Raw genomic sequence first — 144,179 nt, forward strand, 5'->3', positions numbered from 1 at the left:
CAGAGCTGTGCTTCATTGTCTTCTGGACAATTCTAAATCCAGTCAGATTGACAATTAAGGTTATGCAGCCGCAACAGGTTGTTTCTGCTTAAGAATGTTGGCTTGACACCCTGCCACCGTGAGAGCCACAGCATCAAAGCTCTCTCCTTTGCCACAGGTATGAGTTCCACTCAATACTGTGTGCCTTGCTGTAGAACGTTGGTGTCTGGCCTGGAATTCCACATCCTTCGAACATCAACTTCCTGTGTCCTTAGCTCAGCCTTGTGCACACACCACTCCGCCCTCTGTTTTGACAAATTTGACCATTTTCATGCCTCAGACAAATTCAGTCCTGCCAAGGACCGTCTAATTTCCTTTAGCATAATTCTTTCAAAGTTTACCCATGTTATGGCATCTGACAGGTTTCTTTCTTTTTAAGGGTAATATTCCACTTACCTGTGTACTGATTTCTTTATCCATTTGTCTATCAGTGAACATTCTGGCTGTTTCTGCTTGGTGGCTATTATGAGCTATGCCGCCAACAACTCAGGGGTGTAGATAAATGGTGGGGGTGTTACAGTGAAATTTTCTGGTTTCTTTGGAGACTCAGATTATAATGATGTTTTGCTAGGGCAGACAGGTGAAAGAACGTTTTGTGAAAGCAGACACAGGTGAAAGGATGTTTTGCTATAGCAAACAATGAAAGGATGCATGATGTTTAGAAAGAACAGAACTATGACCCCACAGACAGTGGGAGCTCCGGTATTGGTTCGCTTTTCTCTGCCTCACTAGTCTTCGCTGACGATACACATGTATTGGTTTGCCTTACATTGCATTGCTGAGCTACACTTGTGGTGGCTTCATAGAGAGAAACTCACCAAAGGACTTCTCGTGAGGTTCCTGAGGCTTCTTGCCACTTTTGCTGACTGGGGAGCCTAGAGGTTTCTTCTGGATATAACTGCCTTTGCTGATTCATGTGTGGTGTCTGCCGTGTGGTTCTGCTGAGTGGACTGGACACCAGATGCTGATTTGTGTTTGGTGTTTGCTAGTGGACTGGACTGAGAACAACAAAGATTGGAATTGTTCCTAAACAGGTCCACTACCCCCATATCCTAATAACTTTTTTTCCCTTTACCTCTTGTGGTTGGTGGACTAGAGGGGAGGTTGAGCCCTTATTAAAGTAGATTATGAAAAATATATGCCTACAGGGTGTTAATCATTCTCTCAGAAGTGGGATTAATGGGCCGTATGATGGTTTTAAGTCAGTTTTGTTTGTTTGTTTGTTTGTTTGTTTTGAGGCAGAATCTCTCCACATAGCCCTAACTGTTCTAGTTTCTTTCCCCCTTTTTACATTAAATAATTAATGAAAATATATTTACATCATTAACCTCCTTCCCTTTATTCCTCTGATCCTTTGAAAGGTCCCTCTCATCCCTTCCATCTTCCCGTCACTCCCTCTCAAACTCATGGCCCCATTTTTAAAAATTATTTTCTTTATTATCATTACAGTCTATACATATGTACATATAGGAATGCAACATGCTCAGTCTGTTTAGTGTTGCTGTGTGTCTATGATTTCAGGGCTGCCCGTTGGTATTGTGTGGTCAGCCACCAATCTGGAGGCTGACCCCTGAGGAAGACTAACTCTTTCTCTCTCAGGAGTCTTTAGTTGATGGCAGCTCTTTGTTGGTGGGTGGGAGCTCATGGGATTTCCCCTTCCACATTGGGGTATCCAGGGTAGCAGGCCCCGTCTAGACAGCTATCTTGTTGTGGTATTATGCATGAAGCTTCCCTGGTGCTCCCAGACACAATTTCATGGTGAACTTTTTGGTTCTCTCGCTCTTGCAATTTAATTTCTTTGTATTATCTCCAACAACAGTTATTTTCTGGTTTTGCTTGTGTTTGTTTTTCAGTAATGGCCGTCCTAGCAGGTGTGAGGGAATAGGTCCCTGTAACTTACTCTGTTCTTCCCAGTGACCACCTTGTCACCCTCTTCTGGTGTATGCTCTGCCCATGGACACAGCTTCTCTGCAGATTAGTTTATTTAGGTTATTTGCTCATCTAAAAACTGGGTTTCATTTTTGTTGTTGTTGAATTGTAGGGCATCCCACATGCCCAGTTGGTTTGTATATATAGCCTAGGCTTGCCTATCAGCGATGGTGCCAGCCACAATGGGCTGGGCCTTCCCATATCAATCATCAGTTAGTCTCTCACAGACATGGCCACAGGCCAGCCTGACAGAGGCGGTTCTTCAGGCGAGATTCCTTCTTCCCGGGTGACTTTAACTTATGTCAAGCTGACAGTAAGAACAAGTCAACGTACACCTTATCAGACATGTTGCTCACAACTGTTTTCTCATTCCGTAGCTTGCTGGCATGCCATTCACCTCATTAGGCATTGTAATAAATGGACGCATCCCCATGTCTGAATCTCTTTCTGTCTGTCCGTGTGATGTCATCTCTGACACATTGCCATCAAGACCAACCTGAGTCACTACCCCACTGTGTTCTCCTCAGCAAGCTTTACCTGGGATTTCACATCTAAGTGTTTGGTCCATTTTGTTAATTAATTTTGTATGTGGTGTAAGATCAAAGTATGCAGATATATGGTGTTTAAAACAATGTCTGTGGAGGAGACTATTCTTTTCCCAGTTGTGTGGTTTCAGGGAATTTGTTGAAGAGTAGCAGGCTCTGTCAAAAGCCAACCTATTTTTTCTCTTTTCCTTGGGTTTATTTCTAATCAAATCCTTTTTAATTTCCTTCTTTCTACTAGTTGTGGGCTTAATTTATTCCTTTGGTAATTTGCTGTGGTATAAACTTGGGTTATTTATTAAGACAGTGTTCCAGTGTGTATTCCAGGCTGTCCTTGAAGTTACTACATAGCCCAGGCTAGCCTCAAACTCCCAACATGCCTCCTACCTGCGCCTCTTGAGAGCTTGGATTACAGATGCACACAGCTATCTTTTTTCTAGATGTAGGTACCTGATGCTATAAATTTACTTTATTACTGCTTTTTCTGTGTCCCCTAAGTTTTGGTGTGTGTGTTGTTTTTTTAACAGCTTGACAAGACATAGAGCTATCTGGGATGAGGAGCCTCAGTTGAGAAAATGCCTTCTTTAGGTTGACCTGTAGGCAAACTGTAATGCATTTTCTTAAAGATTGGTGTGGAAGGGCCCAGCTCTCCAGGGATTCCTCCCCACCCTCTTGGGCAGATGGTCCTTGGTGATATAAGGAAGCAGACACAGGGAATATACGAGGAAGCTGCACTCCTCCATGGCCCACACTTCAGTTTCTGCCTCCGCGTTTCAACTCTGACTCCCTCAGTGATGGATTGCAACTGTAAGATGAAATAAACCCTTTCTTACCGCTGTTGCCCTTTGGCCAGTGTTTCTCACAGCAGCCAAAATATAATACAGTATTGCTATGCTTCCTTTTCGTTTGTTTTAAAGTACACTCTAAATTGTCCTTTGGTTTGACCCCTTGGTTGTTCAAGAGAGTATGATTTTCACATATTTTCAGATCTTCTAGGGCTTTTTTTCTGCTTTTGAATTCTAGTTTCATGTCATTATGCTCAAATGACTTAGTATAATTTCAGTTTTCTGAACTTTGTATTTGTTGACACTAATTTTTTTTTGTGGCTATTTTATTGAGTTTTTATACCCCTATCTCCATTCCAACCTTTATTCCAACCTAAACATTTCCAAGCCCCCAACACTAGGTAGGAGAGAAAGAAAGTTAGAAGGAAAAGAGGGCATAGACCTCTTTAGATGGTTACTGCTAATTAGGGGTATCTATTGGTTTCCTTGGGGCAAGTCCCATCTTCATTGTCAGGATATCCATTTTCTTCTTCCTTGAGCTCTTTGCTCATGACCACTTGACAAAATGCAACAGTAGCAACTTGGAGCTGCAGGGGGAGCAGCAGCCTCTCCACAGATTCTCTTAGGACTCTCCCATTTACACCCTCTCCTATCCCGTCCTGTTAGTTATTTGGGGAGTCGAGGAGGACTGGCCTGAAAGAGAAACGGGCAGGAAAGAAAAGCAGAGCCAAGCAAAAAGGGTGTCTTGTCAAGGCCTCTTTAATGAAAAGCTAAATGTCTGGTTTTGAATACACTGTGAGAGGAAGTAGGGAGGGGCTGAGGGGGAATGCTAAAGGCACAGAAAGAGGAAAGGTCATCTAGGGAGGATGCTGACTGCAACTCGAAGCAGCTTAGCAGTTTTTCTGAAATGCTGGTTCTGCCTAGACATGGATTCTCAAGGTGAGAGCTGTTGAAAGTCTAGTTTCTCAGTTTGGTCTCCCACACTCTCCAGATTCCCCACAATTAAACTATCTGCAGCTGGCAAAAACACACCCCTGCTACAGCTTGAGGCAAATCACAATCACCTGCTGTGAAGCGGCCTCTCATCCCACACCTGGGGCTAAAACAAAGACACATTCACACAACATAACTGAGTTTTTAGAGAAACCAAACTTCTCAATACATATTTTTTCTCCTTTATTTTAAAATTTTTTCATGTATGTATACTGTATTTACATCATCCCCTCAATCCTTCCAGCTCCTCCTATTTCTCCCCCACTGCTTGTCACATTCATGGTCTCCTCTTCTTTATTATTATTGCTAAACATACACTCCACACCACATATACACACATATACCACACATGCACACATAGACACACACACCACACATGCAAATACTCACATATATACACACACCACACACGCACACGCACACACACACACACACACACTCACACACCAAATACCCCACAAATACACATAAACACACATATATCTGGGAGAATCTTCTTTCCTCTTCCTTTTGAAGGCTTTTTTTTCTCCCTTATTATTGTTCTGAGTAGAATCCCTCTTCCTTCTGGCCTTCTGTGCTTCCTGAGACTGTCCCAATAGCTCCATGAAAATCTCCCCTGTATGTAATGAGGCATTTTTTATTTAATTCAATTGCTTTTGCTTCTTCCAAAATTCTTTGCCTTTTGATAGTTCGGCAGTAATGTGTCCCAGAGTGGGCTTCTTCAGGTCCATGTGGTCAGAGTCCACTGGGCGTCTTAACTGCAGTGCTCATTCCCTCCAGTGACAGATGTGGGGAGTCCACAGCTGTCACTTAAGCAAGCTTTGCATGTGCCTCCTTATCTGTTTTCTCTCTGGGTCCTCACAGTGCATTACTGGTACCTCTGTGGCATCTGATGAACCCCCAGGTCTTTTTTCTTTTTATTTATTTGTCTTTTCTTCACCTTGGTTTGTTTCAAGTCTGCTTATTATTGCACCTTCTTGATCAAATCTGATGATCAACTTCTCTGGTCATTTTTTTAAATTTAGTTACTATGTTTTCATCTCTAAACATTCTGCTTTTCCCCTCTCTTAGTTGATAAAGGCTTATTAGATAATATTTATTTTTTATTCGATATATGTTTTATTTACATTTCAAATGATTTCACCTTTCCTGGCTCCCCACTCCCCGAAACTCCCATAAGCCCTCTTCCCTCCCCCTGTTCCCCTGATAATATTTCTTTTATGATTTTTTTGATTAGATGGAAATTCTGCTAAGTAGGTACATTAAAATATTCACTGTTATAATTGCATATTATATATTTGATAACTGATTTATATCCATAATATGCAAAGGTCATTTATAATTCAACAACAAGAAAATAAAGAACCAAATTCTAAATAGGGGAAGAATTTAAACAGTTGTCTTCCCAAGAAGAGAAGCAAATGGCCTCCAAGCACCATGAGAGGGTGCTTAGTGTTCGTCATTAGGGAAAGGCACCTGGAACCAGGAAGGGCTCCTCCCTCCTTTCCCAGGGTGGCTGCAATCAAACCGCAGGGCACCCATGGGAGGAGCATGCAGATGAACTGGATCTTTCCTGTACTGCTGATGGCTCAGCATGTCACCACTGGGAAATCACTCTGGTAGACACAGATGAGCCAGGAGTTCCACTGCTAAGTATTAATGTTGTGTATGTGTCGATGATTATTGTGTATCTGTCAGTGCTGTGTGTCTGTCAGTGCTGTTGTGTGTCTATCAGTAGTTGTTATGTGTCTATCAGTGATTGTTGTATGACAATCTATTTATCATTGTATTTGATACACACACACATAATACTGTGTCAGATGTCACAGCATGACAGTAGAGTGGGTGTCTTAGCTCTGGGTTTTTTGTTTACTGGGGATTGAACACACGATCCTGGATGTCCAGGACAAATGCTCTACCACTGAGTGACTTCTCCCTTAGAAAACAATACTGATTGGAAATCCAGGAACCATTTTAAATTCATGGCTACTTGTACGGAGCCATATTGGGGTGTCATGCCACATGGTAGGAACTTGATATTAGCCAAGGACAAGGGCTTTGGACAGGAATCTGATGTTAGGGCATGTCTTAGTCAGGGTTTCTATTACTGCACAAACATCATGACCAAGAAGCAAGTTGGGGGGGGGGGGAGAAAGGGTTTATTGAGCTTACACTTCCACGTTGCAGTTCATCACTAAAGGAAGTCAGGACTGGAACTCAAGCAGGTCAGGAAGCAGGAGCTGATGCAGAGGCCCTGGAAGGATGTTTCTTACTGGCTTGCTTCCCCTGGCTTGCTCAGCCTGCTCTCTTATAGAACCCAAGAATACCAGCCTAGGGATGGTACCACCCATAAGGGGCCCTCCCCACTTGATCACTAATTGAGAAAATGCCCCAGAGCTGGATCTCATGGAGGCACTTCCCCAACCGAAGCTCCTTTCTCTGTGATAACTCCAGACTGTGTCAAGTTGACACACCAAACTAACCAGTACAGGGCATAATAGGAAAGTAGGTTACAGCAGGAATTTTTATCCTAGGATGGAATGCTAAGAGTGTACTTGATATTGGTCAAGGTAAACTTCTCCCAGCCTACATTGAGCACGGATTCCTGTGCTAGTCAGGATACTGCTCCACCTAGGGTGGAGAAGCTCAGAGAGAAGGTTAAGCTCATTGTTCCTCCAGGTCTACGAATTCCTGAATTAAGCAGGTGACCCACCCAGCTGCCTGAGCAGTAGAGCCAAGGACCACCAGAAGACTTCCCTGGAACTCAGCCCAGAGTCTGGGGGAGGGGCTTGCCCAAATTGTTAAATGGTCTGACCGCCATTAAAGTTGGGGCCTCCATTGGTAAACTATTGTCCTGACCTCATTCTTTTCATCCTTTTCCCATCTATCCCTCAGCTTCTGTTCCAGGAACCCAGTTTGTAGTAGCTGCAGGGAGCTACGGACTACAACAGCTACTGACCTCAAGGGTGATCCTGGATTGTGAAGTATGGTCAACTACTTCATTTTGCTTTCTGGCCCTTGTGGAACTCACTCTTTCTTTTACCCTCTTTACATCTGATTTCAAATTTCACCCTGTGAGAGAGGCACTGCTCCAGTGTCCTTCAGGAAGTCTTCAGTCATCGCTGGTGCCCTGCAGGTCTCTCATGCTAACCCCCAGGTAAGATAGCCTGCTTTAATCTGTTCATTAGTCAGTGTCTGCCTTCCCTACCTGGTACATAAGCTTCATCGAAATCAGAGGCTTGCTTATTTATTCATCGTACCTGGGAAAAGAATGAATCTATGACAAATACTTAATTTTGGAACACACTGTTATACATTTGAAATCAAATATCCCTTTCTGGAAAATCTGTCTGTTGGCAGGATGTTAGTGGGTTTCTAACTTATCATCGCAAGGGAAAATTTATATTCCAATATGTCTGTGGGTGTAGCTATTATTACCCCAGAGAGAGATACAATATGCCTCCCTTTCTGTAAGCTCCACATTGACAAACAGTGGTATACATTGGGAGGATTCCTATCTATATAGGGTCTCATCATTGTTCCTATTTCCAATTATTGTTCCAGAAGAAGTACTGCTGCTAGTGTGTATTCCTGGGGAGCCTGTGTTTCTGCTATGTCGTGAATTTAGTAATGTCACAGCAGTGATATGGGATCTGCAGGAGGTGCTCCCTCTTGTCTGATGTCTTCGAGCTGTCTCTCTTAGTCAGGGTTTCTATTCCTGCACAAACATCATGACCAAGAAGCAAGTTGGGGAGGAAAGGGTTTTTTTCAGCTTACACTTCCACACTGCTGTTCATCAACAAAGGAAGTCAGGACTGGAACTCAAGCAGGTCAGGAAGCAGGAGCTGATGCAGAGGCCATGGAGGGATGTTACTTACTAGCTTGCTCTCTTATGTAACCCAAGACCACCAACCTAAGGATGGCACCACCCACCATGGGCCCTCCCCTGCTTTGATCACCAACTGAGAAAATGCCCCAGAGCTGGATCTCATGGAGGCACTTCCCATCTGAAGCTCCTTTCTCTGTGATAACTCCAGCCTGTGTCAATTTGACACACAGAACCAGCCAGTACACTGTCCTAACAAGATAATCGGGGAAAATTGTCTAGACATTAGTTGGAGTGAGCTGGGGTCCATAAGGTGTGTGGCAGTTCTAGACACTGAACACCTCCTGGTGTTCACATCTGTTAGTGCCGCTTCCTCTCTGGTTCTGAGCTCAGCAATATGACTCACTTGGGCCAATGGCACGAGAATAAGACGAAGATACCATGCTGTGTATCCCCGCCTCTGCTCTCTTCCTGGCTCCTTCTGCAAAGAGAATCCGTGCACCCCGGAGGACAGGCCCAGTCAAAGCTTTCCTTCCCCAGACAGCTGTCAGCAAGTCTGTTAGGGGCCACCACTGAGGCTCAAGAGCAGCCAAACAACCTGTGGACTGTGGGGAAACGCTGGCCGGGTCAGGACCCAGAGGGGCCGGCACACCACTGCTGCCGCAAAGCAGTGCACAGCAACAGCAGAAAACAGTCTATGCAGCCTTCTCTGCAGGCTGTTTCTAGCCCCTGGGTAAAAATCCAAACTTGAGGCATGACAGAGGGGTTTCCTGTGCCCACTGTGATCAAGCAACAGGAGGGCTGTTGGTATTCCAGGAAACCTCCTGCTGAGAATGACTGCCGGCCTGGGGCAGGCAGAGGTAGAGGTACCACCATAGCACCTCACCCCAGCCCCTGCCTGGCTCAACAGAAAGGCACACTGGGGGTTCAAGCAGGACATATGTCCACATGTCCATGCAGGGGCTTCTGTCCACACCCCAGGGCACGCAGGCCCTACTGGGTTTTCAATGCCAGCTTACTTTTCTTAAATCCTCTGGGTTCCTCTTAGCCACCCCCCCCCCCACACACACACACACTCTCTTCAGGAAACTCCAGTCCATGTCTTATCATGTAAGGAACTCGTCTTAGTAATGATCACTTTCTGATGCCGGAGACAGAGCCTGATCTTGTACATGCTGAAAAAGTGCACTGTGCCACTGGCCGAATCCACAATGCCTCAATTTCTCGTTTATTATTATTTTAAAATTTTAGTTGGTTACGTTTCTATTTTTCCAGTCGGATTAGTTAATTGTGCGTGTGGTAGTGGTCAGAGGGGGAATTTGGAATCCGTTCTCCCCTTCCACCATGCGGGTTCCAAGGACTGATCTCAGATGATCAGGCTTGGTAGCCGTGCCTTTACCTGCTGAGCTGTCGCAGCAGCCCCTGTTGTAGCTTTCCCCCAAGACTCTGCTACCAACTGTCTGTTTATATGTTAACAAAGAGAGACAGAGAAGCCTCTGGAGGGAAGGAGAGTAACGTCAGGTGTGCTCAGTCTCTGAGAAGCTTTACTTCCAGAGAGCTTAGGGGCTGAGGTGGTTAGGGTGGGGTCTAAAATGTGATCATCTTCAAAACCATTGTGATGCTTATTTTAAGACAATTTTTATTTTGAATTTTAATCTGTGTGTGTATACATGAATGTGGACTTATGCATGTGAGAGCAGTGAACAGAGACACCACAAGGGGGCATTGGGTCTCCCCCTCCCCCACCCCCAACTCGAGCTACAGGTAGCTGCAAGCTGAGGACAGAACTTGGGCCATCTGAAGTAGTAGGAAGCGCTCTTACCTGCTGAGCTCTCTCCAGCCCCAAAGATGAAAAATTCTAGTGTGATCCAGTTCCTATTTCTTAAAACTTTTATGCATACAGGAAATTAAATTCATTTTTGCAGGTAAATCTAATTCCCCTCATATGTGGAACTAAATGATATGTAATTTCTCAAGTCATTTCATTTACACCAGAAATAATGTGAATCATCAATCAGTTGCAGAAACTATCCATACAGCAGGGATACACGAAGTTTCAACAACTTTTAAGATTGTGTTTCATAAAAGGGTTCTGTCACAGACATTTTTGAATTATAATTCTACCTCATGCTTTGAAAACTGAGGTAATGAAGTGGGTGGTTAGTCACACCAGGGAGTGCCAGGGAGCAGGCATAATGGGATGGACACCCGCCACCCACACACACCCACACATACACACACCCACACACCTACACACACACATACAGACCTCCCCACCACATACATACCCACACACCCACATACACACACACCTCCCCACCACATACACACACACATACATACAAATACACACACACACTACACACACACACTCACTTCCCCACCACATACACACACACACACACACACACACACACGAACAGTCAGTGAGCTTTCTCCTGCTCCTCAAGACTGATGGGTTTTTCTACAAGTTCTGTTTTGATGGGATCACAACAAAGAGGAAGAGAAACGCTGGCCTGTATTTCTTAAACTGTGCCTTACTCTGGAAACCTGACCATTTCTTACTCCAGATGAGATTCCTTAAACTGGTCTTCTGTTCTGTCCCCAGAGACGACTGTCCAACAAGATCCAAAAGAATAGCAAGAGGCAAGACAGATTATTCCCAAAATTAGTTTATAGTTTGATCAAATACAATTCCTCAAAATACATACAAACATAAAATGCTTCACCTATTATATACATTAAAATCTCAGAGATCAATATAAAAGCTTTAGGATTTAATACGTCTTAAGGATTCAGGCCTGCTTCCTCACATCCTACTCCAGCAAACCGTTGCCTTGCATGTTCGAGTTGCTTTTCCTGCAGTAAGTGTTTTCCGAGCTTTGGGGCACATCTGATATGTGAATCACAAATCTCTGTCCATTGCTTAGAGTTATGAGGGCCTCCTGTCCCACGGGAAGGCTGAGCTTCACGGCGCTTTCGGTGGCCTTGTCTTCTAGCAATACCTGGATGAGCTGAGTGGGGTGGGGGTGGGGTTAAAGGGAAAAGACAAAAGAACACCATTATTCTAGTCCTGGTTGCAGGATCTGCCCACTTGGGGACCTAATGTGGGGTGGGGAGTAATGTATTTCCTTCGCTTCTGCTGGGGGAACCCTAATTTCTCACAGGATCTTTCACACCTCGAGATTTCCTGGGAGGACCCGCCAATCAGAAGACGAGGCAAGAGAGATGGCGCATGTCAAGTGGATTGCCTTTAGGAAAGGTGTGAGGGTCTGCAGTTTGGTGGAGGAGCCCTGGAGCTGACTACTTCCCATAGAGACCTCCCCCCCAACCATTCCTCAAAGATGGACTTAGGCTGGGGAGGGGCTGGGAAGACAGTTGCGCTCCACTGGTGAGTGGACACTAGGTTGGGCAGGAAAGGATTACAGAGGTTCACGGGCTCTGATACAGCTCACATAGTCTGTCTTGCTCACCCACTCACACCAGGGGAATGGGGAATGGAGATGTGGACAAGACAAAAGAGTCTCTCTCTCTCTCTCTCTCTCTCTCTCTCTCTCTCTCTCTCTCTCTCTCTCTCTCCTTCTCCTTTAATTCTAAATACATGAAGGTGAAAATCAGTTTGTGTTTTTTAAGATTATTTTCTTTATCTGATGTCAGCGACACCTTTGAATTTTTCTTGAACATGCCTTGGCGTCTTAGAGTCTCTGGGATGTTGCTGCAGTTCACAAGACTGGTGGCTGGATGTGTCAGTCTGGAATGCTGACTCCGGCTGTTATCCTAGGTGCAGGGCAGCGCTAAATTGTTCTGAGAATGAGGCTGTCACAGATGTGCAGTGCACGGGGCATTAACTCTCACCAGAGGAGCGCAGATGGGCCATGGGTGTGTGTGTGTGTCACACATGCTGGATAATGAATGCAATGAAAATCAGAGGCGTGTGACTTCTCGGTGTTCGCTTGTTTAAGTCATTACAGCTAACTCAGCAGGCGTGAAGAAACAGAACGGCTTTAATTAATCTCTAATGCATATTTCCTTGGATTATCTGTCATTCATCTGCTTGTACTGCTTTATTACGAAGTTCAATTAAGTTTTTAATGTCTTCTCTATTGTTTCCGCCAATTAAACATAAGTCAGACCTCACTGTAATGAGCTTCCGGGACTGCAGAGGTGCGTGGCATTCGGGGCAGGTGCTCAGAGCAAGGAGCTTGCCGGCAGGGTAACCGTGATGACTGGTGGATGCTGGATGCTGTTTGAAAGCATTTTTCAGTGATTGGCTTATTTAAACCTATGGAATTAAGCTGCTTGCTCTGGGTTCTCAGGTAACACGTGAGGAGGTGAGATTCTGGAATTTGTGTGCAGGAACTGCACACTTACCAGTCACTGAATTAATTCAGAAGTAATCCCACTGGTGGAAGACCCACTGAAGAGAGGATGCTGAGAAGGTTAGCCTTGGAAAGGCATCTGTACAGGTGTGAACCCTGAGCTCTCAGGTGATCTTGGGAAAAATCTGCCATCCGAAAGCCTCAGTAATGGCACTGTGACACAGATCTGGTTACATCCCCTTTCCCACATGGTGACTGATGCTTGTGCCTGCTCTCTATCCTGCTCAAGTGTGGCTCTGGAGGTGAAAGTTCACTTGCTCATCTCCCTGACTGACAAGATTGTCTATGTGGCCAAACGTAACCCCGAACCTTCTTCTAGAACTATCTATTCACTTAAAGGAATCTCTAGTCAATTTGGGAAGATCTCCCAACCATCCCTGATACTCCGACATCCTCCATACATGGTTCCTCAGTCTTCACCATCCCCTGGGAAAGATCTGGGCACCATGGTCCACCATCAGAGATAATCCTATCAAGCTGATTTACGGCAGAACCCTCCTGATGCTTGATGTCTCCTCCTAGAGATCCCACTGACTGCTCCTTGATCCTTATCTATTTGCTGTCATTGCTTCAAGAGTTGAGCAAGAGCCTGTTTGTCCCACCAGAGTGGTCTTGAATAAAGGGTTCCTTGCCATGTTTTAACTGACGTCACTGGATGACACAGTTTATTCTTTAACAGATTCTCATGCTGTAGTTCACTGTATTTCACTGAACACCACAACCCAGCACTCATGGTGGTCCTATTGAGTTCTACAGAATGCTCTAGAATAGGCTCAGATGGACCACTATGTCTGCTGCTAGGCCTGGACAGATTTTCTAGGCCACTACCTGGGGAGAGTCATTCCCTGTTAGCCTTCTTCACAGTGGCTTGGTCTCCTTTCTATATACGCTGCTGGAATGTTGGCTCCAGCTCCTCCTCATCTGAGGAGACCCCACTCCCACTGCAGTCATGTCCTTGACTTTGGGGTCAATAGTCATTAGCTCCCGACTCACTGACTAGGTTCACTTACACACACAGAGGTCTCTTATAGGACATACGTTGTAACCGGCTGACTCCTTTGGTGTTGTCCTTAGAAGGACTACTGTGTATGGTCTACAAGGTTGCTTCCTCTCCCTAGTCCTTCCCATCCTATTTCTAGGCATTCTAAATCCTAAAGGGAATCCCTGAATGAATTAAGATGCTAACTGATCTTCCCTTAGATTTATAGAACCTAGGACCTCTGGTCAACACTAGAACATACAGTCCTCTGCAATCTTTAGTTTTCCATGCTCAATGAACACAGAGCAGGAGACTGACAAGAGTCTACCATGAAGAAAAATGACATTTGTCTCTAAAGAAGTTCAGAAACCAGGCCATGGTGGCTAAGATATATGGCAGTATTCTGGACAAGGGATACAGAGATGTACACTATAGATGGTAAAGATGTACCTATGACAGAACTGTCCCTCCTGGCTCCTCTCTCCCTTCCCTCCCCAAGGTCCCAGTGCTCCAATCCCCCCAAGACAGAGCTCTGAGTCACCAGCTTCTCTGTCTTCCCTAGACCCTGGCCTGAAGACGCCTGACTTCTTTCTCAGTGTCCGTGTGAGGTCAGCCATGGCAAGGGTGCGCAGCCTATATCCATACCAGGAATTCATGGAGGCTATTCACACAACTGGATGGACAAATTGACTATTCTGAGATGAAAAAGCAAAGTCTAAGCAGAGACAGACAGACAGACAGACAGACAGACAGACAGACAGGACCTGTCACCTCAAAGGCACATTTTCTCGTCTCATTGATTTTATGTGTGTGTGTGTGATTTTGGGGATGCTTTTCTGAACGTCTTATACAGAATCTTTGAACTCTAGAACACTTAAGGATGTGTTTTGCAAATACAGCTCCCTGGAAGGCTGTATTTTGGAATACTGGGAATGCACAGTTTTCATATCCACTGCTGACAGGGTCATTCATGGACAATGCATCTGCTTCTGTGAGGGGATCTGCTCTAGAGGGGATCTGTGACCGCAAATGGAAAGCTAGGGAGGGCACCTAAATCCCAAATGTGTGAAGGGGTTGAAGAAATTACGGCCGCAGAAAGGGCTCAGCAGAAAGGGCTCAGTAAAGCCCTTGCCTTGCAAGCATGAATGCAATTCCAGAAGCTTCTGAGAAAAGCCAGGTGGGGTCAGAGACCAGTGGCTCTCTGTGACTCAGTTAAGCCAACCTAGCTTAATGGCCCATTCTAGGACAGTGAAAGATTCTGTCTCAAAAAAGCCAAGATGGACACACACAAACACACACACAGTCTGATGCATAAACAGACACACGCACATGCACATACATGCATATAAGTACCCCCCACATGCACAAATGCACACACACACATGGCTCCTACACACACACACACACACACACACACACACACAAGACTAACACATACACACACAGACCAGCAATGGGCAGGCAAACTATCACAGCTGCCCCTGACAAAATGACTGCAAATGAGAGGGTTCGGGAACCCTTGCCACTGTTCAGTCCATGCGATCTTTATGAGTTCCACAGCTATTTGCATTTTTATTAACTCTCTCCCTCTGTGTATGTCTATCTCTATGTCTGCCTTAGTATCCCTCTGTGTTTGTCTCTCTCCCCATGTATATCTCTCTTTCTGTCTCTCTGTGTATCTGTCTGTCTGTCTCTCTCTCTGTGTGTCTGTCTGCCTCTCTCTCTGACTCTCTCTGTGTGTATCTGTCTGCCTCTCTCTCTGACTCTCTGTGTGTATGTGTCTGTCTGTCTCTATCTGTCTCTCTTTCTCTCTGTGTCTATCTGCCTTTCTGTCTCTCTGTGTGTATGTGTATATGTGTCTGTCTGTCTCTTTCTGTCTGTGTGTGCATGTGTGTGTGTGTGTCTGTCTTGTCTGTCCCTACCTTATTGCCTGTGGTGGTGTCCACCAGGAAGCCCAGCACCTGCAGGACCATGCTGCTCACGCCCATGGGACCACAGCTCTGGCTCATGTGTTTCAGTGTCACCTGAGGTGACTCCACATTCCGGCTTGCACATTCCGATGTTGGCAAAGAATCCAGAGGGTGGAAAAGGGCCTGGTCCGGCTGGGTGAGGAACTGGTCATCTGACAGCAGGTCCTGGAGGCTCCCCAGGTCCTCCTCTTCCTCCTCCTCCTCCATGCATGACTCTAGGATGTGAATCACATATTCCAACAGCAGCAGATGAAACAGATGCCAGGCGCCTACATTAAATGACACCAGAGATGAACACGTAGAATAAACAGCAGACAGAGAGGCATAAGTCAATCTCTAGGGAACAGGTGACTTTCAACTCCTTGGTACCAGAGAAAGGACTGAATGGCTGGGGTGCTTGGTGGTCAGGGACTTGGACTTTGACCCTTGCAGTTATCTACACTTAGGGAGCCCTGCAGGTCAGCTGCACACAGAGAGGGCCAGAGGCTAGAGCTGACTCGACATGAGAGACGTTAATGCCCATCTGGTGTGAGTCCGGAGGCAAGCACACCGCGTAGGAGACAGGCGCACTGCCTTCTGCTCTATCGGAGAGAAGTCTGCCCTGATGTTTGCCCGGGAAACAGAATGGGAGGCCTAGCCTGTGCAATCTTTAAAAATACCTTTTAAACCAAGTAATGCCGTGGCTCTTGTGTGATCTATTTAAGTTATTAATGAGAGAGGGGATGGGGGAGATGCTGGAAAAGGATGGAAGAAGAGGAGGCAGCAGCTAAACACAGGCAGCAGCGGGGACCGGGGACCGCGTAGTTTACAAATCAACACAGGTTTGATCCAGGAGGGTGGGGGCAACGTGCGCTTGGCGTGAGTGCCAGGAGTTTGGGTTTTCGGTTGGCTGCAGGTCACAGAGTTGTAAAGCAATGAAAGCATATTTCAGGAGTGTGCACTCCATCTTCTTAAAACCGTTTTCAAAGCTCCCACCATCTTCCCTACCCAGCGTTCACTGATCTCTGATGGAAGCAGGGACATGGACCTTGCTTGTGAGACAGTTGTCTGACTTGTCTACAGTAAACTTGGTCACCAAGGCCCAGCCTGTTAAACCTTGTGAAGACCCCAGTTTATAGGAAAGGGGGAAGTGCCGGGACGAACACTCTGACATTGAGTGACGTGCAGGCAGGGGAGCCGGGGTGGTGGAGCAACACCCTCAGACCTGGATGTCTTCTGTAATGTTTGGACCAGAAGGGAGTATCCCATTAAAAATGGGCGTCACCCACATGGCTCTGTCTAGCAGCAATCTTCCCAAGAGCTACAGGGTGTTTGCAAACTCATCCAGACGAAGGCTTGCTCGCCTTCTTCCTGCTTTGTCTACACAGAGTGGGGGTGCTCCGCAGCTTGTGGGGTGAGACTGATCCTGCCTGACTAGTGTGCAGACTGTGGGAGGGGAGGCTTTGTCTTCCCTCTGCTGTACGGGGCAGTTATCATCACTGGGCTGACAGAAGCAGCCCGAGGGAGGGCCGGCTTCGCTCACTGTTTCTGAGGGTTCAGCTCATCACGGTGGGCGAGGAACTGGGAGCAAGGCAGCTCATTCCATAATGCGCACAAGTGCCTCCTCCCTTTATTCAGGCACTAGAGATGGGACGCACCACACACTGAAGGTAGCGTATCCTTCTTCAGGTAATCCTCTCTGGAGCTGCCTTCACAGACACACCGAGAGGCGTGAGTCACCAGTCTCCTAAATCCATTCTAAATCCTAGGACGTTGACATGCTCTCTGCCAGCGGCTATGACAACACCTGGGACATTGCAGGTGGGGACATGGGGGTTAGGGGAGAAAAACCTGTTCACTGAATGATTCATCTCAGGAAACCACAAAAATTGTCCCCTCCCTCCAACCTCCTCAACTTCATCTTCATCAGGGACCTGGCTGTCCCTCCCCGAGGACCATCACGGGGCAGGAACTCTGTCTGCACATGGTGACAGCTTTATCAATTGTTGCTCCTAACAGTTGAAAACAACACTTGAGCGCTTCAAAGAACATGCGTCCCCCCCATCCCTGGGTGCCGTCCTCAAAATGTCACAGTTTATGTCTCAAAAGCAGGGACAGTCCCTCTGTCTCAACTGTGAGGGAAGGAGGAGGACATGCGGTCTGTTTATTCCGTGGACAAGCGCCTGGCCACTAATAAACAGATAGCCATGGTCTTCTGTATGTGTCGCACACGACATAAAGTATTAAGAGAAAGATGAATAGATTCTACACAGTAACATGAAAACTTGTGCTCTGGTAATGCTCTTATTATATATTTATTTATCTTGTCTATTAGCATTTATGTAACAAAGCACTGTTATTTACTTACCCACAGTTTTATTATTTCTTTGTTTTTCAGTGTTAGGGCTTGAACCTTTTCTCTCACAGAGTCCACCCCCACAGCAGCGCTCTATCAACAATGTGCCTCAGAGGGTCAGACTCACCAAAACTGTCCCTGTGGCTCAGGGTCATGGCTTTGCTCACGGCTGTGAGGAGAAAGTTCCATTTCAGCTGGAAGCTGGCAGCGAGCTTGATAAACTCCTCTTTGCTTTTGCTTGGCTATTATTTTTTGGGCGTAAAGGGGGGAAATGGCGTTTATGATAAAATCAAGGAAAAAGAACCCCATGTTTTCAAGAGCACGTATTTGTCATGAGCACACACGTTAAAAAGGAAAAGGACAGAGGGGGAGATGAGAGTGGGGCTGAAGCCAACTCTGTGTGAGGGCCTCTGGCTGGTCTTCTTGTGTTTTGTTTTGTTGGGTTGGCTGCTGGCTCTTGGAGGCCTGCTGTTTTCTCAAGGGAGGTGGAGAGGGAGTGGATTGGGGGAGAGGAGTGCAGCTGGGAGGAGTAGGGGAGGGGATACTGGGGAAGAATCTGTTTGCAGAGAGCGGAGGCAAGCAGGGGACCTATTTCTAGCCTCATAAGAAGGACATAGTGGATGTTTTTGCTTTTAGTGTGGACTCTTCGCTTAGACTACAGACACCCCTGAGTCCTGAGGTCAGGGCTAAAGCTGGCTCAGCAGACAGCTGCGGGCAGAGTGTCTGCCTCATAAGCAAGAGGACCTGGGTTTGCGTCCAGAACACAGAAGAAGACAGCCAGCCAGTCTAGTGGTGAGTTCTCAACTAGTGGAGGACCCTGTCTCCAAGGGTGCCAGGCATGTCCAGGGCCAGACAGCAGCAGCAGGAAGAGGAGAGGCCCTGCCTCAGACACAACATAGGAAAACCAACTCCTAAGCAGTGACCTCTGACCTCCACACAAAGGCTGCCTACCCACACTCCAGCACCCAGCCACCCTGCCATTATTTCTTTACAACGTAGGACTGGTGAGCCCCTGTCCTTGTGCCCTGCAGAGCTCCGGCCAGCTGGTGGCCAAGGTTTGTATTAACCTGGCTGTCAACAGGATGCTGCCCTATGTAACTAAGATGCTCAGTGTGGAGAATGAGAGCAGCATTCAGTTACATGTGGACCACGGCCATGACATGCTGTGACTTTTAAATGCCATGTGGTCCACGCATGAAGGCAAGAGGGAGAGTGTGGCTGGAAACAGAGAACTGTCTTTTCTTCTTACTGCTTTTCTTCACACACTCACAGAAAACCTGCAGATGCCAAAGGCCTTCTCTGTGGGGTACCATCTTTCTTTCCACACTTCACCTCCAAGAGGGGCTCCCCTGGTGACCCTCAGTGTGGAGGGAGTTGAGGGACATTGTGAAAATACAGGTGCATGTGTGTGTGTGTGTGTGTGTATGTATATATATATATATGTACTATGTGTATGTGTGTACATATATATGTGTATTATATGTATGTATTTATGTATATATGTGTGTATCTATCCATCATCTATCTGTATATCTACGTCTGTCTATCATTCTATCTCTCCATCCATGATCTGTCTGTATATCTACACCTGTCTACCATTCTATCTATCCATCATCTGTCTGTCTATCTATCTATCTATCTTTCTATCTGTCTTCTATCTATCTATCTATCTATCTATCTATTATCTATCTATCTATCTATCTATCTATCTATCTATCTATCTATCTATCATTTATTTATTTTTGAAGCAGGGCCTCATGTAACCCTGACTAGTCTCAGCTCGGTTATGAGTTTCTGGTTTTCCCTCCACACCTCTGAAGCTTGGGGTAACGGGTAAGCATCACTATGAACAGTTTTATGAGGTGCTGGGGATCAGACCTCATCTATGCTAGACAAGAACTCTACCAACTGAGGCACATCTTCAGTCCAGTGTGGGTGCTTCCTAAGGGCAGCTGGGTGGGAGCTGGGGGAGGGCATAAGTACCAGTGAGACTTTGTCCCATGGCCAGCAGGTGCTTCTTGATGCTTCATTTAGAAAGTATTCTTGGGTCCAAATTGCATAAGGCAAGAACAAAGTTGGGCATTTTCCTCCACTAGCATTCTACCAGATGCTAACACCAAAGCCATGTGTCATCTCTGACAAGTCCAAAGCTCCACGCTGACTGTCTTATTGACAATCACCTGTATTTTTTAAAATCAGCTAAGCTATCTCATAGTAACAGCCCCTTCCAAGGCATGTGCATAAAAAAACATCATTTTTCTTAACATGCCTCACTGGTGAAGGCTGCAGAGAGGGCGGTAGACCAGCAACACACAGAGCCATCACGCGGTGTCACGTGGCTTGCAATGTGAACAAGTTAGTCTGGCTGCTTTGAGGCCAGGCTGGTGTTAAAGATTTCACAGTTAAAGATGGTGGCTGAGTGAGTGTGCAGAAATAAGGTCAGACCCTTGAGAGCATGTGCCAGTGACATGCCAAGTCAATCACTGTCCAGTACAGGAGCTGGATCAACTATTATTATTAATTTTTTTTTTTTGCACAGGGTCCAGCTAGTCTTGAATTCATGATGCCCCTGCCTCAGCTTCTCAATCATTGTGCACCTTCCTCACATAGCTTGGGCATACCTTTCAAGAAGCAAAGAATGGAAAGAACAGTTGGGAAGGGCTTCCTGGCTCCTCCCTTGGAGATGCAGATCCTGGCTGGGGCCCCTGAGAAGGCTAGTCAGGGTCAGGGAGGGCTGGGAGCTGGTGTCTGACAGCTGGCCGCCTCCAGGCCTGGGTCGGTTTCTGGCCTGCTGTGTCTGTTCCTCCCTCTCCACAGGCTCATCCCTGCCTGTGGTTCGGTCCCCACACCTTTGCCCTTCTCTCTCAGCTAACATGCATGCTGTGTGCCTTTCACGAGCCACTTCAAGTCCCACACTTTCTCCGAGCCCGCTTTGTCACCTTGAAGGTGTCTAGAGTCCATCTCACTTGCAGCTCAAAGCTCTGCGCCGCCCCTGCCCTACCCCTGCTCAATGAGGACCACGGGCACAGTGCTGCATCTTCACCATAGGCACTCCTGGCTCTTCGTGGCTTGCTGTCCACTAGGATAGTGACAGAAGTCAAGCCCAGGACCCCGGTGAAAGGAAAGGAGCCCCTAGAGGCACCCCTGCCAGGAAGCAATCCCCTCACATCCACTGACAACCCAGTCCGCCTTTTCGCTTTCTGTGCTCCTGGGAGTGGAATCTGCAGCCTCACCCACTCTAAGCAGACGCTGTGCCACTGATCTACACACAGCTGCAGCCCCCTTTCCATCCTTCCTTCCCTCCCCCCAACCCCCTGCACTCATGGCTGTGCCAGAGCTTGCTCTATAGACCAAACTGGCCTCAGATTCATAGAGATCCTCCTGACTCTGTGCAGGAATTAAAGGCGTGAGCTGCCATGCCTACTCCTTGAGGCTTTTCTAAACTACTTCATTGGGACATGACTGTGAAGTGCCCAGATGGACACCGCTCTTCCCAAAGGCAGAGAGAGCTTCCATCCTCCTCAATAATCTGCTTGGTGCACACACACCCAGCACATGTTCTCCCTGTCTTTTAAATCGCTGTATAAAATCCATGTTTACTCAAATACCACACACACAGGCACACACATACACACACACACACACACACACACACACGCACACGCACACACACACACACACATATACACATATACGCACACACATGTATAAAGCCCACATTTACTCAAACATCACACACGTGCACATTTGTGCACACACATGTACACTGCACACACACATACAGACACATGCTCACATATACATGAACACACAAACACATGCATGTACACATACATACACATATGCACACATGCACACATGTGCGCGTGCACACAGTGCTATGCCACCTCCTCATTTTGTGTCTTGTTAGAGAGGTGAGAGCCAATGTCCCCACACTACCCTGACTTCCTTGTGGCCCCCAAAGAACCTCTTTCTCATGCCCTCAGGGACAGACAGAACTTCAAAGGGATTCTCCCAAGGCCTACACTCTTTGGAAACAAAGGATGAATTCTGTGCTGAGTTTACCAGCTCTGTGGTCATCAAGGCTAGAGTCATAAAGCTAAGTGCTGGGTACCTGAGGTTGTAATTTAGCTAGGAGGATCAACACCCACTTCTTTCCTGTAAAAATCCAGCTTCGTACCTGGAAGACAAGCACTTGGAGGTTTGAAGACACACAGTTTAGGAGTTCAGCAAGATCTGTTGAGGTTTCCAGCAAAGAAATTAAACAGCCCAAGCCTGCAAGGAGACAGTGAAATAAAGAAGATCGCGTGAGCTCGGTGCTCACATCAGACACCTAGGGGACAGACATGAAGAATGATGCACTATTCATCTTGAACACAAGGGATCAGCTCTCTGGCTGGAGCTATCACTCCTGGGGTCGCCTTCTTGGAAATCACAGTCCTGTCTCCACCACTTGTTGCGATGGGAAGATGTGTCCTGAGACAATAGCCCCACCTTGCAATTACACAGAGTCTGACTTCAGATGAGCTCACCTCGCTGTGCAGACGTGACCTCACCTATCCTTGACAGCTCTGCAGATGAGCTGGCTCATCAGTGTCACCTAAACATGGGGGCATCAAAGGCAGTCAGTGCCTTGCCTGGGGCTATGCACACACACAGGTGGAACCCCCAGCATGTGCGTGAGCCTGTGATGACTCGAGGTCTGACTGTCCCAGGTAGCACTGGACCAGCCTCCCTCCCAAGGGCAGATGCCCAGCAAGTGGAGTTTATGAAACAGCAGACCCAGTGGCTCCTGGCTTTGGACACACCCGGCCCACGGGTACCGAGGGCAGCTGGGAATGCGCTGGCAGTACTGTGCATCCTCTTTGGGACACACAGGGATGACACTCATGCTCTAAGTGGGCCAAGAGGAAGTTTATGGGTGTCTAGGGCTCTGTAGGTAGGTTGGGGCTTGGGGCAGGAGCGGTGACTGGATTCCCACCTGGGTTTCCTGGGGAAGCCAGTGCCCTCCGCAGGGGAGACTGTGAGCTCCTACCATTGGGAATGGATGCCCAGAACCCTGAAATTTTGCTCGGCTGAGGAACTGGGACATCACAGAGTGTTGGGGTTCTGTCTAAGCTCCACCCCACACCTACCTGGCAATAGCCAGGTATGCCTTGTCCCAGAGATCTGGCCCACTATAAGAGGGGCTACTTGCCCCTCCAAGATGAAAGGGCTTAAAAGGGGAGAGTATCGGGGATTAGGGGAGTGTGGCTAGGCAGCGTGGGGGGGAAGGTGTCCAGGCGGGCCCTTGCCTGGGCACCTCTGCCCCTGAGGGACCACACACACACAGGCATAGTATAGAATAGAGTTTATTCAGAGTAGGGGATGGGAGTTAGTGGTAGAGAGAGGCAGAGAGAATAGAGAGAGAGAATAGAGAGAGAGAATAGAGAGAGAGAATAGAGAGAGAGAATAGAGAGAGTGGAGTAGAGGCCGGCTATGACCACGTGGAGGGGGGAAGAGCCCAAGGAGCAGAGAGGTGAGAGAATGTGGGAGATCGGAGAGCAAAGAGGGAGAGGAGGGGCAAGTAGCCCCTCTTAGAGTGGGCCAGATCTCTGGGGTGGGACATACCTGGCTATTGCCAGGTAGGTGTGGGGTGGAGCTTAGACAGAACCTCAACACAGGGGGCATCTGGATAGGGGAGAGCCAGAGTCTTAGGGACAAGGGACACACAAGTGACAAGTAAAAGAGGAGTTAGTGGGCACTCTTACAAAAGCACGGATGTCTCTCTGTACTTTAATAACTAGCACAGCTGTAGCCAGGTCAACTCTACTTCAAAGTCAGAGAAAAGATTATTTTGCAGGTGGCGTTTGTTACAGAATCCATGTGTCCGTTGGGTCACAGAAACTGCAGTGCTACTGTGTGGAAGCAGCACTCTGTGTGGCCTAAGCGAGGCACACTGACACCCAGAGCCTGCATCTTTGCAGGCAGCTGTAGCCAGGGTTGTGTGGACTGGGGAGGGGTTACACCTGCAGAGGGAGCAGAGGAGCCTGGGACCCACGGCCAATCTTCTGGTAACTCCCAGCTCCCATCCTGAAAGTCTCTGGGAAGGTCCCTGCCCCGTCCCTCACAGTGTGTCACCCGCAACTGAGCCTATTTACAGGAAGAGAGATTTCCCTTACAATTATTGAATGTCAAGAGGATCTTCGCATTACTTGTTTGTGGAGCACCACCATGGTGGCCGGCTTCACCCCTACCCTGCCCAGAGTTCGAATTCCACATGGCTAACTGCAGGTCAACAGACCCCTGGTAACTTACAGGGCTAACTCCATCCAATCACACAGCATGGAAGAGATGCTGGGGTTTGCACGTGTACAAGACAGATGCAGAAATGATCTCCCCCTCCTCCCCCTGGGACAGGGGTGGGGAATGTCTGCAAAGAAATTCTGCAGACCTCCCAAGGCCAAGGCCTCGTCACTCTGAGTGCTTGCTCCTCAAACACGCGTTGGCACTGACGTCCTACCTGACCCTCAGGAAGGCTCTGGGAGCAGACGCCACAGAGCCGTGGTTCCCAACCTGCGGATCACAAGCCCCTCGTGGGTCAAACGCCACTTCCACAGGGGCCGCATACCATATATTTACACTATGATCCATAACAGCAGCAAAATTACAGCTATGAAGTTAATAATGTCATGGCCGGGGGTCACCACAACATAAAGAACTGTATTAAAGGGTCACAGCATTAAGAAGGTTGAGAACCATGGCCCTTGGGGAGTTAGTTCCTGGGCTGCCTGTCGCCCTCTACAGGAAGACAAGTGTGAGCACATTCATCTAGGTAACAACTGGTCTGCTGCAGTGAGAGACCTTCCTAGTGATGGCGAGTGTGAAGGAGTGTGTGAAGGAGTGTGTGAAGGAGTGTGAAGGAGTGTGGAGGAGTGTGAAGGAGTGTGTGAAGGAGTGTGCGAAGGAGTGTGAAGGAGTGTGTGAAGGAGTGTGCGAAGGAGTGTGGAGGAGTGTGAAGGAGTGTGGAGGAGTGTGAAGGAGTGTGTGAAGGAGTGTGTGAAGGAGTGTGAAGGAGTGTGTGAAGGAGTGTGAAGGAGTGTGTGAAGGAGTGTGAAGGAGTGTGTTAAGGAGTGTGTGAAGGAGTGTGAAGGAGTGTGAAGGAGTGTGAAGGAGTGTGTGAAGGAGTGTGTGAAGGAGTGTGTTAAGGAGTGTGAAGGAGTATGAAGGAGTGTGAAGGAGTGTGTGAAGGAGTGTGAAGGAGTGTGTGAAGGAGTGTTGAAGGAGTGTGAAAGAGTGTGTGAGTTACATTTCATCTCTGTGTGGCTCTCTGGATCCTCTTCATGGCCCGAGTCACCTTCCAGGACCTTCTTCGAAATATCCAGAGTGCCTTCTCTGATGATGGCACGGAGGTCTGACTTCAAGAGGCCAACTCTCCTGCTGTTTTTCAGGACCATTTTCATTGTCTAAGGGCGAGGAGGGAGGATAATGGTCAATCTGTGTCGCGTTCCCATCGCTAATCCCTCCTGGACTTCACAGAGTGTCCTGCTATTGTTGAGGGGAACGAGCGGTGGTTGTGGGTGTGTGACAAATGACACGGCACGTTCGGGCTCCCGACGCGGGGCTGCTAAGAGTCCTCTTTCTGAGCACCCCCACCCAGGCCCAGGTCACTCTAGGAAGGAGAGTGGAGGGTCTCATAATATTGTCCTTGATCCTAACCGGACAGCTGTGGGGCCAGAAGTCAGTCTGTCTTCTCTCCTCTCTCCCTCTTTCTTTCCTTGCTCTGAAGTCACCCTCTGGGTCCTGCACACGGCAAGCAATCGCCGTCTCTAGGTCACTGCACACACTGCAGCCCGGCTGAGAGCCCCGGGAACGCTGGGTGCTGACAGGGGTGTGTGTGTGTGTGTGTGTGTGTATGGTGGTGGTGGTGCTGGTTCACAGAGGACCTGGTAAGTTCCTCTCCATCTCAGATGGACTTGGGGCCCGTGTCCAGGGGCTGGCACTATATCACTGCCCCGTGGCACCAATTTGGGGGCAGCTCCTTGACGCCAGTGTACAGAGAAATGAGGAGACTGGTGCCTGTCAGGGCAAGAGACGGGGTGGGATCCTGCTGAACGCCAGGAGCACTGGGACCCCTTCTGTTTGTGGGCGGGATGGAATGGACGCCACATGTCATGTCGCTCAGGTCCCTCACAGCAGTGTTTGCTCACAGTCAGACACTCTCCCGTACAGCTTAGGTCACCTCTGCAGGACTTGGAGCGCCTGGTACGGTACACTCCACGTGCATAGCTGTTGCATGGTATTGTCCAGGGGACAATGACAAGGGGTGACTGTCCGTGCACAGTACAGATGCAACGGTCAAAAGGCCTTGGGAACATTTCAGTGAGAGGTAGGTTGAGCCTGTGGAGAAGAACTTAAACATCCAGGAGGATTGAACCATGTCACCGTCCTCTAGCACAGTGGCTCTCAACCTTCCTAGCGCTGCGACCCTTTAATACAGTTCCTCGTGTTGGGGTGACCCCCAACCATAGCGTTATCTCCATTACTACTTCAGAACTGTAATTTTGCTACTGTTATGAATTGTAACATAAATATATGATGCATGACCTCAAAGAGTTTGAGACCCACAGGTTGAGAAATCATAGTGTCTAGTGTGTCGGCTACAAAGTCAACACACCTTAGACAAAGGCTCAGAGCTGTGGAGACTGGAACCCCAGACATGTGGAGTTCAGAGGGACACATGTAGAGGGAGAGGAAGGGGGCTGCTATGGGACCTTTTGGTCTCTGATACCAGCCAGCCCAGGCCAGTATCCCAAGCAGTCTCCCTCCTGTATTTATTAGATGTAGTGCATCTGTGTAGAGATCAGAGGCGGTGGAGCCTTTCAGGGCAAGGGGCAGGGTGGGCTTCCAGCATCGGCCCTCTGCCTGTGGCAGTGGGGGTGGGGTGAAAGGGCTCCCTCCCTGCCTACAGGGACTGCACGGTGTGGCTCAGGAACCTCCAGGGAGCTGCAACGTACCTTCGCCATGTTGGAAAGGTAGGTCTTTCTCCTGAGTCTTTTGACAAATCCAGTGACTTCTGTGGAGGATAACACAGGGCCATTACTGGTGCCGCCCACTCTAGCGCCTCTGTGCAGCCCCGAGGCCAAGCAGCAAAGCTGTCAGGCCTCAGTCTGCGCCTCCTCTTCCTCCTCACCCATCGGCTGGCTGCCTCCCCAGTGACTTAGGGATTCTTCTAGGAGCAGCACGACCAACCTAAGCCTGTGCAGCAGAGGCTTGTGGAATCCAAACATCTGGACTGGGCTACTCTGGGGTGGGTGCTCCTCTTACGAGGCGAAGCATCACCCCCACAGTGACAGGACTGAGAGGAGGGGCCTGTTAAAGCAAATTATTCACAAAACTTGGAACTTTCCTGAAGAGATTGGTGCTCCTAAGAGAGGAGAACTCAGACAGAGTCCTCGCCTCTCCCTTAATGTGAGGGCAAAGCTGACAGACTGTCTATGAACCAGAAAACAAGCCCTGACTAGATGAGATCTGCCCTACACTGACTTCCGGCCTGTGTGAGACCCATTCCTCAGAAGCAAGCGAGGAAAGACTCTCCCCTGCGTGTGAGCTGCTCGGGGCATGACATGTTACCATACAGCATTCGTGCTTTGTGTGCAACTCTACCTTTGAGTTTGGAGATCTGTAAGATGGCTGGAAAACCCTCCAGAGCGCCGAGAAGCCACAGCTTAAATCTCTTACTGAACAGCCGGACAGACTTCAGGTACTGGATGCTGACGTCCTGTAGGAAGTCGGGGAGCAGCGTGTCCTCCAGGCCCTACGGAGAAAGAGCGCGCAGAGTGGCCAGGCCTGCAAGGGCGGGGGCTTCCAACAAGTGACCCGCAGACAGGCTAAGTCACGGCAGGTCTGAGGGAGGTCACTAATGACCTTAGGCGGCCATGGCTTCCAGTACAGGCCACCCTGGTGTGCCAGAACAGGAAGCTCAATAATTCAGACACTGATAATGGAACCCCCCCCCCCCCACATACACACCCCAGGTTCTGTGGATGGAACCCAAGGCCTTGTGCACATGCCTCTGAGGCACACCCTCAGTGTAGCCCCTGATTCAATAAAAGTGAGCAAACAAACCCAAAGCCAAAACAAAGCAAACCCCACCACGCCCACTCTGGCGAACACAGAGTCAGGACCAACATTTGTAAGTGCTGAGTCAGCCCTTTTATTTTATGTCTGTGGTGACAAACTATAACCACGAGCTCCCTAAGACCTAACTGGGGAGACTTTGATGAGCAAAGACAACTTCACCACAGAACTGAGGTCCGTCTGACCTCCTAAATCCAGTGACTGCTCCAGGGACTGGAATTTCAGAGCAGAGCAAGGCTGGCCACCGCGCGGCTCCAGAGTGACGGCTCGCGGCTCTGCATTCTAAAACATCTTTTCTTTTCTGGATGTTATTTGCTTTATGTGTGTGACTGTCTGCCTGAATGCATGTCCCTGAGCTTCATGTGTGCAGTGCCCAAGGAGACTAGAAGAGTCCTTGGAATTAGAACTACAGAAGGCTGTGAGTCGCCATGTGGGTACTAGGAATCGATCTTGAGTCCTTTGGAGGAGCAGCCAGTGTTCCTAACCTCGGAGTCATCTCTCCAGCCCCCTGAGAATGCCTTTTATAAGACTGGCCTGGGAACACCTATAATCCCAATACCCAAGAGACTGAGGCAGGAGGATTTTAAGTTCAAAGCCAGCTTTGATTACATCAAGGGATCCTGTTTCCAAGAAAAGATAGATAGATAGATAGATAGATAGATAGATAGATAGATAGATAGATAGAAGATAAAACATCTTGGGTTGATATGTTTGGAGGAAAAAAACAGGCTTAAATCTGAATCATGGATCATTATTTTCTGTGTATGAGGAAATTTAAAAGAGCAAAAGGCCCTACCCTAGTCCATTGTGTACAGGTTTGTATATATTGGGGTGTGCTATTCTGGGCTGGTGTGTATTGGAGGTGTTATTCTGGTACAGTATGTGTATTAGGGTATGCTGTCTAGGCTGGTATTTATTAGGGGTGCTGTTTTGGGCTGGTGTTTATATTTGGATATGCTATTCTGGGCTGGTATGTATTGGGGGTGTTGTTCTGGGCTGGTGTGTATTGGAGGTGCTGTTCTGGGCTGGTGTGTATTGGGGGTGCTGTTCTGGGCTGGTGTGTATTGGGGTGTTGTTCTGGGCTGGTGTGTATTAGGGTGTTATTCTGGGCTGGTGTGTATTCGGGGTGTTGTTCTGGGCTGGTGTGTATTGGGGTGCTGTTCTGGGCTGGTGTGTATTGGGGGTATTGTTCTGGGCTGGTGTGTATTGGGGTGCTGTTCTGGGCTGGTGTGTATTGGGGGTATTGTTCTGGGCTGGTGTGTATTCGGGGTGTTGTTCTGGGCTGGTGTGCATTGGGGTGCTGTTCTGGGCTGGTGTGTATTGGGGGTATTGTTCTGGGCTGGTGTGTATTGGGGTGTTGTTCTAAGCTGGTGTGTATTGGGGGTGTTGTTCTAACTTGACCACTGGCATCTATTTCTGGAAGGGATGCACAGGGGAGTCAAGGGTCCACCCACCTTATACAGCTGCATGTCATAGCATCCAAAGAGCTGGCGCACGTCAGGTAGAGACATGAGCATGACTGTGTCCTGCTGCAGAGATTTCCAGAAGGATGTGATTAAATCCTCCACCTGATGTGACAGAACATACCATCAGAAACCCAGGCTGTACCTTGTGGGCCTCAGCCCCATAGTCAATGGCCTCGTAGAGCCTTGTGGGCCTCACCCCTACATAGTCAGTGACCCCTCGGGGCCTTGTGGGCCTCACCCCTACATAGTCAGTGACCCCCTCAGGGCCTTGTGGGCCTCACCCCTACATAGTCAGTGACCCCTCAGGGCCTTGTGGGCCTCACCCCTACATAGTCAGTGACCCCTCAGGGCCTTGTAGGCCTCACCCCTACATAGTCAGTGACCCCTCAGGGCCTTGTAGGCCTCACCCCTACATAATCAGTGACTCCTCAGGGCCTTGTAGGCCTCACCCCTACATAGTCAGTGACCCCCCTCAGGGCCTTGTAGGCCTCACCCCTACATAGTCAGTGACCCCTCAGGGCCTTGTAGGCCTCACCCCTACATAGTCAGTGACCCCCCTCAGGGCCTTGTGGGCCTCACCCCTACATAGTCAGTGACCTCTCAGGGCCTTGTGGGCCTCACTCCCATAGTCAGTACCCCTCAGGGTCTTGTGGGCCTCACACCCATAGTCAGTGACCCCCTCAGGGCCTTGTGGGCCTCACCCCTACATAGTCAGTGACCCCTCAGGGCCTTGTGGGCCTCACACCCATAGTCAGTGACCCCTCAGGGCCTTGTGAGTCTCACACCCATAGTCAGTGACCCCTTAGGGCCTTGTGGGCCTCAGCCCTACAAAGTCAGTGACCCCTCAGGGCCTTGTGGGCATCACCCCTACATACAGGCTATGGCAAGGCCTCACACCAGGGCATGCAAAGTTGTGTTATCAGCTTCACAAGCTGTGTTTGGAAACTACTGTGTGCACTGGTGTTTTGCCTGCACTTAGGTTTGTATGAGGTTTCTGGAGTTATAGACAGTGGTGAGCTACCATGTGGGTGCTGGGACTTGAACCTGAGTCTTCTGGAAGAGTAGTCACGCTCTTAACCTCTGAGCCATCTCTGCAGAGGAAACACCTCTTTTTTAGCAACCAAAGCAGCCCACCCCGCCTCTGTCCTCCACTAGGAAACCTTGAGAGTGTTCTTAAGGGGAAGCAGTTTGTGGCCACCAGGGGGCTCTGGTCGATTATAGTAAGATGAAGGCTCCGGGGCCTTACCAAGGGTTGAGAATAAAAGCTCATTGACTGACTGACTGATCACTTTGCTCATTTTCCAGCTTAAACAAAAAAAAAGGTAACAGTATTGCTCCTCGGGCCTAAGTCCTCAGCACCAGCCGTGAAGTCATATGAGCCCTTCTCAGAGATCAAGTAGGGAACACATCGAGGGGCCAAAAGTCCAGTTCCTTCTCATTCTGTTTTATCTGCCTGTTTCTGGATTCCAGTTTTTGAACTAGATTGGCAGCTGCCAGCTAATAAAGACCATCCACCCTCTTTAAAGGCTTATTATTAATTCTCTCTCTCTGTGTGTGTGTGTGTGTGTATTTATGTGCATGCCTACAGAGTCAGAAGAAGGCATCGGAGGCCCCGGAGCAGGAGTTACGGGTGGTTGTGAGCCATTGTGTTGCTGCTGGGAATGCTGGGAACTGGACTCAGGTCTTCTACAAAAGCAGCTAGTGTTCTTAACCACTGAGCCATCTCTCCAACATAAGACTCCTGTCCTGTGGGATTTCCATGGGCAGAGACATCCTGAGGCATCCAGGGACCCCAGGCAGGAGGTGATTCCTGTCAAGGCGGTGAGAAGCACCATGAGGAGCATGGCTTGGGATCTGTGTCAGGAACACTGACAGACTTGTCCAGGTAGAATCGGGAAAGCTGTCCACGCGTAGCCTGGTTGGTGACCCATGTTCAAGTCCCTGCTCCTGCTCACTAGTGAGTAAGAAACACAAGTGTTTCTCCAAGGTGTCCCCTCTCCCTGATGCCCGTGACTGCCGGGGCTGAGCTGCCTTGGATTACAGAAGGCCATGGAGGTATAGGCCTGATGACTGGATGCTCATGACGCTATAAGAAGAGGAAAAAGACAGACAGACAGACAGACAGACACACACACACACACACACACACACACACACCAGCTGCTGTGTTGCTCTAGGCTGCCAACAAGAAAGCTATCACCAGATGGAGTCCTGAAGACCTTGAACCTTTAAAATTATGACCCAAAATGAACATTTTTCTTTATATTTTCTTTCCCTTCCCAGGCATTTTATTTATAACTGTTATAGTTTGAATCTAGACTGTTTCCCCATGGCTTATCACTGAAAGGCGTGGTCCTTGGCTGGTGTGCTAACAGGAAGTGGTGGCACATGTACGAGTTAGGCCTAGTAGGCAGCATCCCGCCACTGGGGCTATGACCTTTCAGAGGATTGTGAGACCTTGGGCTCTTCCTCTTTCTCAGTGTGCCGCTCGCCCAGGAGGAACACACTGTTCTGCTGCTCAGTCCCTGCCTGGTATTCAGCCTCCTCACACATGCAAACCGATGATCAATGCCAACCAGACCTGGGCTGAAATTCCCCAGACCATAAATTAAAGCCAATACCCCTACACTTTAAGTTTCTTATCTTGGGTATTCTGTTGCAGTTAACAGCCGCTGACTAACACATCAGTTGGGAAGGGGTGACTAATGGACAACGGCAGGACTTGTCAGCCTTACTGTGTAACGTTGTTCCCCTCATTACCCAATTACACACTCCTCAAACCTTGTGGAAAATGCCTTCCTAGTCCCAGAAACGGAGCTGTCACGGGACGTGATTTAAGCAAGCATCTGCTGACCTGAGGGGAGTTGTGAGAGGCTTGGCGTCGTGGCGCTGCAGACACAGAGGGGCACACTGGTCCCTCCCACTCCGAAAGGCTTCACGCAGGCTCCACAGCGTGTGCTCACAATGAGTGCCTCGTCACCCCAGTCTGAAGTGCTTAGATACCAGAGGCATCAGGATAGCTCCCATCTGAGCGTGCCCTCAGTTCCCTGCATTCTTAGCTCCTACACTGAAGAGCGAAGCCCAGGCAGTCGAATGGCTCAGTGTGTCACCAAGCCTGACGTCTTCTTCAATTCCATCCCTGATCCCCACATGCTGGCAGGACAGAGCCAACGCCTGAAAACTGTCCTCTGACCTCACGTGCCTCAGGCTCGCAATGTGTTTCCCACAGCCAGTTTACGCCCCTCTCCTTGTGAAACGGGGAGACCTCATTACACCTGAAGGTCGGTGGTGTGTCGCCGAGCTCTGTCACCAGTTCTACAATAAAATCTTCACTACCTATTGGTGCCGGATCACCTGCCTCAAAGTCCTTTTCTTTTGCAGTGGCATGTGTTGATAGGATATGCGGGCATTACTGGGAAAAGGTCAGTATTACTATCCACACCGCACTCGGGCGCAGGGGAGTCTGTCATTCACGCATCATGATGCCCATATCGGAACCTCGGAGGATTTCCAAATGACTAAGACATGAGTTGTTTGCTGCAGTGGGCTAGCTCCTGCTGTCCCTGGAGGGGTCTGATCAAGTGAAGTGGTAGACAGCCGGTCCTAAGTGCCTGTAGTTAGTAGATAAAAACCTACCTTCTCCAGTTCTTGGTTCCTCACGTTCTGTAGAATGTCTCGACAGTAGTTGCAGTATTCATCCGCAAGAAAGACCACCTAGGAAGGCGGTGAGTGTTAGCGCCTCTGTTGGGCCTTCACAGACAATCAGCCTGAGAGACCCAGGGGATCTGTTCTCTGGGGTCGATCTCGTCACAGCTCTGGTGTGACAGTAGCCAGGGTTTTCACCTGACCTGTGCTGTGTGCACAGAGTCAGCACAGCTTACTGACAGCTCAAGACACTTCAGGTTTGCTGTGGTAACTCATACACTGCCAAGGTCAGTTCTGTCACTTTAACTTTTGAGGGTGTGTAATGTGTCTTTTTGCATGTGCTTTGTGTGTCTGTGTACTTGTGTGTCTTTGAACATGTACATGCATGTGTAGAGTTCAGAGGGAGACATCCAGTGTCTTCATCTATAATGCTCCACCCTTAAAATCTTTAAAGAATTTTTTTATGTATTTATCCATGTATGTAGGTGTATATGGGAACATTCATGGCATAGCACATGTGTGAGATTATATTCACATGTGTGGGTGTATATGGGAACGTGCAGGCATAGCACATGTGTGAGGTCATAATCATGGGTGTGGGCATATATGGGAGCATACATGGCACAGCACATGTGTGAGGTCATATTCATGGGTATGGGTTTATATGGGAATGTGCATGGCATAGCACATGTGTGAGGTCATAATCATGGGTGTGGGCATATATGGGAGCATACATGGCACAGCACATGTGTGAGGTCATATTCATACCTGTGAGTATATATGGGAACATGTATGGCACAGCACATGTGTGAGGTCATATTTCTGCCTCTGGGTATATATGGGAACATACATGGCACAGCACATGTGTGAGGTCATATTTATGCCTGTGGGTATTTATGGGAACGTGCATGGCACAGGACATATTGAGATCATATCCATGTGTATGGGTGTATATGGGAACATACATGGCGCAGCATATGTGTGAGGTCATATTCATGCCTATGGGTATTTATGGGAACATGCATGGCACAGGACATATGTGAGATCATATTCATGTGTATGGGTGTATATGGGAACGTGCATGGCACAGGACATATTGAGATCATATTCATGTGTATGGGTGTATATGGGAACATACATGGCACAGCACATGTGTGAGGTCATATTTATGTCTGTGGGTATTTATTGGAACATGCATGGCACAGGACATATTGAGATCATATTCATGTGTATGGGTGTATATGGGAACATGCATGGCACAGGACATATTGAGATCATATTCATGTGTATGGGTGTATATGGGAACATGCATGGCGCAGCATATGTGTGAGGCCAGAGAAGGCTCTCTCCTTCCACTGTGTGAGTCCTGGGGATCGAACCTACATTGTCAGGCTTTGTAGTAAGCCTGCTGAGTCATCCTGTACACTTCCTCTTTTTGAGGGTTGTTGTTGTTGGTGGTGGTGGTGGTATGTGTTTGTTGTACATGTGCGTGCTTACATAGGCCCAAGGAGTGGCCCTCTCTATCCCTCTTTCCTCATTCCTTGACAGGGTATCACTGCACCTGGGACCACTGACTGGCGAGGCTAGCTGGCCGGTGAGCTCCAGCAGCCCTCCTGTCCTCAGCCACCCTGGCACTGCGCTCAGCTTTCTGTGGCTGAGGGGTCTAAGCTCTGACCCTCGAGCTCTCGAAGCACCTGCTTATGACTGCACCAGTGCTCCAAAGGCCCCGACCATGGCACCCCCATTGCCTCCCAGGGCCAGTGCTTCCCTTTTCCGGTCCCTTCTTTCATCGGGGAGCCAGCCTCACTTGAGAAGATGAACGGCAGCAGTCCCAGGGGGCCTGGCTCCAGCTCTGAGGCAGACCTGGTTTTTCAGGCCCAGGAGGAACGCTGGTCCCCCAGGTCTCTGAGGAAGGAGGTGGTACCTGGGGCAATGACCACACCACAGGTGAAATAAGAGGGCACTGATGTGAGGACCACACCCCTCGGGACACAGACCTACCAGCTCACAGGAGTACTTGTTCGCCAGTTCCTGTTCCCAGAATGGACATCTTCTGAACGGAGACACAGGGGAGCCCATCGGGTCCGTCTTTATGGGTGAGCGATTTTCACACTGCAAGCCATTTATACCATGATTACTTCTTTAAAATAAAATGCATTCTTCGGCATATAAACACAGCTGCAGTCACAGGTTACTCTAAGTTACCACAGTCTTGAATGTGGTGGTGTTTCTGCAACTTCCCCTCATATTTTGTTACAATGATAATGGCTCCTATCATACTGTCCGCTACAACGGTAGGGGTTTAGGCTTTAATACATTGCCCAAACATATTGTTCTTGGGGGATTCTATGTCACAGTCAAGAGCTAAACCACCATGTTCGATACAAGTATCATCTATGAGCAGCCTGTGTGTCTCTAAAATCTTCATCTGTGGAATCGTTGCTCCCGGAAATAAAATGGAGTCCTGTCAAGTTCCTGTCCTGTCAGATTTGTGGTGCCTGAGCTGTGTGTGAAGAGAGTTAACTGCGTCAGGAATCCTGGGCTAACAGGACAATGTGGGTCACTGGTTTCATTTCTCAATGACAAATTTCAGGCTAAAACCACAGGGGAAAGGGTCAGTAGAAAGCACGTGGTCCGCCTCACAGTGCTGCCCGGCAGGGGAGGGGCCCGCTCAGGCCAGAGTCCACCAATTTTATACCGCACTTTGATGCAAAGTCGTCCGCACTGAACTGAGACTTTTTATCTTTCTCTTCTTTATGGTCTGCTCAGTCCTGCTGTGGAATTCTGGCAGCTTCCTGGTTGGAATTTCACACCCCATCCCTGGCTTCCTCAGTTCCTACGTGCACCTGGCTGAGCTCAGCTGCCTGCTAGCTGGTCTCTCTGGGTTTTGTCTCCTGGTGGGTCAACTGCTCCTTTGAACTCCTGGGCACCTTCCTCAGGGCGGATGGCTGTGCACAGCCATCATCCCGCAGTGATCCACACATGGTAGCAATCTCCCCTGGTTATTACTGAGACTTACACTGAGGACTGGAGAGTTGGAGATGCTGCCCGACAGCCATCTGAACTCTGGGTGCCTGACCCTGAACTTGGGGAAGTGCATATTGTGAGTTCGGTGTTTCCAGTGTGCTGTATTGACTCCCCTCCTGGAGGACTCTTGGACAAATACGGGGCAGAGCTTTGGGGGTGATGCGCAAGGCTTCCTTCCACAGGTGCTGCCTGCGCCCTGTCCCAGAGCACACTGTCGTCTGGTCTGTGGGGGGCACTGAGGTGGTCGACCGTCAGTTCCAGCCCTGAGCAGTTTCTCATGGTGACAGCCTAGCTAGGCCATATGCTCCGGAGCCCGGACTGACCTGGAGATATCTGCTCCGTGGCTGTGGCAGCTGGTCCCCAAAGCAATGTTTCTCAAAGTGCAGTCCTGAAACCACATCCTGGCACTAGGGATCCAGATTCCTCCCCCCTGGGTGACTGGGAGGAGGTCAGAAATCCAGCACTTCAACCACCTTTCTAGAACATGCGGGTTGACAGCTATAAATCTAGGCAGGTGTGAGTGTGTGTGTGTGTGTGTGTGTGTGTGAATGTGTGTGTGTGTATGTGTGAGTGTGTGTGTGTATGTGTGTGCATGTGTGTGTGAGTGTGTGTGAATGTGTGTGTGTGAGTGTGTGTGAATGTGTGTGTGTGAGTGTGTGTGTGTGAGTGTGTGTGAATGTGTGTGTGTCTGTGAGTGTGTGTGAATGTGTGTGTGTCTGTGAGTATGTGTGTATGTGTGTGTGTGTGAGTGTGTGTGTGTGTATGTGTGCGTGTGACTGTGTGTGTGTTGCACACATGAGCTCCCATGTGGAGGAGAAGGTGGGATGCCAGGCACCTTCCTCTGCTGTTGTCCAGCTTCTTGCCTCGCATGAGACAGGGTCTCTCACTGAACTGGAGGCTTGGTGTTTGTCCAGGCTTGCTGGCCAGGGAGCCAGCCAGAGCCGCTTGTCGCTGCGCCTTATCGCTGGGCTTACAGGCATGCGCAGCTGTGCCTGGGATTCAATCTCAGACCCACACTCTCGCCACCTAGACACCCTAGGTAGGTTCTCTGTTTTCTTTTCCTCCGTCCCTCCCTCTTTTCTTTTCTTCCTTCCTTCTCCCTCTTCCTCTCCCTCTTCCTCTCTCTGTCTCTCTCTGTCTCTCTCTCTCTCTCTGTCTCTCTCTCTCTCTCTCTCTCTCTCTCTCTCTCTCTCTCTCTCGCCCCTTCTGTTCTGAGACCACCACCGTTCTCTATTTTAACATGACAAATGACTGTTTCGCCACCCAGACGTCATACTATCTGTAATGCCAGGACACTGATGGCTTCTCTGTCCTAGACCGGACTTCTGTATCCACCACGCCCTGCAAGGCTCAGGGACCGTCTCAGAAGAGGGTGGGGAGGAGCACCATGCACTGCCGTCTTCTGGTCATAACGTGGCCACTGCGCTCATGAGCTCACACATGATGGTACTTACACAAATACATACAAGATGGATCCACTCCAGCAGCCAGCGTGGGCGGGGCAGGGGCTCCCAAGGCCACACCCCTAGCTTAGGGGCCACTGGCAGGCTGCCTGTGCTACAGGGAATGGTCCTCACTTGGGTGCATATGGAGAGAACACACTGGACTTAAGAGGGGTGTGTGTGCAGGCTATCTGGAGGGAGTGGGGTACATATGATGACAATGTAATGTATACATGTGTGAAATTCTCAAAGGATAAATTATATATAGATGCAAATGATTATAAGAATATAAAAGTTCATTGTCATGAGACATCAAAAGGAAAATTCATGAGTGCCTGAAACATAGGGTCTCCTCCTCCGTCTTCTTCACATCACAGCCATGAGGAGAGCTCCTCTGCTCCAGCACGCACTCCACATCACAACACCGCGCTTCACCGCAGTCCCAGAGGCAGTGGGGCAAACCCATAAAAGTGTATAAAACTCCCAAAATGCAAGCCAAGGTAAACCTTATCAATGTTTAAGTTGATCGGGGCAGATATTTTGTCACAGTACCAGAGAGCTGACGAATAGAAACTTATATATCCACCCCAAGGATACAGTGGGGACACCTTACTGTTGCCACAGCCCCAGGCGTCACATGCCTGTCCTGAGTCAGGTCACCCAGGAAAGCTATCTGGCTGGCCTTTCGACCTCTCTACATCTTCTGTCATGTCTCCCCAGTACGCCCTGTCCTCTTGAGGAGGTGTGATGGCATGCCATACCCTCCTGAATCAAACCCGGATCCGCAGCCTGGCAGCAGCAAGCTCTCCTCTAGGCATCTCTCGGCCAGTCCTCGAGGCCTCCACAGTGTTAGCTCTACCTCTCAGGTCAGACGCAAGCCATACCCAAGGTGAATCCTCTCCCAACAAGGATTCTGGTGTCCCTTTGGAATGGGCAGAACTATGGTTCCCTGGGACACACACTCTCTAATCTCCAGACACTGCGACTCTGCTACTTCACGAGAGGCAGGAGGGGCCTTGCCACAGGGAGAGTCTTCCCCTGAAGTCAAATGATCACAGGAGTTCTTGAAAACACATGGCTGAGCTCAGCTAGAGAAGGACGTGGCTTACCCTGTGCTGGCTTTGAAGACAGAGAATGGGGCTGTAAGGCCAGGAATGCAGGTGGCTTTAGATGACAGAAGAGTGCCCCAGTCCACAGTTAGGGACTTGCTCTACAGACACATTGACCTTAGCCTGGTGAGAGCTGATGGGGGGACTCACGCCCCAGCCCCAGGACACAAGACAACCATTTTGTGTTGTTCAGAGCACTGACTTTGTGTTGATTTCTTAGAGCGGCCACCTCACCTCATCTGTGAGGGTCCCCCTGGAGGGTCATCTGTCACAGCTAAAATAATGTCAGGGATAAAGCACTCAGGCAGGAGTCGGGTACTATAGGGAAGACAGATAAGAGGCACGCGGCTGGGTGCGAGCTAGCCAAGCTGGCTGGGTAAGAGGAAGGACAAGGATCCAACTGAAGTAAGTCAGTCTCTGGCTACACACACACACACACACACACCACACACACACACACACAGACTACACACACACACCACACACACAGACAAACACACACACAGACAACACACACACAGAGACAACACACACACACACACAGACACACACAGACACACACAGACACACACAGACACACACCACACACACACATACACACCACACACACAGACAACACACACACACCACACATATACACAGACACACACTATACACACACACAGACAACACACACACACAAACACACACACACAACACACACACAGACACACACAGACACACACCACACACACACATACAGACCACACACACACCATACACACACACACAGACAACACACACACACACAGACACACACAGACACACACCACACACACACACACACAAAACACACACATACACACACACATACACACACACACCCCAGGAGCTTCACAAGACACCTGCCTAGACCTCTGGCTAGCTTCTCAGTTTTATGAATAGTTTCACTTTAAAGTAATATTATTTTATTTTCCGCGTGTGGGTATTTTGCCTGCATGCACAGGTGTGAGCACTGTATGTATGCCTGGCGCCATGGACCCCTGGGAACTGGAGTTGTAGACAGCTGTGAGCTGCTGTGAGTGCTGGGATTTGAACCCGGGTGCTCTAGAGGAGCGGCCAGGGGGCTAACTGCCGAGCCATCTTTCCAGGGCCCCGGCTACTTAACACTTTTTAATGTATTCTTGCATCTGACTGTCTCAGGCTTTCTAAATTGTGGGTTAAGGAAGGCTTGGCCCCTAGGACTGACTATACCAGAAAGGCGGATTCCTCCAGGCCACTCAGGGGAGGACACAGAGAACCCCAAGTCCAGCCCCTTCTGCCTTTCTGCCCTCCAACACTGCCCCGGTTGCTTCCTGACTGCAGACAATGCTTTTCGAGTACAAGGCCATGAGACTTTTGTCTCTGAAACTTTTGGGTACTGGTTACCAAAAACAGATGCTTAAAAAAGTGGTTCTTGTCAGTGGGATCGTATGTGCTAGCGACAATGTTCTGTGTTCCTTCAAATCCCTACGTTGATATCGTAGTCAACCTGTGATGGACTTTAGAAGTGGAGCCGTGGGGGCTGAGTTAGGGCTGGAGGCTAGGATGGATCATCACGAACTAGATCACTCACAAATAAGAGGTCAGAGAAGGCTCCGCTACCCAAGATCAGGAGGAGTAGCCTGCTGTTGATAGCCAGCAGGGCACTCACCGGAACCACCGGGAACCACAAGACATCAGTGTGTTTAAACTGCTCAGTTTAGAGTAATTTGTTTTAGCAAACTGAGCTGGAACGGGATTAAAGTCCTGTCATGATGTCTTAGCCAACTAAAGCGAGGCTCAACACATAGTGTCAGAGATTAGCTATTAATAGCTCCGATGTCCTGATTCTAAGAGTTGAAAGAATACCATAGAGGTAAATTAATCGCTAACCACCAGTGCATCCTTTCGAATTACACCTTGAAAGGCACACAGCTTTGCGGTGACTACAGCTGAGCAGTGTGGCCCTGTAGGGCAGGGGCCATGTCGGTCCTGGCTGAAAGTGACACTCAACGTCGAGACCAAATGGGTGACAGAATAAGGACTGTCCAGAACACGGAACACAGCAGACATGGAACCCCAGTACTGGTAGGTCTGTTAGAATGCGGCTATGTTATACTCACTGTTTCTTCCTGCTGGAGAACGCTGCTGTAATCAGGAGGTTTTCCAAAGGCAACAAGATCGCCACTGTGTAAGAACAGACAACAGAGAAACCATGTGACTAAGATACCACCTGTCCCTGAACACAAGAACACAATTTCCTCTGCAGCAAGCCTATTTGTTTGGCGTAAAATTCTTTATCCAAAACTCATCCTCCAGGTTCCTGGGCACATAGGGCAATTGTCACGTGGTTGGGGATTTTTTAAGTTTATTTTTGTATCTGGGACAATCATGGATTTTAATTTTAAATGCTTTGTTCCCTTCAAAAGCAAGGGTCTGACACCATTACGGTTAACAACTTCACTCCTGTGGGAAAAGAAAACCCACCTTGAAAACGGCATCTTGCTGCTTTCTGATTTGGTGTTTTCCACTAGCGACCCAGACAGAGAGTGCCGTTAAGTGACAGATGCAGCAGGGCGCGCGTTCACAGAACGGGAACTGGGGGGTTGGTGGCAGACCTGTAAGCTCCGTTTATCGTGTCTGTGCCGCTGCAGCGTGTAAGAAAGATATGCAGTAGACAACAGACTTCATCCCGTTGATGTGCAGTGGGATGCTTTAATTATGGGCAACGCAGCGCCTCCCATTTGTACCACGAAATGTGCCTCCTCTGGGTGTGAGACAGGAGGGCATCTTCCCGGTCTGCCCCAGGGCTAAGGCTGAGCTGAAGGGGAGGAGGCGTGGCTTGGAAGCTTGGTCTACCCAAGTCACCATAGTCCTCTTGCCCGAGAGTGCAGCGCTGCTGTAGACTGGACTATCTCTCCCCTCAGAGCACGGAGCCATGGTCAGGAGGACACCTAGGAGAGCTGGCCAGCACTGGCTCTCACTGTCTCCCAGAAGCCCCAGGGGCTCTCCTCTAAAGGTTTGTGTCATGGTGCCAGTCTGTACACACATACACACACACACACACACACACACACACACATATGAATAATAGCGTTGCTGCATAGTCCTCTATCCCCAGGTGTGGCAGACAGTCTGAACACAAGCCCTTCGGGGAGACACACCCTTCATGCTTCCGTGAGAATTGTTATCAAAACAGCAGTGTTACTTTGGACATTCCAAATAGCTCCTGGGATATGGGCTCCATCAACCAGATACAGAAGGGTGGATTCTGCACAAATGCTAGAAAATGGAGAATTTGCTTTTTTTAAGATATTTTGTTTGGGGCTTGTGTTTTGGACTGAACTGTGCTCCCTTCATATATTGCAGTGTTAGTCTCTATTGTAGCTATATTTGGAGATAGAATTTTGTGTGTGTGTGTGTGTGTGTGTGTGAGAGAGAGAGAGAGAGAGAGAGATCGTGCACACTTGAAGTCAGAGAAGACTAAACTTTCGAACAGTGCTGAACTGTGAAGGTCTGGAATGAATGCACTTCGTGGTATGAGACGGCCATGAGTCTGTGGGGCCAAGGGTAGAATTTTATGGTTTCAAGTGCTACAGTCAGGTATCCAGTTGAAGAGGGTGGGCTTGGTGAGCGGGACTGATAGCCAACTTGATTGGCTTTAGGAACACGTAGGCCTAATGAAACGCAGCTTTGGATGTGTCTAGGAATGCTTCCAGAACCCAGAACCATTGTTACCTGAGGGGGGAGGCCAACCTGAATGTGGCACCACCATCTCCTGGATGAGGTCTTACACTGAATCAAGAGGGGGAAGGCAGAAAGTCACGTGAGCATTAGGATTCCCCCTTCTCTGCTTTCTGGCCAGCACGGAAGACAGGCTGCTGCCATGGCCCTTCCCACTCCGCAGGGGAGCGGACCTCTAAAGTGTGGGCAGAGGAAAACCTTCCTCTCACTTTGCCTTTTTGTCTGGTGCTTAACCACAAGAGACATAACCAATACATATAGACTCTGGGACATTAGAAGCAAACTAGAAATTAATTAATCCCTAGAATAAAACAAGACATAAGGAAACATCTGTAGTGAATGTTCCGAGAAATTAACCAGAAACAAATGTGGTTGTCGGCACTTGGACCTCACAGAAACCACTGTGAAGCTGTCCTCCTTTCTTTCTTTTTCCTTCTTTCTTTTTGAGACAGGGTCTCAGTATCTAAGTCTAGATGGTTTGGAAGTTGCTTTAGAGACCAGACTGACTTCAAACTATCGTGATCTGCCCACCTCTGCCTCAGGTGTGGGGGCTAAGATGTGCACTCGCACACTCAGGTGTGGGGCTATGATGAGCACTCACACACTCAGGTGTAGGGCTATGATGTGCACTCGCACACTCAGGTGTGGGGCTATGATGAGCACTCACACACTCAGGTGTAGGGCTATGATGTGCACTCGCACACTCAGGTGTGGGGCTATGATGAGCACTCGCACACTCAGGTGTGGGGCTATGATGTGCACCTGCACACTCAGGTGTGGGGCTATGATGTGTGCCTGCACACTCGGCTCTAGGCTTTTTCCCAGTGAAACAGGAGGAAATTCGACTTCTCTACAATTCTACATTGTGCCAGCACAGAATTCCTGGATCTGGGCAGAAATGAATATAAGAACACAATATGATGATATTCAGGTCCATTTATCCACCCACCATCCTTCCCTCTCAGTACTGTCCAGTCCATCTGTTTATCTACTCATCTGTCCATCCGTCCATCCATCCATCCATCCATCCACTGTTCATCCGTTTAATTATCCATTTGTTTCTTATTTGGTCACAGTATGCATGCTAAGTGTCTACCACAGGACAGGCATTTTGTTTTGTTTTGCTTTGTTTTTCCAAGACAGGGTTTCTCTGTGTAGCCCTGGCTGTCCTGGAACTCATACTGTAGACCAGAACTCAGAAATCCGCCTGCCTCTGCCTCCCAAGTGCTGGGATTACAGGCGTGCGCCACCACTGCCCAGCTAGGCATTTTGTTAGCTCTTGTAGGGGACACAGTTGTGACCAAGACCCAACAAGAGCCATCATCATCATCGCTAATAGTGTGTTTTTGCTTTTTCGAGATAGGGTTTTTCTGTGTAAGGCTAGATTCCTGAAGCCTTAAGGGTTTGGCTGCCCTGGAACTTGCTTTATAGACCAGGCTGGCCTTGAACTCACAGAGATCCACCAGCCTCTTTCTCCAGAGCTCTGGGATTAAAGGCTCCAGCTAAAAGCCATTTAAAAAAAATCAGTATATACTAACTAAGAAATAAAGAAATCAGCATGATTGAGGACTTGAACTAAAGACAGCGGCACAGCACATCACATAGCTGGTGACTGAGAACAGAGGACTCCTGGGGTCTGGCCTTAAGTCCAGGTGTGGGGGCCTGCTGTCTCAGTCAAAAGGGCTGCTGGTGCAGATGACCTGGCAGACCGGACCCAGGGAATGCTGCAGACATTAGCTGTGCTTGAACCTGGAAAGCTGGCCAGCTGGCCAGCGAGTTAAGGCTGTGGGAGACCTGAATCCCACTTTTCCTGTCAGAGGAGTCCAGGGTGTCAGCCATGGGGGCTGTGAGCCTCTGGGCCCACTGGTCCTTGCGTCATTTCCCCAGTGCGGTTCTGATTTAGACAATGGGGACATTTATTAGGCCCTGAACCAAAGCACAGTTGTTGGGAAACATGGCCTCAGGGAAGCCACACACAGTACCAGAGCTGGCCTTGGGGAGGAGGGCCCAGGTCCTCCCCGGCTGTCTGAAGCTCTGGCAGTTTTTAATCACCAGAGCAGAGCAGAGCAGAGCAGAGCAGAGCAGAGAGCAAGCCTAAGGCCCAGTGTGGCCCCATGTTAGTCTGTGCCCTGAAGACTCGTGGTCCTCGTGGGCTACCCTCCCCACCCCCAGCTGCTGCATCCTAAGCTAGACCGTCAGGATTTAGTAAACATAAGGGCAAGGGCAGCCAGACCAGGGGGAGGCAGGAGACCTGGAAGAAAGAGGTGACATCCTACTGCAGCAGCTGGTGGCTGCACTTCCTTCTGTGAGACCCTTGGGCCCTGGTGGCCCTGGACAGGAAAGGCACAGGGTCAGATGACTCTAAGTACTATTTAAGGCCCAGAGTAAATATTTGGTGCCATGTAGACTCAGATTTCCTCCAGACTCACCTATACTTAGATTCTGAGCCCCCCATGGAGAAAACCCAGGGACCCCTTGCTTTTTGGGGACCAGCATGTGGCTGCTTGCTTTATGTAGTATGAGAATCACATTAGTTTAACCTGTGTTCATGATCTCTTGGCACTGAGGAGACCAAGACAGACTTCCAGGACACACTGTGATCTTAAATAAGAAGGTAGGTAGGCAGGCAGGCAGTCAGACAGACAAACAGACAGACAGACATTCCCATAAGTCTCCCAAGCGTGGTGTTAGCTCTAACTCTGGTCTGCTTCCGCATTCTCGAGCTTTGACATTACTCTCCTTAATCCAGACTTCCATGACGTCACGCTGGCACCTCAATCTCCCTTGCACATCGCTCAGCTTCAGGGAAAATAATTTAAAGCAATTACAAAGATAAGAAGATAGTAATGTCATAAAATCCCACTCTCAGACCGTGCTGTCTAGCCTGCGCGCTGGGGCAGGGCACTGCCCTCCAGGCCCCCGGTCCACCTGCAGGCCTCTCTTACCACATCTGAAAGAATTAATTTGGTTTTGGTTGGAAGTGACTCTTCACAGGTAGTTTGGGATATGAAGTTAAAGTGCAAACATGGATTCACAGGGGACACACAGTTACACAATGATTATAAAAGCGTGGCAGTTTCCTTACATTAACTGCAGGCACCTCGAAGATGCAGCCAGGCCCTTAATTCTTTGGTGCTTTACTTTATTCAGCCTAACCCTCAGACCACCCTGCAGAGACAGCATTTAAGAACTGTTGTCCCATTTCTCAGATCAGGCAAGAGATGAGAATCCTGAGGCCATTCTGATCTGAGTTCAGAGCGCTTACCTATTGTTCTGTTCTTCTAGGGCGTATGTACTTGACAAGGTCATAGACTATAGAGGCCGAGGATGTAACCGAGTTATAGAATCTTACCTACCACACATGGGCATAGACTCCATTCCCAGCACACAGACACAGACATTCACACAGACACCGAAAGACACACACACACACAGGTTCCATCCCTCCCAGCACACAGACACAGACATTCACACAGACACTGAAAGACATACACACACACACACACACACACACACACACAAACAGGTTCCATCCCTCCCAGCACACAGACACTGACATTCACACAGACACTGAAAGACACACACACACACACATGCACACGCACACACACACACACACACACACACACACAAAACGAACAGTAAACATGGTTTGAAACTAAAAATGTGCAAGAACGGTGCTCCTAGGAAGGGAGGCTGCGCGCTGAGCACAGTGGCTTAGTCACCCTCTGTACGGAGGAGGGAGGGAGGAGGGAGATCACTATTCAAGTATTTAACTGTCTCCTGACCCATTAGATTTAATGAACAACTTAATTGCAAATGACGACCTGCCGGAGAGTGCTGAAAGTGTAAGCGGCCCACATTTGCCTCCTTACGCAAACCTCAGCCTCTGGGGCGAGGGGATCAAGTTTCACAGGCAGACAGTAAACAACACCAGGCACTGCACCCGGTGGCCTGCCGGGGGTGGGGAAGGTGGGGGGTGTGGGGTGGAAGAGGGGTGCCTGGAGCCCAGGAGAGTTCCCAAGGATGTTGGGGAGAGAGGTTGGGAGTAGGAGTGGCCTCTGCTTCCAAAGCCTTTGGAGCCAGGGTGTCACCCAGGGAGGGCATGATTTCCCAGACACAATGGTGTTGTTTTTCTAATGCTGCTAGAGAACGACCAGTAGCGCACGTGTTCAACTTTAACACGTTCTAACCAGCCCTGGAACCCTCAGGGTGGACGGGCCAGAAAGCTGGTTGCAACTTGGACACCTACTTAGGAGGGAGACTCATCAGCGGTCTTGCTGGGGGGTCCTGGCCCCAAAGCCTTGTCTCATCTTATTCCTTCTTATACCCTAGCTGACTAAACAAGGAAGAGAGGAAGAGAGGCCCTTGCTAAGGCAGGCAGGGGACCCTCCAGCATCCTAGGGTGGTGGCGGCCACACTGTCAGGCTGCAGTTGGCTCCCCAGGAGGGGGAGGGGCTGGAAGATGAGCCCGGCCCCGTGGTGCTTTGTTGGTACATGGATCCAGCTGTGGACCCACAGCTGCATTCCACAGGCGCCGCCGCCGCTGCCACCCCAAGGCAGCTCCTGAGCTCATGTGTTGGCACAGGAACAGAGAAAAGTGAGCACAAAGGCTAAGAGTGTGAGGGAAGGGTAGACACTGGCTAAGCTGGGGAAGCAGCGTATGCGTGTGTGCATGCATATGTGTCTGTGTGTGTGCGTGTGTATGTGTATGTGTGTGTATGACTGTGTGCACATGTATCTGCGTGTATATGTATGTGTGTGCATGTATGTTTGTGTGTGTATGTATCTGTGTGGCTATGTGTGTGTATATGTATATGTGTGTATACGTATATGTGTGCCTGTGTGTATTTGTATCTGTGTGTGTATGTCTGTGTGTACATATATCTTTGTGTGTGTCTGCATGTGTGGTGGCAGGGAGGAGGGCAAAAGTTAGTTCCATTATATCCCAAAGAGAAACAGGAGATTACATAGAATTCTTTTTGGAGTTTATATTAAATAGGATGGAAAAGGATAGACATTTTCTTTAAAGTGTGTTAACTTGGGGATTTAAGTTGAAGGATTGCTCCCCTGGATTTGATTAAACATGTACACACACACACACACACACACACACAAGAGGCGAACACTGTGCACCTTGGCCTCAGACTGAGAGTTTCTGAGTCCACAGCTCAGTCTGGCTACCCGAGAGGCACAGTGGGATCTTGGGAGGCCTCTTCCTTGAAAACTCGCAGATCCCTGGGGACCGAGCACAGGAGAGACCGCTCTGGGCTTGTTTTTCATACGCTGCACATTTAGTCACTTTGATTAAGAAACAAACAAAAATCTCAAGTTTTTTCTCAGAACTTGGCCAGCCTCTCCTGGGTTGAGGGTGAGAATCACTACAGCATCTCTCGCACGATCTGTGCCCTGTCCCCTCTACAGGCAGTCAGCAGACATCTGGGTCCTGGTCCACTCCGTGGGACCAGGCCTCCTGCTGCATCTCAGCACATTTCTCCTTCCTAGCCCGGGATATGGAGAGATGGGCGAGGAGACTGATGAGGTAGCTACAGTGAGGTGGCCAGGAGCAAACAGCTTGTCTGGCCATGGAATGAATTTTAGCTAGGCTATGTGCCTGTCTGGAGAGGCTGGGGACAGCGGCTCAGTGCTGAGAGCCACCTTTCCTGTTCTTGGGGGATTCTCTGTGCTAACGTCTTTGTGGGGGTGGGTGGCTGGGTGTTTCCATTTCTTTTCCCTGACACAAAGTCCAGAAAGTGTGTGTGTTGAGTGTGGGTGGGGGAAGGGGTTAAACCAGACTCTTGGGCAGCCGAGGACCAGGTTAGCATCCCAGCCTGTTGCTTTAAAGAGAGCTTGCCTGCTCCACTCTGAAATGGTTCTGTTAAGAAACACTCCGCTTTCTTTCTGTGCTGAGGCCATAGCTCTGGACTTCACAGGAGTGCTTCGCCACTGAGTTACACCCCTCAGCCCAAGGCTACCTCCTCAGTGGAATCTCTACCCCGTGCTCCCCAGTAAATACCAGAGCTGTTGTACATTAGCCTTCATCTCAACTCATAAAGAACCTCTGGCTTCAGGGAGGCAGGCAGCTCTGGGGGAAACTTAACAAATTCTCCACTGAAGGCTCTCCCTTGGGCTTTGAACCTGGGGAAGGAGGGCAAGCAGGCCCAGCTGCACTCCCCGGGGCTGATGGCTTCCAGGTGTGCACGGCCAGGCTCCGCCTAGCCTTGCTGCCTTCCCCTTGTTAAGGCGGCAGGGCTTTTCAGATCTGTTAGTGACAGACACTGTCATCTCTCACCTCTCAGGGCAAAGAGAGCTTTGAAGGGGAGAAAGGATTGGAATGGGCGTGGCTTACAAAGCTTTGAGAGGCCGCTGCGCTGAGGACCCCGCTGGGAGACAGCAGGGGGCCTACCACCCTTTTCTCCAGGGTTACGGAGTTATGCTTGCTTTATTATTTTGAACTGATTTTTTTTACTGATGTAATTATAGATTTATGTATATGCAAGAAATATGTATATGTATTTATGTAGCTGCAAGAAATAATTAAGGGAGAGACCCCTTTCATTCTCGGCTCAGTTCCACCCACTGCTAACATTGTTCACAAATCCTCTCTTCAGATCCATAGGCGTTGCCTCCAGAATCTGCTACATCCCTAAGGAAGTCTACCTCCCTGGCTGCCAGGCCCCAGGTCTCCGTGTGCAGTGTACAGTATTTGCAGGGACCTTGTCCTGCACGCCCCGCCCCTGTAAACTCAAAATCAGCTCCAGCTGACTCACAGGACCTAGAACAATGGAATTCCTATGTAAAAAGCCGGGATACCACATTGTTTAGGAAATAATGCTTAAAAACAAAAACAAAAGAACAGTTCTTATGTTCAGTCAATTTTTCCCCCAAATAATCCTCATCCATGGTTAGTTGAATCTGAAACCTCAGAAGCTTCAGGGACAAAGGTCCAGCTGTATCATATAAGAGCTCAGATAGTGCCATTGATACAGCCTAACTTGCAGTGTCTGTTTTACTTAAACTTGTGTATGCATGTGTGCCTGTGTGCGTGTACGTGTGCATGTACACATGTGTGAGCACGTGTGTGTTGTGGGCGTGTGTATGTATGCACCTGTGAGTGTGTGTGCGCACATGTGTTGTGTGCCTTTGCATGCCTGTTTGAGTGTGTTGTGTGCATGTTGCATGCATGAGCGTGTGTGTGTGTGTGTGTGTGTGTGTATATATATATGTGTGTGTGTGTGTGTGTTGTGCATGTGTGTGTAAAAAAAAATCTTATCTTCCCAGGTTCATGTGTCTCTCGCCATAGCCGAGATATTGTTCTAGGGAAACTCAGGATAATAAAGATGAAAAGACAGAATACAGAATTTAAGAAAATATTTGCAAACCATATAACCAAAAGAGGGATAGTATGTAAAACAGAGGACAATAAGTTAGACGTGCAGAAAGAGGGCGCCCGGAGGGATGGTGCTTTAATAACCACGCTCACTTCTTGCTCCCCTCAACCCTAACCTGTCCCTCACTTCCTCATTTGAACATGCTATATAAATGGAATCATTTAGGGTTGGGGCTATTTTAATTTAGCTGAGTCCCACAGAGATCTCTCCAAGTTTCCATGCACATCAATGGTCTATTCCTCTTTATAGCTGGGCAGTTTTCTGTGGCACAGACACACCACTGTTAGGTTAACCGGTCACCTGCTGAAGGACACCTGCGCTGCCTCCAGTCTGAGCTGTCAGTACTACGGCCACTGAGGACCTTCTCAAGAGTGTCTCCATGTGGATGCTAGTTTTCATTTCTCGGGGACAAATGTCTAGATCGACAGATGGTTGGACGGGGCTCCCGTCTGTATTTATGAGAAACTGCCCAACCACTGGCTAAGGTAATGCATCATTTGACATTCCCACCAGAGGTGTGGAACTGGTCCAGGTTCTCAGTATCCTCATTGGGATTTGGCCTTTTTTTATTTTTGTCAGTCTCACAGGGACATAGGCACATATACGGAAAGGGCTGGCTTTGCGAGGTGTTTGCCTCTTGCCTGTTTTCTAATAGGATTGTTCTGAGTTTTCATACTGTTGGGTTTTACATACTGTTTCTAGATTCTAGATTCTAGAATCTGACAATGGTGCAGACTGCATACTCTTTCTAGATTCTAGAATCTGACAATGGTGCAGACTGTATACTCTTTCTAGATTCTAGAATCTGACAATGGTGCAGACTGTATACTCTTTCTAGGTTCTAGAATCTGACAATGGTGCAGACTGTATACTCTTTCTAGATTCTAGAATCTGACAATGTTGCAGACTGCATACTCTTTCTAGATTCTAGAATCTGACAATGGTGCACACAGACACATACTCTTTCTAGGTTCTAGATTCTGACAACGGTGCAGACTGCATACATCCTCCTTCAGTCTGTGTCTTTTCCATCTCCCCTTCAGGGCTTTTGAAAAAGCCTAAAGTTTTTCACCGTATGGCTCCTGCGTTTGGTAGCCAGCCTGGGAACCTCCTGCCTGGCTAGTGCCATTCAGCTTATTCTACTTTATATTTTAATATTCTTATATTTTCTTGGCTTTATTGTTGGTAACTTTGCAATGAGATAGATTTTACCGTTACACAGTGTAACTGCAAACTCTTAGACTCAAAACAATTGGGAATCTCAGCGTCCAGACTAGCTGGGGTCACAGCTTTATACTTTTGGAGGGAGGTTGAGATGGGGTCTCTCTACACATCCGGCTGTCCTGGGACTCACTATACAGACCAGCCTGGCCTCTAACTCACGGGTATCTGCCTCTGTTTCTTGAGTGCTGGGATTAAAGTTGTGCATCACCAGGTTTATTATTGTCCTTATATTTTAAGTTCAAGCCTTGGACCTATCTTGAGATAATTTTCATAAAAGTTGTGAAGTCTTTGTTGAAGTTCATTTTTCTTTTGGATGTGTGGTTTTCTCAAAGCTACCTTCTTCTGTTACGTTACTTGTGTACCTCTGCCCTCACCTGGGGGCTGACAAGATGGCTCAATGCTTTCTGCCAGGCCTGATACATGTCTGATTCCTGAACCCACACTGTGGAAGGAGACCTCATTCCCACAAGCTGTCCTCTCATCCCTCCGATCCTTGTGTACTATAGTATGCATGTGCACACACACACACTCACACGCGCGCATACACGTGTGCACACGCGTGTGCGCGCGCGCGCGCGCGCACACACACACACACACACACACACGCACGCACACACACAAGTAGATTCTAATATTTTTAATAAAAAATCAGTTAGTCGTATTTCTAGAGTCTCCCCTGCCTGGGTTCCTGTGTCACCACTGAAAGCACAGGACTCAGGTTGTTGCAGCTACACAGAGCACTTTGTAGGATGGAGTGTTTCCAGTTATTCTGCCTTGTTAAGGCCTTTGAGCTGTCCGCTTTCCCATGCAGCCTTTGAATAAGCTTTTATGTCAAGAGAAAAATCTTGCTGGGATTTTTTTTTTCAAATACAACTTCAGTGAGAGACACAGCTCAATCAGAGAGAGAGAGAGAGAGAGAGAGAAAATGCTTTCTTAGTATATTCCCAGACTTGTGCGACTGCATGGATAAAAGGTAACCCTCAGGTCAGAGACAGCGAGCCTCAGGAAGGCCTGTGCAGGGTCAGGCCTTGGCTGGAGTCTGGGCACGGCTTGTGGAGTGTTCCCATTTGACGTTTGCTGGTAAGCGTGGCTCTCGGAGTGCAGTCCGTACAGAAATGCAGCCTATGCAGAACACCTGTTTTGCTTTGTTACTTAGACGTGCTGGGCAGACAGACTGCATGACAAGCATGATAAGAACTCTGAATACCGTCTCTAATAGATGTGCTTCCCCAAGTAAAAACCGATACTCACATTTTGTGTGGTGAGGGATGGGCTCCGCTGGGCTAAGCATGGAGAGAGACAGCTACAGCCACCTCAAGAATGGTCCTCCACTTTCGCTGTGTGTGTGTGTGTGTATCTCTGTGTATCTCTGTATGCGTGTATCTGTGTGTGTCTATATGTGTGTCTGTATGTCTGTGTGTGTTTGTGCATGTAGTTTGTGTACTTGTGTGTGTATGTCTGTGTATGGATCTCTATGTATCTGTGTGTCTCTGTATTTGTGTATATGCCTCTGTAGGTGTCTATATGTGTGTCTGTATGTCTTTGTCTGTGTGTGTATGTCTGTGTGAATGTGTGTATGTCTGTGTCTGTGTGTCCCTGTGTCTCTAGGTATATGTCAGTGTATGTGTGTGTTTCTGTGTATGTATCTCTCTCTCCACACAGACACACAGACACACAGACACACACACACACACACACAGACACACACACAGACACACACACATGCAGGTGCTTACAGAGGCCAGAGGTGTCAGAGTCCCCCGGAGCTAGAGTTATCGGCAGTTGTGAGCCACGTGGCATGGGCAGGGAACTGACCTGGGCCTCTCTAAAAGAGAAACACATGCCCTGAGCTACTGAGCCATCTTTTCAGCCCCCAGTGCTATATTATTTCCATTAAAAAGAAAACTTAAAAACACCTTTCAGCTTGTCTAGGCCATCAAATCTGAAGTATGTTTCTTGTTGGCAACACAAACCTGAGTCGTTTTCTTCTTTTTGAAATCCACTCTGCCGGTTTTATCTCCCCGGCGGTGCTTGTAAATAATTTACAATTAAGGAAATTGTTGGTATGCCAGCTCTTAATTTTCTTTTATGCGCCTTGTTTCCATTTGTTTCCTTGGGTGCCTGTTCTGCGTCCTTGCGTTTATGAGAGTTACTTTAAGCACAGGATTCCATCTTGTTTGACTTACAGTATCTTTTGGCACGTGCTAACGTCACTGGGCAGCTGCCCGAGTGTTAATCTCAGTGCTCACGTCTGAACCCACAGCGCGGAGCTCCGACAAAGCGTGGAGACCTCTCTCCATTCAGGCCCCTTTACCTTCCCTGCTTTACTGCGTCTCGGTGTGGGCGCAGGTCTTTGTCAAAGCGATGGACTATGGCTACCTCAAGAGGAAGAAGACAGCCTTGAGTATGCTTCTGCCCCACTCTGGCCACTGTTTCTCTTTTCCCATCGTCCCAGGACTCCCTCTGCTGCCAGCCCTTGATCGTGTCTAGGAGCTGGCCAGTGGCGATGCCATTCCCTGTTTTCTTTATTTTCCCTTCGTTCTTGTAGGAAGCCTGTGTGTGTGTCCGCACACGTGCGTGCATGCATGCAGACACACATAAGGGCACACTGAGACCAGGGATATCAGATCCCCTGGAGCTGGAGTTACAGGCAGTTGTGAGCCTCCCAATAAGGATTCTGTGTGTCAAACTTGAGTCCTCTGCAAGAGCAGCGATGCTCTTAACCACTGAGCAACCCAGCCCCTGACGGATAACTGTGCTGCACAGCGAAGCTGGAGTCCACAGTTCTTTTCCTCCAGCTCTTGAGAGCGATGAGGCCACCTGCTCCTGGCTGAGAGAGGAGCTAGTGGCATCTGTTAGGTCAAATGTCACACCTTGACAAGAGTTCAGGATTTTTTTCCATGTTTTAATTTTCTTGTTTTCAGAGACCTCCCCCTTCTCTTTCTGCTCAGTGGTTTAGCTAGTGCTGTTTTGGGGAGCGGCAGAGGGGCTCTTCAGACTGGGTTTGGGAATTTCTCTCCTCTGTGAAGGCGATGAACATTTTCCTGATGTGCTCTCACTCTCGGGTAGGAGAGCGAGCGGGGCTGTGGAGGTGAGGGCCACTGAGAGGCTGACTGGAGCTCGGTCACTCTTTCGGTCGCTCTGGACAGGCCAGGCCACGCTCCTTAGTTACTGTGGTTGGAAGAAGGTATCTCAGGCTCTCGGAGAAAAGACAGTGATGGATTGTTTTCGGAAGGGCATTCATTCCTCTTAACCAGCAGAGAGAATCTGAAGTCCTACATCTTGCTGGGTTGCAGTTGGGAAGTGTAAGGACAAAGGAAGATTGGAGAGCCCTTGCTCCTGTGCGGGTGCCACAGGCCTGAGTCCCAAACCAACTCCTCTCCACTCCAGTCTCCCTCTGGTCACTCGTGTCTCCAGGGTTCAAACTGCACCCAGAAAGCAGGAGAGGGTGGGTGCAGGAAGGGGTGGTCTCTATCTGCTCTTGTCCCACCTGGAGGTCCAAACCACCATATTTAAAGGCATGTTTAAATGTACGATGCACACTTGAGTAATTAAGCATTCTGCTAACAGGTAGAATTGGTTGTAAGGTCTACGCAGTCTGCTTTCTAGAAACATCTGAGGCGGCTCATATAGGGGATAGGAGGATGTAGATTCCATGATGGTGCAGATTCACGGTGCCTTGCTCCTGGCTCCTGCCTCAGCCCAAGTAAACACATGGAGAACATAGATGGGCTGTGCACGCGCAGCAGAAGCTCTCGGTGTTGTGAAGGGGAGAGTGTGGGAGCAAGGGAGTGCTCTGGTATCAACCAGACAACCCTGCAACACAGTGTGACCATAGAAGAGAGCTTCCCAGGCCTGTGCTCTTGGCTTATCTGACCAGGAGATCTAGAGGAGGAGAGGGAATTGCAGCCCTCTCTCAGCAACAGGACAGAGCCTGGTGACTCTCATCAGCAGCCTCAAAGTCCTAGCTGTGGAAGCACCCACTCCTGATCCAGGGTGACCCACTGGCTGATTCAGCATCCCTTCCACATGTGGAGCACCAAATGGGCAGGTTCTGCTATCCACAGGGAAGAGGAGAGCTAGCAGGACTCAGGTACACCTCCTTACTGGACAGGGCACAGAGAGAACCAGGCCCCTCAAGATCTATACGCCATGGACAGGAGGACACTGCAGGGAGTGGTAGATGCACTATGAGGGAGGACACTGCAGGGAGTGGTAGATGCACTGGGAGGGAGGACACTGCAGGGAGTGGCAGTGCACTGGGGGGAGGACACTGCAGGGAGTGGTAGATGCACTATGAGGGAGGACACTGCAGGGAGTGGTAGATGCACTATGAGGGAGGACACTGCAGGGAGTGGTAGATGCACTATGAGGGAGGACACTGCAGGGAGTGGCAGTGCACTGGGGGGAGGACACTGCAGGGAGTGGCAGTGCACTGGGAGCACTGCAGAGATGAAGCACAGGGTGGCAAGAGCATGGCAGGGGAGGGAGAGCCTCATGCCCACGGAGGAATGGCAAAGCCTTCCTCTGGTCCAAGTGCAGGTGTCGACAGCGTGCACAGGAACATCCACCATAGTCTCCCCACCCCCCCACCTTCCCCCCCACTCCCCTTCCCCCCACCCCCCCCTCCCCCCATGCTTACAGCCCAAAGACTGCTCCCCTGCAGAGACTGTTCCTACCAAGATCAGCCAAACTTAATCTGTAAACCCTGCCCCTCTGTTCTGCTGTGTGCGATAACCCCACCCCGACCTCCAGCTCCTTATAATAAACCTGCTGGGCTTCCAGAGTGAGGCTTCCCCAGCAGAGACTTCATCTTTCCTGTCTGTGTGTCTGTCTTTTCCCTTGCCTCGAGAGTCAGGTCCAAGTGCCCGGAACCCCCGCACAGATGTGGCTCGCCTGGGCTCAGGAAGTTAAGCTGCCACTGGAACCACAGAGGCAGGTCAGAGCCTACATGCTAAGCCGTGGGGGTTGGGGCTGGGCTTCGGGAGTCCCCTCACATATACCAAACGCCTGGACACACAGAGTCTCACCATAACCCGAGTACCAGGTGTACAAGAAGCTGGGAGAGAAGTGATGTCGCCAGAACAGATGTGTCTGACAAGACTTCCAAGTGGCATCAGATCCCTTAAAACAAATGTGGAAATAGTCTCACGGAAGATGCAGACAGGTTACACAGGAGAGTTGGGTGGAGATTATGAAACCTTAAATTACAAGAGCTGGGATGAAGGTCACAGGAAACCCTGAGAGAGCATGCAGGGAACAGTCTGCCTGGGACCAGGGTGCAGCCACTACCCCCGGCTGCTCTAGGCTTTGTGTATCTGATCTTGACGACATCCCCAACAAGCACATATCCTTCTTGGGAGAGGAGGAAGCCGGGAACAGAGGAACTGAGTGACCGTCCCATGAGCACACAGCTTGCTAATGAGAGACCAGACGACATATCCGCTGTCCTGGTCCGTATCTCAAAAGAGCATCATACAGCTCAGCTGCCTCTGAGCTGCTTCAGCAAAGAGCATCTCGCTGGGGCTCCTGAAAATGTCTTCCGATTGTCCTCTCTACGCCCTCCCGCCTGCTCAGGGACCTCTCCTCCCATCTCCTCGGTACCCACCGAGCTCTGCCCTCAGACTCTCTGCCTCTTCACTTCTCTGGACCGCAGGCCCTTTGTGCTGGCCCTTTTCTCTGCTGGAATGCCGTCTCAGAATCTGATGAGGCAGTGCTCTCTTTCACTCAGATGCTGTCTGGGGAAGACCTTCTTATGACTCCATGACTGTCTTCAGGTCACACCTGGTCTGGTTCTATTTTCTTTCTCCCTGGCTCCACATGGTAGGAGGAAGAGGCCATGGTTATATATGTGCATTACTGACATTAGAGTGGGCTCAATTTGCTGTGGGAACTCAGATTTTTGTTGAGTGAATGAATGAATGAATGAATGAAGGGATAGATGGAGGAGGAGCGGTAGCATGTCTGTTACTTGAAAACTATGAAGCTGACTTTCTTTTTGTCTCAAGACCTAATTTTTAAGAGGAATTTGATACACAAGAGTCCTTGTACAAGAATCTATGATACAACAGATAACATATTCATCAGTAGAGTTTGCTAGGGATCAACAACAGGGTAGTATCCTGATTTCTACCTTTAGAATCTATGTTTACTATTTCTTGAGAGTGTGGCATTAGTTAAGAAGTCACTCTTAAATCTTAATGCTTTAGAAATAATCTCTTCAGAAGCCAGAGTTCAAAGCTCACTGATGACATGTCTGTGGGTCACACAGTACAAGGACAGGCCATGCTACCCTGTCCTTATCTTCGTCCATCGGTAACCCTTCTCACCCTCAGTGAAGATAAAGCCATTTTTAGTCTCCCGCTTAGCCCTGTCTCTGTGTCACTGAAGAAGCCCCGAGTCCGTGTCACTGAAGAAGCCCTGAGTCCCTGCCTACCCAGAGCCTGTCCCACTGTGGTCACCTGCTGGTCGGATGTTTCCTTAGGGCATGCCAGGCTTCCTGCAGGTCTGTACCATGACTGACATCAGGGCGGTCAGAGCAAATGTGTCAACAGTCAGCCAGAACGCTCTTCGACTGAGATCCATCTCTTGCTGGGCCTGTCCCCACTCTTAATGCTTCTGACGATGATGTAACTAAGGGGAGGCTGAGGGGTATGGGGGAGCATGATGGTCGCCTCTGCCGTGGACCTGAGGCTCCAGGACTCCCTCCACTCGCCACTTCCCTTCCTTCCCTTCCTGTCAGCACAGCTTCCGCTGCTGTCCTTTCAGCGTGGCTGTCCTGAAGCTGCTCTTCTGACCCCTCCTGTTGGTCAGCGCCCTTCTGGGTGACTGCAGGGCCTGTCGCTCTCTCTGCCTGATCTTGTCTTCTGAAACCTCGTTTCTAGTTTTTCCATCATTCAGCCACGGTTCCTGCTCTGACTGGGGAGACATCTCTGTCCCTGCAGCTCTGACAAGGCATCATAGGTGACGTGATAACATGAACAAGAGAAATTTCTCTCTTACACATCAAGGCCATCAAGGTAACGGTGCCAGCAGATTGCATGTCTGGGGAAAGCGCCCTCAGGCTCTGAGTCGGCACTCAGTGGTTGCTCTCTGTCCTGCTGGAACAGAGGGCAGAGCCGGAAGGGCCTGTTCTCTACTCCCTATGCTCTATTCTCACAAAACGGAAGAAACGAAAGGGCCAAGTGGTTTCATGAGGGTGGAATCACTCACAGGGGTACCACCAGTCTTACGATTTTAATCATTCATAAAGGCTGAGCCCTACAGTCTGTGTGTGTGTGTGTGTGCACATGCATGCACACAGGCTCCAGCTCCTAACACTATATATTGGGGATTTTAATTCATCTTGGATCTTGGGGGGATACACATGCATCCAAGGCACAGCATGGTAGAAACAAACAAAGCTCACAGCTCTGCTGCTGTGTCAGAAGCCCACCCAGTGTCTCAAGGGGCTCCTGGACCGCCCCGCCCCAGCCCCGCAGGCCGTGGCCTCTCAAGTGCCTTCCAACGACATTGTCTGCCACACTCCACAGATGCACAGCAGGAAGCCCACGCTTTCCCATCCTTCCAATGTCACCCAAGCCATGCCTGCTGCCCTCTCCCCCCTCCTGTCAGACTCCCATCCTGTCTGTCCTTCACGGCTCTGCTGGAACACAACTCACTCCTCGTTCCTTCTGACCTTCTGTCAAAAGGCCTGTTCTCCTCATGGAGGCCATGTGCATTTCCGACCTTACGCCATACATGCACCACACTAAGCACACATCTCATCTCTCCTACTAAGCAAGCAGAGGGAAGGGCCACGTCTCATCCACACAACAGGCTTCTTAACCTTGGGGCTCAGCGGCCACTCTCCACGAGGGCCCCTCATACAAACTTGCTATTGTCAAAGCTGGAAGGCTTTGAGAATGACTGAGGCACAGATGATGGTGATGGTGATGGTGATGGTGATGCTGGGCTACAAGTGACATTGCCCTCGGTTTCTCAGACACACAATCACCTATTTACACCAGAGGACAGCTGACAGACAGGGCAGAAATGCTGGACAGGTAGAGAGCCCACGAGCAGTGTGGAATGGGAGGGAAGAGGGCCATCCTAGAACTGGCTCTGTGGACGACGGTCTCCCTGAAGGGCTGTCAACACAGATGGTAGATGCAAGAGGATCCCGGCAGAGGAGGAGGGCTTGTGGGAGGCCGGTGCGGGAGGGAGGATGGGCATGGAATGGAGTCATGTGCTCCAGAGTCACAGGAAGATGAGGATGGCCGGTGTGTATGTGTGTGTGTGTGTGTGTGTGTGCAGAAACACCCAGCAGGACGGACAGCCTGCCAACACTGCCTAGCGGGTGGTTCTGGGAAAGAAGGAGACAGGCAAATTAGCATTTTAGGAAGCTTGTTAGACCAGCTTGGAGTAGGAAGAGGCTGAGCAGGGAGCAGCTGTGGGAGGTCCATGGAATCCAGCTGCCCCTCAGCATCCAGGGTGGGGGGTGGGGGGTGGGGGGTGGGACTGGGTCCCTCAGCATCCATGGGAACTGGCCCTCGGCATCCATGGGGACTGGCTCTAGAGTCCCTCCAGTGCTCAAGTCCCTTCTATAAAATGGAGTTTCTGCCAAGAACATAACTGACTCCCCGATTACCCTATAAACCATCTCTAGATTACTTAATACAGAAAACTGTTATTTAGGATGAAGTCATGATGTCTGCGTGTGCTCAGGCCTAACTACCAAGCACACGGCATAGGTCTGGTTGCAGCTGAAGATGCTGAACCTTCAGCTTGGCTCCGTCTGTAGCTATGGAGCCATAACGTAACTGTTCTCTGAGGAGGATGACGATCTCTACCTCAAAAGGGAAGAATGAGGAAGCATTTGCAGCCCAATGGAGTCGGGAGGGGGAGGGGTGGCAGGCATGAGTATCATCAAAGAAAATCGAGGTGGAGGTGATTTCTAGGGAGGTTCTGAGTGGAAGCTTCCACACCTTAGTGTGAGGCTCCCATGGGTCACCTCAGTGGGCGTGTCCAGAAACAGCCGGAGAGGAGTTCCCCGGGGGAGTGGGAGTGGGCGGGAAGGACCAGAGCTTCCGGAGGGAATGGTGGTAACAGGCAGAGAGCAAGGCCCCTGGGCTGCTGTGAGTGAAATCTGCACTTTGGGGAAGCGGAGAGGTTAAAGAGAGGTTATCCCTGAGAGGACACAGTGGGGTCTTGAGGGCAATAGACGTTTCTGGGAAGACCCGACCAGAAATGGCTTAGGTGACTGAGACTTAGAATCAATTGCCTAAGGAAGTCAGGTGGAAACAGGTTTTCTCTGCCCAGTAACATTGCCAGAGGCTGACATAGCATGTTGGCCACATGTTGGCCTGTGCTTTTCTGCTCTGCATAAGGACTTGTGGTAGAACAGCCTACAAATCAGTTACCAATCAGCTAAGATTGGAGTGGTTTTCATAAAAGCTAGGCCGTGTCCCATGACCAAGGAACCCAAGGACAGACTCACCTGTGACAGCTCTTTTTACCCAGCAGGTAGCAGTAATGAGCGTAGAAGAAGGAACTCTTCTTGATATAGATCCCATCATAATGATACCTGAAAGCAGAGGTGTCCTTTAACTCACCTCTGTGTGCACCATTACAGATAGCTCAGCTTTCTGCCTCTGCAGTGATTTAGTGCCATATGTATGCACTGCATGCGTATACACCTATATGTGCATACTAGATGGAAATTCTGAATTTGGACCTTTTCCCTGGCTAGTCTATGTAGGATGGTAGTCAGGACCCTGGTCAGCAGCAGTGAGCCCCACACTCCACAGTGCGGCACTGCTCACTGAGGACAGCAGGCAGGTTAGTCGTACCCAGCACATCCCCGACCCACCATTAAGGCACAGCCCACCACACGCGTACTGCTGTGATAGCCTACAAAAGGGCTGTTGGGTGCTTGGTTCTGCTCTCTCGGTTTCTCATCTCAGAGAGGTGTCCTGGGACAGGCTTCCTGTCACTCAGCCTGCAGGAAGTCAGACTCCCCACACAGCCTCATCTCCTCTGTGGCATCCAGGAAACTACAGTGTGTGCCCCCCCCCCCCCGGGCAAACAACAGAACCAGGTTTCCTCCGCTTAATTACTGCCCAAGGTTAGATTGGGCAAACTTGCCATTGTCTTCAATTTTTTCATGGGTAGCTGGCCCTTCCTCTAATTGGCTTCTGTCCCTGCTCACTGATTTCCTGTCTTGATTTTAAACAAACAGTAAAGGACAATGACAACTGTGTGGCAATTATTATAAGGACACGCTTGATGGCACTGGAGCTTCCGTCCCTGTCACCGTAGGCCCTGGCCTCCTGAATACAACTGATAGGCTAATTGGCCTTAAGGCATTTCAGTCCAAAGAGTAATTAAAAGCAATTAGCATTATTCTATGTGTGCAATCATTTGGACGTTTTGATAATTGGGCACATTTCTTAACATCTAAAGTATATGTGGTAATCTTTATATTTTAACGAGATTTTGAATCACGTGAGCATGGTACTGCCTGGTATCCCCAGATGATGGGGTTTAGACTGAACCACGGGAAGATGCAGTGAGAGCTGCCATGTGCTGCTTATGCTGTGTCTCGCATTGTATCGGTTACTGTGATTTCCCTGCACCGTAACTTTCCCCACTTAACACAAAACAAACATTACAACCCTACCTGGCACTTCCTCGTGTGCCCAGCCTCCGGGTGCCCAGATCAGGGAAAACCAAGCGCACGAGCTGTGGGAACAAGTCGGATTTAAAGATGCGTTTTGAAAACTGAAGACAAACTCACTTTGTCTACATTTGCTGAGGCATCATACAAAGTATCACAGCTGATCATAAAATGTATACATACACATGAAATTAGAACACATCAGATAAGTAAAGTCACAGAGTGAAACCATGGTGTCCCAGCTGGGGCAGGTAATGTCCTCCTGGCTTAGGTTCCCAGAACCAAACAGCAGTTCTCAGCCCTGGGGGAGGGTTCACAACCTCTGTGGGGAGACCTTTCAGGGTCACCTAAGACCATCGGAAAACACAGATAATTACATTACGATTCATAGCAGTAGCAAAATTACAGTTGTGAGGCAGCAATGAAAATAATCTTCTGTCTGGGGATCAGCACAGCACGGGGAACTGTATGAAAGGGTCGCAGCATTAGAAGGTTGACAGCCCCTGCATACTGTCCCAGCAGTCTGGGTCTCCAGACTGAGTTGCTGATATGTGTTCAGTCTTATATTCTGCTCTCTTCAACATTATGTTGCTGACTGGAATCACAAAGATTCTCTTGAAATTGGAATATCAACAGTTGCTAGATCTAGCCTGTGGCTGCTGGGTCTAGCCTGTGGCTGCTGGGTCTAGCCTGTGGCTGCTGGGTCTAGCCTGTGGCTGCTATCACTCTTCTGCTGCTTTCCTCTTTCTCTGGTGTCATAGGTACTTCCACAGTTGACCACGGTTTTGTAATTTCAGAGGATTTAATGAGTGGATGGCACTCAACTGTAGAAAAACAGTCACTTGGATTCGAGTTCTCGTTTCCTGGCTGAGTTATCTTGATATGTCCCACATTTGGGGACACCACCCAGGTTCTATTTATCAACAGGAATCTATCCTGATGGCCATATCGAGGGCTTAACCGCAGGCAGGGTATCTAGGCTCACACCTGCTGGAAGGGGAAACCCTGTGTAGAGGGACATTTTAGAAGCTGGAGCAGGGAAAACCGCAGCCCTGCCAGTGACATCTGCTCTTCCTCTGCAGAGCTGCCCCACCCACTCCTGCTTGGCTGTGGGCCACAGCCTCCCTTAGCATAAGCTCCCAAGAGCAGCACTGATATGGGCTTCCCCTTCTCTGACGCATTATCTCTCTCTCTTTGCATATTTGTGTGTCTGTCTGTTTACCGACCTATGTACCTAGCATCTATCCATCTATCCATCTGTCTGTCTGTCTACCCATCAGGCCACCATCCAGCCATGTGTCCATTTCTAATCTACCTACCCTTGTAGTACCTACACAACAGGATGAAGCAAAGGGGTGACAGATGGATGAAAGAATGGGTAGATGGGTGGACAGACAGATGGATGGACAGATGGACAATGGACAGACAGATAGGCAGATAGACACATGTGCAGATGGACAGATAAACAGATGGATGGACAGATGGGTAAAAGAATAAGCTGTCTGTCTGACAACACACCTGGGCGGCTTGCTTCTGTGGGCATCTGCAGTGAGAGAGATGAAGAGGTATGAATGGCTTCTTGCACAGAGGCCCCATTCCCTGCTGTGAGGGAGTGTGGGAAGGGTGGTCCAGTCACTCAAAGTGCTTCCTGTGAGGCCACTGAAGTTGCCATCTTGTGACAACCCAGAATTCATGTGGGTAGGATGAGGAGGGCCTTGGTGGCAGAATAGAAAGGCCACTGCAAGCACCAGCCAGTCTGCTCAGGTCAAGAACTGCCACACGCCCTCTGCAGCCACACGTCAGCAGTGTGTGAGAAGGCTGGGCTTGCCCTGTATTGTTCTCCAACACGCAGAAGGAAGGCAGGCACCAGCAGGTTCCTCCAGAACACCAACCCACCAAGCCAGGGACACGCACTGCAAAGTGCCCACAGCAGGCACCAGAGAGCCCGCCACCACAGGGTTCGACCCGGTCTTTGAGGAGAAATGCCCCTCTGACTTTCCTTTCTTCCTCCTTCCTCCCAACTAACATCTGGCAGCGGGGTTGGACAGGAGGCAGAAAACAAGCCCCACACCAGCTCTGAGGCACGCCTTGGCACTGCAGGAGAAGGGGGCACCACACCACTGGAAAGCTGTGTTGAGTTTGGCCACTAGTCAAGCATAGTTAATACCAGCACTTGAGTGGCAGAGACAGGCAGATCTCTGTGAGTCTGGGGCTAGCCTGGTCTACAAGGCAGGTTCCAGGATAGACAGGTCTCTTGCACAGCCCTGTCTCAAAACAAACAAAACCAAACCAAAAATCTGTGCACTATAAAAGGCTGGGCTTTTCTCAAGTCCAAGTGGATCAAGGATCTACACATAAAACCAGACACACTGACGCTTATAGAGGAGAAAGTGGAGATGAATCCTGAACACATGGGCACAGGGGGAAAGTTCCTGAACAGAACACCAATGGCTTATGCTCTAAGAACAAGAATCGACAAATGGGACCTCATAAAACTACAATGATTCTGTAAGGCAAAGGACACTGTCAATAGAACAAAAGGGCAACCAACAAATTGGGAAAAGATCTTTACTAACCCTACATCTGATAGAGGGCTAATATCCAATGTATACAAAGAACTCAAGAAGTTAGTCTCCAGAGAATCAATTAACCCTATTAAAAAATGGGGTACAGAACTAAACAGGGAATTCTCAACTGAGAAAACTCAAATGGCTCTAAAACACCTAAAGAAATGTTCAGCATCCTTAGTTATCAAGGAAATGCAAATCAAAACAACAGTGAGATTCCACCTCACACCAGTCAGAATGACTAAGATGAAAAACTCAGGGGACAGCAGATGTTGGAGAGGATGTGGGGAAAAGGAACACTTCTCCATTGTTGGTGGGATTGCAAGCTGGTAAAAACCACTCTGGAAATCAGTTTGGCCATTCCTCAGAAAATTAAACATAGTACTACCTGAGGACCCAGCTATACCACTCCTGGGCATATACCCAGAAGATGCTCCTACATGTAATAAGGACACATGCTCCACTATGTTCATAGCAGCCCTATTTATAATAGCCAGAAGATGGAAAGAACCCAGATGTTCCTCAACAGAGGAATGGATACAGAAACTCTGGTATATATACACAATGGAGTTATTCACCTATTAAAAACAATGAATTCATGAAATTCTTAGGCAAATGGATGGAACTAGAAAGTGTCATCCTGAGTGAGGTAACCCAATCACAAGAGAACACACATGGTATGCGCTCACTAATAAGCAGATGTTAGCCCAAAAGTTCAAAATAAACAAGTTACAATTCACCCAGCACAGGAAGTTCAAGAAGGAGGACTTAAGTGAGGGTGCTTTGGTTCCTCTGAGAAAGGGAACAAAATACTCACAGGAGCAATAATGGAGACAAAGTGTGGAGCAGAGCCTGAAGTAAAGGCCACCCAGAGACTGCCCTACCTGGGGATTCATCCTATAAATAGTCACCAAACCCAGACACTACTATGGACTACAAGAAGTGCATACCAAAAGGTGTATGACATGGTTGTCTCTGGCAGAAACTAGCAACCAACTATTGAACTGGGCATGGGGTCCCCAATGGAGGAGCTGGAGGGTGGTCTGGAGGAGCTGAAAGGGTTTACAGCCCCATGGGAAGAACAACGTCAGCCACCCAGAAGCCCCAGGACTCCCAGGGACTAAATACCAACCAAGGGGTACACATGGTTCCAGCCAAAAATGTGGCAGAGGAAGGCTTGTGGGGCATCAGTGGGAGGAGAGGTCCTTGGTCAGGTAAAGGCTCATCAGAGGCCCCAACAAAGGGAAACCGAGGGGGAGGGGAGGTGGGAGTGAGTCGGGTGGAGGGGCATATACATGGAGGTAGGGGTGGGAGGAGGGGCTGGGGGTCTTTGGGGAAGGGGGAAATCAGGAAAGGTTTTACCATTGGCAATGTAAATGAAGACGATATTCAATTAAAAAAAAAGAGGCTGGGCTTTCATGAATCAAGCAGCTGTGGTTGAGTGGATTAAGTGGACAAGAGACACTCGCCTCACCTAGGGGTCACCAGGGAGGGGTGCTGGTCGCTTACCTCAGGACAGAGCGAGGTGGCAGGACACAGGGACAAGGTAGGAGAATGAGGGCTGTGCTTACTCCCAGCTCCTGCTGTTCACACGAGCGTGTGTGTGTGTGTGTGTGTGTGTGTGTGTATGTGTGTACCATGTGAATAAGTACACCCTGGGGGCGGGGCTGCAGCCAGCATTGATTTTCCCCTTCTTAACACTTTTCGATTTCCACACTGCTCACAAGGGAGACGCAATCCAGTTCTAACCAGAGAAACAGTCGCCGATGTTATCTTAGCAGAGGAAGCCGACCTCCGGAAACTCCCCAGTCCGTGGATGATACAGTTTACGGCCAGAATGAGCAGCACACATTGCAGGCCCATCCCAAATCATCTGCGCAGGAACTCCTTGGGAATCAACTCCATCCCGGGGGAGGAGGGAGGAAGTGAGAATTGGATATTTTGTTGTTTCTCTTGTAAACATGCTTTGTGGTCATATCCGCTCCCCTCCCGGTTTAGTGCAGCTTGGCACACAGGCCACATTCCCAACAATCGGTCCCTTCCACTGGCCAATTCTCTGGGCAACTTGCCAACCAAACTTAATGTTAGAACCTTGGCATCTCAGGAGTGGATTCTAAGAGAAACATTAAGACAAAGAATTCAAAATAAACGCGGGGGTCAGACACCGAGGTCTTGTTTCTTTCCTTTGGAATGCTCTGCAGTGTGAAACAGCTTTCTGACAAGAACTTTTTCCTGTTGTTTGGTACCAAGATTGGACACTGGGAGAGCTCGACCACTGAGCTATATATTCCTGGACCGTAGATCTTAAAAAGGGAGGGAAAGAGAATTTTCTTCTAGAAGCGAACAGCCTCTGACAGCACCATTATGAGAGATGGAGAAAGAAAAGGCTCCCCAACTTCAGCAAAGATTGGACCCTGTTGAGGTTACTTTTCTCTGTCTGAGGAGACCTGCAAGCTGGCAGCTAAGAAAGGGCTGCCGTGCCAGCCTGCCCAGTGCTCAGCAGAGTCTCTGGTGATGTTTCCTAAAATCCTGAGTGACAGAACGGCAGCCATTTGAGCTCCCAGTGGGTCAGAAGACCTTTCTGAGTCACCCTGAAAGACAGTGATAAAAGAGACCTTTAATGTAGTTCCCCTCTTTGGTTTATTTATGTGGGGGTAGTTACAGCTTATACACTGGTCTTGGGAGACCTAGCTTAATTTGACTTATGTGGGGGTCGGGGGAAAGTATTTATTCTTGTTGGTTGACACATGTAAAGTAAAATGGAGAGAATGGCCGGAAGGATAAAAAGCCCCAAAGAAAATAAAAACAAAAGGAAAACAAATGAACAGAGCAGAGGAGAGAGCAGCCCTCTGTCTGAGCACACAGGAGAGGGGAGGCGAGGGCGGGCCTGGGGAGCTCTGGGCGACACTCACAAACTGAATGAGCGATCAGGAAGGTGGTCAAGAGCAGCCGTGAAGGAGGCTCAGAGATGAAAGCAGTTGCTCTCTATATCCAAGCAGCGAACACTTTAGAAGATTCAACCACATTTCAGAAGCACAAAATGGCATCGGTGGCTGGATGCTTCAGCCTCGAGGACTGAATTGGAAGAATAGATTGACAGTCCAGTGTTTGGGGAAACACAGCGGCACCCCCAGGATTGCTACTGGAAGGTAAGGAGCAGCCTCTTTGAAAAGAGTTCGATTCTTGTGTATGATGAGACACCTTGTGACTTTCCCTTGTCACTCTTCCGGTTTGCTCCTGGTAGAAGATCCTCACATTCTGTGCCTTGGCACAGGCACATGCTGGGTCCCCACAGCAACATCAGGAAACTGTCCTGGTGCTTGCCACCAGGAGGACTTCACAGAGCAGGATGTCACACATAGTATTTAATGACAAAAAGCTCACCAGGTGGCTCGAGGCTGGTAAGACCCTGAACCCACCTGCTTCTGTCTCCTTAGTGCTGGGGTCACAGACACGCATCAACACGCCCAGCTTCCTGCATGGATGCCGGGGACCTGAACTCGGGTCCTTATGTCTGCCCTCAGCAACACCTTCCCCTGAATCATCTCCCCTGTTAAAGTAGATCTTTGTCTCTATCAAGCTCTTTGGTTTTACTATCCAAACAAGGAGAAGGAGGTGGAAGAAGAGGAGGAGGAAGAGGAAGAGGAGGAAGATGAAGAAGAAGGAGGAGGAAGAAGAGGAGGAGGAAGAAGGTGATGATGATGATGATTAACAATCAGGCCATACATTTACCAGTGACCAAATAACATCCTAAAACAACCCCATTCAGTATACACGAGGACCCTTGCAAAGACAGGGGGAAAGTGAATGGTCAGTGTCATGACCCCCTGAGCAGGCTCCTTGTCGCTGGAGTTGTAAGAGATAGGAAGATATTGGCTCAGGACTCCCAAGACCAAATCTCAGCCCAAAAGAGATTTATTTGACCCAGAGACAAAGGGCAGGGATAAGAGACAAACACAGGAGATAGAAGACAAAGGAGAAGAAGAAGGGAACAAGGGAATGGGAAGAGGGGTATTTGTCCCAGAGGGGACAAAGGGCTGCCTCTGCATAGACAGGAGACAGACATGGCCCATTGACAAATGGTGCTTGCAAAGGGAAAAAGGAAAACCCAGGATTAGGATGAGGTGTTTAATTTGAATTGGGCATGTTAATTAGGTGAGCCAATAGGGGCTGCTGATTGTTTGACTTCTATACTTTGACAGCTGGACCTAGGAAGTCAGTTCAGCCTCAGGAGGAGGAAATGGCCAAATAAGGGAACAGAGCTTGGGGGTGAGCTGTAGGAATGTCTTCTCATAGTTGTTAGCAAGGCAGAGGGAATGGGAGAGAAGGGGAAGGCCTGTCAGAGGTGTGCTTATTAGGTCTGAGCTAGCTAGAGTGCCTTCACCCGCCATTTAAACAGGACACATGGTGTGGGCTGTCAGCTGTGCTGAGGCCACGCAGGGAGGGCCTGCACCATTTTCATCAGCCTGCGTTCTGTGGTTGGACTACAGACCTGGCACGGATGGGCTGATCTGTCCAGAGGCAACACCACGCTCCCCATGGCGGGAATGCTTGCCTGCTTGCTCCTCACAGCTTCTGACAGGGCACACAGCTCTCTGATGAAGTTTACAGCCAAGGTGAGGAGCCTAGAAGGCTCTGTACCCGATGGGCATCACTCAGACCAGTGTCTCTATACTCAAGGGTGTTTTTTCTTTTTCTTTTTTTTTTTAAATTCTGTTTTATTTTGTTTTGGTGGAATCAACAAGTGGCTGGAGCCCTGCACCTGGTTCAGGAGGCTAGCTCTGCCAACCCTACACTGTAGTCAGCCTTGGGACCCTTGGCTTTAATAATTCTGGGATTATTTTGCTAAGCATAAAACAGCACAGTGATAACCACCTCAGCCTGGCAGCCTGGGCAGTTAGAATCCCACTTCAGAGAGGGTTGGACTTGCTCCCTGTCAACCTCACTTCTGGACCCCAGCATCTAAAGCAGGGCCTACCATTAAGGAGTTGTTCCTAGGAGCTGTTGAACGAAGAGGGTCTCAGACTGCTATTTGGTTGTGTATTGAGAGTTCTCAGGTCGAGTTCTCAGATGCGAGTGCCAACTTCCACAGCCAAGGAGATCTCTAAATCCAAATGAGCTGCAGGGAGCATCAACTATTGGGTATCACAAGTGACTGATATCTGCGTTCTGAGAGCTTTGGCAGTTCTATGCAGAAGTAAGGGTCCAGCAAACCCCCATCTTTGAGGGAAGTGTTGGAGTTACCATGGAAACAATGCTGCAGTTTCCCTCAACCCACTGTAAAGTATGGAGACCCCAAACAACTCTAAAGTGTGGAAAAGAAAAGTGGATTTTCAATACAAATGACTGGCTGTACCTGAAGACAAAGACACTATACTGGCTGAGACTCCAGTAGACACAAATGCACTTTAGACTTTCCTCAGAGTCAGTCAGCAACCCATAAGGCTTTACCATCAGCTACAGTCGCAGCTCAGTCTGTGTTTGGTCAATGGCATAACCTAGCATTTCTCAGAATGTATCTCCACCCTTAAGCCACCTAGGGCTGTGTAGTGGCTATTCCTGGTTGTCAACTTGACTATATATGGAAGGAACTACAATCCAGAATTGGAAGGCTCATCTGTGATCCTAATCTGGAGGCTGAGAGATACAAATTTCTGACCTGGATCTTGGCAAGATCTTGAAGCATAGTGGCTATGAATCCCAGAAGATTAAGACAGGGAGATCTCTGAGTTCAAGATCGTCTGGGACAAAGCAAGTCCCAGATCCAGGCGTGGTGGCACATGCCTTTAATCTGGGCCACACCTTCTGCTGGAGACCTACATAAGGACATTGGAAGAAGGAAGATTTACTCTCTCTCTTCTTCGCCTGTTTGTGGGACTGAGCAACTGCTAGATCCTTGGATTTCCATCCACAGCTGCTGCTGACCATTGTTGGGGAGTTGGACTATAGACTATAAGTTGTCGACAAATTCCCTTATTATATAGGGACTACCCATATGTTCTGTGACTCTGAAGACCCTGACTAATACAGGCTGTAATGTTGAAACAAGCAAACAAACAAACAAACAAACAGACCCAATGAGAAACAAAGCAGCTCAGTGAACACAGACGTGCTCCATCTGCACACTTACCTTCCCAAATGTCGCCGGGTTGACTTGGTTCTGAGCGCCCTGCCCACAGGTCTCGACATAAATCTCATACATGAGACATCGGGGCACGCTGAACCCTTCGCAGATGCAGAAATTGTCAACCAGCCTGCATGGGGTGGCAGAAAGAGAAACAGGAAATTTATAGCTAATTTTTCCAAAGTAAGGATGTTCTGACAGAACCAATGACTAGACACGGGTGGGTCCAACCAAACGACCCCTGTCTAGGTTACTGAGAGGAACTGCAGACGCTCCCTGGCAGTAGGAAGGAATCTCTTTCATCCTCAGGCCAGGATCATGAATACAAACTATGGGTTTTCAGTTGTCAACACTGTTAAGGTTTGGGTTTTTATTGGAGGGGAGTTTGCATGCTCAAAAGCAGCAGACACTGTCTGATGCACCTTTAGAGCTGGAGCGAGATTGACTTAACTATAGGGTAGAGGATGATTTGCCTGGTAAACTGCAAAATACTACCACAGTGGACAGGGAAGGAGTCCGCAGGTAGGATGGTGTGGCTATTGATTGGTTCCCAGCCCCACAGGCAGCCTGACAGCCTGACCTCTCTACCTTATGGTGGAGCCTTTAGAAAGCGCAACTGGTTAAGGAAGTTAAATGACTGGGGCTGGGCCTTTGATGGGGATATTTCTACCTGGGGCCCCCTCCTCTCTGATTTACGGCTGTCATTAATTGCTCCCTAAGATACTGTACACATCCACAAGGCCCTGTCCTGCTGCAGACACACAAATAGAACAATGGGGCCAGTTGAGGATGGAAAACTCTGGAGTTAAAACCATATTTCTTTATTAACCTGATTTTTTTTCTCAACAATTGCCATTTTTCTCTCTCCCATCATAATGCAAACAGAAGTAAGAAAGCCACGGGCATTGCAGCTGACCTCCCCCTCAACCCCCAGGGAGCGAGCCCCAAGGAGCATCTGCTCTGGTAAGCCTGACCTCTATTGCATGTGACTCTGAGGAGAGGGTGTGAGGCAGGGGACTACCACAGATGACTCTGGTTAAGGGGCTGCCAGTGTGCCACCAAAATGTCCCTGTGTTTTACCTGAGGTTGGATGCCAAGGCCTGACGCAGCCAGGCCCCAAGGGTCTGTATCTAAACTACTGTGTCCAGTCTTGTGCTCCCTAGTCTGACTGTCTCCTCCTGCCTCTGACATGGAGACCTTACGTCCATCCCCCAGACTAGCCAACATCCTGATTTTTCTCCCAGGGATAATTTATCGTGTACAGATGACAGTGGAACTCATGTCCCAGATAGGCCCCTACCCGACTAATGGATCGTTGTCTCTTCTAACAGGGCACTGTCTGGAAAACAAGGGGTGGGGTGCGGCAGACACAGGGTCCCCCTTCCACAGGACAACGTCTGGGGCCCTCCCTCGCTCTCTTGAACTCCCCCAGCTCCTGGCCATGGCTGCCCCTCCCTCTGGGTAGCCTGATCTCTTTGTTCCAAGGCTCTATATGAGACACTGGAGCAGTGGTTTGAATGCCAGTGTGAGGAGAATTGGTCTTCTGGTTCTCTCAACCTGGAAGAACCTGTGGCGAGGAATTCTGGGCGCCGCCATGTGTGAATTGGGCTTGCTGCTCAAATGCATTCTCAGTTCCCTCGGAAAGGGACGTGGGACACCTGCCCATTCACAAGCCACCTAAAGAGGAGGCCCGAGTATTTCAAACTTTGTAACCAGACTTTCAAATAGCTGTAGCAAAATTCAATACCCAGAAACACAGAGGTGTGCTGAAGCAGTTAATGAATGCACCAACGGACTCTTGCTCCAAAGGCAGGCAAGGGGGGTCTGATTACATTTTTTTTCCTTACTCAAGATGAGATGGGCAATAAATTCTGTTTTGGAAGAAAGTAGCAACTATTTACAATCATAAACATACTCTATTTTTTTTTTTTAAAAAAACTACTTCTTCCTCAGGTGACTCTTTAAAAAAGTTTCCCCTGAGAAATATTTCTTAAAACGTACACAAAGAAAAATGTATGCTGATATATAATAGTCATCTTATAAAGCTACAGTCTGAGGACTGGCTTTATTTTCCTGTTTATAAAGAGCCGCCAACTTGAGTTCAGGCTCACGAGCTGAGGGTATTTTTCTTTCTAGTTTTTCTCCCCTCTATTTAAATAGCCAAGAAATAAATTTCAGAAATAATACGGAATGCATTGTTGAAGCTAAAAGTTGTTTTAAGTTAAGACACTTCCATTCTAGAGCTCATGTCAGGAGGAAAAACAACAACGACAACTAAACACTTCCTCCATGGCCAACGCCTGCCTGCGGTCCAGGTCACCTAACAGGCTCTACTGCGGTCCGGACAGGCTGGATTGCTCCTTACTTGAAGTGTGACCCACAAGGGACAACTAGGTGAAACACCACCCGTGTCGGGTGCGGACACAGGACCGTGTGTGTGTGTGTGTGTGTGTGTGTGTGTGTGTGTGTGTGTTCCCTCGTCCTCTGCCAGGGTCTCCTGAACCAGGGCTGCTCCTCTCCCGTCGGAGGACTCCCCGCCCGCCGGCAGCGTCCATCCTGCCCCGACCCGAAGCTCACCACTGGATGATTCCCCGGTGCAGGCCGCGGACGCCCGCAGGGGAGGCCGGCACCGCCTCCGCCATGGCTCGCCCAGCGGGCAGCGAGCGGGGCACCGGTTCTCTCCGCCGTGTTTACTTTAGAGCGGGGGATGGGGGGCGCGCGGGGGGGCGCGTGCAGCCACGGGGGAGGATGCTGGGCCCACGCCCTGCACCCAGTAGTTCGGGTTGGGGTCTCCTCCCCTCCCACCACCACCAAAGGTCGGAGAGGCAACAGCCCCATGTCGTCCCCCATCCCCTAAGCTGCTGCCCTTCCCCGCCCTGGTCAACGTTGTACTAACGGATCAAACCAGGGAACAGAGAAAAACCCAGGTGTATGGTATGCTTCTGGTCAAGTCGCTGGCAGTGTTTGATCATCAAGGGTCTGTAACTGGACAGCACTTGGAAATTATTTGATTATTTTAGCACTTTAAAAAATACTGATGACCAGCCAACACCTCCTTTCCCAGGTAGGGTGGGACATGGAGAGGGGAGCTGGCCTGGGCAAAGCCCTTCTCAGACAAGAGGCTCTGTTCTAGGTGGCCTAGAAGCAGAAAATAGAACCCCAGGGAGAGGCGCCCAGGTGAAGCCAACATGCAGCTCCTGGTGACAGCTGCTGCTGCAGACAGATCCCTCCAAGCTGCAGCCAGGACAAGGCCGTTGTTGCCGTGCAGAGCCAAGTGTGTTAACGTGGCTGTTTGTGATTCTCGGGGGCCAGCTGTCTCAGAAGTTCACATTTCATGGGGAAATATCCAGTGCATGGCACACTTCAAGAATCCGCCCATAGGGACGTGACATTGGCTGCTCACTGGTTACAAGTCCCAGAAGGATGTCTCAATCTAGATGAAAAACATACTTGCCAATCATAATAACAGCAATGTCAAAGTTCAACTTACAAACAAGTGATGGCACGAACAGGCCTTTCTCCAGAGAAGACACACAGCCGTCCAAGTACCTGCTCAGTTCTAGACAAGGAGATGCAAGCTCAAGGTGAACCCGTTGGGAAGACTTTTTTTTTAAAGATTTATTTATTTGTTTGTTTGTTTATTTATTTATTTATTTATTTATTTGAGTACACTGTCACTCTCTTCAAAGACATCAGAAGAGGGCATCAGATCCCATGACAGATGGTTGTGAGCCACCATGTGGTTGCTGAGACTTGAACTCAGGACCTCTGAAAGAACGGTCAGTGCTCTTAAACCCCGAGCCATCTCTCCAACCCTGGAATGACTTTTAGAAATAGAAAGCAAATGCTGATGAAGAAGGAGAGAAAATTGGGAGCCTTGTTTCAAGCTGCTAGCAGTGTATATAAAGTGGAGGAGTTGCTACGGGAAAACAGTCTGACCGTTCCTCCAGCTGTGGAATTATCAAGGGACCAGGTGGTGTCCACTGCTAGATGCACATGGAGAGAAACTGAGAGCAAGCATTGCTCGCATATAGCCAAGATCACAGCAGCACCATCCATGGGGAAGCCATGCGAGTGTCCACGGACAGACAGATGGGTAAAGAAGATGTGGCATATCCAAACCACAAGCTAGGATTCATTCTGTAAAGGTAACAAAACCAGACAGGTGCTACAATATGGATGGATTTTAAAATTATTATAATAATCAAGGGAGACCCCAAAGGGTGTGCCTACTTATATATCTGATAATCAAACTCAAGAGAAAAAATTAATGGTAGTTGTCTAGCTGTATTTGGGAAGGGTATCAATTAGGGACTTCGTATCTGTTATAGTAGAGTTTCAGTCTAGCTCAGTGGTTGTATCAATCAGGGTTCTCTAGAGTCATAGAACGTATGGGTAATCTCTATATAGTTAGGGAATTTGTCAATGACTTACAGTCAGTAGTCTAACTCCCCAACAATGGTCAGCAGCAGCTGTGGATGGAAGTCCAAGGATCTAGCAGTTACTCAGTCCCATGAGGCAAGAAGAGAGAGTGAATCTTTTTCCAATGTCCTTATATAGGTCTCCAGTGAAGGTGTGGCCCAGATTAAAGGCATGTGACACCATGCCTGGATCTGGGACTTGCTTTGTCCCAGATGACCTTGAACTTAGAGATCTCCCTGTCTTAATCTTCTGGGATTCATAGCCACTATGCTTCAAGATCTCCATGCCAAGATCCAGGTCAGAAACTTGTATCTCCCAGTCTCTAGATTAGGATCACAGATGAGCCTTTCAATTCTGGATTGTAGTTCCTTCCAGATACAGTCAAGTTGACAACCAGGAATACCTACCACAGTGGTTCTCACCTTGTAGGTTGTGACCCCCATCACAGGGGTCACCTAAGACCACCGGAAAACACAGATCTTTACATTACGATTCATAATGGTAGCAAAATTACGAAGTAGTAGTAAAAATGATTTTTTCTTATTAAAGGGTTGCAAGCATGGGAAGGTTGAGGACCACTGGCCTTGCATGATGAAAGCCTCTAGCGATAGATTATCATTATCCAACAGTGTGCAAGTTCCCAATGCTGCTGGGTAGATGGGAAGATGTTTTATATGATACACACTTATCATTTTTTTTGAAACAAAGCACACCCATTTGAAAGCCACTTCTACAAACAGGGCAGAGAGATTCATTGAGCCCATGAAGGGGCCAACTGCCTCCCGCATGTGGGTCCATCCAGTAGTGGCAGCCTCCCTTCCCTGGGAAGAGCATCACCAGGGCTGAGCTTCCAAGGTCTGTCCAAAGGAGCAGTTACAGGACACCTGAGGAGGAACCTTACCCCGAGGCGTGACTAGGTCACTGGAGCTGATAAAGGGCGGTGTCTGGGCCTTCTTGGGGACACTGTACTACACCAGGGTGAATTCAGTCGCCCTTAAGCAGAGCGCATGTTCAGGGCTGGACTGAGGGTGAGGCCCAGGAGCTGATTCAGTCAACGAGGGGCACACTGCCAATGTATTTTCCCAGCTCAGTTTTTTTGTTAAGAAACGCTGATTTAAAAAGCCACCTGGTAGGGACAAACAACCTTGCATCATGCTCTCAGAGTCGAGGTTGAGAGGGAGTCTCTTTAACTCACTGGAGAGCATCCCTCAGGGCAGGGGAGCCCAGGTGTAGGGGCAGGGGAGAGGGGAGCAAAATGGCAGCTTCTTTGGAGAATTAGTAACAAGAAAAGAAAGAAGGGGAAGAAGGCTAGGAAGGACGCCTCCCCCCTCCAGCTGTCTCCCAGTCAGCTCTCTTTCTCTAGTTGTGTCTCCAAGTGGTGCTAGGTCCTTTGCTGCTCGAATAGGAGTGTGAAGATTCTCTCATGTGCTTTATCCAAGGGCTGAGACCCTGGGCCTCCTGCAGTGAGCGGGTGGCTCCTGCTCACTGGTTCAGGGCAACAGAGGCCATGGCTCCTCCTATCCCGGAGGCTGCTTCTACATCAGCCCAGCCCCCTGCCACTCAGGTAGTGGTGCAAGACAGCAGCAGCTCCTGTCCTTGGAGACTAGACAGAACCAAGGCAAGTAAGTGCCTGTCTGTCATTCCAGGTCTTGTTACCCCACTTGTATTGTGTAATGTGTGCGTGCGTGCGTGCGTGCATGCGTGCATGAGTGTGTTTGTGTGTGTGTGTGTGTGTGTGTGGCGAGCTTATTGTCGGACATCAGAAATACACATGACACCGTGACTCTTGGGTTGACTACTGGTTTTTGCTAGTTGTTACTTCCAATGGTTGATGGCTACAAAATGCAACCATTACCTCATTTGAGCCCGAAGCTATTGATGCCTGTTGATTAGAGGGCTCAGGAAATTAGGCCATGGGGTCAAAACGGGGTGGATTTCACCCCTTCTATACCTCAAGGGCCACCCATGTCATGTGATTAATCTTGTGACAGATTCAGACTTTGATTAGTTACATGCCAATGCAGTGACATTCTTAGAAGGTTTACCCCCGGCTCATAAACTTAAAACTAAGTGCCAAGTATAAGTAAGCCTAGAGACCATTTTCATTTCAAAGGTTGATTCACAGCAACTGACATAATGAAGACTTTGTCTTGTAGCTGAAGGGACAGCCATGCCTATAACTCTCCCATACTAGAAAAGCCCCACCTCTGTCAGGTTCTGCCTCAGCATATATACCGTCTTTCACTGCTGCAAAGAGAACAGGTTTGAATGTTTCTACCACACAGAATTTCAGTTCTTTAAGCTGCATCTTACACACACAACACTCCGATGGAGAATGGTCTCTTACAGCTACACTGATGTCTTTCTCCTCCTTCAGGCTAATTGGTCTCTAGATCATCCAATTAGTCTCATTCACCTTCTAAGAGGGCAGCAGCTGGGCTTTATCTGTGCACAAAGCCACCTCTAGTGATTCTGGGCGCTTAATTTTGTTCAATTCTTGCAATTATCCACGTTCTGTGGACCAACCCAGGTGCCTCCAGGCAATGATAGGTTTTTAAACAAAGCTAATGAGCACACAGAATGCATTAGGCCAGAAACTCACAACGTAGCAGGCAATTGAGCAAAGCGGCCATTGCAGAGGACAGCCACCAAAGGGCCCACTGAGGAGAACAGCCAGCTTGGACTGTCCATCTGGGCCTGCAAGACACTATTTAAACCAGTAGGCTGCGGAGTTTCAAATTATAGTGCATTAAAACTCTCACTGGAGAGAGTCAAAGCCATTCCTACATAGAACCATTTTCATGGTCTGCACTTAGCTTTTGAATAGCTGGGTGTTGTCCCAATTGAAATCAATAGGAACATTGAAAAAAATCTAACAATATCCCCTTCTCTCCACAGGGTCTCACTACATGTTGCCTAGGCTATTCTAGAACCCCTGGGCTCAAGTGACCTCTTTGCTTCAGTCTCCTAAATAGCTAGGACTACTAGGTAGTAATCTGGGGCGCCAGAGAGACACCCACTTGTCATAGTGGTCTCTTCTTTCGCCTGTTCCCCCAGGCCGTACAGAAAGCTGGCTATGAGGTGTAACAAACAACATTATCTTCAGAGGAACTCAGAGAATTTGAGGAATGAGAAGAAACTGCCCCATTTGTCACAGAAGTGGAGCACATTACAACTCAGAGTGTAACATAGTTGAACTCTGGTACACTGGAAGCAGACTTCTCCGGAAGGCTGATAGAAGATCAGACAAAAGCAAACAGGAAACGGTTTCCTCTTCTTCACAGGACTGGTAGGGGCAGAATACATTACATGAGAGCTGTCAAATGGGGTGGGGGAGGGGATGCAGTTAGGCGCCATCTCAAATTGTAACTGCTCACAAAAGCATAAGTCTATGTTTATATTATAGACATTGCATATACTCTACATGGAGCATTTTTTTTTAAAGAACGGGTGAAAACCACACTAAATTGTTATTTTAGATGTATGGAAATATGTTAAAGGTGAAATAGTTTAAGAGTGAAGGGGTTATTTTGCAAAAGTGGTTCTTGGACCGTAGCTCTTTGTCTTCCTCTTGCCTGACGCTGTGGGTCACTCTCTGGTAGGAACATAGGCAAACCTCTGCTCACTTCTGTCATTTTATATGGAATCATCTCCCCACACCGACCCCACCCCCATGGTGACATGAGTTCTACTGAAGCATCTTCAAACCACACATGTGTTTGAGCTAACTTCCTGTTGGTCATGGGATGCTCCCGGTAATTACCCATTGGGATTCCCCCGGCAGGAGGCCGGAAGGAAGCATCTTTTACAAGGGCATCTGCCTGAACTCCACTAGCAGCGAACAAAGGTAAACACATCCCAGGGGATGTCTGCAGATGGTTACAGTAGAGTGGGCTTTACAAGCCTCGCCTTCGTAAACAAGCTTGCCTTCATAAATGCTGCCAATGGTAAGACCCCCACGAAGGCAGCCCAAGGTGTAAATAGAGGCTGAGTCTCTGAATTGAATGGTGGGACCAGAAGAGTTTTTGACCTCAGATTTATTAATTGAATTTGGAACATTTGCATAGACATAATGAAATGTCTTGGGGACAGGAGTCCAGTCCAATCACAACATTTATTTATGTTCCACACACACCATATACACAGTTTGGTAAGTGGTCACACCCTCCACTCCCTGCAGACCTGGATGAGGTGTGCTCAGCTTACATTGCCAATGTCAACTTCTTAACTATTAAGTTGTCACACATCATAACTGCACCAGAGCCCTGACACAGTGTTCAGAGCCTTTGCCATGCAGACCCAGCCGGACCTCCCCTCCACCCTCTGATTACACTGCTCGACCACTCAGCGTGGTCATGGTTCTCAAATGTGCTCAGGGAAACTGCGGGAGAGGCTGCAGGAACCCAGTTGTGGGGCCAGGACAGACAGATACCCGAGAGGCCTCTGGCTCCATGTCACCCGACTGTCCCTCCTGAAGGGAAGGACCGCACGGGTTCTCTGTGTCCCCTGGGAGACTGACCTTCCACCTGAGCCAGCTTGCTCTCCCTTTCGAATGGATGAACATCTAATAGCTGCTGTTTCTCCTCTACAGAGAAAACTCTGAGATACTTCTATACCAGCTTGGAGGTGCTGCCTTAGTCAAGGTTTCTATTGCTGTGATGACGAAAAAAAAGCAAGTCGGAGAGGAAAGGGTTAATTCAGCTCACACTTCCAGATCACAGTCCTCACTGGAGGAAGTCAGAAGAGGAACTCAGGCGGGGCTGGAATCTGGAGGCAGGAGCTGACACAGAAGCCATGGAGGGGTGCTGCTTACTGGCTTGCTCTACAAGGCTTGCTCAGCCTGCTTTCTTATAGAACTCAAGAGGCCAGCCCAGGGATGGCACCACCCACAATGGGCTGGGCCTCCCCACCCCCACCCCCACTGATCACTAATTGAGAAAAGGCCTTACAGTTGGATCTCATGGAGGCATTTCCTCAACTGAGGCTCCTCCTCTGATGACTCTAGCTTGTGTCAAGTTGACCCACAAACCCAACCAGAGCAAGGGCACTATTTGGTTATTCATTCACACACACACACACCAAACATCCAGGAAACCCCGGTGTACAGCTCTATGCTGAGACCCCAGTAAAGGTATGCTGCAGTGTCTGTTTATGTATCTATGGTAACGGCCATGGTTCATAGAGACACAAAAATAAAATATGGCCACCCCCAACAGGCCTCCGAAATAGAATATATTGGGCAATAGCTAGAGGCCGGAGAAGTCACATGCCCAGAACCACAGGGATCCCACAGGGGACATCTGGACCACAAGGACAGTTCCACCACAGAACAAGCAGGAATAAATTTGAGGTGAGAGGAAGGTGGAGGCTGAGGCCCAGTCCCATGTAGTCATGGATGTCACTGGAGTAATCATTACCCCAAAGCACAAGGGCTCAATGAAGATGGCAAAGCCTTAGAAAGGACTGCCTGTCACCTCCCTATCGTCCCTACAACTCTCACTGTGTCTCTTACCCACCCTGGAGGGTGTTGTGACTTGATCTGTGAGTCACAGCTGCCCTCCACACAAGCGGATCTAACCGACACACTCAAGGATATTCAGGGGAAATTAAACATCTCCTTGAGCATTAGTAGACAGGATGCAGAATGCTTGGCCTGGAATCCGAATGGATATCACCTCCAAGGGCCGTCAGCCACCTTTGTCTGAGAAGTGTTGGTGACGCTTGCCCTCTCGCTGTGGCAAAGGCGCCCACACACACACTCGCTTGTCCGGAGCGGGCTAGGAAACAGATGGCTGCAGCGGTTTCTCTGGGGCCTCTCTTCCTGCCTCGCATCCTGAGTACAGATGCGCATCCTCTGGTTTTCCTCTCTGCTCGCACAGAAACTCGTGTTTCTGTGGACTGAAGCACGCCCAAAGCTCCAACGCTCTTAGCACTGAGGAACTCCCTCTCTGGACTTTAATTGGGCCTTTTAATCCAGAGTAAGATGATAACTTTGCAGTGAGTACGGCCTGCCCGGGCTGCATCACAGGCTGCCGTTAAAGACTTCTTTACTACTCCACCCAGCACGCAACATACCCACTTCTGCCTCGTCACCCTCTTGCAGTCCGGCCCAGGACCTCACCCCTCCCCACTGCCCAGCAGGCTTTCCCCAGTGGTCCCTCAGAGGCTCCAGGGCTGGGTTGCTCCACTCTTCTGTGTCCCACACTTTCCATATCTCATCATTCCTAGCCTTGGGGTGATGAAGATCAGAGCAAAATCAACGTGAATCCTGACTGGAGTGCTCCGTGATGTCGCCCTGGCACCCATCTAGCACTGAGGTTAGGATGTCTGCCCCCTGCCCCACTGCAGAGCGCGTACGTAGGGACCTGTCCCCATCCTTGGCCCCAAGACAAACAGAAACTCACTGAACACTTTCGTGTCTACTAACCTACAGAATAGGAATTTTTACTTATTTTATTGTTGGACAGGTTCTAACTATGTAGCCCAGGCTGGCCTCAAACCCAAAGTCCTGTGGCCGAGCCTTCAGTGCCAGGACTACAGGCACGTACACCCATGCCTGGGTTTGAATTTATCTATTGTTTAGGGGATCCTGAGAACATAAGCAGTTTGCTCACAATGTACCGGTTTCATCACAGGCCTTCACATGCGCCTTTACATAAACCCTGTTTGCGCCCATTCTCCTGGTTTACCGGTGCCCACTCTCCCTGGGTGCTGCACGCCTTCCAGGGCTCCCAGTCTCTGCCTTGCCTGCCTGTGGCTCACATGTGTCATAGCACTGCACACACCCTGCCCTTCACTACCCCTGCCAGTGACAAGGCCTAGTCCGATGCTAGTCCAGATATATACGGATATCCAGCAGATGTCTGTGTGGGCCAAGTACTGGGCCACAGCATGGCTGAGGAAAAAGTCTTCCACACAGAGGTGGTGGAGCCGGAAGTTGTGTGTGTCTTTAAGGCACCGCGAGTTGTTTGTTGGTTTGTCTTTTGTACCTTTTGCTGTAACACTGAGGCTTCAGTTTCTCAGGGTGGGGGTGGTGCTTTTGTTTGGAGCCACCAGGAGCTGACACTTGTCACTTGAACTTCCTGACTTTGTTGGCTCTGCCAGGCATGCAGAGGCCTTCGCGTTTGATTTCCTCTGTAAGGAAGAAAAACAAAGCAAAACAAAAGTCTCAGTTTATCACGGGACTCAGCACAGGAAAGCTTGCACAATGGGCCCCAAACTCCCTCACTTGGGAAAGCTGTCTCAGCCCGGGAAGAGAGTTCCTCAAATCCAACAAAGGCTACTTTTCTTCCTGGGAAAAGCAGCTCTGCCAGTAGCTGGGAGACACTCACTTGGAGGCGGAGGCGAGGCGGAGGCGGATGGTTCCGTGGCTGGATGAATCCACAGGCCAGTCTAGGAAGGAAGCACTTTTCGGGTCCCCTGGGGAACAGAGCCATTTTACTGGGGCCACTGGAGGACAGCGGCTATGAATTATGACTTCTCTGGCTAGTCCACATGTTTGAAAACACTGTGAGGCCATCAAGTATTTAGGAGGAAGCCAGAAGCCCCGGGACCAGAGTCCATCTGCTCCAGCTTGCTCGCCCCTCCCTCTCCTATAGTCAGTAATGATGCCCATTGCGGCCCCACCCACAATCCCACCCATTGGCCCTTCTGACAGCTGTCTAATGCAATTGGTTAACCCATCTGGATCCCATAACGAAGCTCTAAGAACCTTCCTCCCCTTTCATACCTCCTTTTAAATTGATTTAATATTTTTAACACTTTATTTTGAAAGACACCTTGGGTTGAATGGCAGCAGTAACTATTTCTCTGCTGTTAACAATAATTACAGAAATTACGGCATAAACAGTTATCCTCTCGAAGTCTCAGTCGGTCCAGCGGCCTCGCGCTGACGATGGAAGCTCTTAAACGCTCCGTTGGCCTTTCCACACTGGGCTAGCCTGAGACCCCATCCATTTCACATTTCTCCAGCTCCACTGTCAGCTGCAAAGCTGCGGCCCAGTTACCTACCTAGTCTATTCTGTTGTTTCCTTTACAGTGTCTCGGTCTACCATGGCTCGCCTTCTACCTAAAACCCATCCTTTAGGATTCTCCTAACTGATACTCCATTCCCGGAAAGCCTAGTTCTTGTTTATACATATGCCTCATTTCCCCACTTCCTTGAACTGTGTTTACACTGGTCTGAAAATCCTCCGACAGCATTTGCGGGCTGCGACCCACAGACGGTAGGCTCCATCATCTCTCTCCCGTGGTCCACTGGGAAGTTTCGGATCTGTTTACTAGACTTGAACGCTGAAACTGACTCCTCAACATGACAAGACTTTAAGGTGGGATCTAATGGCTAGCCTAGGCTGTGAGCTTGGCAGAATTTAGAATTACCTCTGACACCGCGGACTGTGTCTATGGGGGAATTTCTAGTTTAGGCTAAGTGAGGCTGGAAGACACACGCTGAATTTGGGTGGCCCAGTCCGTAAGCTGAAGTCCTGGACTGAATAAACAGGAGAAAGCCAGCGGAGCCGGCAGCACCTCTCTCTGCTTCCTGACTGGCTGTGGCTGTGGCTTGACACTCGGGGCCACCACCCTGGCTTTCCCACCATGATGCACTGGGCCCTCAAACTATGAGACAAAACAAACAAGGCTTCCTTTTACTTCGCCTTTGTTGGGGTGTGTTGTCATAGCAACAGGAACAGCAACCTATAGGAGGGGAGATTAGTCACGAATGTGAAGAGAACCCCTCCACCCACCTGTGAGTCAGGACGCTTTCTTCTGTCTTCTCTGACATTGTTGTACAGTGTTGGCACTGGCCTGGAGGAATCCTGGGTCTGGGATGCCTCTGACGGTTGCGATAGTGCTTCCGACATTAAAATAGTGGTTCTGACATTAAAATAGTGGTTCTGACATTAAAATAGTGGTTCCGACATTAAAACGCCTATAGGGTCTGTGAAGTATCTTTTTCATCCCCCCCCCCCCACCCCGCAACAATTTGGCAGACTTAACTTTCCTGGGAGTTTTTTTTTTCCTCTTGTCATTTTGGTATTTGCAATGACATCTTTTATCTTTCTTGCATTATCAGTCTGCCGTTTTCTTTTTTCTCAAGAGTTCTTGCCACATGTATGTTAGATCTATTAATATCTCAGTAAATAATCCATATATCTTATTGATTATTTGTTTCTCATAATCTTTTATTTTCTATTCTTTAAAAAATTATCCTATACTTTGGGGGAACTAATCTTTATCTTTTCCAGACTCCCCCCCCCTTTTTTTTTCAAATCTTACTGTTTTGAGCTATTTGAAAAAAATATCATTGTATGTGCATTCATGGTGTGGTGTATGTGCATGTGTATGTATGTATGTATGTGTATGCATACATGCTGTGAGGTGCATTTGTATGTGTGTGTGTCTGTGCATGCATGGTGTGGTGGTGTATGTGTGCATACATGGTGTGGTGTATGTGTCTGCATTTGTGCTGTGTAGGGGGTGTGTTTGTGCATGTATATGTGCATGCATGGTGTGGTATGTATGTGTATGTATGTCTATGCATGCATGGTGTCATGGTGTGTGTGGGTATGTGCATATATGCGGTGAGGTGCACACATGTTTGTGTGTTGTGGCGCATGTGCCACGGCAAGCGAGTGAGGGTCAGAGTTGTAAAACTTCACTGAGTCAGTCCTCTCCTTCCCCCTTCGTGTGGATTCTGGGGGTTGAGCTTGAGGCTTGTGTTGCAAACTTCTTCACCAACTGAGCTATCTGCTGGCCACAACAGGGGGGCTGCAGAGATGGCTCAGTGGTAGGAGCGCCTGCTGTTCCTGCCTGAGATCCAAGTTCAACTTCCAGCATCCACACGGGGGTCACAGCTGCCTGAACCTCAGGTTCCAGGCTGCCTCCCACACCCCGTGTGCGCATGCCAATCCCCACAGACAAATAATTTAAAACAAAATGTACCTTCCAAAATGCCATGTGACTGTTATTAGTGCATTACTTATGCGCTTATAACTAAAACAGCGAAGGGAAACTCCCGACCCCAGGACTCACGGTGTTCTTCCGGCCAGTCTTCTTAGGTGCAGCATGCTCCTGTGACCGGGGTCCAGGGCAAGCAGTGAGGACTGCAGACAGAATTCTTCACTCTGAGTAGAGTGCTGCTCAACATGGCCTGTTACCCTGCCCCAGAGAACACACTGCTCACACCTTCCAAACACAGGCATTTAAAAATATATATTGCTCCTTCCTTCTTGGGCACTAAGGAAAGTGTGGTCATATTCATTCTCTGTCTCCGGTCCCTCCCGGTGGGGTTTCTGTTGTCCTCCGAGGTCCCTTCCTGCATCTCTTGCCAGCACAGCTTGAACACGGCCTCTCAGTCAGTGTCTGCCAGTTATTAATTTATCTTAATTAATGGCTTCATTTAAATTATTTAACTATTGCATAATTATTGCAAATGCCCTCACATCATTAGTTTTCTGCATTGGGCTAAGTGCTTCCGGTACTGGCCCTTTGGCCATGATCCTGCTTTTCCTCCCGTACAAGTGCTAACTGGCCTGACACTGCTTTAGACAATCTCAGGCAAGGTTAGGGTGCTATGGTCATGACAAATCTGTTTTTTCTAAGTTATCTGGGGTATTTCCTTTTTTACTGTGGAAACAGGGCCGGTTCTGTCTACCTGGACAGTGGGAGGGAGGTAATCGGCCTCGGAGAGCGGCTGTTTGCCACACACACAGGGGAGGCCGTGCTGTGAGACCATCAGATTCTGGTTTTGAGATTATTTGTCCCAGGTGAACTGCAACAGGCCAGTGTCAGATTTTATGTCCATTAACATCACGGAGCCATTCCGATACAGAATACTCAATGTCACCCTCCTTTCTCGCCCCAGTGACACAGCACACAGCTTCCACAGCCTGGATGCACTGCCACCTCCCCTGGTACTGCCGGGCCTGGCTTCATTTGATCTCAAATTCCCCTGTGGCTGGCTCGTTGGATACTGAGCACCTCTCAGGTCTGCTGGACCTAGGATAGCACCAAGCATGAGTCAGAGGGCTGTCTGGGCAGCGGGCTAGCTCAGGTCCCGCTGGGCGGCTCAAAGACAAAGAAAAACTTGCTGAGAATGTCGATTGCTACCCCAGATAACGTGTGTGTGTGTGTGTGGGGGGGCATTAGCACATTCAGAAATTAGTACCGAAGGCACCATGCCAGGCAGCTGGGGGAGTATTTTATTGGACAATATTTTTCAATATTTTTTTTTATTTTTTGTTTTTCCTCATTTGCTTATTTTTTTTAAATGGGGAGGAACTAGGGCCTCACTTGGTAGTCTAGGCTGGCCTTGAACTCTCAATTTTCCTGCCTCAGTTTCCCAAGTAGTGGGAATAAAGGCACAAGCAGTCTTGTCCTGATAGTTTACTATCATGTGCATGCATATGCATGTATTTGCATGTGTGCTTGCATGAGTGCACATGCGCGCGCGCGTGCGCGCGCGTGTGCGTGCGTGTGTGTGTGTGTGTGTGTGTGTGTGTGTGTACATATGTACCCCTTAACACAGAAATACAATCTCTTTAGTCTCTATAATGTCACTCGTGTGTATGCTTTAGAGCTGACCATTCAGGAAATCATAACAGGAACCCTAGCCAATTACCCACATGTAGTGAAGTCTTGAATCTTGAAGGAGAACCTGTAACTCCCACCTTACTTAAGCAACATAATCCTTAACTATCTTCTAAACATGTTTCCTTAGGCTCACAGGTAAGTGTAGTCCTCGCCTGTGACCAAAGAGATGTCTCTGTGCAACAGACGAGACCAACACAGAAACCCACAGTTCATCAAAATTGCACAACTGTGAAGCTTTTATGCTTTCAAAACAATTGCACCCACGGTTCTGGGATGTTGTGGAAGATTCTCAGAGCCAAAAGATCAAAAACCAAAAGAGTTTGCTGTGTGAATGTGTCTCCTATGAAGCTACACCCATGAAGTCTCACCAGCATGACCGCCTAAACATGCCTAAAGATGACACCAATCATGCCAAAGTGGATGGAGAAAAACCCACAAGGCCTCACCCCTACACAAAGAACCATAGGGAACTGAGGCGTGCAGAGATCAGGAGAGAGCCTTCCCCAGGGAAGAGGGCACAGCCCTGAAAACATACATGTAAGTGTGAGTTTGAGCCATATCAATTACAATGTTCAGAGGGTAAAAACACAGATTTATTTAACACATCATTAAAGCTTATCTTAAAAAAAGAAACAGTCTTAGGGCTTTACTGCTGTGAAGATATACCATGACCAAGGCAGCTCTGATAAAGGCAAACATTTAATCGGGGCTGACTTACAGTTTCAGAGCTTTAGTCTGATGTCATCATGGCAAGAGGCGTGGCTTCACGTAGGCAGACATGGCGCGCAGGAGAAGGAGTTGAGAGTTCTACATCTTGATTCGAAGCAGCCAGGAAGAGACTGTCTTCTTCTGGCAGCCAGAGGAGGCTCTCTTTTGGACTGGGTGGAGATTCAGCACAGAACACCTCAAAGCCCACCTATACAGTGACACACTTCCTCCAACAAGTCCACGTCCCCTCCAACAAGGCCACACCTACTCGAACGAGGCCACGCCCACTCCAGCAAGGCCGTTCCTATTCTTTCTTCCCTCCCAGTTCTTTATTCAAGGCTGGCAACACATTAATAGTTCAGCACAGAGAACTTGCAAGCATGCTTCCATCTCAATACCACAAAACCCAAAACTTTCATCAGTCAGGAAAGGCATGCTGAGATGACTTCGCTGAGAGTATTAGTTTTTTGGGGTAGCCATAACTAAATGCCACCCGCAGGATGGCTTAAACATCAGAAATGTATTTTCATACAGTCTAAGCCCTGGGTGTTGACAAGGACTAAGGTCAACAATGTCCGCCGAGGTGGTGGCGCCTGCTCGGGCCTCTCTGTTGGTTTATCTACTTGTCGGCCCCCCTCCCCTTCTTGTGCACACGCTCCTCCCTCTGTGTCCGTGTTCGTCTTTTTAATGAGGACACAGGTCATATTGAATTAGGGCCCACTCAGTGACTTTATTTGAACTTAATCAGCTCTGAAAGATCCCAGTTCCAAATGCATTCCGAAGAACAGGATCAGGCTATAACTTATGAATTCTGGGACACAATCCACAGTTCTCCCTCTATCAACAAGTGGTGTACAAAACTGTCTAACGACATAGGATGGAAAGACAAACACTATCTTTGACATTTAAGAAATATTTTCATTTTAATTATTTATCGGTGTGTGTCTGTGTGTGGCTATGTGCAGATGACTGTAGTGCTAGCAGAGGACAGAAGAGGGCGCCAGATACCCGAGTGCTAGAGTTACAGGTAGCTGCAAGACATCCTGGGTACTGGGGACAAAATTCCAATCATCTGGAAAAGTAGCAAGAACTCTTAACCACCGGGTCATTTCTCTATTCCCGACATAATATATCTTAAAGTAGATTGAAACCATTTGCAAATCTACTGGATGAAGGTAAAAAGAAGCCCTGAGCATCATCAACTGTCTTCGGTAACTCCAGGAAATGTACTTCCGTGGAACCAGTCTGAGCCAGTTCAACAATGTCCGCAAATGACTCTAAGAGGAAATGCAGTCACTCTTTGATACTATTTCCTACTCTTGCTTCTCCCCCCCCCTTTTACATGCATAACAAAACCAACAAAGTGGTAAAAACACAGGAATGTTTTTACATGGGAGAACACGTGACACAAATGTACACTGCATGGCCACCAGCCTTGACAACCCCTCAGTGTGGAAACACGTGATACATGTGCACACTGCATGGCCACCAGCCTTGACGCCTCCTCAGTGTGGAAACACGTGATATATGTGCACACTGCATAGTCGCCAGCCTTGAACCCCCATCAGTGTGGAAACACGTGATATATGTGTACACTGCATGGTTGCCAGCCTTGAACCCCCCCTCAGTGTGGAAACACGTGATACATGTGCACACTGCTTGGTCACCAGCCTCGACTGCCCTCGATGTGTGGAAACACGTGATTCACAGTACACTGCCTGGTGGCCAGCCTTGACTGCCCTCAGGGTATGAGAACACGTGATTCACATGTACACTGTCTGGTCACCAGCCTTGTCCTCCCTCCGTGCAACCCTCCAGTGGATCCGGAGGATCTGAAAAATCCACTTACTAACACTGAACTGTTTTGTTGGTTGCTTCAACTTATTTGTAGATTTAAAAGTTATGGGCTGAGAGATAGCTCGGAGTCCATAGCGCATGCTCGGCAGCTCCTGGGCCTTTGTAACTCCAGCCTCAGCTTCAGGGGATCCAGTGCCCTCTTGGGGTACACACACACACACACACACACTCACACACACTCACACACACACTCACACACACACACTCACACACACTCACACACACACACTCACATACTGAGAGAGAGTAAATAAGTACATAACTAAATTATAAATATTTTAAAACCACTATAAAACTACTCTAGGTAATCATTTATTTACTTAGTCACAGGCTCAAACTGAGCACTGTGTTGTGTAAAGACACTTAAGAGACAAACTCTATTTCCCCCTAAATACTTAAGTTTACTTCAACAAGAATTCCGTCTACACTTGTGTGCCCATTAATGATGGTTCTTGCCATCTCTCAGGACAGTAGATTCTCTGATCCGGCCTTCCCTGCTAAAGCTAGGCTGGCTGAGACTGGCTTGGGTGAGACCTTCAGCGTTCAGTCACCTCCACATTCCCCAAGTAAGGTCATGTGAATGAGGCGCTGTCGTCTTTCTCCACAGTTTATAAAGTGGAAATACTTTTTATATTTTAATAAGATTTATTTATTAGTAGTAGTACACTGTAGCTATCTTCAGATGCACCAGAAGAGGGCATCAGATCTCTTTTGGGGATGGCTGTGAGCCACCATGTGGTTGCTGGGATTTGAACTCAAGGACCTCTGGAAGACTAGTCAGTGCTCTTAACCACTGAGCCATCTCTCCAACCCAAGTGGAAATATTTTACCATCCATTTTGGAACACTTCAAAATGTTTAGTTTTTGCCTTTAGTTTTGCCTTCCATAAGCTTGGGCTTCCTGGGGCTCTCTAAGGGCAGTGTGCACTGCCTGCTTAGTAAGCAGCAGGGCTGTGCTACCCCACTCCTGCCGGAAACAATAAGCAGATAAACGGCCAAGGCAGCTACACACTGTGGATTACTAATATATTTTCCTGGAAGTGGAATTGTTGGGTTAAATAGCATCTGTGTTTAAATTATTATTTTTAATTTTTATTTTCTTTATGTATATGTATACTGGCTGGGTAGTAGTCTTGGGTTCTATAAGAAAACAAGATGAGAAATCCAGGGGAAGCAAGCCAGTAAGAAACATCCCCCCATGACCTCTGCATCAGCTCTTGCTTCCTGACCTGCTTGAGTTCCAGTCCTGACTTCCTTTGATGATGAACAGCAGTGTGGAAGTGTAAGCCGAATAAACCCTTTCCTCCCCAGTTTGCTTCTTGGTCATGATGTTTGTGCAGGAATAGTACCGCTGACTAGGACAGTGTGTGTCTGTGTGTGTGTGTGTGTGTGTGTGTGTGTGTGTGTGTCTGTGTGAGTGTGCTTGGTTATGAGCACAGGCACATCAAGGTTAGAAGAGGGGTCAGATCCCCTGGAGCTGGGTCACAGGAAGTTTCAAGCCATTCTAACACAGGTGCTGGAAACAGAACTCTTGATTCTGTAAGATCAGCAGCAACTGCTCCTATCAGATGAGCCAGCTCTCTAGCCCCATGTTTCAAATTTATTATGTCAGATTGATCTAATAGAAGATTATCATAACTTTTCTTGCCATACACCGTTCAGATGCTTGTCCACTTCTGAATACCCTCTCCATCCCCACTACTGGACTGCAGGCAGTTTGTGTTTGTACTTAACATATTACATGTTAGTGATCAGCAAACCCCTCCCCTGGTACCCTCTCACATGTGCCTCGATTTCCCTTGTGCTCCTCAGATAGCATCTAGCCTTGTAGCCCCAGTTTCCTATCACAGTGATTGATCTTGTAGTGATTCAAAAAGTACTTTCCTATGTAAGGACTGTAATTTGCATAGTAATTGTTTCAGTTAGAAACTATTTCCTCCTAGTTTTTCTTTTGATTGATGGATTGATTAATTTGGTTTTGGTGAGTTCTTGCCATGTACAAGTCATATGCATACATATATACATATATGCAATAGAATTTTGTTATATATGTATATATGTGTATATGTGTTATATATGTACATGTATACATACATATATGTATATACGTATATGTTGCATATATACAACAGTGTTTTGTTATATCTGTATATATGTATATGTATACATGTGCTATATGTGTATATATTTGTGTTGCATATATGTATATATGTATGTATGTATACATACATATATATGTATATATGTATATTTGTGTATCACTTGTCATCATACTAAAATAATTATATATTTTAAAGCAATTTCTTATAGGGATGTAGGTATTCCCTTTATAATATTCTGGAAGTCAGGCAATGATGAAGCAACAAATTTAAATACAAAACTAAAAATTGATCACACAGCAATAAGTCATGTCGAGCTAAAAAAAAAAAAAGATGTCTGACAGAAAAATGGAAGACTGAAAAATTTCCGAGGATGTACGTAAAGAAAACGTAAAGAGACGGGAGGTGATGAGAGCAGTAGTTAGTTCGGTCGGGGCCTTCCTGCCACTGTAATTGACCTTGAAAAAGCTGAAGTCTCTGGAAAAAGAAAGGTTTGGGAAAGTGGGCTAATTTTGTTTTTAAAAAAATGCGTGAAACCCTTTGATGATAACGGCCTGTTTGGGGAGAAGCCAGGAATTGAGATTTAGCCACAAGAACAAAGCTGAAGTGTCTGATGTCATAAAACAAAGTGAAAACGTTCAAAGAAGAACCAGGAACTTCCCAGCTATTTTCCAAGAGCCACAGCGGCAGCTGCGACCAGGAGTTCTCCTCAGCATGTGAGGAGAACTAGGGTTCAAAGAAGCCCAAGCTCAGGGCCAAGAAAAACTCAAGTGACAAACATTACCATAAGAGAAAATGTCAAGCCAGCTTTCAAAAGTGTGGAGTGTGAGCTTGAGGTCTTGAAATTCAGGAGAACAAAGAGGTAAACTATCTTGTCACGTGGCCTCTGTGTTTTCTAAGGGCCGCTGGAAAATTCTGCAGGCTCCTCAAACAGCAGATAGTCAGATGCAGCTTCCGGTCTGAAATCCGGGCTGATTGCAGTTTCATTCACCCTGATGTCAGAACAGAAAAGCTTGCGTTAGCCTGGACACCAATCCTCCTTTGTTTCCTGTGTTTTAGGCAAATAATAGACATAGCTTGTTTTCTCTACCAGGCTTTCTCTACTTCTGGTGAAAGCCAGTTGGTCCTTTGACTATGATGCTTTCCCTCCCTCCCTCCCTCCCTCCCTCCCTCCATCCCTTCCTCCCTCCCTCTGTTCTTTTTTTTTTAATTTCTTTAAAAAAAGATGCTATTTTATTTTTAATTGTCTGTGCGTATAAGTGCAGTTTCCCTCATAGGCCATCAGAAAGCTGGAGCTGACGTCACAGGTGGCTGGGGCCTCTGACATGGACGCTGGGTACCACACATGGTCCTCTGTGAGGAGAGCACAGAGCTGCTTCTCCAGCCCCTGTCTTCTTCCTTCTAAAAACAAAAGCAAACACACTTTCATCTTATTACGGTTTTCTTCATTTCGTGTGCACCTGTGTTCCCACGGGCACATAGTACAGCCCTCCTGAAGGCCGGAGGGCGACTGGAGGGAGTTGTTTCTCTTCCACCTCGTGGGTCCTGAGAATCATCTCAGTTCATGAGGCTTGGCAGCAAGCACTCTCCCTGAATGAACCATTTCTCTGACCTCGACCATAATTTTCAAAGGAATGCTTTTCTGTGATTGGCTTTATGATGGCTGCTTGGTATTTATTGATATGGGTATACTTTTTTTTTTAATTTTTAAAATTAAAAATTTTTTTTTAATTTGTTTATTTGGTTTTTGAGACAAGGTTTCTCTATGTAGCCCCGGCTGTCCTGTCCCTCTATTAGACCAGGTTGGCCTTGAACTCACAGAGATCTGCCTGCCTCTGTCTCTCAAGTGCTGGGATCAAAAGCATGCATCACCACTGCTTGGACTTATTTGTTCATTTTTAATACACATGTGTTTATTCGATATATTTTAATCACGCTTCTCTCTCCCCAACTCCTCCAAGATCCCCTCTATTTTTCCCCTCCCCCAACTCCACCATGTCCTCTCACCCAACAACATGCCCTTCCTTTTCCCTTTTAGAAACTAAACTAAAACCAGACAAACAAAAACATATAACAAGAAACACACACACACACACAACATCAAAATCAGAAACTAAAATGTATAAGCAAGATACCAACAAGACAAAAGATGCCCAAACAAAGCAAAAGAAGACAAAAAACACCATTGAGTTTGTTTTGTGTTGACCACCTATCTACTCCTGGGCATGGGTTTTACCTGGAGTGCAGTTGATTTATACCCAGTGAGGTTCTATTGTGAAAACAGGGCTACTAACTGTAGATTGCTTCTTGGTTAGGGATAGGAGTCAGTGTCCTCTTCCCTGTAAGTGTTGGGAGCCTGTCCGGTTAGAACCTGTGCAGGACCTGTGCATGGTACAGCAGTCCCTGTGAATTCATATGTGCATAGGTCCTGTTGTGTGTGAAGGACACTGTTTCCTTTGAGTTTTTCATCTCCTCTGGTTCTTACAATCTTTCCATTTCCTCTTCCACAGAGATCCCTGACCCCCGAGGGGAGGGTTTGGTGCAGACATTCCGTTTAGGACGGTGGTGTGTCCCACGTCTCTGTCTCTGCATACTGTCCGGTTGTGGGTCTGTTAATTACCATCTGCTCCGGGAGCGTCCTGAGGATGACTGAGCCCTGAGCTCATGGATAATGACCCACTGTTGCACCTGCTTTCCTGACAATAACATTGTTGCATTCTCTGTGGCTGAATAAAACACTGTTGCATAAATGCGAACCTTTCCTTCATCTATTCCTCCCTGGACAACCTCTAGAATAACCCTATAACTTGGCTTTGTGTACACCTGCTGGCAGAAGAATGATACAGTGTATATAAAATATGAATAGGTGTAGGCAAATAAGTTTGTAAATAAGTGTGCTGGAACAAGGTCCAGAATGGAGCCACGTGCGAGGACTTTTATGTGCTCGTGAGAAAACTCCAAGAAACCAAGACAAGGGTCTTGTGACCTCATTTTCTTCCAAACAGGAATGTGTTTCATGCCCCTCCCAGGTGTAGCAGAGAGCACGATTGACTTCAGATTCTTTATTACAGCTGGTGAACATTATCTGTTTACATGCCTCTTTGGGAAAACATGGTCTTGCTACGGGACATTTGTCCTTTACTCATGGTCACGCTGCTTAACCCTCAGAGTATAAATTGCCCGGTGCTCTGAATAAAGGACACTATTGCATGAGACTTCAGTCTGCCTCATTTTTTGGTCCTGATCTCTCAGGGCCATGCCACCTACTGGAGAGGTAAACATAAATGTAGCCCTGATCTCCCTTGATATTTATAGCTCTTAATAGCTCTCTTAAAGTCAACAGAATGAGATAAAGACCAAGATTGTTCTTGCCCATTTAGACCTGTAGAGAAGGTGCCTGACACCTGGCTGTTTAAGGCCAGCAGTCTCTATCCATCCGTTATGTGGATGCTATCTGCTATCTTGCTTGTGGGAAGGTTTGGGGAGCAGAGCACACCTCAGAATCTGGATGTTTCCTGCCTCACGAAGGGAGAAAACACTGCTTGGTTAACTCAGTTGACACTTTCTGCAGAGGTGACAGCTTTGTAGAGGGGAGTCAAAATTAACATTGTTCAAGTTATCGGGACCCCCCAAAAGATGGCTTTTGATTTTGAGGCCTTTGTTTCCTTAGGAGAGTAAATGGCAGTTGCGAGGGGAAGAGGAAAGGCTCAGGAGTCCTCCCTCATGGAGCCTCCTCTGCTCTGCCTGCTGGGAGGTTGCACATAGCTTAGAGCCAGCAGAGGCTGCCTCTCCCGAGAGGGACAGCAGCAGAAAAGCAATCAAAGACTGTCTTAGCTGCAGTGTCCCCAATGCAGACTGAGAGACACCATTTCCTGTCCATTGTGGCTGGGGCCCAGATGCTGCTTGATTCAATCTTGGGTTTCTGACATGTGCAGGAAGAAGAATGGATGTAGAAAATAGAACAGAGCTAGAATGCCTGCCTGCTTAGAGTTACCGATCTTTCCTAAAGCAGTCCTCCGTGTTTCTCCAATGTTTGTTAGATTATAATGCAGGACCTTTTTGTATATTTTCTCTTTTAATACTGACTGGAACACCACTTGTTAGAATGGGTGTCTGTAAGACAATCAGTCTCAGAGATGGAAGGGATGGCACTGGGCTTTGAAGAATTCGGTCTTCGATCACTAAACTCAGCCCATTGTTGAGCACAGAGATTAAGAATTCATTTTAACATCTTAGCAGGTGTCTGTCTTAGTCTGTTCCCTGCTGCTATAACAAAATGGTGGAGGGGGCAATTAGTACAGAGTAGACATTTGATTGACTGCAGCTCTGGAGAGAGGGAGGTCTAAGAGCATGGGCCAGCAGAGGCTCTCTGCTGAATGATCGCAGGGGCACCAGGTGGTGACAGAGCCAGCTAAGGTGTGTCACAGACACCAGTGTCTTCATGGGGTATCATATCTACCTCTACTTAACTCCCCCAAACTCACCTCAAGTGACAGTAACATGACATTGGGGTTTAAATGTTCCAATATAGGAACTTTCGTGGTGGTCATTTAAATGGTAAGAGCAGCCATGGGAATCGTGAAGCTGCCACTGACCGGGTCGATGCAGAGGCCGAGCGAGACCTTACAGTTGCTCATCATCATGCAAGGCATAGTCATTAATTACCTGTGAGCCCCTGGGCGCTGTGTGGGACAGGGGTAAGACCTGGGCCTCCAGCTGAGAGAGCCGAAAGGGGACCCTGATAACGGGGGAGTCGCTGTCATAAGAACGGTAGAGAAACCGTATTTGACTTTCAGTTTTATTTGTTCACTATGTTATTTTGTGTTTTTTCTTTTACTCCCTCTCCCTCACCCCTCTGTTCTGATGCAATGTCCACAGGAGATCCCAGGTACCCTATGACAGGCAGCCCTCCTGGGCTCACTGGAGCAGTCAGGTAAGCACAATGCGTCTTCTCTGGACAGGACATAATGAAGGCCCATGGGAGCTATGTGGGCCCGCAGGAGGACCACTTAGAGAAGGCAGAGTTTGCTAGGATTAACCAGCTTGGGGCTTAGCCTTGTGACCGCAAGCAAACAGACCCCACTGTTTTTCAGCCTTTTCTCCCGGAAAAAAATAAATTGACATTTTTCTTTTCCCTTTTTTACTGAGTATGTGTTCTCTCCTCCCATGAAGTTTCAGAATGCCTTTTCTGCCCAGAGCTGAGATTGTAGCATAGTCCTGAAGACCCAGTAAGAATGAGGGGAGACGAAAACCAACCAGAATGGGGAATTCTGGGGCTGGTTCTCAGCTCCCCTTTGTGGGTGACCACCGGAAGGCCCCCAGATGAGAGATCTGCGTGCGGACCCCGCCCCCGCCCTCGATCCCAGCATGGAGGATGTGAGGACCCAGAGAACATCAGCACAGCTGGCCTAAGTCTGGTGTCAAATGAGACTCCCAGGGGAGTCTCGGGACACCTGCAAGGGAATCCAGGAAGAGTTAAAGCCCTTTGAGTGACAGTGTGCCAGCCAGGGGGTTTCAAGAAGGGTACTGGGGTTCTGTCTCTGAGACCCTCCAGGGCGTGCGGCCATCCAGGGAGTGTGGCCAAGGTATTCTCACAGTGTCACAGAGCCCTGCCAGCCTTTCTCCTCATCTGTCCACCCGGTGACAAACGCTAGGAGCCATTTGCTGCATGACACCTCTGCCCGAGGCTCAGTACAAAACAGATATGAGGGCCCAGATGCCTTCGGGAAGACTGACTCCAACAGACGCACAGAAAGTGTAAATCGACTGGACTATGTTTTTCTTTCCCATTTTAGATAGTGTCACGTGTCCCGAGGTGTCTGAACCAGCTATGCAGCTGAGAATGTCCTGGGACTTCAGATCTTCCTCTCTCTACTCTGAATGCTCCGATTACAGGAATAGGCCGTCATGGCTGTTCTGCAGTGCTGGGGCTCAAACCCAGAGCCTTGTGCACCTTGTGTGCCCTACCGACTGAGCTAAAACCTCAGCCCCTGTTAATGTTTCCCCCCCACACACCTTGGGTTTTTCATAGCAATATATTTCTTAAGTCATAGATTTGTTGTTTTAAAGATTTATTTTTAAATTATGTGTATATGTGTTGGGAAATACGTGCAAGTGTGTGTTAAGTGCTCAGGGTGTAGAGAAGGCTATCCAGTCCCCGGAGCTGGAGTTGGAGTTGCGAGCTCCCCAGTGTGGGTTCTGGGAGCCTCACTCTGGACCTCTGGAAGAGGAGTGTCGCCCTCTCTCTAGCCCTTGTTGTTGTTGTTATAAGAGTAAATTAATGCTGGGTGTGGTGGTACATGCCTTTAATGCCAGTACATGGGAGGCAGAGGCAGGCAGATCTTTGAGTTTGAGGCCAGCCTGGTCTACAAAGTGAGTTCCAGAACAGCCAGAAATACACAAAGAAATCCTGTCTCAAAAAACACAAAAACAAGAGTAAATTAATAAAGGTGTTTTTTTTTTTTTAAAAAAAATCCAAGTTCTAAAAGGTTAATATCACCAGAACACACATATAAGTAATTTGAATGAGAAATGACTTGAATAGGCTCATGTATTTGTGTGTGTGTGTGTGTGTGTGTGTGTGTGTGTGTGTGGTGTGTGTGTGTGTACATGTGCATGTGTTTTTTTTTTTCTTTTGAGATAGACTCTAATGTTACCCTGGTTGACCTAGAACTCACTATGAAGACCAGGCTGAACTCCCAGAGATCCTCCTGTCTCTGCTTCCCAAGTATTGATATCAAAGGTAGATGACACTGCCCCCAGCAGTATTTGAACATTTGGTTCTCAGTGAGTCACGCTATTTGGCGAGGTTCAGATGTGGCCTTGTTGGAGTAACAGTGTCACTGGGGTGGGCTCTGAGAGTATAAAAAAATCTTGCTTTTTTTTTTAAAAGGCTCATTTATTTATGTGTTTTAAGTATTTGCCTATCTGTGCACCAGAAGATGGCATCAGCTGTGAGCTGCCATGTGGGTGCTGGGAATTGAACTCAGAACCTTCAGAAGAGCAGGGAATGCTCCTAACCACTGAACCATTTCTCAAGCCCAAACTCTTGCTACTTTTATTCTCCCTCTCTCTCTCCCCCTCCCCCCCCCCTCCCCTGTTCCCTGCTTTGAGTTTTTTTGCTTTAGCTTCCTGCTGCCATGATCCCCTGCTGTGGAGAACTTACCCCTCTAAGTCCAAATAAACTCTTTCTTCTCTAAGTTGCCCTGGTCTTGGTATCTTCTTACAGCAACAGGAGAGTAGCCACGGTACACACTTAAGCTTCTGAGCCTCACGCTAATTTTAGGAGGACAAAACTAAAAGCTTGATAACTAGTATAAACCTCCTTTTCCTAATTTTTGAGAGATCTAATGAGCAAGGTCGTGTGAGCTATCCTTGATCAGCCACAGGAATTCAGAGAAGATTAAAAGACAACCATCATCTACCCGAAGATCTCTCTGGAGCATTGGTCAGCCATCTGTTACTATATCGAGCCTCAACTTGGAGAGACAAGAAGTTTACTTTGGCTTATAGTTTTAAATGTCCCATTGTCCCCTTTAAGGGGACATCTGCAGTGACAGAAGACTGCCCACTGGGTCCACCTCCTGATGTGTCTACCACCTCCCCATAGCGCCAAGCTGAGAACAGGTCTTTAACACATAGACCTCTGGGGGACATTCTGAATCCAAACTGTAGTACCTGGGTGCCCACAGTGTTCTGGTTCAAGGATTTCTAGACACACCTGGATGTCTGAATCTCAATGTAAAATAGTGTAGTACTGCATCCAATGCTACCTCCTATAGACCGCGGACACCATCTTACCAAATCCTCAATATAGCACAACACTCACACCTGAGCTCTTTACAGAGGAAGGCAGAGAAAATCATCTGTGAGTGTTCAGTGTTGACACAAGTCTTCCAAAATCTGCTTGGCTGCATTGTGGGAAATGGGTGCCACGAACACCGCAGGACGACTGTATTATTGTTATTATTATTATTATTATTATTATTAATGCATATCTGGTATTTGGAAAAACAAATATTTCCCAAAGGTGTCAGATGCTGTCCCTATTTTCCTGTCACTGGACGTTATGTCTCGAATGTGGAATGATCCTCGTAGAGCCTTTGGCCCCTAGCTGGTGCCATTGTTTCCTGACACTGGGACAGACACAGACTCTGACAGACCCGGAGGCTAAGTCAGGGAGGGAGCTTATGGGCTAGAGTCTATGGTTCACCTGAGGTCTCTGCCTCTGTCCTGCCACTCGGATGTGAGAGAGCCGCCATCTTGTGTTCCCACAAACTGCAAGCACTCCTGTCAGCACAACCCAGCTGGCTTCAGCCAAAATGGCTTCCCTTCCACAAAGCACTGTTCTCTCCCAAACTTAAATCCTGCCTCCTCAAGTGGCTCCTTGTCAAGAATTTGTCCCAGGGACTGGAGGATGAACACACTGCAAACATTTGAACAGTTATCATGGCCTGCAGCTCTCCTTTCAGCAAACAGGTCCTTAAAGCAACAGCGCAGGGACCTGTTCCCGTGCCTTGCCAGGCTCCCGGTTGAGAAATGCAGCCATCTACAGATGAGCAACGTGTTCACTTACATAGGACTAGCAAGCCGCAGCAGCCCGTGACGATAAGCAGGGACGTGCGTGCCCCTAAGTGTTGGTGCCGCTGCTGTGGTTCTGCCTGCTGCTGTGGCCTTGTGCAGTGTGCATGGTGGCCCAGTCTGCCTGCAACCCTGCTGCCCCTGAAGCAAGCGTCACATGACCAGGGTGAGTACTGATTTTGTTAAATGGAAACAAAGCAAGGGAGAAGGAGAAACAGAGTGTGGGACCTCAGCAGGTGAAGGCGTTTGATCCCTGAGACCTACACAGCAGGAGAGAACTGAGACCCGAATGTTGTCCTGTGAACTCATGTGCATCATGGTGTATGTGTGTGGTCACACACGCGCACATGCGCACATACACAGAATGCAATCTCGCTGGTACATGTGTATATGTGTCTGGTCTGTGTGTGCACACATGTATGCATGTATATGTGCGTGTGTGTTTACTGGGGACTGAATTCAAGGCCTTTCATGCTTGCTAGGCAAATACCCTAGCATTGAGGTACATTCTTTTTATTTATTTATTTGTTTATTTATTATATGTAAGTACACTGTAGCTGTCTTCAGACATTCCAGGAGAGGGTGCCAGATCTCATTATGGATGGTTGTGAGCCACCATGTGGTTGCTGGGATTTGAACTCAGGACCTTCGGAAGAGCAGTCAGTGCTCTGAACCGCTGAGCCATCTCTCCAGCATCTCTTGCATCTCTAAACTGTTAGTGTTAGATCTCTGAGGTCCTATCCGATTATGCAGGTTTGACACAGTCTATCTATCCTCCAGCAGACCTGAAGTCTGACCAGGGCACAGAGGCACATATGTGACGGTGCTCTGGGTTGTATGTCCACGCCCAGTCCACACGGAGAGGAGCTAATTCCTGCCTGCGTGCTTGTCGTAGGCCCTGGAAAGTGAGGAGCACATGATGGTTAATGTCCATATTAAAAGTATGAAAGGGCGATTCTTACCACCTTTCTGTTACCGAGGGCACAGTGTCTGTAAGCCAGCGAAGAAACCAAAGCAGCAGCAGACACAGTGGCTCCGTCCTGGGTTTCCAGACTCTACAATGATAAAAAGCAAACCTCGTGCTCCAGCCATGGTGACCTAGCGCCTCTGCTCAGACCAGGCGGAGGCAGCCTAAGCAGCCTCCTGTGGCAGCTGTGATGTCAGATCAGCTTGGCTTTCGCTTTGGGCAAGACTTGGCAGCCTTTGCCAGTGGTTGATTGTAGCTGGCTTCCCAAGAGCTTGGCCACAACGCTTCCAGAAGGCTTAAGTCGACCAGTTTGTCTTAGCGCATGTGCAGCCCAACCAGGAGGAAGACTAGAGTGGCAGGCCCTGGGGTCAGGTCTCCATTCTGCCTCATCAGGAAAGTTGTCATGTGTGTGCACTCCCAAGTACTAGCAGCCTACCAGGAGCAAGGCAGATGGAGCAGCCCTGCACCCCATACCCCGCACCCCCAGCTGCAGGCAGTAGGGACTGTCTAAGGCAGTGGTTCTCAAGGGCTGGGTTGTGACCCCTTTGGGGGTCACATATCGGATACTTACAGTAAGACTCAACAGTAGCAACATTATAGTTATGAAGTAGCAACAAAATAATTTTATGGTAGGGGGTCACCACAACATGAGGGACTATATTAAAGGGTCTCAGCATTAGGAAAGTTGAAAACCATTGGTAAAGACTCCGAAAGCAGAGGCCAGGGAGATGGCTCAGGGGGCGAAGAGCTTGCTGTGTGAACAGGACGGCTTGAGTTTGCACCTCCTGAACCATGCAAAGTCAATTGTAATGGTGTATAACTGTAACTCCACGATTCCACAGTGCCGTGGGAAACAAAGGACAGCTTTAGAAGTGTGTGGTCCAACTAGCCCAGCATGTGTGGTGGTCAGCAAGAGAGACTGCGTGTACTGACACCCCAGTTCATCCTCTGACTTCCACACACACACCATGGCACGCACTCGCCTGTGTACACCCAGGAACACATGTGTGCACACGCGTGTACATAAAAATGTAAAAACATAAAGCAATAACAACCAAGCGAAAGTCTCTGGCAGGTCAGAACAAGTCGGTGAAGAAACTCTGCTGCCTCATCTTGCTGCCTCTGTTGTTTAATTCTGGCTGTCTGTTAGGCCACCTCGGCATGCAGGTTTGCTTCCCTCTGTATTGACTATTTGTGGCATCACGGTTGTTGCAAACTCAGTGGCTTCCAGCAACGAACTCTCAGGTCTGCAGGTCAGAGGCCCAGCACAGTGTGGCTCTGTAGGTCCCCACACTGGGGCACAGGGTCCTCATCTAGAAAGTTCCATTTCCTAATTCATTTCTGTTCTTGTCACACGACTGGGGTCTCACTCCCTTGATGACTGCCAGCCAAGGCCTCTCTGCAGCGCTTCCAACGCTTCCAACCTCCAGGTTCCTATCCACACTGACTCCTTCATCTTCTAAGTCGCGTGTGTTTAGTTCTGAAGCCGTCAATCCCCGATTTCCCACGTTTGAACTCTGTATTCGGATGTAAAGAGCCGATCTCCACACGGAACCCCTGAGCTCCCTCCCAACTTCATGTCTTTTTTTTCTTCAGTTTTTTAAAAAAAAAATTTATTTTTTTTTATATTTTCTTTATCTACATTTCAAATGTTATCTATCCCCTTTCCGGGTCCTATCCCCCTCCCCCTGCTTCTGTGAGGGTGCTCCTTCACCCACCAATGTGCCTTTTTTTTTTTTAAAGTAACCTATTGAGTCCAATTTTTGCTACCAATATATTGGAGCATGGTTGGCCATCCAGTGGTTCACATTTAAAAAAATAATCTCCTTCCTCTAATAGCCTTAAACTAACAATAGCACTGTAGTTGGGGTAGGGGCTCCCTCTACCTCCATCCACACTAAAATGTTGACTGGCTTGATGTTGTGCTGGTCTTATAAGGGCAACCATGGCTGCTGGGAGTTCGTAAGAAAGCAGAGGCCGACGTCTTCCCCTCATCAGCAAGCTTGACCCTGGGCTTCAGTCCAGGACATTCCCACTGGACTCCCCAGCTCCGGCAATGTCTCCCGGTGGTGGGTGGTGTCGGTGGTATTCCAGAGGTATTGAGATTGTACCTCAGTACCTCAGGGTCCTCAGCCCATGATCTCAGGCATGCTTCCTGACTGGCCAAATGAACTTGTTGGATTAAGAGAGTGTTCGGGAATTCTCTGGAAGTCTCATTTAACAAAGTGACTCTGATCTCCGGGGATGATGAGCAGTTCCTTCCTTTGGCAGGAAGTGGCGGTTGGCTTCCACAGTCAGGAATTCTTCCCCTTGTGACTGTGAGTGTATTGTCATGGACGGGGCAAGCAAACCTAAGAGTCGGGAAGGTCTGCTAAGGTCAACGTGGCTGACACACGAGTCCAAGTTCAAGTGCATTATAGATAGCCTGGTAGTTTTAAAAAGCCATCCTTGACTATTTCAGTCTCTGTCCCTCTGGGAGATGGCAGGAATGTCCTTTTATGTGCCCATTGTGGTCAGACATGGCTGGCAAGTTTGCTGGGGCCGTTGAAACATGAGCAGAAGTTGTGGGAGTCTGTGCGATTTTCCACGTTGTTTCCTGGGTCACTGTGATGCGGTGTTGTGTGTGGAGGAGGCCCATCTACCTAGGTTCCTGTCTCACTGTAGAAATTCCCCCCTCACTCATACTGAGCACAGAGCACCAGGAAGACGGAAACTCTTCCTGTGTCAAGTCACCAAGGCCTGGGGGGTGTCATTTTCCTGACACAGCACCTTTCCCTTCCTGGCTGACACAGAGAGCCTGAGGCAGGGGAGAGACCAGATGGGAAGGCGTCCAAGGCCAACAGCAGACTTGGCACTTTTGAGTGTTCAGAATAAAGTAGGTCACCAAAGCCAGAGAGTGACCTCCAGCTAAGATGGTTTTGTGGCATATGCTGACTGTTGGTCACAAGTGGCAGGGAAGGGGACGACAGGAGAAGTCACAAGAAAGAATGCTTGTCCTGCCTGAGCAGCTTGACCTCACAGACAGCTCAGTCTCCTCCCAGAATGAGTTGGCACTCAGCAAAGTAGGTATAAACCAGACTTCCTGTGTGGGGAGTGGGGTTCAGCTGTGGGTGAGTTTTCCTCTGAGCACACACGTCGAAGGGCTAGGGCTTTGGCTCTGAAGCCACTCACACAGATAAGAGTTTCTTTGGGGATGGTGGATATTCTTACCTTCATTCTACAACTCTCTGCATTCCTGGGTGTTGAGGCTGCCGACAGTGAGCAACCACATTCCCTGGGCAGTGTGAACAGCACATGGCCAGAGCTGGCGACCGAACAGGAACAGCAGGGACGTTAAATACAGCTTTCCAGAGCAAGGACACTTAACTGGTCCAGGACTCTACAGAGAATGAAGCCTCGAGTCTCTGAATCAGGACTTAAGGGCTTTCTGCATTTAAACACCCTCCCTGCCGCCCCTCCCCTCCACACACACAATTACAGATAAACACAAGCCTTCTTTTCCTGGCTGGCAGGAGCAGAGAAATACCGAGTTGCCTGCTGATCTTAATGCAACATGCAAAGTTCTCAGAGTTTAGGGCCTTGGAACAGAGTGTTCGTGGAGCGAGCCTTATGATTCACAGCCCTGGGTTCACCCTGTGGTCAAGCCAGAAAAAAAAACTAATAGGGAGCCAGGTATCTGGAGTGAATTAACTCCCCCTTCCTCTCCCTCTCTTCCCCCTTCTCACTCACTCTCTCTCCTCTCCTCTCTCTTTCTAATTATGAGAAGTACTAGAAACTAGAACAGGTCTTAACTATCAAAACTCCACATCTAGATTTTCCACATAGACAATTTTGACAAGTAAGGAACAAAAATCTCTGGAAAGAGCTTCAGGACTGAAGATGCAGGAATCTCCTCTTGCCCTGCTCTTGCCCAGAGCATAGTGTTCTAGGAACCAAGAACCTAAGGCACCTAGGGATGCAGGGAGCACCCGGAGGATGCAGGGAGCACTCAGAACATTCAGGGAGCACTCAGAGGATTCAGGGAGCAACCAGAGGATGCAGGGAGCACCTGGAGGATGCAGGGAGCACTCATAACATTCAGGGAGCACTCAGAGGATTCAGGGAGCACTCAGAAGATGCAGGGAGCACCCGGAGGATGAAGCCTGGTGCCATGCAAACACGGTGCTCCGTTCTCTCTGCATGGGACCCTGTAAGGCAGCAGTGCTCTGCCTGTGACCCCTTCCCCGCAAACTCAGAGAGAAGACTGTTATGACAGAGGCTGCTCACAGTGGTAACAGTGGCTGCATCTGGAGTTCCTGCTGCTCTTTCCTAAAAGCTCACACTGACAACGCTCTTATCTTCTAAGTCTGCCTCAGAGTCCAGCTCCAGGAAGTAAACCTCACATTGGTGGCTGCTGAGGAATGGACACACATGTGCACAGGAAGCAGGGACTTTTTGTTTATTCCATTTTTTTTGTATTTTGTTGTTTCACTATATATATTTGCTATATGTGGCACTATATTAGATAGATGAATATTATATATTACATGTTACATACACATTACATAAGAGCAGTTTCATACCAGCATATATTTCTTACTGTATTTTTTAAAAAATACTGCCTGTGTGTGTTTTGTTCTGTTTAAATATAAGGAACAGTGCATGTGGAAAACCACATCCTAGCGCTCTCTCGAAAAATCCCTGATTCTATATTTCTTATGACCTTGAGACCTCGAATCCCAGCTACCTGTGCCACGCCCAGGCCTTCGGGACTCGTCTCTTCCCTCTCCCCTCCTTCTGACTCAGTCTGGATGGCACTCTGGGGCCTCAGCTAACAGTTGGTGGGTGAATAACATCCTGTAATATGGGGCCCTGGGCTGAGGAGAGGTGGGGGCAGGGCGATGTGCTGGGCTGGAATCCGCTAAGTCAAAGTTAAGGCCCCAACTCCCAGCAGCTTAATAACAGCCCGACTGCCTTCGTTCTTGCCGGTTCCCACACACCCACGCCAGGAGGAGGGAATGGATGGATAGCACGCCCCCAGGAGTTGGGGGGGTGGGATCTGCAGCTCTTCCTCCTGTGAGAACTCCAGGCCCTGAGCTGGGCTCCATCCCCCTGTACTGGGAAATGGTTTTCTTGTCTCCCCGCCCTGGGCACTTTTCCCAGGAGGATCCGCTAGGTGGCCGGCTGTGACCGGAGCAGGGAAGGAGGGAAGGAGGGGAGGAGAGCTTCCTAGCCGTCCTCTTTAGCTATCTGCTTCTCCTTCACAATCCATCCAAGTAAATCTCCTGCAGCGTAACCATACTAACTACGCAACGAACTTCTTGTGAGACAATAGGCAAAGAGCTGGGGGTGAGGGTAGGGGAGGGGGTGAGGGTGGGGGTGGGGGTGAACCTTGTCTTTAGTGGAAGAGTTCTGACTGGAACCGCAGCAAGCCAAGCGATTTCTGAGTCACAGCACCGACCGGTACTGCAGAGAAAGAATTGGTAGTAAAGTAAGCCCAAGGCCTAGCACGCCAAGTAGTTTGAATAAAGAGCGATGACTAGACCTTTACTGGCGGAGCCAGGGTCACTCAAGCTACAAGGCACTTTGGGGGCGGGTACTTGACATCGCCACGGATGTAGTCGTGGCTTTTGTAGCTATGCCCTAAGTTATAAAAGCCAAAGATGGTGTGAACTCTTTGACCAGGAAACTTCGAAGGTTCTAAAACCTAGAGAAAAACAGTCAGTATAAGAAGACAAACAAAAACAAAAACCGTCTCTCCTACAAGTCATAAAGGAAACTTGGAAAGAAGCCCAGGGGCTGACAGTAGGGAGCTGACTCAGCCAATGGGCAGCGAGAAAATGAATGCGCGAACCGCCCCGCCCCGCCCCGCCCCGCCCCGCCCCGCCCCTGGATACAGGAAGTGGCTATTTTCTGTGGTTAAATGTAGAGTTTGGGGATGAGCATAAGAGCAGACTGCTTGTGTCCCAGTAAACTCTTACACAGACAATGACTGTTACCGCACGTGAAAACAAACAAACAAACCCAAAGCTGTGCTGTAGCCCCAATCCCAGCTCATGAAGCCAAGGCAGAGGATCATGAGGAAGGATCTTGAGTTCTAGGCCAACCTGGGCTACTTAGTGAACTCACACACAAACAACACAGTTAATTCAGCAGCCACCTTCTGTTGAAGGACACGAGCTGATTGTAGAGCAGATTTGTGGGAGCGGCATGAGGGGTGTTTTAGTCAATCTGGCTTCCTGTAACAAAATGCCACAGACTGGCAGAGTTCCCAAAGCGTGGAGTTGCAGAGGCCAACAAGTATCTTAGGAGTCATTCTGAAAAGAGGATGGACGGTCGGGCCACTTCTCGTTCCGGCTTCTCAGTGCAGTGTGATCAGCTCTGCTGTGCAAAGATGTAGCCAGCAGACCCTGTCGTAGAGAACCTGCTGCGTCTTGGACTCACAGCCTCCTGAACGGTGGAGAAGGGCCTACCTGTAAATTCTCCAGCCTCATGTACTCCGTAGTGCGTTAAAAAGATAGAGAGGGGATATGGTCTATGGGGTGCGGTGAGGTGTGGGGGAAGGGGGTGCCTAGGCGGGCCCCTGCTGAGGCGTCCCGTCCCCCTGAGGGACCAGCCACACGACAGTATCATATAGAATAGAGTTTATTAAGGGCATGGGGGAGGGGAGTTAGGAGGATAGTAGAGACAGAAAGGGAGGGAAGGAGGGAGGGAGGGAGAGAGAGAGAGGAGAGAGAGAGAGAGAGAGAGAGAGAGAGAGAGAGAGAGAGAGGTAGAGGCCACCATGAGCATGTGAAGAGATGGGGAAGGGAAGACACTAGCAAGAGAGAACAAGAGAACAAGAGGGCAAGGAGGGGCAAGCAGCCCCTTTCTTGGTGGGTCAGGCCTACCTGGCCATTTCCAGGTAACTGTGGGGTGGGGCTTAGACAGAATGCTCACACACTACACCTCACAAAGACAGATGAAGAATCTACACCGAGAGAGAGAGAGAGAGAGAGAGAGAGAGGAAGGTCTGACCTGCAGTTAAGACGAGAAAGATGCAAACATTCCATCCATTTTAGGGGCATGTCTATCAGTGTGCTAGGTGGTCACAGAGAGGCCCCCCTGCTTTCCCTGTGGGCATCATCAGGAGTGGTTAAGGTTCTGATGGGAAGGGTGGGCTCTCCTAGGCTAGCCTACACATGCTAAGGTAAATTATCATCTGCTCATTCTAGCACTAACTGTCAATCATGTGCTTTAAATTTAGACCCAGCACTTGAACCTAAAATCAGACTGTTACAAGATCCTATGCTGTCCTGTCTTGTCTAACTCACAGTCTTCCCTCTAATTAACTAGTCACTGGTTTGCTTTGGTTTGTTGTTGTTATTGTTACTTTGTAAATATATGTAACTAGTTCTTTGAGAATTTCATTCAGTGTCATTGATCACATTCACCTTCTTTTCCTTATGATTCCTCTTCCCAGTCCACCCCTCCCAATCTCATGTCCCTGCATATTTGTTTTTTGAGACAGGGTCTCTCTGTGTAGCCCTGGCTGTCCTGGACTAGCTCTGTAGACCAGGCGGGCCTCAAACTCAAAGATTCACCTACCTCTGCCTCCCGAGTACTGGGATTAAAGGTATGCAACCATGCCCAGCCATTTTTAGTAACCAACCCATCAAATCCAATCCATGCTTTCTATTTACTTGTGGGCATGGGGCCATATACTGCAACATGGTTGGCCTACTAGGGGCCACACCCTTAGTGAAAACACTGCCTCTCCCTCTCCAGAAGCTAACAACTGCTTCATGCCCGGAGAATACAGACTGGCTCCCTGACCCCTGTCTCTGACAACCTTTCTACCACATCTTTTTTCTGTGGGGGAGGGGCAAGAGACTGGAGGCCCCAGGGAGTTTAGAGGTCAGGTGGGGTGGGAGGTGGGTCACATGGAGATGGAGGAGGGGAGGAAGTATGGGATGTGGAACAATCTGAGGCTGGATGGGGGGTGGAATAAAATATCGAGTGTAAAAAAAGAAATTAAGTAATTAATTAAAAAACAAATCAACACCTGAGATACAGTACCTGTGGTTGACCTCTCAAACACACACACACACACATGTACACCAGAAGCATTTACCAACCACATATTATGTTCTGCACCCTGTGGTAGTGCATTAGCCCATTTATTATTACTATAAAAATGATTGAGGCTGGAGAGGTTTATTCAGCTCACTTCTGTCCAATATCATGTGGTCCCATCAGGTGTCCTCTGCTGAGGGCCTTCTGGCTGCAGCATGATGGAGAGTGTTGTAGTGGGGGAAAGAAGTAAAGAAAGAAGCGTCGAGCAAAGAGGCAAAATTAAGGAAATCCTAGAAAATGAAAAATCACAGGCGGGTCTAAGGCTGTGGTCAATTGGATGGGAAGCAGGGGATGACAGAGGTGGGCTTGACCGTGAGTGGGTGTGGAGACAGCAAGAGATGAACTCGCGAGCTATTTTAAGAAGAGATGCATCAGGGATTCGAGGGCGTGAGGCTGGGTGTGAACGGGTCCTCGCGGAACTGACAGGAGTCCTTTGAAAACCACATTTACCCTTTCAGACAGCTGCTACGTGGCCTGTCAGTGTTTCTCTAGGTGCCACCTCTTAATGGTGTGTCTGCCTGCCATTATCTCTATACTGGGGAACAACGTGTCTAGCGTGTAAAGCTTTCAGTGACACGCAGAAACCATGTCTAAGTGACATAAGACAGGTATTGAAGAAACATACAAGACAGGTGTCAGTCAATATTGACCCAATGACTGCTATGGGAGTCACGAAGATTAGAAAGGACGCATGGGTGCGCCCGGCCACTAGGGATGCCGTGTATGAGCAAGAGATAGGAGCAGTTGTGTTTCACAGGGAGGTCTGAAGGAATGAGAGGTCATCTGAGTACAGAGGAGAAGAGGAAGGGAGGGTGGAGGTGGGGTGGCTGTGAGGGCCCCGGGGCGGGGAAGGAAGGATTGTCCAAGTGCTGGGATGGCCAGCATGGAAGCTGGGGGGATTGGGTTGTTCACACTTTCTAGGCAAAATTAAGGAAATCCTAGAAAATGAAAAATCACAGGCGGGTCTAAGGCTGTGGTCAATTGGATGGGAAGCAGGGGATGACAGAGGTGGGCTTGACCGTGAGTGGGTGTGGAGACAGCAAGAGATGAACTCGAGAGCGATTTTAAGAAGAGATGCATCAGGACTTAACGAGGCTCTGCCATGGGCACCAGGGAGAATGGTTTAATGTGAGGATTACAGATGGTGGCCACTGTCCAGGGAGGCTTTGGAAGAACAACTTAGAGAGGAAATGGTGGGCTTGGACTTGGATATGCTTGACTGAACTAGTATCTCCGTGGCCTCCTAAAATGATGTTGACCTAGAGAAAGAGGTGTGAGTTAGAGAGCACATCTAAGAGGCAGCCACCTGGGAGAACGGGCTCGGTGGTGAAAGCGGGAAGCCAAGATGGCATCAGGAAGTTGAGCAGGAGAGGCTGGTACAGCAGAGCAAGCCAGGAACAGTGCTAAGAAATCTGAGAGAGTCTGAGGTGGCAATGTTCTGAGCCTGTGTAAAAGGCTGGGGTGGCTCCTGAGCTGTGACACAACGCCATGAAACTTGCAAAGGCACGTGTGCTGTTATATCATGGTGGCTATTCCAGAGGCTTTGACAGGAGGACTGGAATTTCAAGGCCTGCCTGGGCAAGGAGAGGTCTGAGACAGCCTAGCTGCGGCTGGAGAGATGGCCCTGGGAGGGAAAGCGCCTGCTGCTGAGTTTAAAAGATCCACATGAAAAGCTGGGAGTGGTTTCTTGTAATCTCAGAACTGAGTTGGGCTAGGTGGATTTCTGGGGCTAGGTGGCCATCAGCCTGGCTCTGGGTTCAGAGAGAGAGAGAGAGAGACAGAGAGAGACAGAGAGATGGAGAGAGATGGAGAGAGGGAAAGAGAGAGAGACTGACTGTAGGTCAAGGCCTTAAGATGGAAAATGATAAAGCAGAGTGTCCAGGGTTGTCATTTGGCCTCTGAGCACATATATGTGCTCCTCCCATTGTACACATGTGTTTCTCTCTGTCTGTCTCTCTCTCTCTGTCTCTGTCTCTGTCTCTCTCTCTCTCAAACACACACACACACACACACACACACACACACACACACACACGAGCACACCTAGATAAGCCTGACAAACTTAGAAAGACTTTACTTACAAGAAAAAAAATGAGGCTAGTTTTCAGTTTCACAATAGGGCATTTTCTGAACATATGTGAGGCATAAGCCTTAAATTCAATACCCAGAACCACACCAACACACAAAACCACCAACAAGCCACTTACAAGGTGGGAAGACGCATTTTAATGCTCGTTGCTGGTTGGCTAGTTTTGACTGGACCCTAGGCAGGCAGAACTGACGTCATGGGAGGAGGGGGCTACATGCTTCATGACAGCTAGGCTGAGTGAACAAGCAAGGTCCACTGTCCCTCCAAGGGCACACTCCCAGCGATTCAACTGTGTTCCCGCAGGCTGCATCCCTTAATGGGTCCCCCACCTCCCGGTTGAGCTGGGATCACAAGCAAGCCCTTGAATCCAGGCCTTTGGCAAAGTGACAAGGAAGATGGAAACAAGGTTTGTCTCCACTGTGAACAAAGCCATCTCAGACCATGTCAAGGCAGCTGTTGATAGACACCTGTGCCTCCTGAAAAGGCAGCTACTGAATGCAGAAATCTCATTGGACCATTAAAGGTAGGGCAGTGCCTATAGACGAGTGTATAAGGGATATGGCCAATATCAATTCTATCATGTACCTTATAATTATAATTATATAGGTACATTATAATGTACCTCCAACATTATAATATCCTAATATAATAGGTCAAGTTACAGCTAGAGATTTCTAATACCAAAATGCCTGATGCTTCAGTTGTGGGAAATACAGTCAATTGCAAAGAGACTGTGGCCAAACCAAAACCCTCAGATCTCAAAAGGCTTGGGGTTAACTTTGAGAAACACAGTACTTTGTGCCAGAAAAGTAAACAAGCCATTTCTAGGGGATAAGGTTTTCCTAAATCTCAAACAGAAATAACGGTGTGTGTGTGTGTGTGTGTGTGTGTGTGTGTGTGATTCAGCAGAGACCACCATTGGGTTTAGGAGTGAAGATCCAAAAGAGATATTCAAGGTAATTTCTTACCACAGGAAATGTCTTTGGGGGGCTGGCTTAGGGCCCCATAGCAAAAATGACCATGGCCATTGGCCATGGGTAAACTCCAACCCCCAAAAGTCAATGCTATAAAATAGCTATTGGAGTTTTTGGCCCTTTGCCTTTGGGGGCAGCAGGGATGATCTTGGCAAGGAGGTCATTGTGTATCCAGGAATTATAAATGAAGATTTCAAAGGAGAAATTAAAATTATGGCTTATGTAAAAGGAGAGATGCAGTTTAACACAGGCAACAGGATTTCTCAGCTGCTACTCTTTCCCTACATTAAAGGCATAGCGGCTCCAGCAGAAAGAACAGGAGGGGGGTCTCCTGAAAACCTTGGCCACTGACCTGAAAAGCACTTAGCTAATTCGAAATGTCTCTATTTCTAACTTCCTGCTACACACAGCACAATCAATGTCTAAAGCAGAAAAGGGAAATGAAGTAACAATTGTGGAGTTTTGGTTTCTTTAAAAACCACAGAAATATAAGAAAGTGTTTTCATTTTTATCCCAGGTGTGAGATATGGGCCCGCTTTTGGCCGACCTCAGCGGCTGACTGTGATTTGCCTTGTGCTCTAGGAGAGGTGCGGTTTTTGCCAGCTGCAGATAATTTCTGTGATTATGTGACACTTGAAATTCTGGGAACTTTTCAAAGGGGAAATATAAATGCTATGGCCTGAGAGGCAAGGTGGGTGGCTATTGGTTGTTCAGGGGTGGTGGTTGTGGTTTGTTAGTAGTCATGCTCAAATCTTCTATAACTGGAGTTACAGATTGTTGTGAACATATTTGGTGATGTGAACTGAACCTAGGTTCTCCAGAAGAGCAGCCAGTGCTTTTGACAAGCCAAGCAATCTCCCCAGTTCTCAGGAAAGAATTTTTAATAATGGAACTTTAATCAAGAGCAACTGCAGGCAATCCTCTGTAGCTAATGCCTAAGGTACCTCAATGCCTGGCAATCAGTTATACAGCGAGAATGGATTCAGGCTCTTAGCTGTTATTCTCAAATGAAACCAAGGATCTACAAGATGGTTCAGAGGGTAAAGGCATTTGCGGAAAGACAAAGCTGGCTCTTGCAAGTTGTCTTCTGACCTTCACGTGCACAGCATGACACAAGTGCACGCACACACACAGTAAATAAACTAAATGTAAATTATTTAAAGGAATAAAAAGTGTAGACCTGGATGGTTGTACAAGCTAGAGTGAGCTTTGGTGTGTCTGGAAAATGAAGAAGCAGTTAGGGTGAGCTAGGAGAGAAGAGGCTTAGGTGGTTTCAAGAGTGTCCTCCGGGGTCTGACTGGGAACATGGAGCTATTATGGGAAGCCGGCCATCTGGTCCAACTTGGCAGTTCTGTAGTCAGTGGCTAGAGAAAGAGAGGGAGAGAGAGAGAGAGAGAGAGAGAGAGAGAGAGAGAGAGAGAGAGAGAGAGAAAGAGAGAGAGAAAAGAAAAGTCTTAAGGCTGACCGCTTGGCTGGATTGGCCCAGCAGGGCATTTTCTCTGGCTCCCTGGACTTCAGCCTTTTCCCTGGCCTCTTCTGGCTCTGTCTTAGAAATGACAAGCATGCCTTCATCGGTGCACTTGCTGTCTGCTTCAGATGACTTACGACACCCAGACAACCCTAGCACCACGCAAAATACTCATGCACGGAGGATGAACTCAACTTTCGTTGAGGACAAAGAAATTTAGATTCAGTTGAGGCCAGTTGGAACTGCAAACTTGGAACACTCAGATGCAAGCAGAGGTTTAATGAGATGGCTGTGGTGTTTACCACAGGCCAGGAGTCATGATTGGTACTGGAAGACTTAAAATAGAGTTGCTTTCTCTGTGTAGCTTGGGGATGGGGAAACTGGTTTATCCCTGTGGGTCTGAGAGGGTGTACTTGTGGTCCAGCATTCCCTTGTGGTCCTGCTGTCTGAGATCTGATTTAACAATGGCCTCCTAACTCCATTTTAAGTACCTAGAACCAATGTTGTTCCATTTTGGCTTTCTTCCTTGGCATTGAAAGAACAACAGACACAGAGGCCAAGCAGAGGTGCTGGGGTCCCCACCCCTGTTTAGGATAAATATGTTTTTTAGATGGATTTTTCCCCTCCCTTGCCAAAGTTGGTTGAATGTATGGACAAGGAGACCACAGTCTGGTGATGTACAGACCCAAAGCCTTCAGGCCCATGGTGTTATCACCAGAATCAGAATAAATGTTTAGGAATTTGATGTTCATGTTCAGCATGGTGAACACTGATACATTCTTTAAGCTCAAGAAAATGACTGGATTTCCCCGACCCCTGATATCTACCACTCCCTCCCCCCCAAAAGCAGAAGTCCAAATAAAGGTGGCCGGGTGGTAGTGGTGGTGGTGGGTGGGGAAGCAAAACAAAAAACGACCTTGCCATGACCCTATCTGTTCTTCACAAAAGTTTTGTTGGTTTGTTTTCAAGGTCCAAATCAAATCCTATATGAAAGTGGACATATTTCCCCAACTCCCACCAGTGCCTAAGTCATGTGACTCTGGGAAACCATGAGCTGCTTCAGAACATTAGCTGCATTTGCAATGATGTTGCAGTCATGTAAGAGAGATGGCAACACTGTCTCCTCCACTATGAAGGTCCTTCCTTCCAACGCCCAAGACTCATCAACTGGGCCCTGACTGAAGGCTGCCCTTGCTCTGGCTTCTATCTTCCTGTCTGCCAATGCCTCCCTCCCTCTTTCCCGTAGAGAGTTTTTCTGGGAGCCTAAGACTTGGAGTCTCATAGCAGTGTCTGGATTTGCTGTGCCAGGAAGGGTCTTAGAGGCCATCTTGCTAGCATCCTTGCTGGAAAGCAACACACTTATTTTCTTTTTCTTTCTTTTCTTTCTTCTCTTCTCTTTCTTCTCTTTCTTTCTTCCAAGATTTTATTTATTCATTTGATATATATGATGAGTACACTGTAGCTGTCTCCAGACATACCAGAGAAGGCATCAGACCCCATTACAGATGGTTGTGAGCCACTATTTGGTTGCTGGGAATTGAACTCAGGACCTCTGGAAGAGCAATCAGTGCTCTTAACCTCTTGAGCCATCTGTTCAGCCCCAGCGTTCTTACTTTCTAAGGTTTGGAAACTCACTACCAAAGTTTCCAAGGAGCTTGGGAGAGATTCATGAAACCCTTGACTCTTTCTGTGCACCTTAATATGGATTAATTGTGATTTGATCCAGGAGTCTGGTCCAACAAGGCTGGACCAGGTTTTCCACTGTGCTAGAGACCCAGTTGCAGCTTGGGGTCCAGATTGAGAGCCTGGCCAGGCATGGATGCGCAGACTGTCAAAAAGAGAAAGCCTATCTCTTTACATGACCCCAGGAGGCCAGAGAGCAGTCCACCAGCTGTGTGGCAGGGCCTGCAGTCCCTGTCTACAGTTGCCCTGCAGCTACCTGCTTTCCATATGCATCTCCTGCTGCCCTGCCCTCATCCACAGCCCAGTTCTTCCCTCCTCACCCCTCCTCACCCCTCCTCACCCCTCCTTACCCCTCCTCACCCCTCCTCACCCCTCCTACCCACTCCTCCTCTGCACTGGCTGGGGCCCTGACTGCTGGATTCTCCCACAGATAGCCTGTAGCTTGCTGCGGAGGATGGTATGTGGACTGTCCTTGATACCTACCTCACACTACACTTCCCAGGCCTGCAGGCTACACCAGTGAATACCACAAGCAGGAGCTCTGAGCCCTCCCTTTGCCAGCTGGGAGCTCCGGGGAGGAGGTTATTGCGGACAGATGGCTTTCTGCTGGGAATTGTCCCTGGAACCCTACTCTGACCACTTTCCAGCTCCTACTGTGACTTTGTGAAGTTAAGAAAAAGAACCTCTCTATCACGGGGACACTGAGCTGGCCAGAGTACTCTCTGATGATTCCAAGAAACGCCATCTTTAACCTTAGAAACAGACAACAATGTTGTGTTTGGATCAGTCTCTGCATCATCAAATTCAAGCAACCCAGATTAAAAAAACAAAACAAAAACAAAACAAAAAACAAAAAACAAAAAAAATGAGGAAAAACATTTTGTCTGTATTGAACATACACGTCCTTGTCATTTTGCCCCTAAACAATACAGTGTGACAGGGATTCCATAGCGTTTATGTCACAGCAGGTATTGCGTATCAGCTGGACATGCACATCCAGGCAGATGTGCAAGGAAGGGCTATATTCAAACAGCGTTCACTGGAGAGAGGACACGGCCATCTGTGAATTCTGGTATCTCCAGTCATCAGACACAATCCACCACGGAGAGCAAAGGATGTCTGTATGCAGACACGTGCGTACATGGATATGCACATATGCACATACACACGTATGCAGAGCCTCCTTTAATAAGGTGCAGCATGTGTTGGAGATAAACTGAGTCTCTTGGAATTACAACTGACCCATAGTTTTATGGCCAGTCTATAGTCTAAATCATTCCATTTAAACTGTCACCTAGGTGTGTCCCCTAGGTGACATAGGTAGGTCATCCCAGCTGATCATCTCAGGTGGTCGGCAAGGCTGCCCGTGGGTGGCTGTCACCTTAAATGCTTCACAAATGTCCTTCAAAGAGGGAACAGCCAAAGACATGGGAACTGTACACCGGGACACCTGACTGGTCCTCACCACCAAATGTACCACCACATCCATTATCTGGAATGTCAGAAGGAGCTGTACCCTCAATGCACCTGTCTGGAAACATGATGGCTGTTAATTTCACTTTTATATCGACAGAAGAAAAAGGATCACATTTCCTTAGAGTCAAGGAAAAAAATTAGGCTTGGGTCCCCGGCCCTGGAGTCTCAAGTGTGGTCCCAGCCTAGGCTGTCACCTGTGAACAGATGGATCCACGGTAGGGGTGGGGAGGGGAGGGGGAGGGGTGGCTGCACGATGCGCCAGCCTCCCTCCATCCCTCCTGTCCTGGAACTGCTGTTCGTTCACACCAGCTAATGTGAGACTTCAGCAGTGAGACTTTATGCTTAAAGGCACAAACGTGGGCCTTGAACTGAAACTTGGAAACTGGGCGGTTAGCACATTTGAAAGGAAGCCAGTAGGTCTTTTGTCATTCTGTAGGACAGAAAGAACTTTTGCTGCTCTTCTAAGAGACAAAGGGGGTCTGTGTGTAGAATACTTAAAAACACACTATTGCATGGACTTGGGCTGTTTATGTGCAGAAACCCCAGAGAAAAGTGTCTCTGGCTGCCATGCTGAGAGATTTATATCTATTCTCTCTCTCTCTCTCTCTCTCTCTCTCTCTCTCTCTCTCTCTTTCTCCATCTCCCCTCCCTCCCCCTCTTCTTCCCTCCTCCTCTCCCTCTCCCTCCTTCCCTCCCTCCCCCTCTTCTTCCCGCCTCCTCCCCCTCTCCCTCTCCCTCCTTCCCTCCCTCCCCTCCTCTCTCTGCCAAAAGCAACTGGAGCATTTGAATGTGAATAATGAAGTCACGCACAGGACATTGTGTATGAAGTATACATGGTACAAGAAGCCAGGTTCATCGCTGCCTTCTAGAGCACCTGTGGGAAACACTGACCACTGCGCTCACTGTCACAGGGGTTTCTTGAGTGTCTTACCATAACAGGAGCTCAGAAGCAGAGACTGAGGCTGGGGCTGGGAGGAGGTGGGAAGAAGTGTACCATCTGCTTAGCATTGTCAGTGTTCTAGGAGCCCAGCAAGCACAGGGTCAGTATCCACTCAGGAAGCACACTGCATGGCTGTAGCGGTAGGTATATAGGCGGGAGCGCCTAGACAGGCTGAGCAGAGACTGGGGGTGGGGCAGATGTCAGGTAGGCGATGACTGGGGAGGAACAAGGCTTTGAGAGCATTCACCAGTATGTGATCCTGGCCATCGTCTGGGTTTGGGGAAAATATCAGAACTCCAAGACCAAAGAGATGCCCCAGGACTATAGAGATGTGGGGATTAAAGGAGATATGATGTAAGGCGCGTGTGATCATCACTTTTACACCACAGGCATGTGAAATGTTTAGGAAGTCTTGATGGTACACGAAGCGGCTGGTAAGACACTGGCACTCCAACTCAGTAGCCAAGAATGACAGGGTCCTCTATGCTAGAGAATCTATAATGCTCTCCCTCAGTTTTTTTTTTAATTTATTTTTACTTATTTTTATTTTATTTTTTTGGTTTTTTGGATTTGGTTTTTTGGAGACAGGGTTTCTCTGTATAGTTCTGGCTGTCCTAGAACTCACTCTGTAGACAAGACTGGCCTCAAACTCAGAAATCCGCCTGCCTCTGCCTCCCGGAGTGCTGGGATTACAGGCGTGCGCCACCACTGTCTGGCAGCTCTTCCTCAGTTAATGCAACGTAAACAGGTGAACACTGCTGATCTTTTCCATAAAGTGAAAAAACAGGACAAACACACACGTTTCTGTGCGGTATGTTTGTATATGTGTGCACATTTTCCCATTTGCACGGTTGTGTATGAGTATGGTGTAAAGGGCCACTCTTGTACCTCATTTACTGAGGCAGGATCTCCCAGTCAACCCTGGAAGTTGTTCCTGTGGCTTCTGCCGGCCAGCTTGCTCTTGATTCTGGGGTTGGAGGCAGCTGCCACACTTCACGCAGCAGCATACCTGAGGGTTCCTGGGCATCTGACCTCCAGTCTCAGCCTTGCATGCCAACCGCCTTAGCCCAAGCAATCTCCCAGCCAAGACTTTGTTCTCTTAGGCTATTTCCATATAACGACTCGAATAACCAACAGTTGAAAGGTGTAGCATAGTCAATATGTCCCAAAGGACGAGTCCATATCAAAATCATCATTTTTAAATTATCTGTTCTTTGTCCGGAATTCACTTCACTAAGATATCCTAGGATGTATGCATGCGCATGAGTGTATTGTGTGTGTTGTATGTTGTGTGTGTTGTATGTTGTATGTGTTGTGTGTTATGTGTGTACATGCGTGGTTTGTATGTGGTGTGTATATATATATATGTGTGTTGTGTGTATGTTGTGTGTGGTATGTGTATATTTGTGTGGTTTGTGTGTGTTGTGTGTGTGTGTGTATGTGTGTTGTGTGTATGTTGTGTGCATTATGTGTATATATGTGTGTTGTGTGTGTATGTGTTGTGCATGAGTATGTTGTATGTGTTGTGTATGTTTTGTGTATATGTTGTTTGTGTTGTGCATATTGTGTGTGTGCGCACACACACACACACACACTCTGGAGATTTATTTAATTTCTTACTGCATTTTTCCTTTTGCTCAGTACTTTGATTTAAAACATGAAATATCATTGATGTAAATACTACGTATGTTATACATAATATATAACCTTATCACAGTCCCATAAAAAGTCGCTTTAGGACTCTTGCAAATATTGAAATCCACAGATGCTAAAGTCCTTTTCATCATGTGGTAACATGATGGCCTGGGTACACCGTCCTGTAAACTATAGGTCATCTTTGGATGCCTTATATGAACAAAGACAGCACAAGCTCCATGTCATTGTTGTACTGGGTTATTTAAAGAGTAACAGTAAGAACAGGCATGTGCATGTTCAACATGAACACATTTCCCCCCAGATACTATTTGCTCTTAGTTGATGAGCGGACACAGATGCTACGCCATGCACACAGACATCAACATGATAAGAAAGCATTCACTCGTGTGCTCAGCACCCAGTGAGCCGCTTTCAAACTGTTCATCTGCTCCCTTGCCAGTGGCCTCATGACACCCATGAGCAGCATCTGCTCCCTTGCCAGGTCTCCCCTCTGAGTGCACACCCTCCACAGATGCAGAGTTGGTTCCTCGTTTTTTGCTCCTGTCACATGCTGACATGGACATCTGACTCTGGAGTCTTCAGCCTTTGAATGTGGGCATGAACCGGTGACTATCCAGGGGAGGCCCAGTCCATTGCTAGTGGTCCTGGGTTCTAGAAGAAAGCAGGGGGAGCAAGCCAATGAGAAGCACCCCTCCATGGCCTCTGCATCATGTCCTGCCGGCAGGACCCTGCCCTGTGTGAGTTCCTGTTTTGACTTCCTTCGATAACAAACAGCAATATAGAAAGAAGTGTAAGCCGGGTGGTGGTGGCACATGCCTGTAATCCCAGCACTCTGGGAGGCAGAGGCAGGCGGATTTCTGAGTTTGAGGCCAGCCTGGTCTACAGAGTGAGTTCCAGGACAGCCAGGGCTATACATAGAAACCCTGTCTCAAAAAAAAAAAAAAAAAAAAAAAAAAAAGAAAGAAAGAAAGAAAGAAAGAAAGAAAGAAAGAAAGAAAGAAAGAAAGAAAGAAAGAAACAAGTGTAAGCCAAATAAACCCTTTTCTCCCCAACTTGCTTTTTGGTCACGGTGTTTCATTGCAGCAACAGAAACCCTGTCTTATAATGATACATCCTGGCCACCTTGTTCTATCCTTAACATAGTAAGATCCGTTCCTACTAAGGAGTGTCTCTGGTTCAATAGTCTGCTTTTGCTGCTGCATAGTGCTCCACTGGGGTAACATACATGGTATGGAATGAATTCGGAGGTCTGTCCCTCATCTTTTCTGAAGAGTTTGTGAAACATGGATGCATCTTTAATTAATGTAACCCAACAATGAGACCATTAGATGATGAGATCTCTTTTTGGAAAGTTGTAAACTTTATTAGTTTTTCTAGCTCTCAAGCCCCTTTAGTGATGGATTATGTCTGCAGCACTCTATCTAAATTAAATTGTACTCACCTTTATGAGAATTCATCCATTTATTTAAGTTGTTCAGTTAATAGGTATGAACTCATTCATAGCCACATCTGTCTCTCTGATTTCTATAATATTAGTAGTGGCATTCTCTTTTTGATTCACAGTTTTGGAAATTTGTTCGTTCTCTCTTTTTAACCCATCAGTCTCGGTTTCTAAATTTAGCCCCCCCCCCAACACCAATAAACCAATTGTGGTTTTCTTGACATTTCTTTCTCTGTAGTTCTTCTGTTTTGTGTTGTATTAATATCACTTATCACCTCTATTACTCGATTTTCTTACTTTCTTTCAGTTTGTATTAATCGCCTGATATCCTTTTAGTGTGGAAGCTTGGTTTATTTGTCTGGGGTTTTCATTTTTCCTGGCATAGTGATGTGGAGGTGTAAATGTCTGTGGAAGCGCTGTCTGACTGCATCCCACAGACTTGCGTGGACAGTTCGTGGCACGTCCTCTAACTTCCCCTTTGCTTTCGTTGTTGACCTGTAGGTTATATGAAAGCAGGTTTTTACATTTTTCAAATATAACGGGATTTCCCGGATTCCTTTCTTCTCATTGGTTGGTTGTTCTGATGACACCAGAATACCCTTTATTCAATTTCTCTGTTTTGATATTTGGGGACTCACGGCTTGCCAACTGGTCTAATCAGGGAATGAACTGGTCTAATCAGGGAATGAACTGGTCTAATCAGGGAATGAACTGGTCTAATCAGGGAATGCCCCATTAGCTTTTTGAGAGAATGTGCCTTCCACAGAGTGATGTGCTTGTCGGACAGGCCGAATTAATCGCGGGCCTGCCCGACTCCCCTGGGTTCTTGCTGACTGTGTAATGAGTCCTTCTAGTTCTTGAGAGGAGATAATGAAACATAAAACTTTTTTGTAGAATTGACTGTTTCTGAGTCAGTGAGAGCGGTTCTGATTCATGCATTTGAAACTGGCTTTAGGTATTCGTGAATTTGAAATTGCTGAACTCACTAGCATTTTGACTCCAATTAATTTCTTTGTTTGTTTATTTACTGTGAGGATAGATAGAGGTGGAGATGGTGTGTTGAAGTAACTTCACTTTATAGACACCACTCCCTGTGTCTGAGTCGAGGAAGCTCTCCAGGAGCTGTGTAGATACACGCACATTAAGCGATGGCTGGATAGAACTCTTAATTCTCTCTGCTATTTTCTGTGCCAAGGTAACAGTGAGATGAGAGCAACAATTCTGACCTGCAATCGTTTTCCAGAGCTGGCTTTCACATTACCATGGGCTGCTTTGCCCTGTCTCTCATAAGTGAGAAGCACCCTGCTGGCCTTCGCATCTCGGGGTACACATGGACAGAGCCTTTGACTCTGATTGTGTACAAGTTAGAAAGACACCTGAAGACCACAGGTAGGACAATTTCTGCTCACACTCCGACTCTGACCTTTCTTGTTTCTGTCTCGGAAAGTAGGTGCTTATGGCCATCAGTATCCAGCACTCTGAGCACATAGGCGACCGTGACTGACACACCAGGAACAGTCCTGTGTTCTTGAGAAGGCTCCAGGCAACAGTCTGAGAAAAGCTGGTTGGGCTAAGTTGACTCCCATGGTTTATAGTAGGTCTGTTATGGGGACAAGGACATGGCCAACAGGTGGGCAGAACACAACATTCAGGCAACACGTGAAAGATGCTGAGGTGGCCCAGGCAAGCTGACCCTGACACTTGGCTCTTTCAACTGCTGGCCATACTGGTGGGTACAGGGAGCTATGTTTAGTTCAGGGCTTGTCCAACACAAAAATCTGCGACCTTATTTAATAACCCGTGTGTGTGTGTGTGTGTGTGTGTGTGTGTGTGTGCGTGCGTGCGTGTGTGTGTGTGTGTGTGTGTGTGTGTGTGTGTGTGTGTGTGTGTGTATAATATCCAAACTCTATTATTTGGTTCTGAGCATAGAGCTTTGAAAACTTCTGTAATTCCCTAAGTCTCTCACTCTCTCTGTTTGTCTGTCTGAGTACACATTGTGTGTGTGTGTGTGTGTGTATGTGTGCACATGTGTGTGTCTGTGCACACATATGTGTAAGTGTGGAAGACAGAAGTCAACACAGGGCATCTTCTCCCCTAAGTGATGAAGTATCCTTTGTTCTAGTATTTGGTCACTGACAAAACACAAGTGAGTGCCTTTTCTCATCTACAGGAGTGAGTGGCTTCTGTCCTGACATTATTCTTTTGTGTCTGGACTAACCAAGCAACTGTCTTCCAAGGTGGAAATGAGAAATGTCACGAGTTTTTAGATTTGTGTTTCTGACCCTAAAGCCCTCGGGATTTCCCGAGTGACAGGAATATGTTGTAACTAAGAGGTGGCTCTTAGTGGTCTTGTTCAGAGGGACTGGTTGCCCCAGGTAGTCTCAGCTGTGATTTGATGGTTGGAACTTTCAGCACCATCTTATTCCAGGAGCAGAAGAGAGGCTGAAGATTTAGGGATTGCCTACAAAGTGAAGGCTCCATATAATACTCTAGGTCACGAGGTCAAGGAGCACCTCACTTGCTATGAGGACGGGGGCTCCATTCCCACCTCTTCTTCCTCTTCCTACTGAAAGCAGCTCTTGCCCCTGCCTGCTCCAGGGTTGTATCCTTTTTACAACACACAAGTAATCTGGTTAAAGTGTTTGCCTCTGTGTGGCATGCTATTCTACCAAGTTATCAAATATGGAGAGAAGTTGTGATATAAGTTGTATCAAATATGATTTATAGTTGGTGATTCAAAAGTTTGGATGCATGGATTTGCAACTGGTCTAAAGGAAGGATGAACGGTGTTATGGGATTGATCCCTAAGGCTGTTATATCTTCGCCAATACAAATAGAACTGCACGAATTGTAAGCAAAACACGTTTGGTACCAGCAGTGTTGCATATGGATGGTAAAAAACCTGCTTATATTGTTTTGTTTTGCTTGTGACCTAATATTAGGCTATGGTTTGGTAGCTGAGGGGTGTTATTTGGGGAACTTAAGGTTTCCATAGAATTGTACAGCACCAAGAAAGCCAAATGGGCAACAGTTTACTGTTGCTCAAGGTTATTTAGAGCTGGGCACTAGCTGTGGATGCATTTTAAGAAGTTATTAGAAGTGGAGTCCATGATCGCAGACAAGACATCCTTATAGCTGAACAACTGGTGGGTTTCCTTAGCTCTAGGCCGAGGCGGATTCCACCCAGATAGCCTTAGCTTTGGAAGCTAGGCAGCTGTAGGTGGATTACATCTGAGAGTTCAAAGAAATGTAAATCCTCCACACTACAGTGCTTTGGTGCCCTGAACTTTAACCCAGCTCTCAAGATGTATTCGATAAGAGCTGGGGAGTGAGAGGGATCAGAGGTCAGAGGCCAGAGGTCAAAAGGTGGAAACAAATTAGACAAAAATGTTAACCTAGCACTCATCTCAGTTGGACCAGTCATTTCTGAGTAATCAGAACTGAGAGTCTTTAAAACTATCACCACAACAGCTTCTACCAACATACACTTATTTGATGGAGAAGGGACTCTTTAAGGGAAGGAGGAAGTCGCTTAATGTGCCTTACTAAGACGCTGTCAGGATTTTGAGGGTTAAAAGATTTCAGAGCACATTTTGAAACACAATAGAGTTTGTTTTTAAATGTACAGTCTGAAAACCTTTGTCTTTTAAGTGAACTGTTTCTGCCACGCACATGTGGTGGGATTAGTGACCTGTGTGTGTGTGTATGTGTGTGTAAGTGTACTGTCTGGCCTCCTGCTTTTTTTTTTTTTTTTTTGGTTTTTGTTTTGTTTTGTTGTTTTTGTTTTTCTGAGACAGGGTTTCTCCGTGTAGCCCTGGCTGTCCTGGAACTCACTCTGTAGACCAGGCTGGCCTTGAACTCAGAAATCCGCCTGCCTCTGCCTCCCAAGTGCTGGGATTACAGGCCTGCGCCACCATGCCCGGCTCGCCTCCTGCTTTCCATGCCTGTGTGTAAGTCAGTCTCCTGTCATGCATGTGTGTAAGAGTACTTACTGTCTGGCTACCTGCTTGTGTTCACGACACCTGTTCTTTGTGTTCTTGATGTTGCCTCCCTTTGGTCAGTTGAACATTTCACAGTAATCCTGTTGTAAGGCCACACAGGGTGGCTGACGGCACTTCCCGGACAAGCCTGGAGTCCCAAGTCTATCCCTGGAGCCCACACGGATAAAGAACTGACTTCACACAGTTATTCCCTGACTACATGAACACTGTAGCACACACTCCTCTCCAACACACACACACACACACACACACACACACACATGCACACACACACACACACACACACACACACACACGCACACATGTGCAATAAAAAAAGAATTAAAATCCCACCTTTGGCTAACTAGCTGTGGCTTGTTTTGTGGTGATTCTTGATGATTTCACTTATCACACTCTAACTCCAAGGGACACTATGCTATTTAACTTATAATAGGAGAATTACAGTGTGCTTCTGTTCCTCAGGTCTTGGGCTTTTGCTGTCAAATATTTTATTTTATTTCATAGAGGACTGATTCCATAACATATTACTTCGTCTCTGCTATCAGTCATCGCCTGAGGAGACTAAACTGGCAACAAGCCCCTCCTATTTAGCCACTTAGTTAATGTTTCCAGGTTTCCAGCCTATCTTCTTTCCCTTCTACATAAAAAATGTATTTTATAGTTGCTTACCGCATAGGCTTGCTGGTGACCATTTTTTCCAGCTTCTTTATTTGAAAAGGATTGTATTTCAGCTTTGCTTAGTGAGACACTTGATGGAGTTGCAGCTTTAAGATATTGGCTTTTCCCCTTCTTGTGATTTCTCCATTATTTTCCAGCTTCCTCATGCTGACACGCGAGGCCTGCCCTGATTCTGTACAGTGTATGTTTTCTGCTGTGTTATTTAACGTTATTCCTTTACCCACAGCTGACAGCTGATCAGAATCGGTAAGAATCGGTGTAGCTTTAATCAATGTGCCTTGTGCTTGGGGTTCACGTGTGACTTACTCTGTGTCATATGCAAAATATTTGCTCATTATTTTTTCAAATATTCTTTCTTTTATTTTTGTACACACACACACACACACACACACACACACACACACACACACACACGTGGTGCCCACAGAGACCAGTAGAGATAGATATCCTAAAGTTTACAGACAGCCCTGAGCCACCAGGTGGGTACCAAGAACCAAACCTGAGTCCCTTGCAAGAGCAGCCAGTGCTCCTAGCCCACTAGGTGGTCTCTCCAGCCCCCTTTCCGACAGTCTCACCCACTAGGTGGTCTCTCCAGCCCCCTTTCCGACAGTCTCCCTGCCTTGGGATCACACTTAGAGCAGTCATATGTATGTTAGGTTCTTTTACATTTTCCCAGGATTCATAATCTTCTCCAGTCTTGATTCTCTTTCCTTCCTGCTGGATCATTAGCAGTGCTATGTCATCAGTTCACTGATGGTTTTCAGAGTCTAACCGTGGTTAACCCAATCCTGTATGTTTTTCATTTCAGATACTGGAATCTCTGCTTTTAGAGGTTTCATTTCTGTCTGAACTGACTCTGTGCAGTCATTCCTAGGCTTTAAAGCATACAGAACACAACCGTATGTGTTTTGCCGTGTTTGTGTAGTAATTCTGCCATATTTGCCACTTCTACATAGGTTTCCTTTTACTTACCGACTGTTCTCTGTGGGCATCAGTTACTTGTCTTGCTGTGATAAAACACAAAAGCAGCTCAAGGAAGGAAAGAAGGTTTGCATTTTGCCCACAGTTCAAGGTGGCCATCCGTTATGGTGGGGAAGTGCTGCAAACACTGGCTTATGGCGGCTGATCCCGTGGTGTCCACAGTCAGCAAGCACAGGTGAATTCAGGGCCTTAGATCAGTTTCCTTATACCCAGTCTGGGATCCCAGCCCATAGGATGGTGCTGTCTCCAGTCAAGGTTCATGCACCCACTTCAGTTAACATTGATAACCCCCATGGTTGCATCAAGGCTAATGGAATCTGGATAATTATTAATCCTCAGAAGTATTCCCAGGAACCTCCTCCAACGTGATCCTCTCAAGGCCTGCTTTGAGAGTCTCTGACTGTCCTCCACCTAGCAAGGTTTTGGAACTGTGATGCAAATCCAGTACCATGTATATGGTGGGTACGGCCTAGTTCCACCACCAGCTCCAGATAGATCCTGGTGCCCTCAGACCCCTGTCACACTCCCTGTGTGCCTTCGTGGCAAAATCAGGAGCAACCATTTCTTAGGCAGAGCAGGGGACTCCCTCGGTGACAGTTTTAGTCCAGGCCCTTTGCTTGAAAATGAATTTGCATTTTCACAAATCGGAGTCGTTCAGATAGGAAAGGTCTTGCCTTATGGCACCAGATCTCAATGAGGAGCGTGGGGCTCCAACAGTTACAGGTGCGTTGTCTTCTGAACTTTCTTTGTTCACAGTTTTCAACTCATTCACTTGATTCATTGCTAGAGTTCATTGCTTTTTTAAATGTCTGTTTGGTCTCGATGCAGATCTGGGTGAGAACAATAAGCAGCAGTACCACAACTTGTCTTAACATTTCCTTTCTAAGAAATTAGCTCATTACTTTTGGGTTTAGTCTCATAGAGGCTCTCAGGACACTGGCAGAGACTACAACAAGCTCCAGTCCTGTTCTCTGCAAGGTCCCCACCGAAGCCCTCTGAGCTAGACCTCTGCTTCTCACGTTTCTATAGACATCTTTGTCTTCCAAGATCCCTCTGGAATGGCCCATTAATCTCTTCTCACAGTAAGCCAGGGGGCTTTTCTAGCCCAAAGTTCCAAACTTTCCAACATGCTTCTGGCGAACCAGTTCCAGAGCCTAGGAGTCCCAATAAGGTTTATTATAGTAACAACCCCACTTCTGGTACTAAGTTTGTGTGTTCATTATTTATGTCCTTACTGTGATAGAATAAATACCCAACAGAAGCAACTCGGAGAAGGACGTCTTTACTGGGGCTCTCAGTTCCAGGTGCAGTGTATTACGGCAGGGTGTGCTTCAAAACTGGAACCATTAAACCAGTTTTCCTTGAGGAAAAACATTACCCTTGACCCAGATAGAGGCATAGGAACAGAGCACCTGATAGCGTCCTTCCCTCTGCCCACACAGTGAGCAGTCCTCTCACTGTCCTCACCACAGGCTGGTATTTCAGGGTAAATATCAGCACACAAAGCCTCCTGGTGCTCCTGGATGCCAGGTACCTTAGTCTGCCTTTAAAGCCAGTGGGCTTCCTTGTTGAGTACCCTCTGCATTCTGCTGGAGTTCCAGTGCATGCCTCCCTGGGATCTAACACAAGGATTCTTTCCACTTGTAATTTGCATTGCACCAGGTCAGTGTACCCAGGCCCTTCCCTAGTGCCCTCTGACTTGATGGTACAGCACCAACAATCCAGGGATGAATCAATAGCATCATGAAACTAACTTTAAATTTTTATTCCGGAAAATGTAAAATGAGTATCCGTCCGTGAGAACTACCAACTAATTTTTTCCTCCTTTTTTGTTTACATTACATTGATTGAATTCATTGACAAGCATGTATCTATTTGGTATCAAATCAAAGTATTGTTATTTTTTTCTCATACTAACCACTATATACTTTGGAAACATGCAAATATTTTAGCATTAACAGGCTAAGAAAAGTTTCCTTTTCTTTTTTGTTCTGAGGTGAAGATGTAACAGTAACATTAACGACTCTTGATGGTTTGTGGGAACTGACAGGAGACAGCAGCTGGGCAAGTTTATTATGAGAAGATAAATTTGAGTACTGACTCAATAATTTTAAGGATTTGTTTATTTTTATTTTATGTATAGGAGCATTTTGTCTGCATGTATGTCTGTGCACCATGTGCATGCAATGCCTAGTGCAGGCCCGAAGAGGGCACTGGATCTTTACAGCTGCAGTTACAGATGGTAACTGGGAGGTGGGACCCAAACCTGGGCCACCTTCGTGAGCAGCCAGTGCTCTCCCTCTGAGACCTCTCTGCCGCCCTCTTTTTTTGGCTTGGTCTTCTTTCCTTTCTTCCTTCCTTCCCTTCTTTCTTTCATTCTTTTTTTTTTTTGCTTATACTTATACTTATTATTGTTTCATTTTTTAAAAAATCATTAAATTTAAATATATTTTTATATTTCCCCCAAAATACCTCCAGATTCTCTTCTCCTCCCTACCCATTCAACTTTAAGTTCTTTCTCAAAAACAAATAAACCAAAAGCCTGAAGAACAAACAAACGCTTCGTAACTTTGAAAATAAAATGTAACACCCCAAAAGAAAAAGAAAACAAAACAAACTATAGCCAAGGTAAAGCACGCAAAAGCTGTGGAGGCCACTGTACACCAGTCACCTGCTCCGGAGCCCGTGGCCTGCTCCAAAGTGGTTGATGTGCCCAGGTCACTATGGGAGAAAGCAGAATGACAATTCAGTTGTTGCTAGTTACCCTTGCGGCTTGGCGGTCATTTATTCACTCACCCACTCAATCATTAATTCATACACTTAAAACAAAATAACAAAATATAAGACAAAACTTGAACAAGCCAAGCCAACAGAAGGCAAAGAGCCCAAGAGAAGGCACAGGAGTTAGGGACCCACTCATCACGCACTCGGGAGTCTCGTAAGAACACTAAACCGGAAGCCGTAAGTGCAGAGGTCCTGATGTAGATCCGACCCACCCTCTTTTTTTCTTCTGCTTCAGAGCATGATAAGAATTTATTATATATTATTTTTGTTTAATACAGACACAGAGATGGATAATAAATAGTTCACAGCTTCTTTTTGTTAAAGCTGTGGTACAATAGCTTACCTACGTCCTCTTATGTTGTTGGATCAAGTCAAACATATATCTTTAGTACTCCAAGGAGCACAAAAATAAACACACCAGATTGTTTAAATCATTAAACACAAAATAGGTCTTTAAGGCACAACCATTCTCCACTTATAGTTTGTATATCATATGATATTTTTCCTCTTCCTTTTATTTTTAAATTAAAAGAAATATCTACAGACATAGTGTCAAGATCAAACACTTTTGGCCTTTATGATTTCTACTTCTTGGTTTGTTTTGATATTTTCTTTGTGATCAATTATTAGAGTGATTTTCTTTTCAGTGTTCTGTGGATATATTACTAATTCATGGTCATTGATTTGATCTTTTTATATTTATTTGTTATACAATAAAACTATAGCAGGTCTTTAATTAATTTTACTAATCCTACACTTCCTAAGATGTCTATTCTTTAGGCTTTTCCTCTGGAATCCTTTGACAGTCTTCCATGTGGACAAGCTGAGCCTCAGTCTCTCTATATAATGTGGAGCGACCCACCCTCTTAGCCACCTGCCTCTGTCCCTTCCACCCCTGTGTTATTTCCTGGTTCTTATGGATAGTCTGCCGATTCGGTGACACACCAACCCACTCAGGACACAGTCAAGGCTATGAATAGGTGGCTCTCTACAAACTGATGGGAAAGCCTTTTTTTTTTTTTTTTTTTTTTACACGATATCTACACAACTCATTGAACACAGGTTGAGCTGGTGCCTAACTGGTCAGTAGGGTGTCTTCACCCCTACTGACTAGTGTTCATAGTACTGGTGGTAGTACTGATACATGGTGCTGTATGCTACAGGGGAGAAAGGTAATCACCAACAAAACCTTAAGTGCTTTGATCCATAATGGTGACCTGCCTTCATGGTTCACGGGGGCCATAGTGGCACAAAAGCTATGGGAGTCGCCAACCGCTCTCATTGGATTTAAGGTTCTGTCCATGAGATGGGACCCATTCCTGACACCGCTGGGGTGGCCAAGAACCTGAGACTAGAAGAAAACTAAATGCTATCCTTCTGCTGAAAGAATGTAGCAGGGTGATGATTACCAACAATGCTACTATGTACTCCGTATGTGAGGGTCTCAGCCAGCATCAGAGACCTCCCTCGTGCAGAAGATGCGAGTAAACGCAGAAGCCCACAACTGGACAATGTCCATAGAATGAGAAACCGTGGACCACTTTGTCCTAAATGCAATGTCCCCACCAAACCCTCCCCTCGGGGCTCGAGGATCTCTGTGAATGAGGAGGCAGGGAGATGGTAAGAGCCAACTGGGATGAGAAATGCTAAGGAAGAAGGCCTTCAAGACTCAAGCGGGACAGTTCACCCATGGACAGAGGCAGCATGCCTGCTCAGAGACAAGCCTGGGGGCTGCACAGGTCCAAGCCCGATGGGGTCCCAGTGCTGAGAGAAGTGGACGTGAGCCCCGACTTAACCCAGAAGCTATCTCCAACTGACAACTACTCCCAAAGGAAAAGTCGTTTTCTCTGGTATAGTCAGTCTTACTGGGTATACAAAACACACTTAAGGCAGGCCCCAGGCCCAGCGGTAGATGGCCAATACAACGTGGCAGTTAAGAACACTGACCGCATTTCTGACGGTCCTGAGTTCAAATCCCAGCAACCACATGGAGACTCACAACCTTCTAAAATGAGATCTGATGCCCTTTTCTGAAGTGTCTGAAGATAGCTACAGTGTACTTACACATAATAGTGAATGAATCTTCCGGCCTTAGTGAGCAGGGCCAGAGCAAGCAGAGGTCCTGAGTTCAATTCCCAGCAACCACATGGTGGCTCACAACCATCTGTATGACGACAGTGTACTCACATACATAAAATAAATAAATCTTTTTTTTTTTTAAAGATGTTCTTGTCTCACAATGCTTCGTTTGGACTTCATTTTTTTTAGACCTTATCTGTCTTGCTATCTATTATGTTTTCTGCTTTTGTGTGTGTGTGTGGGGGAGGTGTTTCTCATGCTTTTTGTTTTTATTTTTTCTCTGTTTGCTTTGTATTGTTTTGTTTTGTTTTTATATTGGCTCTTTGTTTTCTAACACAAAAGAGAAAGTGAGCATGGAGTTAGGTGGGAGAGGGTGGCGTCTGTGAAGGCTTAGATTGTTTTCAAAACCAGCTTTACTCATGGTTCTTAAATGCTTCTGCCTCCCTTCCAGCCCACCGACCAGAGGTAAGGAAAAAGAAAGGTTAACAGGGAAGGGGGTGCGGGCCTGCTTAGATGTGGGTCGCTGGGGCGATTCCACTCTTTGTTGTCAGGATTCCAGCAGTCCTGTTCAGTAGCAAACACCAAACAGGAATCAGCAGCAGTGAGTCAGAGGAAGGAGTCTGCAATAGCCAGGCCAAGAGGGGAAGTTCCTTGGTGTGTTTCTCTCTACAGAGCGAAGACCAGCAAAGCATTGTAAGGTGTAGCAATGTAAGAGCATCCTCTAAATGTTTGTGAAGCTCCGTTTATATTCTTTCAAAACATCACGAGCCCTCTCAAGTGTCTGTTTTCAGCAAAACATCACATGCCCTCTCACAGGACAGCTTCCAGAAAATATTGAGTGGTACAACTGAGTTAAGTAACCAGAAATTTCTACTTCAGGTCTGGGAAGAGAGAGGGGATGGGGAAAACCATGATTAGAATATACTGTATAGGGGGGAAAAACCTCAAGTCCAATTTTAAAGAAAAAAAAATTGAATCTATGTTCATTGTCGAGATTGGCCTATATTCCAATGATAATGATGTGGTGGTGGTGGCAGTGGTGGTGGTGGACCTTTGTCTAGTTTTGGTATCAGGCTGATGAAACTTTGTAAAAAGTATGAGGAAGAGATTTTCTCCTTTCTGCTTTAAAGAATAATTTAAGAAACGTTGTATCGAATCCATCAGACCTTTGGCTTGTTTCAGCTGGGAGACTTAAAATGAATGTTTCTATCTCATTGTGTTATGGGGTATTCACCAGTACCAGGCACTACTCCTGGCCCACCCTCAGGTCTGGTTTGAAAAAGCACCTCCATCAATTTGGCTACCCTCTTGTATGAAGACGCAGATGCTCACCCATGACAGTTGCAAGATGAAAGCTGAAACCAGGCAGGTGGCCGCTGCTGTGGTTTCTTTAAGCAAAAGGATTTGAGCCCCAGCCAGGTGCTTCAGCCTGGAGAACAGAACTGATCGGTCTGGATGGTTCTCAGAGCTGAAACAGGTACCCGCCACTGCGTACACAGACTAGGGCATGTGCTTTTACCGTGGGCTGCCCTGTTCGTGGATTGACTTTTCTTTCCTGTGCCTTTTAACACCCCTTCTTTACTCTGGGATATAAATATTTTAGCTATAATATATTATGAGGATTTTATCTTCTGGTTCTCTTCATTTAGAGCTCTCCTATCTGGATGGGCATCTTTTCCCCTAGGTCTTTTTGGACCTTCTAAGATTTTCTTGAAAACATCTTCTAATGCTTGGCTATGGCCTCTTCCGTCTGTGCCTACAATCCAAAGGTTAAGTCTTTTCATGGCCCCAGAGATTGTACTTTCTGTTAGTATTTCATCTTAAATTCGTCCCTGACCTCTACCCAGTAATCTGATGCCTCTGCCTCAGTGTTCATCCTCCACTCTCTGTTTCCTATAGGATCCATTCTGCTGTGCTTCCCACTGAAGTTCTTACCTGGCCTGTTGGGTTCTCATGCCCAACATCACCTCAGCTTTGCGCCTTCAGCCACTGTCTTAGTTTGGGTTTTACTGCTGTGATCAGACTCCGTGACCAAAGCATGTAACTGGAGCTGGCTCACAGGGTCAGAGGTTCAGTCCATTATCATCAAGGTGGGAACATGGCAGCATCCAGGCAGGCATAGTGCAGGAGGAGCTGAGAGTTCTATATCTTCATCTGAAGGATGCTAGCAGAATAATGGCTTCCAGGCAGCTAAGATAAGGGTCTTATAGCCCCCCCCCCCCACCTACTCCAACAAGGACACACCTTCTAACAGTGCCATGCCCTGGGCAGAGCATATACGAACCATCACAGCCATCCTGTCTCTATTTTCATGTCTCTGATTGATTCCGCATCCCATCCATCTCTTGGTCTTTGTCCTCCTGGAGTGCAGTTATATTTTCTTTGAATTGTTTGGGATTCTTATACTCCTTCATTTGTATTCTTTGTCTGAGAGGTCATCCAGGTCACTTACACCAGGTGCCATTGTTAATGGAGTTAGTGATGTGATCTTGGTCTTTGGTGTTGGTTTTCTTTCTTTCTAGACTTGTGCGTCGTTTGTTGGCTGCTCAGTTTCTTTCTTTTCTGTGTTCCACTGTATAAATCCTACCAGGTTTTCCTCCTGTGAGGCTGGCGTTTGGAGCCAAAGGCTCTATCTCAAGTGTTCCTCTGAAGGTGGGGTACTGTCCTGTGTCAGCTAGACCTTTCTAGCTGGATCTGCAGGATTGGCCATGAGTTGTGGGTCTAAGCTGGAGTTAATCTGTTCCCAACTCAGTTCTCAAACTTTCTCAGAAGCTTTGGTGGGAGATAGGAAGTTCCCTCATCCCAACAGATCTTACCCTAGCTGAAGACTGGTCCAGCCCCTGGGCCTGCAGGTGAGGTGAAACTTCCCAGGTGCCTGTGAGCGTAATCAGCCTTCCTTTGAAGCCCTGGGAGATATGGAATGTCCTAAGCCTTACTTACTCTCGTTCAGAACTCTGAGTATCTTTCATTCAACAAATGTTTCTGGAGTGACTAGTGCTCTGCCAGGTATTAAAAATATAATAATTTCCTAATACAATAATTTTTGTAAGGAAAAAGTATTACTGATACTTTCTGACCAAAATAATCACTGAAATGTATACAGTTGGTCTTAAGTTACTAGGGATTTTATTTTTATGTCTGTGTCCACAGCCACCACAACAGTGATGATTTATCTACAGCTGCCAATGCTTAGTGTATTTTGAAGCACATGCAGGAAGATAGCATGTTCTGAGGAGTGTGCTGATATCACTGTGCATCTAGGAAATTACCTACTGTGCTAGTTTTCCACCAAAAAATCTTCATGATTCCTTAGAGTGCTGAGAAACCCCACCAGATTGCTTTAAAGCAATGAAAACATCCCATCTATGAGTAATTTAGAAGAAAGATGTTTTAATTATAAAGACAAGCTATAGTAACATTACAGTGCTTTAAAACCAGTCCCTTCACATGACCAAGTTTTCAGTTTATGTGCACATTTTTCTGATGTTTTCATAAATGTTATTTTAGTCAGTTGATTGAGTCTGAATTCCAGTTTACCTGCATATTGTATCTGGTATGGAGGCCCCCTCATTACACCTTTCATTCATGAATTCTCCCTCCTTATTTTCATTGATAATTTGCTGAAAACAGCATATATATATCTGGCTTTTTCTGTTCAATAGAGGTTTGGTTTTTACCCCTTAGCTTTCATCCTTTTGCTTTTAAAAAAATGTTTACTGAGGCATTTTTGTCCAGTAATCAAGTAGACATACTTAAAGTCTACAGGCTGCCCTCCATGTCAGTAGGCTTTGTAAATTCAGCCGACCATGAATTGGAAATATTTTTAATTGCACCTATGCTGAACATGCACAGACATTTTCCCTGTGTTATCATTCCCTAATGCTATTTACATGACATTTAGAGTACACTAGGCATTATGGTCATGATTAGAGGTGGCTGCAAGGACAAGGGAAGAGACACTAAGTGAGATGCAGGCAGTACATGTCATATGGATATCCTGAACACTGGCAGACTTGCATATCAACAGGGGATTCTGGAATCAGCCACCTGTGTGTATAGTAAGGGACAACTGCCATTCAACCAGCGTTTGCTTATGTCTGCACCAAGAAGCCACTGGCTCAGTCACGATAACGAGCTTATTATATGTTACTGCCATGCACTTGGCTCTTTCAGTTTGGGTGCAAAATTATCACCACCACCTGCAACATGCACACACCTTTGTTCTTCTCTGCAATGTTCGTCCGTCTGTCTGTCTGTCTATCTATCTATCTATCTATCTATCTATCTATCTATCTATCATCTATTACTTTTCTCCTCTTAGTCAATTATTTCATGAGTTCAGATACATTTGAGCCCAAAGGCTCATGTCTGTAAATAAAATACAGATAGAAGCTTTAGGCCCAAATTTTATCTATCACAAGGCTTTCATTTAGCTAAAATACAAACGAGCCTATTTGGATGCTTTCTCTCATATTTCAGGAGGATTTCCAAGCCGTCTGCTCATCGTCAAAAGCTGGCATTTCCTGGGTAAGCTGTCATCCCACACCTCTCATTTTGAGCATTTGCTGATCATTACTATTTTTCAAACCGGAGCAAACACGATGGAGGAGGTGTGGGGTTTGGCTGGCTTTTGTCACTCTCCAGGTCAGAAAGTACAAGATGGGGGATGAGACCCCTTGTGGGGAAGCATTGAGTTCTGATATTAAAACATCCAAGGCATGATCAAAAGGAACTCACCAGAAGGGGGTTGAATGAGATAATTCTTACGCTCTCAGGTCTGGGCAAAAACTGGGGGCAGGGCAGAGAAATCAGGGTCTGAGCATGCTGAAACTGTTCTGGGCGGTCTGACATTGTCAAGGCCTCAAGGCCAACGGAAGAGCGTACTGGCGTGTTCATTTACTCACCGGCTTGGTGCTGATGTCTGGCTGGAACAGACAGTCACGATATCCACGACTGTCTAAGGAACTTATTCTCTCACAGCGGAAGGAAGACGTGTACTTGACATGGTGGCATCACTACGGGTCCCACAGCTGAGGCCTCGGCTCCCCCTTGTGATTTCAATTTCAAATTTCAAATTCAATTTCAATTTCAAAATTTGACATTTGTGTAAAAGCCAACACTTTTCATTTTATTGTATCGCTACAGTTATTTGGCTCCAAGTCTCCGTGTTGATAATTCAACACCCACCATCCATCCATCACACTTATATCTGTCTATTTAACCCTCTGTCCATTTGTTCAACTTTCAGTCTTGCTAGAGCCTCCAGCCTCCCAGACACAGATCGTTTTCTTTGGAAACGTTTTCTGCTAATTTCTTCTTCTGTTTGGCTCTTGTGTTAGGAATGTCTTGCTTCGGGGAGTCTGTTCTGAGCTCTTGGTCTTGAGGTCTGAGCTCCTACTATTTTCCCATCTTACAATGCTGTTGGTCTCATTATGTAATGGGAGAGAGTAAGCCGCTGGCTGTCTTAGTTAACTGTTTCTGCAATGAACAGTGAAATCTCCAGGCAAATCCTTCGGAAGAATTACCGCCCACTTGGCTCATAACTGAGTGTTTTAGTGTATAGATGCTAGGCCACTCCTACTGGGGTTCTTGTGCACAGGAGTCAGGAGATACAGGAGCCACACCCTGCCAGGTCACCTGCCACCCTTCTGTTATCTCACAGTCAGTACTAGGCAAGACCTACCCAAGAGGGCCAGATTTCAAGAGGGGTATTCTGGAAACTTCAGGCCACACAAATCCACAACTGCAAACTGTACTGTTCCTCTTGAGGCTGTTTATCCAAGTCAAAGAAAGGTTATCCCTGGTTCAAGATGTCAGCCAATAGACTTTACCTTCTGAGTGGAGGACCCACAGTGCATTGTGGCCATGATTGCAGCCTAGAGCCTTGACGTTAAGGTTAAGAGAGTATTTCTGTTGTAGGAGGAGGGAGCTGTGCTTCCTGTGACAACTTCTGGAAAATGTCATGGCTGGCTTGGAGTGAGAAAGAACTGAATCGCTTTGAATAAAAAATGTTTGAATTTGTTTTTAAGATTCCTATTAACACTAGGCAGTGGGGAAGGCAGCCAGGGGAATAGGAAAGGGGCTGAGAACTGTGCTGAGGGCAGGTCCTCCAGGAGGGCAGACAGCAGCCTTCACTGCACAGGCAGACCTGGGGTGCTCACAGTGACGCAAGATTCCAGGTCGCGAGTGAGCCAAAGGGCTGAGAAGATGTGGAGACACATGTGGGAACTTACTCCTTTGCCATTGATGACTTGTTCCTTCAAGGCAGGCAAAAGTTTAGAGGCAAGATTGGATTCTATAATTTTTGCTTTGATACAATACATTTTGTGATTAATGGTCAGTATGTGGCTATCATGTGTCAAATAAGCCTCCACCATTCTTCCTCACTGTATTGTTTGAGGCAAATCCAAGATCTGTCTCTGTTTCTGTTTTTCTCTGTCTCTCTGTCTCTCTGTCTTTCTCTCTCTCTCTCTCTCTCTCTCTCTCTCTCTCTCTCTCTCTCTCTCTCTCTCCTGTGTGTGTGTGTGTGTGTGTGTGTGTGTGTGTGTGTGTGAGAGAGAGAGAGAGAGAGAGAGAGAGAGAGAGCTTTGGAGAAAGATAGCTTTGGAGAGAGAGCTCTCACCTGCCATCTTGCCAAGTCAGGATCCCCAGTTACTCCTGCCCCATTGCTTATTCCAAGATGGCTGCCCTGTGACTTTCCCTCAGATTCCCATATCCCCTTAGAGGTACACAGGGAGGAATTACAGGTACTTAGACTACTGCGATCTGATCTGTGTATAGGTTCTGGGTTCCACCTCAGGCCACCAGGCTTGTGTAGCCAGCACCCTTACCGATCAGGCCAGGATCTCTTGTCTGAAAATAACTCAATGTGTATTTTCAAAGTACTAGGTTTAGAATATCTAACCACAATGCTGTTGTCAAAACTTCACAATGTAGCAATAGTATCTTAACATGATCAAATACCCAGTTAATGTTCAAATTTCCCATCTTCTTTATAGCAAGGTAAACATAATAAAAGTGATAAACTGGTTTATCTACATGTCACTTCTCTGATATCTCTCTCCCTCTCTCTCTCTGACTCTCATCTCTCATGCTTGTACAAAAGCTTCTCATACCTTTTATATCGTCTTCAGATTATGTGTAGTACCTAACATAATTTAAATGCTAGGTGAAGAACATTAAACTATTTAGGACAGTGGTTCTCAATCTGTGTCATGGTCCCTTTCACAGGAGTCACCCAAGACCATCATAAAACACAGATATTTACATTATGGTTCATAACAGTAGCAAAATTACAGTTGTGAAGTGGCAATGAAAATAACTTTATGGTTGGGGTCGCCACAGTGTGGGGAGCTTTGTGTTACAGGGCGGCAGCGTTGGGAAGGCTGAGAACCACGGTTTTAGGGAATAGCAACAGGAGAAAAAGCCTTGTACATGCAATGCAGATGCAGTTTTATTCCCTAGGTATTTTCAGCCCGCAGGTGGCTGAAGCCAGGGACACTGAGGCCCTCCATATGAAAGGTGCCTGTGCTGAAGGGACCAGCCCGGCTGTGGCAGGCACGCTTTCTCAGAACGTTTGGCTGGACTTCCTGCTGCCATTTGAGGAGCGTATCCGTCTCTTAGACCTCCTGTGAGTGAGCAATGGGGGATAGATTTTGATTTGGCAGTTTTGGAATGATAACATTATAGGTGTGTGTGTGTGTGTGTGTGAGAGAGAGAGAGAGAGAGAGAGAGAGAGAACAAATGTGCATTCTTTTGTGTGGGGGAGTGTCACAAAGATGGTCAAATCCGTGGGTATGTAGTTACAGGCAGCTATTAGCCTCCATATGTGGATGTTAGGAACCCAAGTCTCCCCTCTGTAATATCAGCACTGGCCCTCGCTGAACTTTGAAAGACCCCTACCTATTCCTTACTTAAAAATCCCATGCTTCCAAATACACTAATTGGTATCCTGGATAAATAACATGTTCACAGCTTTTTCCCCAATCAACAGCTCTTCTCAAGAGACAAACTCTAACTTTTCCATGTTTACTGGCAGGAAATCAAAGATAAAGAATCCATATGATGTTTTGAAATGCCAGAGAAATCAATCTCCGCATTAGCTGGGCTTGGAAATTCATCTCTGCTGGGTTGGAGTTTTTAGGTTCCAGAACTGGGCGGTGTCAGACATCATGAGAAGACCTGAGGGTTAGTGGTAAAATGGACGCGGCTGGGTAGGGAAGAGAGAACCACGTGGGAAAGCTACAGATGTCTTGTCGGACGGTGGCTCTCCGCGGCAGCTACCTAAAAGACGCTACATTTCTGTCTCTGTGAACACCATACTGGTGCAAAACCATCTGAGCGCTTGTGGTTAGCACATATCTGGGACCATAGACATAGCACGTGCTTGTAAAGACTTGTACAGGCCCCAGCCTACCTCATGTCTTTAAATAGAAGCACCTTCCCGGTTGAACACACAACTATGTAAACTATGAAGGCAATACTGTTTTTTATTATATACTTTAAATAACATTTTTTAAAGTCCATGACTTTGGAGCTGACTATACCACCAAATATGAAGAGGAGAATCCCTGGCAAGACACGCCCCTCTTCCCAGCATTCCCTTGGGTCGGGATCGGCTGCAGAGCCCACAGCGGAGCAGCCTCTGGAGTAAAGCCCGGACTAACAGGCATGTCTATATATAGCAGCCAGGAGGAGAGGGTGACCCTGTCTTTGCATCTCAAGGCTATCAGGCAGCAGGGCTGGAATTTAATATGCCCTTGGCCTTACGAGCTCCGTCCCTTCGTTTGATCTTTATGAGAATCTGTCTGAGGCTCGCTCGCTCGCTCGCTCTTTCTCTCCTTCCTTTTTGAACTATTGTATTGTCATATTTTTAGGGCATGAAAAGCCATGAACAGAGGTGCCATCCATGGAGAAGCTCAAAAAGGCAACATTTTTAATCTGCCACCTCTGCTATCTCCTAACTGACGGCACTGCTGGTTAACTGCCGGCTTCTGTGTATCAGCTCCAGGCTGGGTGCGGGGTCGGTGAGAATGTGCCTGGAGGGTTGCCCAGGCGAGAAGCACAGGTCCAGGAACGCACTGGCTGTGAGCTCAGAAGCCAGACCTACCGAGGGCTATGTCAGTAGGCTCAAGTGCTTGTGCAAGTCAGGGCTCTCTAGAGTTACAGAACCTGTAGAATGAATGAATGAATATATGTATATATGCACACTATATACATACATGCATACACATACATACACATATAGACACATACACACACATATATATATATACATATACATACATACGCACACAGACACATATACACATAGAGACATACACATATACGTACACACATATAAACACATATATACATAGAGACATACATGTACACACACACACACACACACAGAGTTTCTCTGCAACTGGGAGGAATCCTCAAGCTCACAGGTTTTTCTGTGACAGGATTCATCCAGCCAGATTAACCCATGATAATCTTCACATTTGATGTCCCGCTGCTCAGCTCTTTTCCTGCCTGTTCACGGGTTCCAGGCACCAGGGTGTGGCCCTCCTCGAAGCCATTGTGCTGCCTGATCTAAGCATCTAGTTTTCATCAGGAGAAGGGGAGTGGAGGCAGAAACATTCCAAGGGTTTCCCCCAAACACTCAGTTTTCACATCCTCTGTTATTTAAAGACCCTAAAACCAACATTTCAATATTACCCAGGATCTCTTGGTGTTGTGGAGGGGTGTGTTCTGGGGTGTGGTCCCTTTATGCTGGTGTTGAGAGGTAGATGGAACTTTGTGGAAGAGGGCTGGGTTGTAGGGGTTCTGCTTTTGGAAGGGATTAGTGTAGGTCTGTGGCATTCCAGTTAGTTTGCACAGGAGCGGGTTGTCATAAAGTGATTCTACCCACCACCACTGACTGGCTTCTGCAAACAGCCATTTCCCAGCCCTTCCTCTGCCTTGTTATGGAGGCAGAAAACCCTTGCCACAGCTGAGATGACAAAGTTCCTTGAGTTTAACGAAACTCTTTTCTTTATGTGTTCAACCTTTGGTCCCAGGCATCAGTGATTGGGACTCTTAAGTCTCATGGGTGATCAGACCTGGCAGGTTTGTCAACATAAAATATCAAGATGTTGATGCTTTGATCCTCTTGGGGGATCAGAAGAGCTCTGTAAGGGACATGCATCAGCTGGAACGGGGAGGGAGAGGGTCGCCCGGGCTCTAGAGCAGCCAGAGCATAGGAGTTTAGATAGTGGCAGGCAAGTATAGCCCAGTTCAAGAAAATACACTGGCACAGATTCTGATCCTCTAACAAAACACCGAGGCTGAACCGTGGGCCCTGAATATAGGAGGTTCTCAACAAACAGTGTGCTGTTCCTAACTCACATGGTTAGTGGCCAAAGCTGGCCGGAGAACCAGGTATGAAGGAAGGGGTGTCAGAGAAAGGGGGCTGGGAAGGACTGTGAAGCCAGGTGATAAGATTAGGGGATGTCACAGAAACCATGACACCTGACATCTCTTCATTCGCTTCTTCCCCTGCCTCCACTCTGGCCCTACCCCCTCCCCTACCGGCTGTTGTAGTTCCCTTAGGTCCAAAGCAAAGGCAGTGCCGATGACAGTGTCCTGAACAGAAGGACTGACTCGGTAAACAGAAGGATTCTGATTGGGTAGAACCTAAATTCAGCTGTCCTCAGGAGTCTGGTAAGGTTTCTGTTCACCAGAAAAACCATTACCTCCGTCACCTGCCACATCAGTCAACAGCATCTAGTCCCAGGTCACTCTGGGCAGTTCCTATCATCTGGAAGAGTCCCTGACCCTGCTGGTTGTCATAAAAATCTGCTAACTTTCCCACCATTTCGCCTCTCTCTGCTCCCCCCAACCCCGTAGCCCTGGCAGTTTGATCCCCAGGAAACCTTTCTTCCTACCTATGGAGTGGTCCAGTTCAGTGATTGACCGTCCTACCTAGTAGCCAAAAAGGGTTACATCAAGCCAGCTGCTGTCTGAGACCTAACTTCTAGTAATATCTGTAGAAAGTAAAGGATGAACGAGAAATGGATGAGGGAATGGATGAACATGTAACGTGGCTCTGCGGATTCATTAAATTTGCTCCCCGGCGCTCCGTGAGAGTGGAATCGGGTCAGCAGCCCTCTCATTAGCTGATTTTCTTGTGTACAACCACGCAACAAATATATTCCCGTGTACCAAGAGGGCTGCAACACGACCAGGTCCTCTGCCACCACCACTGTCTCTGGGTGCACTTTGACCAGGACAGTGGGGTGACATGTGACTCTAGTTCAATCCTGAAGTGTAACCTGAGTGAGCATTGTGCAGTTTTGTGCACGCATGCATGTGTGTGTGTGTGTGCGCGCGCGCGCGCGCGCGCGCAAACGTACTGTTAGATGAAACCTTCCAGCTTAACTTTGTAGCCTTTGATGCAATCATCCATACACCTCCCAACTCCCCCACTCCCCCACTTCCCCCTACTCCTCCCACTCCCCCCAGTCTCCCCACTCCCCTTCCCCCCCCTTCTCCTGTCCTTCCTGGAGTTTTGTTTACACACACATTTGCCCAGCTTGACTCGCGGCCATGTCTCCCCAACACCTGCCACTGTACTCGCGCGGACGCGCGCGCGCGCACACACACACACACACACACACACACACACACACACACGCACACGCATTTGTCCTATCAGCATAAGAACTGGGTCTCTGCTAGTCCTGCGTCCCTGGGGCTGCCATTCCAGGCAGAAGCATTAAAACAACAGTAGAAAATTCCTCTCTGCTCCCAGCCACATTCACTTTGACATGTTGTAAATACGTTAATCTTGCTCGGCATTCCATGTTCCAGGCGCTTGGCCGCCCGCCCGCCAGCCTCTCCCCCGGCCCCTCCCCCGCCCCTCCCCCGCCCCTCCCCCGCCCGCCTCTCACCCCCCGCCCCTCCCCCCCGCCCGCCTCTCTCCCCGGCTCCCCCCACCCCCCGCCCGCCTCTCTCCCTGCCCCCCACCCCCATCCCCCACCCCGCACATTTGCTCCGTTCTGACTCCCCGGATTTCGGGCAGGCCCGCCTCACTCCCCGCTGGGTTCTTTTGCACTTGGACTTGTGGCTTAACATTGGGGCCTTAATTCCCTCTGAGTTCCCGGAAGAAGTTTCTCCCTCTTAGTCCTTTCTCTTCCTCCCCAAGCTTTCTTCTCAAACACCTACAGAACTTCCCTCTCCCTACTTTCCCAGATAGTTCCCAGCTTCATCCTCCCCCTCACGCCCCCACTGTGCCCCCCACTCTCCCCCACTCCTGCCCCCCAGCCCCCCCCCCACTCTCTGTTAAGCACTTGCATGCTTCTGCAAAGAAACCCAGCAGGTCACCCCTTAGCTTCCCATCATAATAATCAGCATTTTCAGGAGAGACTTTGCTTTTTGTTAGCTTAGGTTCTCTACACTTAGAAGAATGTAAAGAGATTACCGTGTTCAAAGCAATGACCTCTTTATCACACGGTTTGTGTGTCTACTAGCTTCCCGGAAGGGGACTTTAAAGCTTTGATGAAGTGGAATCTTGAGTGTTGCTGGGGACTGTGAGAGCGACTCAGCTGAAAATGACCTTTGACCTCAGATCCACTCTTCTGTGAGGGTCAAGGTCTGTGGGAGAATGGGGGTGCTGGGAACCAAATGGGGGCGTGCGAATGCTGTAAGAACCATTACTCATCCAGGAGGCTTTGAACACAGTAGTACTCTAAACGGAAAATGCCTGACAAGCAGAATTATTTAATAAGAGTTGGAACTGGCTCACTAGGACCTAGACTGTCCCACCTACCTCTCTCTCTCTTAATAACAACAACAACAACAACAACACAGAAACCTCTTATTTTCCAAGGATCAACTGGGATAGGAAAAATGTGTTCTACAACCTTTAGTGGATGAAATGTGTGTGTGTGTGTGTGTGTATTCATTCTACTAAATTATATATAATTCTACAAGAAAATTTAATTAATTAAACTAATTTAAATAAATTTTAATTTATAAATCAAACCACCTTGAGAATAATTAATAGTAATAACATAGTATAATTAAAGCTATCTAAAGTTTGTGAAATTTTTATTTCTGGAATTTATTTTAATCTCTGTGTGGTCACAGACATCACGGCACAGCAGTGGCACTCTGGGACAGCCATGGGCCTTGGTCTTCCCCTTCGCCCTGCTTGAGACAGGGCGTCTTGTTTCCCAGTGCATCCTCTGGGCTAGCTGCCCTGTGAGGGTGGAGGGCCTCTGTCTCCTCGTCTCCAAGTAGGGACGCCGGGTTACACGGGTTACAGCGCTGCGCTGGCTTTATGATGGTTCCAG

At 47.8% G+C, this 144,179-nt stretch overlaps 1 protein-coding gene and 1 long non-coding RNA gene across 2 annotated transcripts; both read right to left on the minus strand.

Moving 5' to 3' along the window:
• Positions 1 to 10,783: 10,783 nt before the first annotated feature.
• On the minus strand, positions 10,784 to 72,941 carry Rfx8 (regulatory factor X8). The gene is made up of 15 exons (XM_052192566.1): positions 72,870 to 72,941; positions 70,299 to 70,422; positions 61,605 to 61,666; positions 60,423 to 60,509; positions 40,709 to 40,772; positions 35,009 to 35,119; positions 32,999 to 33,076; positions 29,351 to 29,464; positions 27,423 to 27,573; positions 26,774 to 26,832; positions 25,066 to 25,222; positions 21,958 to 22,052; positions 17,905 to 18,019; positions 15,395 to 15,711; positions 10,784 to 11,128 (listed from the first exon to the last, which is right to left on the minus strand). The coding sequence occupies exons 1-15, from the start codon at positions 72,932 to 72,934 to the stop codon at positions 10,931 to 10,933; spliced, it is 1,797 nt and encodes a 598-aa protein (XP_052048526.1). The 5' UTR covers positions 72,935 to 72,941; the 3' UTR covers positions 10,784 to 10,930.
• An 8,201-nt stretch (positions 72,942 to 81,142) lies between these two features.
• On the minus strand, positions 81,143 to 87,195 carry LOC127692955 (uncharacterized). Its single transcript, XR_007979550.1, has 4 exons — positions 87,025 to 87,195; positions 84,747 to 84,872; positions 83,459 to 83,588; positions 81,143 to 81,848 (listed from the first exon to the last, which is right to left on the minus strand). It is a non-coding gene; the product is annotated as an uncharacterized LOC127692955 (long non-coding RNA).
• Between the last annotated feature and the right edge of the window lie 56,984 nt (positions 87,196 to 144,179).

Source organism: Apodemus sylvaticus, chromosome 9, assembly GCF_947179515.1.
Source record: "Apodemus sylvaticus chromosome 9, mApoSyl1.1, whole genome shotgun sequence".
Classification (NCBI taxonomy): Eukaryota; Metazoa; Chordata; class Mammalia; order Rodentia; family Muridae; genus Apodemus; species Apodemus sylvaticus.

Coding starts and splice junctions, on each gene's coding strand:
- Rfx8 (XM_052192566.1), bottom strand. CDS start 72,934: ATGGCGGAGGCGGTGCCGGCCTCCCCTGCGGGCGTCCGCGGCCTGCAC. Junction 40,773..60,422: donor GGTAAAAAGAGCTGTCACAG/GTGAGTCTGTCC, acceptor GTTCTTACACAG/TGGCGATCTTGTTGCCTTTG. Junction 25,223..26,773: donor ACCTTTCCAACATGGCGAAG/GTACGTTGCAGC, acceptor CCTCGCCCTTAG/ACAATGAAAATGGTCCTGAA.